The 142,712-nt window shown below is 36.1% G+C and overlaps 1 protein-coding gene across 3 annotated transcripts; it reads left to right on the top strand.

The window, feature by feature from the left end:
* The first annotated feature begins 22,644 nt into the window (after positions 1 to 22,644).
* On the top strand, positions 22,645 to 125,709 carry LOC103232265 (TLR adapter interacting with SLC15A4 on the lysosome-like). 3 transcript variants are annotated; one of them, XR_497116.3, is made up of 5 exons: positions 22,645 to 22,774; positions 41,744 to 41,867; positions 117,220 to 117,272; positions 121,687 to 121,757; positions 124,216 to 125,709. XR_497116.3 is itself a non-coding variant. In XM_007992166.3 (2 exons), exon 2 carries the CDS (start codon positions 23,896 to 23,898, stop codon positions 24,799 to 24,801), a length of 906 nt encoding a protein of 301 aa, XP_007990357.1. In that variant the 5' UTR covers positions 22,645 to 22,774; positions 23,855 to 23,895; the 3' UTR covers positions 24,802 to 26,779. The 3 variants fall into 3 exon arrangements, 1 of the variants encoding a protein (XP_007990357.1); XR_497115.3 differs by having other exon boundaries at positions 124,084 to 125,709; XM_007992166.3 differs by lacking the exons at positions 41,744 to 41,867; positions 117,220 to 117,272; positions 121,687 to 121,757; positions 124,216 to 125,709 and adding an exon at positions 23,855 to 26,779.
* Positions 125,710 to 142,712: the final 17,003 nt, after the last annotated feature.

The raw sequence follows: 142,712 nt of genomic DNA, 5'->3' as shown, positions 1-142,712 counted from the left end.
TGTCATTGTTGTTGTTTCTCTGCCAGGTTTTCATATCAGGATAATTCTGGGCTCATAGGATGACTCAGGGAAGAATCTCTCCTCCACAGTTTTATGGAATAATATCAGTAGGAATGGTACCAGCTCTTCTTTATTCATCTGGTAGAATTTGGCTGTGAATTTCCCTGGTTCTGGGCTTCTGGTTAGTAGGTTTTTTATTACTGATTCAATTTCAGAACTTGTTGGCCTGTTCAGGGTTTCAATTTCTTCCTGATTCAGTAGTCAGAGCCTGTATGTTTCCAGGAATGTATTCATTTCTTCTAGGTTTTCCATCTTGTGTGCACACTCGTGTTCTTAGTAGTCTCTGAGGGTTTTAGTATTTCTGTGTGGTCAATGACAAATGTCCCCTTGGTCATTTCCAATTGTGTTTATTTGGCTCTTTCTTCTTTTTTATTGGTCTAACTAGTGATCTATCTATCTTATGAGTTCTTTCAAAGAACCGGTCCCTGGATCCATTTATCTTTTGTATGTTTTTGTGTCCCAATTCCTTTCAAGTCAGTTCTGATTTTGGTTATTGTCTTCTTCCTGCTTTGGTGTTGTTTGTTCTTGTTTCTCTAGTTCTTCTATGTGTGATGTTAGATTATTAATTTGAGATCTTTCTGACTTTTTGATGTGGCTGTATACTGCTATAACCTTCTCTCTAAACACTGTTTTAGCTCTGTCCCAGAGATTCTGGTATGTTGTATCTTTATTTTCATACGTTTTAAATAATTTCTTGATTTCTGCCTTAATTGTGTTATTTACCCAAAAGTCATTCAAGAGCAGGTTATTCAATTTCCACGTAATCGTATGGTTTTAAGTGAATTTCTCAGTCTGATTTCTAATTTGATTGTACTGTGGTCTGAGAGATTCTCTGTTATGATTTCAGTTATTTTGCACTTGCTGAGAAGAATTGATTATGTGATCATTTTTAGAGTATGTGCCATGTGGTATTGAGAAGAATGTATATGCTGTGGTTTTTGGGTGGAGAGTTCCATAGATGTCTCAGTTTCATTTGATCCAGTGCTGAGTTCAGGTCCTGAATATCGTTGTTAATTTTCTGCCTCAGTGATCTGTCTAATACTGTCAGTGGGGTGTTACCACCCCCCACTGTTATTGTGTGGGAGTCTACATCTCCTTAAAGGTCTCTAAAAACTTTTTTTATGAATCTTGCTTCTCCTGCATTGAGTGCATATATATTTAAGATACTTAGGTCTTCTTGTTGGATTGAACCCTTTACCATTAGGTAATTCCCTTCTTTGTCTTTTTTGATCTTTGTTGGTTTAAAGTCTGTTTTGTCTGAAATTACAATTGCAGCCCCTTCTTTTTTCTGTTTTCCATTTGCTTGATATAATTTTCTCCATCCCTTTACTTTGAGCCTATGGGTATTACTGCATGTAAAATGTGTCTTTTGAACACAGCGTACCATTGGGTCATACTTCTTTTTATAGCTTGATATTTTGTGCCTTTTAATTGGTACATTTAGCCCAATTATATTCAAGTTTAATGTTGACATGTGTGGATTTTATCCTGTCATCAGTTTGTCAGCTGGTTGTTATGCAGTGATTTTTGTGTGGTTGCTTTATAGTTTCAATGGTCTATGTATGTAACTGTGCTTTGGTAGTGTTTGGTAATAGTCTTTCCTTTCCATATTTAGCACTCATTTAGGGGCCTCTTTTAAGGTAAGTCTTTTGGTTACAAATTCCCTTAGCATTTGCTTGTCTGAAAAGAATCTTATTTCTCCTTCACTTAGTAAGTTTAGTTTGGCTAGATATGCAATTCTTGGTTGGAAATTATTTTCTTTAGGAATGTTGAATATAGGTCCCGAAACTTTTCTGGATTTTAGGGTTTCTGCTGAAAGGTCTGCTGTTATCCTGATGGGGTTCCCTTTGTAGGTAACCTGTCCCTTCTTTCTAGGTGCCTTTAACATTTATTCTTTCATTTCAACCTTGGAGAATCTGATGACTAGGTATCTTGTGGATGGTCTTTTTTGGTAATATCTTGCAAGGGTTCTCTGCATTTCCTGAATTTCAATATTGGTCTCTCTAGTGAGGCAGGGGAAATTTTCATTGACAATATTTTGAAATATGTTTCCCAAGTTGCTTGCTTTTTCTCTTTCTCTTTCAGTGATGCCAATGAGTCATAGATTTGGTCTCTTTGCATAAGCCCATATTTCTTGGAGGTTTTGTTAATCATTTTTTATTCTTTTTTCTTTACCATTGTCTGACTGAGTTAGTTCAGAAAACCCATCTTCAAGTCTGCAATTCTTTTCTCATCTTGTAATCTGCTGTTAATATTTGTGATTTCATTATGAAATTCTTTTAGTGTGTTTTTCAGCTCTATCTGATCAGTTTCGTTCTTTCTTATAATGCCATTTGGTCTGTCAGCTCCTGTATCTTTTTATTCTAATCCTTAGATTCTTTGGATGGGGTTTCAACTTTCTCCTGAATGTCAGTGATCTTCATTCCTCTCCATATTCTGAGTTCTATTTCTGACATTTCAGCCATTTTAGCCTGGGTAAGAACCCTTGCTGAGGAAGTAGTGCAATCATTTGGAAGGAAGAAGACACTCTGGCTTTTTGGGTTGCCAGAGTTACTGCACTGTTTTTTTTTTTTTTTTTTCTCATCGGTGTGGACTGATGTTCCTTTCAGTGTGATGTAATTTGAGTACAGTCTATTAACTTCTTTTCTCGATATTTTCAGAGGGCTACAGCTTTGTGTGGCGTCCTTATTTGTTGCTGAGTTATCTTCCTTGGCTTCACAGGGGGTCATAATAGCAAAGTGTTTCTTGTGTTTAAAGGTAGGCTTGATCCAGTGATAACACTTAAGTGTAATGGCCAGCAGGTAGGCTCTTGCTCAGCTACGTGGTTCCTATGCATTTCCTCATAATTGCAGCCATTCTCCCTTTCAGATTCTTTGAAAGTGTGGACTCCTCTCTCACTTGAGTGCTGACTCCAGATCTTGGCTTGGCAGTCCAGAGCCGCACACTGCAGCCCTGGGGCGAATAGGGTTTATGTTTCTCTACCAGCTTTGATCCAGCAGGGAGAGGGAACTTGGCAATGGCTGTGGCAGAGGGCTTTTTGCTTGTTTCTTGGGGATTCACCCCAGAGAAATGCAGAGCTACTGTCAATAAGTGTGACTGACCTGGGGTGGGGAGGCTGCATTGTAGGCCCAAGCTGGAGAGCCCTGTCTGATGATAAGCAGTGGCTGGGGGGTTCATGGGGAGACAGACTGGCCTCTGTTCCTTAGGGCAGCTGCTGCTTGTTGGAGGTGTGGTTAAAGCATGCAGATTCTTTTCTCCTTCCCCAGTCCAAGGGTAGTAAGGGCAGTACCATTGGCAGCAGTGCAGAGGTGCTTTTGGGTGCCTCTGGAAACTCCACCTCAGAAAAATGAAGAGCCACTGCTACTGGGCATGTTCAGCCAGGAGTGGGGCAGCTGTGCTGCTGGCCTGAGCTGAGGGCTCACAGGGAGAAGAGACTGGGCTCCTCTCCCTGTGAGGTGACTGTGTCTTGCTGGAAGCACCATCAAAGCCCTCAGGCTCTGTTTCTTCTTTAGTCTGAGGGTATCGGGGGCAGACCTACTGCTGGATGTTGGTTGCCTCTGAGCCTGTCCCCAGGGAAACACAAAGCCACTAGAGGCGGGTCAGGATCACAGTGGCTGAATGCTCAGCTGGGAGTGGGGTGACAATTCTGTGGTTCTGTGTTGAGGGCCCTGCCTGGTGAGGACTGGGGGTTGGAGGGTCACAGGGAAGAGAGACTGGACCTCTCTCCATATAGTGGCATGGCATGCTGGGGGTTCCAGCATAGCAATCAGGCCCTTTGTTTTTTCCCCAGCCCAAGGACAGTAAGGAAGCTTACAGTAAGGAAAGACAGTAAGCAGCTGCAATGGCAGAGTGGCTGTGAGTTGTTTCTGGAATTTTCTCCTCAAATAAATGCAGAGACACCACCGACTGAAGTGTTGATGCCGGGACAGGGTGGTTGTGCTTGGTGCCTAGGTAGAGAGGCACTGCTTGGTGAAGAGTAGCAGAAGTGGGGGACTCACGTGGAAAACAGTCTGGCTGCTTTTCCTTGACACAGCTGTGCTATGCTGTGGGTATCCATTAGGCTGTAATCACTGTGTACCCTCTCAAGCCTGAGGGCAACAGAAGCACGGGCTGCAGAAGCAAAATTGCAGACTGGCTTCTCCCTGACTTCTCTCTCTGGAAGCTCTGTTCCAGGGAAGTGCAGAACTGCTAACAGCCGGAGAGCCCAGGCAGGGTGCGGCTGGGGTCCCAGGTCCTTAGGCCGTTCCCAGTGAGTAGTAGCAGGGTGGGGGACCCACATGGAAGGCAGTGTGACTACTTTTCCATAAGGCAGCTGCACTGTGCTGGGGGATCCATATTAGTCCCTAATCACTGCACACCTTCCTGAGCCTGAGGGCAACAGGAGAGAGAGTTGCAGAGCAACAAAAATGACTGCCTGCTTCTCCCTCTGAGAGATTTGTCCCAGGGAAGTGCACGGAGCTCTTGGCCCAAAGACTTATATAGGGCTGGGGTGGCCTCACTAGCATCCAGGCCAGTGGTTCTTATTCTGCAAGATGCCGGGCAGAGGCCTGCAGTCTGTCCCTGCTCAACCCCATGGATTTGGCCCCTTTCCTGGGTGTGTCTGAGAGAGCCTGGCCTCCTCCATTGCATGAGCTGCAGCTACTGGTTCCAGGCTTCCTAGGGATCCAAGGCTTCTGGAACTCCATGTGCGCCTGAGCAGCAGCTCTGCCAAGAGTCCTGGTAGCTCTCTGTGTTGATCTGGAGGCCTGGGGGTGGGGGGGGGGGTGGGTTGTGGGGGTGGGGCTGGGGGGTGGGTCGTGGGGGTGGGGGCTCACACGGGATCTCCTGAGCCCAAGGATGCCATTCCCTGGTGAGTTGTCCTGTCTTACTCTTCTCCGTTCTCTGTGGATTGTTTTGTTTCCTTGATGAATCCAATTTTGTCCACCTGTATGTTCCAGTTGAAGAGCTAGTGTTTATTTGCCATTCTTTCATCTCTCCGTGAAAGTGGCGCAGACTAGCCACTTCTAGTCAGCCATTTTTCCACGCCCGGATGGAACATGTTTTTAATCCATTCTGCCAATTTTTCCTATTGATTTGAGAGTTTAATTCACTTACATTTGGAAGTAATTACTGATAAATAAAACCTCTGACATTTTTGTTTTTGTTTTGATAAATTTTATACCATTTCTGTCCCTCATCTCTTCATTAGTGCCTTCATTTTTTTAAAAAATTGTATTATAGGGAATTTTGATTCCTTTCTCATTGCCTTTCATGTATATTTTAAAAATATTTTCTTAGTGATTACCATGGGAATTATAATTCACATTCTCAATTTATAACAATGTAGTCTTAATTGATATAACCTTGTCCTCAGTAGCATTTAAAAACTTTGCACCTATATGGCTCTGTCATCTCCCCTCTTTATCTTGTTGTTCTCATCACAAATTACATCTTTCTACATTGTGTAATCAATAACTGATTTATTTTTTATGCATTTGTATTTTAAATCAAGTCTAGTCTTTTTAATGAAGTCTGGTGTCATTTTATTTGAACCTAAATGACCCCCTTTGACATTTGTTATATGGCAGACTTATTGGCAAAAAAACTTTGTCTCAACATTTGTTTACCTGGGTATGTCTTAATTCATCCTTCATTTATGAAATATTGTTTTTAGAATTCTTGCTTGACATGTTTTATTTTTCTTTTAACACCTTAAATATGTTATCTCACTGCTTTCTTGACTCCGTGGTTTGTGATGAGAAATTGGCTGTTGTTCTTATTGAGGATTCCTTTATATTCGATGATTCAATTCTCTTGCTGCTTTCAAGATTCCCCTTTTGTTTTTAGCTTTTGACAGTTTGATTATAATGTATTTCCTTGTGAATCTCTTTGAATGTATCTTACTTAAAGTCTGTTGAGTTTTTGGATGTGTAGATTCATGTATTTTATCAAATTTGTGTTGTTTTATTTCTTCAAATAATCATTCTATTTCTTTTTCTTTTGCGTTGCTGTTCTCATTATGCACATGTGTGTTGATTTTCTTGATAGACTCCCACTAGTCCCTTAGGATCTGTTCACCTTTGTTCATTTTTTTCTGCCTCTCAGACTGGATTATTTCAATTGTCTTGTCTTCAAATCTGCTGATTCTTTATTCTCCCTCTTAAAATATGATTTGAATCTCTAGTATTTTAAAAATTTTGGTTCTTGTAAGCTTAATAATTTCACTTTGGTTCCTTTTTTATACTTTCTCTTTATTAAAATTCTCATTTTGTTCATATATCGCTTTGTTGGTTTCCTTTAGTTCTTCATTCATAGTTTCCATTAGCTCTTTGAGTGTATTTAATACAATTGACTTAAAGTCTTTGTGTAGTAAGTCCAATATCTGGTCTTCCTCAGGAATGATTTATTTTTTCCTTTGAATGGCTATACTTTTTTGTTTCTTTGCATACTCATTGTATTTCAAAAATTGCACATTTGACTATTATAATGCAGTTATTAAGGTTGGTTGTTCTTTATTCCTGAAGGTTACAGTTTTTCTGTTTTTCTATGCGAAGATTGTATTCACTGAACTTGTGTTCACTGAAGTCTCTAGTTCGATTAGCTTCTGTTTAGCTTGTATTTTCTGAGATTTTCTTAAGATCCAGGAGTTCGAAAGAACAAACACATACAAAACACCACTCCCAGTCTTCGAGTACTGGCTTTGTGCTGTGGCAAGGCTTTTAGTCTTAGCCAAGCCATTTGCAACTCTGACATAACCTTCACTTTCTGCTTGCCTTGAGCCTAGATATTAGCCAGAGGTGAAATCTTAGGGTCTTCTCAAGTCTTTCCTGAGCATGCATTCTGTCCTTAGCATTAAGTCCATTTTTAAATTCCCCAGTATATAGGAGGAATTTTGCATGCCCAAGCTTCCCAAATAAACTTTCTCCTCAGGTTTTCCTACCAAGATTTAGACAGTGTGCTGTATGTATAGGTCATAATCATTTGCTTCAGGTGGCTGTGGGTTTCTTATTCACCTTACAATGTTTTCCAGCAGTGCCCGCTGTTTTTCCACCCCAAGTGAGTTCTGAGTTAAGTACTTTTATATATGTGCTATATACTGTAGTATTTTCTGCTGTTTTATTTCTTTTTCTCAACAAGGCCAGTAGCATACTACTAGATTAATTTCACACAACCTCCTTTCTTTTCAAAGTCTCTGCATTACAGAATTCACCCATAGTGCAACCTTAGGAGTATCCCTATGTCCATCCTTTATCAGTGTAAAGGGAAACCTTTTCTTCTTTCAACTTCAACCATGATCCTAGATATTTTAATTATATTCTGCTTTCATTTTGGGAAATGGCGGTTGCGGTATATATTAACTTCCTGTGAATTCCGTAACAAATTATCACAAACCAAGTGGCTGAAGACAATGGAGATTTATTCTCTCACAGTTCTGGAGGCCAGAAGTTTGAAACCAAGCTGTCAACATTTCTACATTCCCTCTGGAGACTCTAGAGGAGAAAATGTTCTTAGTCTGTTTTGGCATCTGTTGGTTTCTGGAAGTCCTTGGCATGTGGCTGCATCACTCCCATCTCTGTTTCCATGATCACAATGCCTCCTCTTTCTTCTCCTCTCTGTCTAATCTCCCTCTTCCTTACCCTTATAAGAAAACTTGTCATTGGATTTAGGGTTCACTTGGATAATTAAGGTGATAACCTCATCTCAAAATCCTTAATTACATTTACAAAGAACACTTTTTCCAAATAAGGTAACATTCATAGGTTCCAGGGATTCAGATGTAGACATCTATTTTGGCAGGGAGGAGTCACCTTTTTACCCATGACAGGGGATTTAGGACAAGAGAAAAGACCTTCCCAGTGGATGGTTGTTAGGGTGTTGTATATGCAAAATTAGTAGACATTTTTATGCCACCCAGGTTAACAGTCTTATGGGAAGTTCCAAGGAATGTTATGCTAAGTGACAATCCTTAGTTTTTTTAGTCAGTGTCTGAAAGCTGGAGGAATAAGGTGGTAATGGGGGGAAATCTCATTTGTATATAGTATGTATTGTCTTTATTTTAAAGGAGAAACGAACTTTAAACTGAGTGATTTGTCTATTTCCCTCTACTTATTTATCATTAGGTTCACAAAGGTCTCTAATCATTCATTTTCTGAGTTTGAAGATTCTATATCTTCTGGCTCACTCTTCACATATTTTGGCATCTCTTGGAGTGGAGAAACTGAATATAGAGACACACAATGGACAGTGTTTATATAAAAATAGATATCTGACCCATAACTTCCAACATCCAACCTAGAAAGCCAAAGCTGGAACTCTGAAGCAAACCGTTCACGAAATCAAACCACGGCCTCTTTGAGGTCAGCCTCAAACAGCTAGTACTTGGTTAACAACTGCCAGCTTCCTTACTTTTTGTCCCTACTTCCACCTTAAGACCAATTGGAGACAGCCATATATGCTTCTTTAATCAATCATGTAAGATGCCTTGCTTCTAGTTAGCCTGCATTCAACTTCCCCGTGCCAACAGCCTCCAATCAGGGTGTATATAAAGCTTTTCCTTTTTTTATGCCATAAAGATTTCCCACTTCTTTGCCTTATTTTCAATCTCTGCAAAATGCAAGTGATTGTGGCTCACTCCTTTGCTACAACAAACTGAATAAATAGTCTTTAATTGTTCTCATTTTGGTGGTTTTCATTTATTTCCACAGGAGGCATATGAAACTTTGGAAGGCTCCCTCACTCACTGAAATGGAGTTGTAGGGCTCTGTGAGGCTTCCCTGAATGCTGTCATCCTAGACTCTCACTTAGGCACTGCAACTCTGCAATTGTGTTGCAATGAGAGGCTCCCAGTCTTCTCCAGCTAGACTTTGGGAATGAGATACCATAGTCATTTCTGCTTTCTGGTCCTCCTAAAATTAGCTGAGAGATTTTTGAAGAGTCTATTCCTCCATCTCCCTGGGAGTTTTGGGTTTTCGGTTTTAACCATAATAAGGGCCAAGTTTGGGGACCTTTTTTTTTTTTTTTTTTTTGAGACGGGACTCTGTTGCCCAGTCTGGAGTACAGTGGCAAGATCTTGGCTCACTACAACCTCTGCCTGCTGGGCTCAAGCGATCCTCCCGCCTCATTCTCCTGAGTAGCTGAGACTACAGCTGAGTGCCACCATGCCTGGCTATTTTTTTTGTGTGTGTATTTTTTTGTGTGGATGGGGTTTCGCCATGTTGTCCAAGCTGGTCTCTAACTCCTGGACTAAAGTGATCCACCTGCCTCGACTTCCCAAAGTGGTGAGATTACAGGCATGAGCCACCGTGCCCGGCTGGGACTTCTTTTTTAGGGGCCCCTACTACTGACTCATTTTGTTGCTGCCTTCTCTCTTTTCAGATCCTCCCTTCTCTTCCTGTAACCCCATTGTCTAGGAAAGGCCTTTTATTTTGCGTCTGTAATGGATTGAAGACCTGACGTTATCACTAATTAGCTGTGTCATCTTGTGCAAATTACTAACTGGCAACTCATTTTCCTCCTCCATGTAGTGGGGTTAACAAATAGTACCTGCTTCATAGGGTTGTGAGGATTACATGAGGTAAATTCATATAAAAAACTTTAGTAAAGTGCCGGGCATATAGTAAGTATTCAAAAGTGTTGGCTTTACTTTTAAAGTAGACAATAGTTCTAAACTTTTATAAGAGCTGTGATAGAAGTAGATAATTAATGTCATCTGGGTCATAAAGAAGAATGGAGTTATATTCTATTAGAGAAGGCAGATGCCAGAAAGTCATCCTAGGAAAGTTGTACTTCAAAGATTAATAATTACTGTCAAGCAGATGGTAGGAAGAAGCAGGACTGCAAGTGTCTGCAAAAAGGCAAGGAAATGCAAAGGTGATGCATGCAGAAAGCTACAAATAGTTAAGTCAGGTTTTAATGGTGGAGAAGGATGGATGTAACTGAGAGGTGGAAAAGGATGATCTACAGATGCCTGTTTCAAAGAATGAGTATAGAGGCATATTGATCAATAGGTTTCAAAAATTACTGTTTAAGAAGTACCTGGAGCTACTCATTTAAAATTCAACTATCTTGGCCCCAGCTTTAGGGTTCTACACTCCAGATGATTCTAAGGAATGTGAATTTCCTACACCAAATGCTGAGAAACTTTCTGTTGCAGGCTATGTAGACTTGATTAAACTTATTTTTAAAAAGACCCCTTTAATGCCATTGTTCTGAATCCTAGCTGCCCATTAGAATCATTAAGAATGTGATCTAGACATTATAGTTTAAAAAATTCCTTAGAAGATTCCAGTGTTCAGCCAAGGTTGAAAAGAACTAATCTAGCAGCAGTGTGGAGGGCAGACATCAGAATAGTAAAATTAGAAATAGGAGGTTAGTTAAGATATCATTGCAGTAGTGCAGGCAAGAGTGATGAGGACATGAACAAAGACAACAGCTGGAGAAGTGGAGTGTAACTGAGATGTTGAGACTAACTCATCTAGGGCTTGGTGATTCGTTCCATATGGGGGTGAGGGAGTGGGTAATTACCAAGTTTCTGAGTTGGGATTTGAGTGGATGGACTTGCCATTCAACATAATAGAACAACTGGAGAAGAAACAGATTTGGAAGAAGACTATCATTTTACAGTGGAGGTGGGGGCAAGGGAGAGGTGACCTAAAATTATTGTTATTCTTTAGTATTGGTTCCCAGATTTCAGTGTACAAGAAAAATCACTTGAGATCTTGTTAAGAATATAGATTTTTACTCTGTTCTCTATTTTCTTTTTAGGAGGAGTTGGAATAAGGCCCAGTGATCTGTTTTTTCTTTCTTTTTTTTTTTGAACAAATAGCCCCAGTATGGTATTTAAAACTTAGTTAAGTATACTAAGAAATAATTACCCTCCCTGTGTCCGTGTGTTCTCATTGTTGAACTCCCATTTATAAGTGAGAACATGCAGAATTTGGGGCCTGTCAGGAGAGGATGGCGGGGGTAGAGCATTAGGGAAAAGAGCTAATGCATGCTGGGCTTAATAGTTAGGTGATGAGTTGATAGGTGCAGCAAACCACCATGGCACACGTTTCCCTGTTTAACAAACCTACATGTCCTGCACATGTACCCTGGAACTAAAATATATATATATATATATTTTTTTTAAAAGAAGCGCTTACAAAATAAAACTGAAAGCAAATTTAAAATTGTACTGAAAGTATATTTCATGCTTAAAAATGGAGAGTGATTCTTAAAAGTTTGATTATGATGGACAATTTACAATGTTTCTTACACAGCTATATAAAATATTCACAGTGTAATGAAATAATTTTAATGCACGATTGAAACAGGAAAGGCCCATGTATCAAAATGGTTATGTTAGTGAAAGAGTTCTGTTTTTATAGTTTTAAAAGTAACTGATATATATGGATGTATATGTGGATCCATATCAGTAAATGTCTCTTGTATCATAACTACCCATTCATTCCATCTTCAGGATTAATTCGTAATTAATTAATTTGTAATACTACTGCTAAAAATAATTAATTTGTAATATTACTGCTGATAATTTTTAATTATGAAGTTATTAAGTTCAAATATCTAGGTTAAGTTTGCTAATTATCTTGCTGGACCTTTGCAAATCTCTGGCAGCTGTTAGATGAAAAATTTCCCCAGAACACCAGTCATTTCATACTATAATGTATGGTGAAAACTACTGCATAAGTATCCCAAAATAAGTAGCATGATATATTTTTCTTTTATGATAGTCTTTTTTTATCAAAAGTTCAAATTGTTTTATCTTCAGAGACATGATTAAGTTATTCTATAGATAGATAAATCTGAATCTCATACCCCATAAATGTAATATTTCCCCATGTACATGACTTTAAGGTGTAAAAATAAAATAACAATGGACATTTACTCTTACTCCACAATATTCTTGACCATTTAATATCTGAGGTGGTAGAGTCTTAAGGGTAGAAACCTTCATCCTCATTTATTGAAGTACTTTAAAACTGATAGAAACATCTATTAATTCATACTTTATTTTGTAAGTCTCTAAAATTCTAGTAACTTCTTCCTGTCTCTACTTCACCCAGATAGACAGAGGGATAGAGAAATAGAAAGATGTTAATCTGCTGGCTGGTCCCAATGTTTTTATATTTTTTTCATTTTCCCTGTCCATTATGTTATGGAACAGGAACAGCTTTTAATGGTGTCATTTTCTTTGATGAGTAAAAGTTAGATAACTTTCTTGTGAAATCATATATATATACACACATATATGCCATATATAAATATATTAAATAGGTGTATCTGATATGTAATATATATTTTATTTTTCATCCTCCCATGGGTTTTATTTCTATATTTAGGCATAGTTTCTGATTGTGATTTGGAACATGTAGTATGTTTTCCTCAAATTAAAAAACCTGGTATCATCTTCATTTCCATATATATATATGAAGAATTTCAGTGGGGTCAGAAAATCCCTAATGGGTTATAAATATTTACCAGATTGATTTCATACCACACTTGAAGTGGTAAGAACATTCTACTAACAGTTGAGGCAGTGTTTGCACTCCTCACTGCATTAATTTATGCTAATATCTATGGCAGCTTTGTGTAGGAAATGGACATGATACCAGGTTTTTAAGTTTGTGGAAACCATACTCCAAGTTCCAAATTATAATCGTAGACTGTGCCTAAATATTGAGATAAAATCCACAGGATGGAAAAATAAAAGAAAATAAATACACAGGGGATTAATATTTACAAATATGTGAGTGGATAAAAGTGGTCAGTTCTTCCTATGTTCTCTTGTGTGAACTGTAAGGTTTGTATCACCTGTTAATAGACTGTTTTTTCCATTGTCTTTTCCCCTGAAACACATACAACTGCTAAAGTAAAATTTTAATAGTTGGCTGTCTTTTAAACATATTGGTAACTACAATTTTAAAAATAAGTACAGCATGAATCTTAGGTAAAGGTTGAGGTTTCTGTGTTTTTACACAACAATCTTAAGCCATTTTGTCACATAAAGCCTCTAATGCTAGCAGGAGAAAACATATGTGAAAGCGATTTGAGAGGTACAAACCCCAGTTTATTCAAGTGGGATTCCTGTGAAAGTCAATGGGCTTTTTGTTTAATGATTTGCAAATATTCCAGCCGTGCTTAGAAAACTGCCTGTTTCCAACAGACAGCAGAAAAAATTCTGAAGTTCCAAAATCCAGCATTTCTACCTTCTAAGCCTTCTTAGTTTCTGAGGTTGCAAAAGCATGTTGAATGTGACATGTCACATTTTTGTAGTAGTTTTTCAAAACCTTTTCAAAGGAAATCATTGAGAGAAGAACAGCCTAGACTAATTCTGTGTGTGATTCACAGACTGGCAGCATCAGCATTACTCCACTTTAAGTCTACAAATTCAGACTCACTGGGAGTAGGTCTTAGGTATCTGTTTTAACACGTCCTCTAGATGATTTTTTTTTTTTTTTTTTTTTTTTTTTGCTACAGTTTGGGAGTCATGGACCAATAGTTGGGTGAATGTTTTGCTGCACCCATCATGGTCTTTATTTATTACAAGTTATTCTCTCTTATGGACGCTTAGTACCGTACCCAATAACATAAATCACAGTGTTAAAAACAACAGCAACTAGTCAAATGGTCCATAATTTTCTTTTTCTTTCTTTCTTTTTAAAATGTGTGTAAATTTATGGGGTCCAAGTGCAGTTTTGTTGCATGAGTATATTGCAGAGTGGTGAAGTTGGGTCTTTTAGTGTGTCCATCAACTGAATCATGTACACTGTACTCATTAAGTAATTTCTCATTGCCCACACCCCTCCCACCCTCCCATTCTTCATAACTTTCTTTTTAAAAACAGCCTTTTGTTATCGTTGTTTCTTAATACCCAAGTGAAATCACTAATCTACCAGACCAGGTTTTATGCAAAAGCAATGCACTGTTTCCAGGCTGAGATTAAACCTCATTCCTGTTTGCAGTTATCATGGCATCTGGTACATAGCAATCATGTAGCGTGTTTGTCAACCATTTATAATCATGTCCACATCTTTCAGTTTTCATTCTTCTCTAAAAACTTTGCAGAATCAGGTTCTAAGTCATATAATCGTCCTTCTTAAACTGTACTATCCAATGTGATAACCACTAATCATATGTGATTATTGTGCTTTTGAAAAGTCGCTAGTCCAAAATGAGATGTGCCATATGCATGCAAATCATATTGGATTTTGAAGACTTAATGTGACAAAAGAATAAGTAACATTTAAAAAAAATATTCACTACATATTGCAATGACATTTTGTAAATTTTGCGTCAAAACTTTAGTATCTTTTTTTAAGTGGCAACTAAAAATTTTTTAATTTGATATGTGACTCACATTATATTTCTGTTGGGAGGCATTGTTCTATAATATTTCTTTTATCCCCATCAAAGTAATTCATCTAAACGTTAATTCATCTAAGAAATGTCTCATCTAGTTCATGTTCTTTGTAGGGACATGGATGCAGCTGGAAATCATCATTCTCAAGCAAACTATCGCAAGAACAGAAAACCAAACACCGCATGTTCTCACTCACAGGTGGGAATTGAACAATGAGAACACCTGGACATAGGAAGGGGAACGTCACACACCAGGGCCTGTTGTGGGGTGGGGGAAGGGGGGGAGGGATAGCATTAGGAGATATACCTAATGTAAATGATGAGTTAATGGGTGCAGCACACCAACATGGCACATGTATACCTATGTAACAAACCTGCACGTTGTGCACATGTACCCTAGAACTTAAAGTATAATAAATAATAATAATAATAATAATAATTTGGGGAATTAAGACCTGGTGATAAATGAACTACGAGCCCCAAAGCACTCTGTAACCTTATTCTTAATCAAGAAGATAATTTACCAAATGTTAATCTAAAGACGACATCTGAAATTTTGATTATGAGATAATGTTTATTTAAATTTACACATCAGAAATGCTGTGCCACTTCAATCTTAAATTCAGAAAATGTGGTTTCTTGGGAAAAACTGGTAATTAAAAACTGTTGTTTTTATATAAAAAAAGAAATGTCTCATCTATGCAAATAAATTGCTTCTTAGAAATCAACAACGAGTTTGCCCTTCTTTTAGGTTGCCTTGTCTTCTTGGATGATTTTGGCCATTCACTCACTGACATTTTTGCTCTCCTGTACTAAACAGGATTTTTTACTTCTTACATTTGAAACATCTGCAAAATTATTGGAAGCCATTCAGATGTTTGAGCTCAGAATACTGAAACCTCCCGGATCATTCCGTTCTAAGAGCACAACCTAAGTGAGGGCAATAATCACTTTCTCTGTTCTTCCTTGCACCTCCCACCTTTGGAAACTTAGAGTTGAATAATAGAAGGCAGAATGGGCTGATAATGTCTTAGCATAATCTTAAGTCTCCACTCCTACCCCCTACCCACGCCCCACTGGCTGAGGTTCTTGGCTTCCCACTCACCTCCCTAGAGCCTGACATGCTGGTGTAATAGACTTTAATGGAGCTCATTGTTTCCGCTGAGTCTACTTCGCAGATGCAACACAGGGTCAGCCTCTTCACTGCTGCTTCAGGCTCAACTCCCACACCCAGCCGTGACCTTATCCTTGGCCATTGGTAAGGGCCAGCAGCCCATGCACTCACCATTGGCTGGGAAACAAGTGCCTCTGTAGCCTAGGGGAGGGTCCGTTCCAGGGAATGCTGGTGAAGAGGAAGTAGAATCCCTACTGGCTTTGGGGAATGATTTGGAAACCTAGGGATTATAAACTCCAGGTAAGTCCTCTTCTATTGTCTCATCTGTGAGGCTCAGGGGAGGTGGAGCAGGAAGAGCAAACTGACTCTGCAATCCTGCTGCCCTTTCTCCCCTTCCCTGCTTGGGAATGGAGGAGAACACGAACTTTCCTTTTGGCAACTGAGGCCATACTTGAAAGAACTAGATACCTGAGGGAGAAAATGGCCGAAATAAAATGTAATCAGTGAAGAACAGATAAATAAAAATCATGTTACTTGTGCTTGTAGGGACAGAGCAAATGGTGCCTGTCAGGATATGACCACTTTATCAACTTTTGTTATCTCTTAGGACAGGGAAATGCCTCCATTCTCCAGTCCTCCTCCCTTCTTGAGGGCATACTTTGTAAGTTGCCGTTTCCTTCTGGGAGTTGTCCTTTTGGTTTCTGAAATAGCAGGTTCAGTTGTCCCTGTCTGTCCTACACTTCCTCTTCCTTTTTCCTGTCTAAAAGGGACCTCTGTCTTAAATGCTTGCTTCCTCTTCAATACATTCATATCTCATTTTTTCAGCCTTTATTTTTGATTGTAACCTTGTAAAGTAGTGAAAAATAGGAACAATATTTACAGAGTTTGTGCAGTTTGCCAAATGTGGGGAATGGAAATAGAGAGTGAAGGGCCAAAGAACCTCAACTCCAAACTTTTGGGTTAGGCATATTTATAATCGATGGTTCTACCACTTAATAACTATGAATCTTGGGTAAATTACTTCCTCCAGTGTCAGCTTCTTTATTGTTAAAAAGAGGGTGGTGATGCCAACCTAAAAGCATCATTGTGAAGATTAAAATAATTGAGTACACAAAAGTGTTTGGTAAACTGACTGACACGTTGTAGGTAGTGCAGAAAATGATAGTAAGTTTTGTTGATGATAATAACTGCCACACTCTCCATATTGCTTGGAAACATATGCATGAATAAGACAAAGCATTTACCTTCAAGGAACTCACAGAGTGATGGTAAGATTAAGTAAATACGATTAAGAGAAACAAAACTAGGCTAGGTAGGTTAAGGCATGTATTTTTAAAGAACTGAAACCTGATGGATGTATATAGTCGGCCAGGAAATTATGAGAAGGAAAACATTTCAGGTTAAAGGACCGATAATGAAGCAATATGGCAACTGGAACTTTGGGAGCAAGTGGAGGAAAAGATGAAGGCTGAGGAATTAAACAAGGCAAATCACAGAGGCTTTCAGGTTTCATATTGTATTTTGATTTTTAATCATTGGAGTTTATTTCCTGTTTTTTAGAATTGTGGATAATCACAACTGGCAGATTTGCTGCGAAGATTAAGAGTAGAAGTTTCCTAAGAACATCGTTCACTTATGAGACACTCAATAAATTGAGTCTATGCTTATTATTAATTTATGGGTGATCAGAAGCCATTGAAGCGTTCAGAAGGTTTGTGTGAAAGGTAGACCAATCTAGGATGGCAATTGGATTGGAAAGAGGCAAGGTTGGAAGCAACTACAACAATCCAAGAATGAAAAGTCATGAGATAAGTGAAAAGGCAGAGATTCTGAGAACAGGGTATTGCTACAACTTGATTGAGCTGGAGGTAGGGGTGAGGATGGCAAAAGAGGTAGATATAACATATAAAGGAGTCTACGTTAGAAGCAAAAAGTGTTCCATTTTCCCAACACCTCACCAGCATCTGTCATTTTTTGACTTTTTAATAATAGCCATTCTGCACTTTTACACTGTTGGTGAGAAGGTAAATTAGTTCAACCATTGTGGAAGACAGTGTGGTGATTCCTCAAGGATCTAGAATCAGAAATACCATTTGACCCAGCCATCCCATTACTGGGTATATACCCAAAGGAATATAAATCATTCTATTATAAAGATATATGCACACGTGTGTTTATTGCAACACTATTCACAATAGTAAAGATATGGAATCATTCAAATGCCCATTAATGACAGACTGGACAAAGAAAATGTGGTGCATATACACCACAGAATACTATGCAGCCATAAAAAGGAATGAGATTATGTCTTTTGGAGCTGGAAGCCATCATGATCAGCAAAGTAACACAGGAAAATAAAACCAAACATCACATGCTCTCACTCATAATTGGGAGCTGAATAATGAGAACACATGGACACAGGGAGGGGAACAACACAAACTGGGGCCTGTCAGTGGGCAGGGGGAGGTGAGCATCAGGACAAACAGCTATGCATGTTGAGCTTAATACCTAGGTGATGGATTGATAGGTGCAGCAATACACCGTGACACACATTTACCTATGTAACAAACCTGCGCGTTCCACATATGTATCCAAGAACTTAAAATAAAAATTAAAAAAAAATAATAATAACAATAGCAATTCTGACTGGTGTGAGATAGAATCTCATTTTGAATTTGATTTGCACTTCTCTAATAATTAGTGCTATTGAACATTTTGTCATATGCTTGTTGGCTGGGTGTATGTATGCCTTCTTTTGAAAAGTGTCTGCGTCATTTGCCTGCTTTTTAATAGGGTTGTTTGTTTTATGCATGTTACTTTAAGTTCCTTACAGATTCTGGATATTAGACCTTTGTTGGATGCATAATTTGCTAATATTTTCTCCAATTTAATAAGTTGTCTGTTTACTCTGTTTATAGTTTCTTTTGCTGTGCAGAAGCTCTTTAGTTTATTTAAGTTCCCTTTGTCAATTTGTGTTTCTGTTGAAATTGCTTTTGGCATCTTGGTCATAAAATCTTTGCCAGGTCCTTTGTCCAGAATGGAAGTTCCTAGGTTATCCCCCAGAATTTGTATAGTTTTAGGTTTTACATTTAAGTGTTTAATCCATCTTGAATTAATTTTTGTATATGGTGCAAGGAAGGGCTCCAGTTTCAGTCTTCTGCAGATGGGTAACCAGTTATTCCAGCACCATTTATTCAATAGGGAGTCCTTTCCCAATTGCTTGTTTTTGTCAATTTTGTTGAAGATCAGATGGTTGTAGGTGGGTGACATTATTTCTGGAGTCTCTATTCTGTTCCATTAGCCTATGTGTCCTTTTTATTGTACCAATATCATGCTATTTTGGTTACTGTAGACTTTTAGTATTGTTTGAAGTTAGATAATGTGATGCCTCCAGCTTTGTTCTTTTAGCTTAGGGTTGCCTTGGCTATTTGGGCTCTTGTTTAGTTCCAAATGGAATTTTAAAGTAGAGTTTTCTAATTCTGTAATGAATTTGGCAGTTTGATAGGAATAGCATTGACTTGGTAGTTTCATAGGAATAGCATCGAATGTGTAAATTGCCTTGAGAACTATGGCCATTTTAACAATATTGATTCTCCCTACCTAAGAGCATGGAATGTTTTTCCATTTGTTTGTGCCATCTCTGATTTCATTAAGCAGTATTTTGTAATTCTTGTTGTAGAGGTTTTTCACCTCCTTGGTTAGCTATATTCTTAGGTATTTTATTCTTTTTGTGGCTATTTTGAATGGGATTGCATTCTTAATTTAGCTTTCAGCTTGGATGTTGTTGGTTTATAGGGATGCTACTGATTTTTGTACATTTATTTTGTGTCCTGAAACCTCGCTGAAGTTGTTTATCAGATAGATCAAGGAACTTTTGGGCAGAGACTACAGGGTTTTCTAGCTATAGAATCATATTGTCTACAAACAGGGAAAATTTGCCTTCCACTCTTCCCAATTGGATGCCTTTTATTTCTGGTTCTTGCCTAATTACTCAGGCCAGGACTTCCAGAACAATGTTGACTAGGACCAGTGAGAGTGCGTATCCTTGTCTTGCTCCAATTTTCAATGGGAATGCTTCCCGGTTTTACCCATTCAGTACAATGCTGGCTATGGGTGTTTCATAGATGGTGCTTATTATTTTGAGGTATGTTCCTTCAATGCCTAGTTTGTTGAGGGTTTTTAACATGAATAAATATTGAATTTTATGGAAGACCTTTTCTGCATCGATTGAGATGATCATGTGGTTTTTACTTTTGGTTCTGTTTATATGGTGAATCACATTTATTAATTTGTGTATGTTGAATCAACCCTGCATTTTAGGTATCGCGGTGGATTCGCTTTTTGATATGCTGCTGAATTTCGTTTGCTATAATATTAACAGTATTTTGTTGATGATTTTTGCATCTATGTTCATCAAGGATATTGCCTTGAAATTTTCTTTTTTTGTTGTGTCTCTGCAAGGTTTTATATCAACATCACGCTGGCATCATGAGTTAGGGAGGAGTCCATCCTCCTCATTTTTTTTGAAATATTTTCAGTAGGAATGGTATCAGCTCTTTTTTATGCATCTGGTAGAATTCAGCTGTTTTCATCTGGTCCTGGGCTTTTTTTGGTTGGTAGGGTTTTTATTACTGAATCAATTTCAGAACTTGTTATTGGTCTATTCAGGGATTCAATCTCTTCCTGGTTAAATCTCGGGAGGTTGTATGTTGCCAGGAATTTATTTCTTCTAAGTTTTCTGGCTTGTGTGCATAGAGGGATTCATAGTGGTCTCCGAGGGTGTTTTTTTTTTTTTTTTTTTTTTTCTATTTCTGGAGTATCATTGGTAATGTCCCCTTTGTCATTCTGATTGTGTTTCTCTCTCTCTCTTTTTTAAATTAGTCTAGCTAGCAGTCTAATTTCTTTCAAAGAACAAGCTCCTTGATTCATTGACCTTTTGTATGGTTTTTCTTCTCATTTTTCTTCAATTTAGCTCTGATTTTGGTTATTTATTTTATCTTCTGCTAGCCTTGGGTCGGTTTGCTCTTTCTCTCCTCCTCCTCCTCTTCTTCTTCTTCTTCTTCTTCTTCTGCTTTTTTTTTTTTTAAATAGGTTTCATTATGTTTCTGGTGTAGGATTGTGACATACTTCCTCATTTCACTGTGAGCCATTCCCTTGACTCTAAGCTAAATTAGTGCACTATTTCTTATAAGAGGATATCTTTGACAACCTAAAATAATTAGGTTGTTATTGCATACAAAATTATGACCTACTCTATAGTGTGTTTGTGATAATAATTTGTAATGGTAAAACTATAAAAAAAGCCATATTGATAATTGTAGACAAAAATGTGAACTATATAGATATTTTGCTTATGCTTCCTACTCTACTTTGGCAGTTTGTATCTGGGTGTAAAATCATTCTAAAAATCGGAGAAGACATTTGTGAGACTGGGAAAATATATTATAAAGAAGGTAGTAAAGATTTTTCTTCTTTTGTGTGTGTAAACGTTTTTCTCGTTTTTTTTAATTATTCAAGTAATACGTGAATACATGCTCATTAGTACAAGAATTCAAACTGTATGTAAATATATACAGTAAAAAGTTACTCCAGTTACCTCCTAACACTCTCCCTCCAGAGGAAGCTACTATTAAGAATTTGATTTGTATCCTTTTCCGTCAACATGGTTACACCTATTAAGGTAACTAAAAGGCAGAAAAAGTCAGTTTAACAAAGAAGTTAAGCATGCTTTCTTTGAAGGTGGGCTGCCTGGGTCAAAACCCAGACTCTGCTACTTAACATTGTGTGATATTGGTCATGTTATCTAACGTCTCCGTGCCTGGGTTTTCTCATAGGTAAAATGGGGATACTAAGAGCTTCACAGACATGTTATGAGGATGTCTTTAGCATGTGCGAAGTATTTAGAATAGTGTCTGGCATATAGTGCACACAATTCATCATGGAATCATGATACATATATTGTTTCACAGCTTGTATTCTATACACATAGGGGAAACGTAGTGTAGCCATTAAGAGCATGAATTCTGATTCTGAATCCAATTATCAGGTGCAAATCCTAGTTCTATCATTTACTAGCTTCGTGACTGTCAGGAAGTATATAACCTTCCTTTGTCTTTGTTTCCTCTGTAAAATGGGGGTAAGAGCTTTAGCTCTAAATTAAGTAGTATATATAGGACATTTAGAATGACTGTCATGTAGTAATTACTCAGTAGATGCTTATTATTATGTCATTGAAAGCACTCAGTTTATTATTTAATGTTATAGATATATTACAATTAATTTAACAATTTGTAGTTGATGGTCATTTAGATTACTTCTAATTATTAATTGTTACAAAATATTCTGGTGTCCATATTTTAACTAAAAATGGAATTACCATTTGACCCAGTCGACCCACTGCTGTGTATCTATCAGAAGGAAAATAAATTGTTATATCAAAAAGACACCTGTACATTTGTGTTTATCACAGCACTATTCACAATAGAAAAGTCATGGAATCAATCCAAGTGTCCATCAATAGATGACTGGATAAAGAAAATGTAGTATATACACACAATAGAATACTACCCAGCCATAAAAAAAGAGTGAAATCATGTCTTTTGCATCAGCATGAATGGAGTTTGAGGCCATTATCCTAAGTGAAATAACTCAGAAAGAGAAAACAAAATACCACACGTTCCCACTTACAAGTGGGAGCTAAATGGGTATAAATGAGCAAATAGAGGAAAATAATAGACACTGGAGACTACAGAAGGGGGCCAGGTTGGGAGGGGTGTGAGGGCTGAAAAATTACCTGTTGGGTACAATGTTCACTTTTCAGGTGATGCGTATGCTAGAAGCCTAAACTCCACCACTGCACAATATATCCATGTAACAAACCTGCACATGTACCCCATGAATCTATAAATATTTTTTAAAAATTAAAATAACTTTGTATCTACCTTAACGTGTATGAAAAAAAGCTAGTGCTATTAACATTTTCCCGTTCTCATTGTCACTGAAAACTTGAATAAACACTTTCAAGATCCTCTTTTGGATCATTACCACACTGTACACGTGATCAATCTACGTCATTTTCTTATTAGTTTGGTTCAGTCCCAGGGTGTGAGTGGAAAGCAGAACAATTTGTGTGGTTAAAGCTTTATTTCTGAAGAGTAAATGAAATATGAAAACTACATGAGCCAAACAGGATTTCTTCTGTGTTTGCACTGTTGGAGTCTCAGAAAAACAACTCTTTAGGTATCCTGATATTTGAAAAAGGTAAGTCTAAAATCTTACATATTTTAGTTCTTTTTTTATTTTCTTCACAGTAGGCTTTAAATATGAATATAAGTGCATTTCTTGGAAACAGTTACAACAAAGAGTGTTGTTTTAAAAGAGGAAAATTGTATCTTGAATCAAGTCTGCTTTTTTCTTTCATGCTTTTATAGTGTTTATAGAGAAAATTGGAAGTCTAAAGATTGCCAGTTGCACTAAAGAGCCACACAAAAGTCTGCAATAAGTGCTAAGTAAGATTTTAATACAAAAGAAGAGAGGAGAAGAAAGTGAGGAGGAGTTGAGGGAGGGAAAGGGAAAGAAAAAGAAAAAAGATTGGTAATGAAATTGACAAACGTATTTACATTTACATTATTTTTTAAATTGACAGAGAACATTGTATGCTTTTATTATGTACAACATTTTGGAGTGGTTAAATCTAGCCAATTAACAAATGCATTATCTCACATAGCTCTCACCACAGAAATGATAACTATTCATCTACATTATTCAAAAAGTAAAGTGGCTATATTTATGTTTTCAATCAACAAATTTGCATGAGTCCAAACTATATATAAATTTCCACATCTTATATATGTTCTAAGGTATAGTAATTCATTTCAATCTGTGACTCAAATGACATTAATTAAAAGGATAGTTAAAACCAATTCCTTGACAGCAACCTTCATTTTAACTAGACTCTTTGAAGATAGAAAATTTATCATTTCTAAATAAACCCTTAGACATAGTTGAATATAATAATTATACATTTGTATGTTTGTACTTCTAACACTTTCATGTGCACCGTATAATATTATACTGACAATAATCCTGTGAAGAGTCATTAAATGATGTGCAGTATCATCATTTAATTGCTGAAAAATTTGAGACCGCAAAATGTTAAATAAATTAGCTTATGTTAAAAGTTCATGGCAGAACGGAAACCCAGGTTTCCTTATTCCTGGTCCTATTTCCTATCCTTTGAGCAACACTGCCTCCCTAAATTACTTTTGTTTCACGTAGGAGATAAATCGTTATTTGACATTTTAAATGTACATTGCCTTAATGAGTTATTTTATATTACAGGAATATACTAGGCACTTACTTTGTAAAACTTGTCTAACAAAATGCTTGGAGAAGCTTTCTTAATTGATCTTCTATACAAAGAACAGAAATATGCAAAATTTTGCAAACCATTTATGTGTAAGAAGACTGAAAAGGAAACTTGGAAAAAGAAGATTTTAGATAGAGAAGAAAATTCACTTTCCTCTGCTGAGATGGAAAATCAAGAAACAGCTAGGAAAGAAAGTGTAACAGAGCAAAATGATGATACAGATCAAATAAAATCTGTGGATGAAACAACCGTAGCAAAATGCAAAGGTATATGTCTTCCAGGAAATGTGTCAGTTGCATTGCCCATTTCAAAGAGAGAACAACTTGATCAAAGACAACCAGATTTATGTAGATCATGGTTGTGTATGAGTATTTGCCACAATTATCCTGACCTACAGATTGGAGGTGACGACATGAAGAACATATGTGATTCAGACTGCTTTATGGAACACACACATAATGATGTTTTTAATGGTCCCCTTTTATTTTCAGTTGGTATGCCACTGGGTCATTCTCCTGTCATTGGGCCTCTAGAGACATTACCTACCTCAAAATTATTGAACGGGGATGAAAGCCAAGAAAAAAGTATGTTGTTTCAAAAACAGCCCCTCTCTAATTCTATGCTTAATACTTATATGGAAAGAAAGGTGGACGAGCTCTATAAACAATTATTGGAAGAAAATCTCACCAGATGCCACTCTATAACCAATCTTATGGCTTCCAATTTGCTAATGAATAATGTAAATTACACCAGCCTTCAAACCTCTCAAGAGCAGAACGTTGAATTATGGAAAGATCAGGAAGCTATCCTACACTCTCTACCACTATGTAATCTCTGTAACCGTTCTCATGGAAAGAGTTCTGAATTCAGTACTCCTAACTTACAAATATCAAACCAGACAGTTAGGGAACTTCTATGACATCTACAGTAGAAACCAAATGTAGGTTGTTTGGACATACTTAAGGGACTGCAATAACAAGAGTTTTCTCTGGCTTATCATGTCACATCTAGCCTTCTTTGAGGTGTGATTATTATAGTTTTTGAGAAATGATTTATCCCATGGTACATCTGAATTCTTGTAGGAGACAACTATAGTAACTACATTTTTGAGTGCATGTTCTTAATGTGTTGATATTTTAATTGTTGCCAGATTAAACTCTATATGTGTTTACCTATTTAATTTTCACTGGCACCCCAAATCAATTACCTCAGTGTCACACAGCTTTATTTACAACAAAAATGGGATGAGGAGTGGATTATTGCTCTAAGATACTGAGGACAACTAGAAGATATATCAGAGAGGGACATTTATTTCCCCACAAAATTGCATTGATACTGACAATCAAAATAGTCTAGGGGAAATAATGATATGTAGTTATGGATATGGATATGTATATCTGGATATCTATATGTGGCTATCTATCAAGATTGAGTATGGGGACATATAAAAGGAAATACTTTAAACAAAAGTCAAATTTAAATGATATTTGAAAGAAACACGGAAGGGGGGCTTAAGGAAAAATGGAAAATTCCTAAGTACCATTTGTATTGAAACTTGGTGCTTTGGAACTTACCTGGAACGAGCATTAACTGTTTTATACGACTGTTATTCCTGGTTGTTTTTAGGGATGGGAGGAAACAAAACATACAGGTAGAGTGAAGAAAGCAGAGTACCACCATTTAGAAATAAAAAGGCTCTCAGCAACTTATTACACAACAGATTATCCTCAATCATGATCCTGGCTTAGAGTGAAAGGCAGCAGTGTATTACGGAAATTTTCGGATTTAAATTAAATACATTGACAAAATATATCTAAAGTAACAGTATAATTTATTGCAGACTTGGAAAAAAGCTTCCACCCTTTTAATAGAAATAGGAAGATGATCGGCATGCACTTGTGTGTTGTAAAATAAAATGGTATTAATTTCTGTTATAGAATTCTTATGATTATGTTATGCATTAATAAGATTTGTGCATTGACAATCACATATTCCCTTCCAATTTTTTCTTGGGTCTTTGATTAACTCTTGTAGAATGAGTCACCATAATGCCCTAATAGCTTGTTCTTTATGATCACACAATACTTAGTTTATTTTCACCCTCTTCAAATGTATGCGAACTAATAATAAGTACCCCTGATTTGTCTTCTGTTTTTCTCTTTATTGCTCCCTTCCACACAATCCTCTACCATAACTGTCCCAATCAATTTTTATCATTCAGACATTTGATTCTGAAGAGACAATGAGTAAGAGTTTTGGAAAAACCAACTCAGTATCTTTAGATACTGAAAAACAGTTGTATGTATATTGTCTTTTATGCTGTTAAATTTCAGCATTTTAATAGAAGAGTTACTAAAATTATGAAATACTAATGTCAAAATTTACAAAAGTGAATTAAATGTCATGGGACAGTATTACTAGTGTGAATGGTTTTCTTAGGTACAGTAATATGTATTAATACTTTATGAAGCAGTTATATTCATAAAGTGTTGAAATTACATAGTATCATATAAAAAGCCACAGTATTTAGTATTTATCAAATTTATACATATATTTAATTACACTCTCATATTTAAAATTTTCGCCTCTTTATCTGTGTCATCAAAATATTTATCATCTAAAGATACTCACTTATGGTTAAAATGGTTTAAAAATACAATGCAATTCTTAAGTAAGGAAGGATGATGAATTTGGTGTTATGTTTTATCCTGACCTCATACCTACCGACTTTAGTGCTGGAGTGAAATATGCATATGACGTTGTGATTTATCACAGTTTGGCTTTAAGTAGTCATTCTTCATTCTGTTTTTCACCATGAGTATTATTCATATGACCACAATGTTCCCTTTCAAAACATTTTTTGAAACATATGGAATAATAAATTTCTTCTTGTCTCATATTTGCAGAAGTTGAAAGTATTAGTTTTGTGCTTCTATGAATATATGAAATGTAAATGATTCATTCGTTGGGGAGGATCATCATGTTTTCTGGTAGGAAAAAAAGTCGAGGAGGTTATGAAAGATGTTGAATACAATGTTGTCCCCTGCTTATATAGAGTTTAATTTACACCCCGTCTTTGGATTTCAGGTCACTATTGTGAGTCCCAAAGTAGATTTGACAAAGTCTAAGGTAGTTTTCTGTCAGGAGTGTCCTTTAAACATCACACCTATTTAAAAGATACAGTCTATACTGTACTCCTGGAATTTTCAGGCTCATTTTGTCTCATAGGTTAGTCCTCAAAAGAAGCCAGTCTCCCCGAGGTTATTAAGACTTGATCTGACACTGTGATGGTCCATTCAAGGTTTTAAGCAGAGTTTCTGGGTCTTACTAAAACTTGTTTTTGGAAATGGAGAAACAAAGTAAATAGTTCCTGCTTGAGGGATGGAAGTATCAAATACCATGAATTTATTTTCCTGTTAAAAAATTAAAGAAATATTTTCATAAAAAATTTTACTTTTAAGAGGTAAATGGCTAACTTAGCATTATTACATGATGTATGCGTGGATGAAGGGTGGAGAGGTGACTTGATGTGAATTAGTGTGTAGGATAAACTGGAATAATGTGTAGTTAAAGGAATGATTTTTTTCTAGCCAACGAAGAAAGAAATCAACAAATTAATATCAACAGATATCCATTAAATCAAATTAAGTGTGGTTTAATGTTTTCATAACTAGTCATTTGCATGGAAATTTAGCCAATCAACTATGTACGTGTGAAAATCCATGAAAAATGAAATAGTAATTCGAAAGCAAAATAGTTATCACAGTGTTAAAATTAAGCTAGGTGTCCTTTTATTCCCCAGGGGCAATTTGGAGCTTTTGCTCCCCAATTACATTGTTATGTTCTTTTCCTCAAGGTCTAGTAAATTTGTGAAAACGGCCTTATTATTACACATTGGTTCAGTATTTGTTAGTGTATAAAATATACACCATAACTTGGAGTTTTATGAAATAGTCTCTAAATAATTACATTTAAGATCATATCTGTAAAGCAATGTGAAACAAATTAAGGTATATTGACTGTAACTTAAAAAACACTGAATCATTGTCATGGGAAGTTGTCTTTGAATTGTTCTGCTATTTCTATTTAAAGCTGAGAAACTTGTAGCTTACGGAATTTCTCAATAGTTCTGGTTCTATTTCCCCAAATGAGTGGTGGCAGTTTACTATGAGAAAAATAAATTGTGAAAGACCTTGGTTTTGTCTGAAAGTGACCAAAGTCTTTTCCTGAATATACTATTTATCTTTTTTTTTCTTTTTTTTTTTTTTGTGGGATGAACTCTCACTGTCTCCCAGACTGAAGTTAAGTGGTGCGATCTTGGCTCACTGCAACCTCCACTTCCCGGGTTCAAGCAATTCTTGTCACTGCAACCTCCACTTCCCGGGTTCAAGCAATTCTTGTCTCTCAGTCTCCTGAGTAGCTGGGATTACAGGCACCTGCCACCATGCCTGGCTTTTCTTTTTTGTTTTCTTTTCTTTTCCTTTCTTTTATTTCTTTCCTTTTTTTTTTTATTTTTTATTTTTTGGAGAGAAAGGGTTTCATCATGTTGGCCAGGCTGGTCTCGAACTCCTGGCCTCAAGTGATCCACCCGCCTGAGCCTCCCAAAGTGCTGGGATTACAGGCGTTAACCACCACTCCCAGCTATGTATCCTAATAATTGTAAACTGAACCCACTTCTGCTAAATAGATTTTGAATAGAATTGAAAAAGTTTAACAACTCAGGATCCCAGGGACTTGTGTGGGTCTACCTCTTTCATTTAAGTGTTCAGCTTTACTTTAGGGAAGTCATGTAATTGTATAACATCCTTGTAGTCTTCTGCTTAAGAGAAGCTTAGAAATTCATATTATAAGGATTTTAGTGGTATGGGACCGGCTTGTGTCTGTAGCAGATCTCCAAGGCCAGTTGAAAACCAAAAAAGAATTTTCAGATCTTTCTGTCTTTCATGTAGAAATATCTCCAGAGGCTGACTCTCTTTTCGGACTCAGCCCGCCTGCACCCAGGTGAAATAAACAGCCATGTTGCTCACACGAAGCCTGTTTGGTGGTCTCTTCACACGGATGCGCGTGACATGTTGGTGCCGTAACTCGGATCAGGGGACCTCCCTTGGGAGATCAATCCCCTGTCCTCCTGCTCTTTGCTCTGTGAGAAAGATCCACCTATGACCTCTGGTCCTCAGACCCAACAGGCCAAGGAATATCTCACCAATTTTAAATCGGGTAAGCGGCCCCTTTTTTACTCTCTTCTTCAACCTCTCTCACTATCTCTTAACCTCTTTCTCCTTTCAATCTTGGCACCACCCTTGAATCTCTCCCTTCTCTTAATTTCAATTCCTTTCATTTTCTCGTAGAGACAAAGGAGACACGTTTTATCCGTGGACCCAAAATGCCGGCGCCGGTCACAGACTGGGGAAGGCAGCCTTCCCTTGGTGTTTAATCATTGCAGGGATGCCTCTCTGATTACTCACCCACGTTTCAGGGTTGTCTGACCACGCTGCAGGGATGCCTGCCTTGGTCCTTCACCCTAAGCGGCAAGTCCCAATTTTCTGGGGGACGGGCAAGCACCCCAACCCCTACCCTCCCTGTCTCTACCCCTTCTCTGCTTTTCTGGGGGAGGGGCAAGCACCCCGACCCCTTCTCTCCCTGTTTCTACCCCTTCTTGCTTTTCTGGGGGAGGGACAAGCACCCCAACCCCTTCTCTCCCTGTTTCTACCCCTTCTCGGCTTTTCTGGGGGAGGGGCAAGAACCCCGACCTCTTATTTTTGTGCTCCCTCTTATTTTTGCACCCTGACCTCTTATTTTTGTGCCCCAATACCTTAGTTCCACACCCCGACCCCTTTCCCACTTTTCTGGAGGACAAGAACCCCTGAACTCCTTCTCTCTGTGTTTCTACTCTCTCTTTTATCTGGGCTTGCCTCCTTCACCATGGGCAACCTTCCACCCTCCATTCTTCCTTGTTCTCCGTAACCTGTGTTCTCAAGAACTTAAAACCTCTTCAACTCACACCTGATTTAAAACCTAAATGCCTTATTTTCTTCTACAATGCTGCTTAACCCCAATACAAACTTGACAGCAGTTCCAAATAGCCAGAAAATGGCACTTTTGATTTTTCCATCCTACAAGATCTAAATAATTCTTGTCATAAAATGGGCAAACGGTCTGAGATGCCTGATGTCCAGGCATTCTTTTACACATCGGTCCCTCCCTAGTCTCTGTTCCCAATGCAACTCATCCCAAATCTTCCTTTTTTCCCTCCTGCCTGTCCCCTCAGTCTCAACCCCAAGCGTCGCTGAGTCTTTCTAATCTTCCTTTTCTACAGACCCATCCGACCTCTCCCCTCCTCGCCAGGCTGAGCTAGGTCCCAATTTTTCCTCAGCCTCCGCTGCCCCACCCTGTAATCCTTTTATCACCTCCCCTCCTCACACCTGGTCTGGCTTACAGTTTTTGGCTTACAGTTTCCTTCCATGACTAACCGTCCCCCACCTGCCCAGAAATTTCCTCTTAAAAAAGTGGCTAGAGCGAAATGCATAGTCAAGGTTAATGTTCCTTTTTCTTTATCCGACCTCTTCCAAATCAGTTAGCATTTAGGCTCTTTTTCATCATATATAAAAAACCCAGCCCAGTTCATGGCCCGTTTAGCAGTAACCCTGAGACACTTTTCAGCCCTAGACCCTGAAAGGTCAGAAGGCTGCCTTATTCTTAATATGCATTTTATTTTTTTACCCAATCTGCTCCTGACATTAAATAAAACTCCCAAAGTTAAATTCCGGCCCTCAAACCCCACAACAGGACTTAATGAACCTTGTCTTTAAGGTGTACAATAATAGAGGCAGCCAAGTAGCAACTTATTTCTGAGTTGCAATTCCTTGCCTCCACTGTGAGACAAACCTCAGCCACATCTCCAGCACACAACTCCAAACGCCTGAACCGCAGCTGCCAGAGGTTCCTCCAGAACCTCCTCCCCCAGGAGCTTGCTGCAAGTGCCGGAAAGCTGGCCACTGGGCCAAGGAATGCCCACAGCCCGGGTTCCTCCTAAGTTGTGTCCCATCTGAGCGGGACCCCACTGGAAATCGGACTGTCCAACTTGCCAGGCAGCCACTCCCAGAGCCCCTGGAGCTCTGGCCCAAGGCTGTCTGACTGATTGCTTCCCAGATCTTCTCAGCTTAGCGGCTGAAGACTGACGCTGCCCCATCGCCTCAGAAGCTTCCTGGACCATCACAGATGCTTTGGGTAACTCTTACAGTGGAGGGTAAGTCTGTCCCCTTCTTAATCAATACGGAGGCTACTCACTCCACATTACCTTCTTTTCAAGGTCCTGGTTCCCTTGCCTCCAAAACTGTTGTGGGTGTTGACGGCCAGACTTCTAAACCTCTTAAAACTCCCCAACTGTGGTGCCAACTTGGACAACATTCTTTTATGCACTCCTTTTTAGTTATCCCCACCTGCCCAGTTCCCTTATTAGGCTGAGACATTTTAACTAAATTGTCTGCTTTCCTGACTATTCCTAGGCTACAGCTACACCTCATTGCTGCCTTTTCCCCCAGTTCAAAGCCACCTTCACATCCTCCCCTCGTATCCCCCCACCTTAACCCACAAATATAAGATATTTCTACTCCCTCCTTGGCAACTGATCATGCACCCCTTACCATCTCATTAAACCCAATCACCCTTACCCCCCTCAACGCCAATATCCCATCCTGCAGCATGCTTTAAAAGGATTAAAGCCTGTTATCGCTTGCCTGCTACAACATGGCCTTTTAAAGCCTGTAAACTCCTCTTATAATTCCCCCATTTTACCTGTCCTAAAACCAGACAAGCCTTACAGGTTAATTCAAGATCTCTACGTCTTATCAACCAAATTGTCTTGCCTCTGCATCTCAAACATACTTTCTTTACTATTCCTTTACACCCTTCATCCCAGCCTCTCTTCGCTTTTACTTGGACTGACCCTGACAGCCATCAGGCTCAGCAAATTATCTAGGCTGTACTGCTGCAAGGCTTCACAGACAGCCCCCATTACTTCAGTCAAGCCCAAATTTCCTCCTCATCTGTTATCTATCTCGGCATAATTCTCATAAATACACACTTACTCTCCCTGCTGATCGTGTCTGGCTAATCTCCCAAACCCCAATCCCTTCTACAAAACTTCTTTCCTTCCTAGGCATGGTTAGTGCGGACAGAATTCTTACACAAGAGCCGGGACCGTGTACTGTAGCCTTTCTGTCCAAACAACTTGACCTTACCATTTTAGCCTAGCCCTCATGTCTGCATGCAGTGGCTGCCACTACTTTAATACTATTAGAGGCCCTAAAAATCACAAACTATGCTCAACTCTCTACAGTTCTCATAACTTCCAAAATCTATTTTCTCCCCCCAACCATCGCTCAGGGCAATGCTTATGCTGATAAGTTACCTAAAAAAGCAGCTAGCTTCCAACTTCTATTCCTCAGGGCAGTTTTCCTCCTTCATATTGGCCACTCCCACCTACTCCCCTCGCTGAAACTTCCACCTATCAATCTCTTCCCACACAAGGCAAATGGTTCTTAGACCAAGGAAAATATCTCCCTCCAGTCTCACAGGCCCATTCTATTCTGTCGTCATTTCATAACCTCTTCCATGTAGGTTACAAGCCGCAAGTCTGTCTCTCAGAATCTCTCATTTTCTTTTCATCATGGAAATCTATCCTCAAGGAGATCACTTCTCAGTGTTCCATCTGCTATTCTACTACCCCTCAGGGATTGTTCAGGCCCCCTCCCTTTCCTACACATCAAGCTTGAGGATTTGCCCCTCCCCAGGACTGGCAAATTGACTTTACTCACATGCCCGGAGTCAGAAAACTAAAATACCTCTTAGTCTAGATAGACACTCACTGGATAAGTAGAGGCCTTTCCCACAGGGTCTGAGAAGGCCACTATGGTCATTTCTTCCCTTCTGTCAGACATAATTCCTCGATTTGGCCAGTTTTGCCTCACACAGGGTCTCTTCTTCCTCTGTGGGTCTTCTACCCACATGTGTCTACCTGCTAATTGGACAGGCACATGCACACTAGTTTTCCTTACTCCCAAAATTCAATTTGCAAATGGGACCAAAGAGCTCCCTGTTCCCCTCATGACACCGACACGACAAAAAAGAGTTATTCCACTAATTCCCTTGCTGGTCAGTTTAGGACTTTCTGCCTCCACTATTGCTCTCGGTATTAGAATAGCAGGCATTTTAACCTCTGTCATGACCTTCCGTAGCCTGTCTAATGACTTCTCTGCTACCATCACAGACATATCGCAAACTTTATCAGTCTTTTATCTGCCCAAGTTGACTCTTTAGCTGCAGTTGTCCTCCAGAACCGCCGAGGCCTTGACTGACTCACTGCTGAAAAAGGAGGACTCTGTATATTCTTAAATGAAGAGTATTGTTTTTACCTATATCAATCTGGCCTGGTATATGACAACATAAAAAACTCAAGGATAGAGCCCAAAAACTTGCCAACCAAGCAAGTAATTACGCTGAACCCCCTGGGGCACGCTCTAATTGGACGTCCTGGGCCCTCCCAATTCTTAGTCCTTTAATACCCATTTTTCTCCTTGTTTTATTCGGACCTTGTATCTTCCGTTTAGTTTCTCAATTCATCCAAAACCGTATCCAGGCCATCACCAATCATTCAATATGGCAAATGTTTCTTCTAACGACCCCACAATATCATCCCTGACCACAAAATCTTCCTTCAGCTTCATCTCTCCCACTCTAGGTTCCCATGCCGCCCCTAATCCCGCTTGAAGCAGCCCTGAGAAACACCGCCCATTCTCTCTCCGTACCACCCCCCCAACATTTTTGCCGCCCCAACACTTCACACTATTTTGTTTTATTTTTCTTATTAATATAAGAAGGCAGGAATATCAGGCCTCTGAGCTCAAGCCAAGCCAGCGCATCCCCTGTGACTTGGATGTATACGCCCAGATGGCCTGAAGTAACTGAAGAATCACAAAAGAAGTGCAAATGCCCTGCCTCACCTTAACCGATGACATTCCACCACAAAAGAAGTGAAAATGGCCGGTCTTTGCCTTAAGCAATGATATTATCTTGTGAAATTCCTTTTCCTGGCTCATCCTGGCTCAAAAAGCTCCCCCACTGAGCACCTTGTAACCCCCACTCCTGCCCACCAGAGAACAACCCCCCTTTGACTGTAATTTTCCTTTACCTACCCAAATCCTATAAAACGGTCCCACCCTTATCTCCCTTCACTGACTCTCTTTTCGGACTCAGCCCGCCTGCACTCAGGTGAAATAAACAGCCATGTTGCTCACACACACACACAAAAAATCTTCAGAACACTCCATGTATTAAGAAAAATTGATTGGCTCTTCATGTATTAAACAAATATTTACTGAGCACTGTGATAGTTAATAGGAATAAATGGTGAACAAAAATGATGCAATTCCTGTTTTTCACTGAGCTTATAGTATAGATGATGTAAAAGCAGAGAGCAATAGTAAATCATCACAATCCAACATTAGGGATATGAGAAGTACAAGCATGCAGCTCTAGATCATTCCACACTGGTAGTTCTGTCTGCTTGTTCTGTTCATAATCTAGTCTGAATCTTGTATCCAGGACTATTTTGTTGGTGTACACCAGTGTGGCTCTAATGGCCATTAAACAAGTTGAACTCTTTCCATAGCAGCTGATATGAAGCTGCTGCCCCAACCCTCCAAATCCTCCCATCATGAAAATCTTGGCAACTCTGGCTTCTCCCTCTGAACCTTTGTATCTTCTCATGATCCAGCATCTACACAGGCAAACATGGAGCCTCTAGTACTCAGCTCCAATACTACCTGTGGTACTTCCTGTCCCTATGAGTTGTTAAATATTTTGAGTCTCATTTCTGCTTGTATGTACTTCATTATCGAGATACCCGTTTCAAAATCCTGCTCAATATCACTAGTATCCCTAGGCTTGGGCCCCACTTTTTTCGTACAGTTTCTAAGTAAATGGAGACCTATTCCGGAACCTCAAACTTTGACTGGCTTTCCTCACTTTTACTCACTTTTCTTGATTCTCTTTTGCTTTGTTTTCAATCTTTATTGCTGTGTGCTTCTTTAAGGCCACTTGCTTCTTGATATACTGTACAAATGCAGGTTGACATGGAATTATTTATTGCCTGACACCTGTTGACCAAATTGAGATACTAAGTGATCTGAGAGGATCACATTTTGGATACTGGATATTGTTTATCCTGAGCATTTATTCCTGATTTATATATCATCTAAAACTTAAAAGCTACTGATAGTGCATTGTGCTTCATAAAAGAAGGTATTTCTGTTTCAAACACTTATACTTTAAGGCTCAACTGTAAAAAAGTGTCCATGCCCTGAAAAAACCTGTCTATGTGAAGTTTTCTAAATGAGCTTTGCCCATGAACTGACAATATTATTACCTATTAAATGCCTGTCTGTTTAGCAGGGAGTGTGCTGCTATTATTCATTGTCATTCAGTGATAATAATAGTTACCATTTGGAATATCTATTATGTGGTACGCACTCTACTAGGAGCTTTATTCACATTATCTCAATTATTTCAACAACCTTATTATATTATTACCCCTATTTTAGACAGGAGGAAATTAAAATTGAGAAAAGTTAAAAATTTGTCCAAGATTATGCAGTTCATCAGAATCAGTATTCAAATGAAGATATTTTGACATCAGAACCTCTGCTGTTAACTAGGGTTGCCAGATCTATCAAATAAAAATACAGGATACTCGGTTAAATTTGAATTTCAGATAATCAACAAATTACATTTTAGTATAAAGTATGTCCTCATGCAATATTTGGGACACACTAATACTAAAACATTATTTCATTATTAATCTGAAGTCCAAACTTAACTGGGCATCCTCGTAACCCTACCTTAAAAACTACCCTATACTTTTCCCGGGGTTATTTTAAAAAAAAAAAAAAAAAAAACAAACAAACAAAAAAAAAAACAACAAAAAAAAACCAGAGAGAATGTGGAAGATAGAAAGGGAGTAGTTGAGCAGAACCTGAAGTCAGTTGGTAGAGAATTGACGGATCCAATGAAGAAGGAAAAGACCAATAATTCTGGAGACTATAAATACAAGGTACCATTTTATAGAGTCATTACCTTGAAGGAGAGCTGGGGAGAAAGATTTGTCTCCTAGGGACTCTGTTGCCTACTAGAGATTTTTTTTTTTTCCTGTGTTAGGTGTGTAGAGACATCCCTGTTTCAATCCTGTTAAACAAGTGAATCATGTAATGAAAAAGGTGGAAAGAGAGCTGGAAAGAGCAAAGAATGCATAATGGGAATATTTATGTTTTAATAATGCTCCAGTTCAGCCACTCATTAACTGCCTGACAAGACACACTATTTCTCCCAGTCTCAATCTCCTCATCTGGAAAATGGGGATAGCAACACTTGCCCCAACTATATCACAGGAATTTTATGAAAATTAAAGGGAGGTGAGAAGACTTGGTAAGTGGTAAAACATTCTACTAATATAAATCCTTTTGATAAACATCAGCACAATTCTAACAAATTAATTAATCATCATGTTCAAGATTGGGATGAGGGAAATATTTATTTTTGCCAACCTAAAAAACACTTTGAATAAATCCCTTCTGATTACTTAATAGGAACATCTGAAAGTAAAATAAGAGATGAGAGTCCACACAAGTTGCTACTGTTTACTGCTGGGAGTGACAGATTTGTGTGTTCTACAGGAATATATGAAGAGAAAGATTTCTCTGGTTGTTTCCAAATGTTTGAGAAACTTCATAGCATTTTGATTTAAAGTAACATTTCTGAAAATAAATATTTCTGATAAAGCAGGAAATTTAAGCTGGATGATTTCTAATGAGAAATCATATTGTAAACACCGGATGAGAGAAACATAAACTTTTAAGTTTAATTCACAGTACTTTCTATTACATTAAAGTGTAGAGAGACTGGTGCAAACCTTTGTGGAAGAGTTATGGTAGGTTTCAGCAGCAAAGTCTATAGCTATAGAAGTTTATTTTTCTTTTTCTTTCTTTTTTTTTTTTTTTTTTTTTGAGACGGAGTCTTGCTCTGTCGCCCAGGCTGGAGTGCAGTGGCCGGTTCTCAGCTCACTGCAAGCTCCGCCTCCCGGGTTTACGCCATTCTCTTGCCTCAACCTCCCGAGTAGCTGGGACTACAGGCGCCCGCCACCTCACCCGACTAGTTTTTTGTATTTTTTAGTAGAGACGGGGTTTCACCGTGTTAGCCAGGATAGTCTCGATCTCCTGACCTCGTGATCCGCTCATCTCGGCCTCCCAAAGTGCTGAGATTACAGGCTTGAGCCACCGCGCCCGGCCAAACAGCAGCTATTTTTCTAAGTGAATGTAATATTGGCAAAGATTAGGATATCACCTAAAAGAGAGAACTGACTCCATACTGTCAAGGAAGCGTGACAACAGGATTGTATAATTGGTAAAATTTGACTTCTAGCTTCCCCATCCTAGATCCTTTACCTAATAATAATAATAATAATAATAAAGTTATACATAACAGAGACTTTATCATTGCAATAGATAATTCACTACCTTATAAGGATAATTCGCTCACCTTATAACGTGAGGACAAAATGGATAGTGTAAGTCAAGGGTCTCATATGATGTTTGATTCCCCTTAAAGACTCAATAAGTTGTCAGTGTCATTGTTATTTTTATTATATTTATCATTATTCCCATATTATATATGAAGAAATTGAGATGTGTTCCATCTTGAGACTTGAGCTACTCAATCATTCAGTTTTTCCATAATCAAAAGCTCATGCCCAGACAAAAGTCATTTCTAATTGAGTGTGACTATGTCAATGTTCTTTCTCCCAGAAGGGTCTGCCTTATAAACCTAAATTCTCCATGTGTAACAACAGGTTCTGTTCTCTGAAAAGGGCATTCAGGCTTCAGCTAGCAATGGTACGGGATGAGAATTTGAGTCTCCCATGCTGGTTTCTCAAAATTCCACTACCTGTGTAACTCTGAACCTGCTTAGGTCTTAAATCAGTCCTATGGGGGTAACAGTGTTAGTATCATTCATTAGGCACTTTATGTCTTGAGGCTCAGGAGGATGGGGGTAGAGGGTATGAAAGCAATAGCAAAAGATCTAATAGAGGCCAAATAAAGGAAGTATTTATCGTGAAGATCTTTGGAAGATCTTTGTTTTCTAATCGTAGATACTTCAGAGTTCTAGGACATCATAGATATAAAGTCCCATATTCTAGACTAAATTTATTCTTAAAAATCCAGGAAACTAAATCTCTGTTTTCTTTCTGTCTTTCTGTCGTACACACACACACACACACACACACACACACACACACACACACGAAGTAGCCCACTACATAAAACAGGCATTGGAAGAGGAAGAGTTGCTCTGATTGAAACAGGGAGAATAAAGATTCTGCTCCCTCTTACCACATTCAGGTAGCCATTGAGGGGAATCCTTAAATAACAGTTTGAATATTATTGGTCTAATACAACATTCTTATAGATGAAAAAAAAAAAAAATCCCCAAAGAGAGGGAATGAAATTTCCCAAGTAGTTAGTGAGTGACCAAACTGGCATTGGTGCCTATGTCTTCTGATTCCCAGTCTAGTTTTCTTTTTGCTTTTTAAATTGAAGTACCAGGCATTTATATGCTAGCAATGTGATGATTTCATAGAGCTATACTGCTTCTTTATCATTTTGAGAACAGAATATCACCGTCATCATTAACATCATTATTAGCATCATCACCAGCAGCTGTAAGAAAGTTTATCCTGTGGCATGCATGCCAAAAATGTTTGCAGGCTTCTGTCTAGTGGCAGAACTTGCTTCCAAATGGTGCCATAAACTGCTGCTCCAGGCCTCCAAGCACCACAGGGACCAGTTGTCACATAATCACTGGCAGTCACTCATCATTTCGCATCTCCCATCCCATCCATTATTCTTAATGGATCCGTAGATCCATTAAGAATAAATGTTGAGGTATTTTATATGATGTGATTATTATGTTTTCCATGCCTATATCAAAGCATCTCATGTACACCGTAATTATATACATCTACTAAGTATCCAAAAAATTAAAATTAAAAAAATAAAAGAATAAATGTTGTTACACTCTGTGTTTTGTAAATGTATTCTATTTGGGGAGGGGAGAATTTTTTTTTCAAAGAGAAATAATAACATTGGATGTGATCATTTTCCCATTGTTTTAATTTTACTGACTGAGCAGTGGTGATGAAATAATCAAAATGAGCAATAAAGAGTTCATACAATGAATGGAAAGACTACTGAAACGCAGTGACTACAGAATCTCCCTAAGAGGAAAGAAAAGCTATTGAAAATGAATCTGACGGCCATTATTTGTTTGAATAAACAGTTAAACATTTTCTCTCTTCTCTCTTGCCACTTCAGACCATTAAAACTGCTCTTTAATATATAAATATATATCAGACATCCATTTCAGCAATGCTAACATCCAAACAAAGAATAACAAAATAAATCTCATTACCTATCACATTTAGTAATCTAGATGTTCCAGATTGTGAGAACTGATAACTGACTGATACAGAGCAGTGGCTGAACTAGTCAGTGTGAAGAACCCTAAACAAATACAAATCACAGGAAGGGCTAGAAATTTTTATATGGTCTACAGAAAAATAACATGTTTATAGAGTGGTAGATTTATTACAGCTTATTTCTCAACATGGGATCTACTTCAGAAACACATGAGAAACTTCTCTGAGATAAACTTTATTGGCCTTATCCCTGATCTACTAAACTTGACTTTGAGGTTTGGACTTGGAAAAGTTATCTGGTTTCTAATACAGAAATTTGGTGAAGAACTTCTGACCTAGATCAACTCCTTCACTGTAAAGATAAGGACATTTAGAGGAAGAAAGAGTAAATGACTTGCTGAAGGTAACTTATTTTTTTTTTTTTCCTTTTTACCTGTATCCATGAACAACGAATGTTGGAGCATGAGGGAAGTAAGTGGTACAGGAGGGTTCCCCTATTGGAGGGAGTTGCATATTCTAAATGGGAAGATAAGATTAGGAAACATTAAACAGGTAGAAAATAATTCAAGACAATTAATTCTTTTCCTGAAGAGGCTGGATGCCTAGGTGAGGAACTGGGAGACCCAATATTGAAGGAGGTAGATGGATACAGGGTCATCCACCCTTGCTTTGCAGAATCTCACATACAGAATTTCATGGGAAAGATTAGACACTGTTGAAGTGTAATGTGACTTGAAAATGCAGGTGTGGTTTTTATGCTTTTTTTTAAAAAAATGTATTTTAGGTGCAGGAGTGCATGTGCAGGTTTGTTATGTAGGTAAACTGTGTGTCATGGAAATTTGTTATACAGATAATTTCATCACTAGGGTAATAAATGTAATAACCAATAGGTATTTTTTTGTGATCCTCTCTCTCCTCCCACCCTCCACCCTCAAGTGGGCCCCAGTGTCTGCTGTTTCTCCCCTGGTATCCATGTGTTCTCATTGTTTAGCTCCCACTTATAAGTCAGAACATGCACTATTGGTTTTTTGTTCCTGTATTAGTTTGCTTAGGATCATGACCTCCAGCTCTATCCATATTGCTGCCAAGGAAATGATCTCATTCTTTTTCATGGCTGCATAGTATTCACTAGTGTATATGTATCACATTTTCTTAATCTAGTTCACTGTTGATGGACATTGGGGCTGATTTTATGTCTTTGTTATTGTGGAGAGTCATGCACACATACACGTGCTTGTGTATTTATGATAGAATCATTTATATTCCTTTGGTTATATACCCAGTAATGAGATTGCTGGGTTGGAAGGTAGTTCTGTTTGTAGCTCTTTGAAGAATTGCCACACTGATTTCCACAATGGTAGAATTAATTTACACTTCCACCAACAAAATAAGCGTTCCCTTTTCTCCACAACCTCGCCAACATCTGTTGTTTTTTGACTTTTTAATAATAGTCATTCTGACCTGTGTGAGATGGTATCTCATTGTGGCGTTGATTCGTATTTCTCTAATGATTAGTGATATGGAGTAATTTTTCATATGTTTGTTGGCGGCATGTATATTTTCTTTTGAAAAGTGTCTGGTAATGTCCTTTGCCCACTTGTTAATGGGGTGGTTTGGGGGTTTTTGGTAAATTTGTATAAGTTCCTTATAGTTTCTGGATATTAGACCTTTGTCGATTGCACAGTCTGCAAATATTTTCTGCCACTGTTTGTTGTTGTTTGTTTATGCTCTTGATAGTTTCTTTTGCTGTGCAGAAGCTCTTTAATTAAATTACATTTGTCAATTTTTGTTTTGTTGCAATTGCTTTGGTGTCTTCATCATGAAATCTTTGCCAGGTCCTATATCCAGATTGATATTTCCTAGGTTATCTCCCAGGATTTTTACAATTTTAGGTTTTACATTTAAGTCTTCAATCCATCTTGCATTGATTGTTATATGTGGTGTAAGGTAGGGGTCTAGTTTCAATCTTCTGCATATGGCTAGCCAATTATCCCAGCACCATTTATTGAATGGGGAGTCCTTTGCTCTTACAATTTTTCACACGTAGAATAAATATTAAAAGTACCCTATGAAAAGTCTATAAAAGGCTTAACCTGAGCAAGCAAGCCATTTTCTGGCTTCATCTTTAGCATTCATTACACACAATGCAAAAACTTTTGGATGATCCCCCCAAAATCTCATACTTAATACCCTTAAAACATATGAGACAAGGAACGTACCTAATTGTAATGGATGTGATCCAAAATGGTGCAAGACTTGTTAAAGAAGCATAATGGAAGAGAAATAAAACTATGTGCTGTTTTTCTACAAGTAAAGCAGTGTTGTCTTCCTTTAGGAAGAAGTGTCTAGTGCAGAAGAGAAAGAAAAGGATGTTGGAGTCTCATGTGTGGAAAGAACAACTAATTACAGGAATAACTCCTCAGGTGGAAGGGACAGAAGAACACAGTTCTGAGGAACAGGTACAGAAGCCAGAAAGAAGGCTTTTCTGAGAGAATTTTACAAAGTAATCAAGAAAATAATGATAAAGTTCTGAATAATTATTTTAGATTTCCTGCTCTCCATTTAAACTTAGACTGATTTGGACCGGTTAGCTTTTTAAGGTTTCTTTTTCAGCTCTATTATTATCAAGGGAGGCAGTAGAGAAAAAAGAACACCAGATGTGAGGTCAGATTAATCAGGCTCACACTATAGATTGCCTATTATCAGAGCTTTTGCGAGTCACTGCCTCATCTGTAAAATCAGGTTACTACTTTTGCTACTTATACCTCAAATGAATACTGTGAAAATTATATATGTATATATATATTTATAAATATATACTCTGCATATAAAAATATATAATAAGCATATATGCTCTGCATATATAATATGTATATATAATGTGTTTGGAGATGCTTTGTAAACCAACAGTAAAGTCTGCACAAATGTTAAAATATTATTCATGCAGTTTTTTTTAACTTTCTTTTCCTCCTGCAAATTCCAAAGATTCTTAAGTTTCTTGTGACTCATTCGAGAGATTGAAGTAAATATAATGGTAGTAACAATAGTAATGATAATAATAATAATGTAACATTTATTGAGTGCTTATTATGTGTCAAGCAACATTTGTAGGTGATTTACCAAAAATAACTAATTTAATCTATGTGATGGAAAATTATATTTGAGGTTACAATTTTCTTTGTACACCAGAAAACAGATTCAAGGTTGTTGTCTTAGTCTTCTGGGGCTCCTATAATAAAATAACATAGATGAATGGCTTAAACGACAGACATGTATTTTCTCACAGTTGTGGAGGCGAGAAGCCCAAGATAAAGGTGGGAGATTCCGTTCTTGGTAAGCCCTCTTCCTAGCTTTCAGACAGCCACCTTCTCATTGTATCTTCATGTGGTGGATAGAGCTCTGGTCACCTTCTCTTCTTATAAGGATACTAATCACATCATGAGGACCCTACCCACCTGATCTCATCTAACCCTAATTACCGCCCAAAAGTTCTGCTTCTGAATATATCATATTATTGGATATAATTATAACATAAAAATTTAGGGGAGATACACTCAGTCCTTAGCAGCTGGAAATGAAGATGTTAGATTATGCTATAGTACTGACTAACTTCCAGAGATGTTGTTACTGAAGACACCCCCAAATGTGCTAATCTTCATCAAGCATCCTATTTTCTCATGAGAGTCTCCTATCTTCCAGAGGGTTTATGCAAACACTCTTACCATAATTGTTCTTTCACTTCTAGTCCATTGATGCCTCCGACTTTTTCCTTTATGGTAGCCTCCTTCTATTTTCACTTTCCTCCTCATCTATTTCAGATTTCATGAACCATTTATTTCAATAACTATCTTGACAAACAGGCACTACTTGTGAAAAGGTGGTTTGTTGTATTGGCTTTCTCCTAAATTCCTTTATAACCCGCTGCTTTTGTGTAAGACAGGAAAAGATAAGGGTGCTTGATCTGTGTTTAATGTGTGTCTTAGCCTCTACACTATGACTGTCGTGTTTCCTGTTACAACTTCCAGGCCCAGCACGGTGTCTGTTACATATTTATCAAAGGAATAAATAAATTATTCAGACCAGAATGAAGACCAGCTTATAGGCATTCGAGATAGATTTTGGATCATTAAAAAAATATTTTAACATTTACAACAGTCCAAAATAGAATGGGCTGCATTGTGAATTCTGAATTTCTATGTCACTGAAGATATTCAGGGAGGGCGCAGGTACAGTTAAGGAGAGTGCATGAAACAAGGTGTTTTATGAAGTCTTATCCAATCCTGGATTCTGTTATCTGGAAATAAAACTTGCGTAAGGGATTGGAAGTTCATTCATGAAAGAAAATATGAGTAGTTTTTGATTATACATTTAAATTTAATAGTAAATTTTTAAAATTTGTTCTATTGTATTAATATAATTTATACAGGAATTGTGACTTTCATAAGCCATTTATTCAAGTGTTCCAAAAGTCATTATTTTTCTATAACCAAACTTAATTTCACCCTTGAGTTTTGAGTCCACCTAGTGGCTGAAGTTTGGTATTAATCAATTCTGGGTAAGCTCAAGTAACTTTAAGGTTTCTCAGTTATTTTTGGGTTCAAATTCAGTCTAACAAGAGCTTGTCCTCACCTCATCCTCTTTCCCCAGTGTGGCATATACATTTCCAGCTGCTCAAATAGTATCATGGCATCTGCAAGGAGGCACTTAGTCATTAATGTCTGTCCGTACTGGCATCCGCTAAAGCATGGAAATCCATCTCTCTTTAGCTAATGTTTCCCCTATGTTAGAATCTGCATAGATGGCTTCAATTACATATTTTATTTGCCCAAACTACACTTCACCTAATCCCCCACCCTCTGCAGTATTTACTTCTCAAAATCAAAATCACAACCCGTGAGGATTTCTCTCTTTTTCCCTCCCTCCTTCTCCCATCCCCTCTCTTGTTGTACTTCATCATTTTTTGGTAGTATGAGAAAATATAACTACCCCTGTATCTTGCTGTGCCATGTGAAGTTCCCTCCATCCCTGATAACATGTTGATGCCAGGAACCTCTGGGAAGCTACTGTCTTCCAGGATTCTAAGTCTAAAGAAGGACGCATGCTTCCTCATTTTTCAGATGTTCTGTTCTCAGAGCCCTTTCTAAGAAAGCATAACTGGAATAGGACTGTATTATTATCTGTGATGCTTTACCTCCTTAGTCTAGTCTATGAACCTCATAGGTGGACATATGCCTCTTATGCCAGCTTCTATTATTCTCAACATTTTTTTTTTTTTTTCTTTTTTTGAGACAGGGACTCAATCTGTTGCCCAGGCTGGAGTGCAGTGGCATGGGGTGATCATGGCTCACTGCAGCCTCAACCTCCCTGGCCCAGGCGATTCTCTCACCTCAGTCTCCCACATAGCTGGGACTACAGGCATGTGCCACCACATTAGGCTAAATTTATTATTATTATTATTATTATTATTATTTTAATAAACAGGGGTTTTCACCATGTTGCCCAGGCTGATCTGTAACTCTTGGGCTCAAGGGATCCTCCCTCCTCTGCCCCTCAAAGTGCTGGAATTACAGGCATGAGCCACCGGGCACAGCCAAGACTATTATTTATAGTATAATTTTGGCTACGGATGCCCGGAATATTTTTTAATAACAGATTTATAATTCACACACCATAAATTACATCTGTTTCGCTTTAAAATGTACAATTTTTGTTTGTACATTTTTGTTTCATTTGTTTTTAGTATAGTCACAAAGTTGTGCAATCGCCACCACTATCTAATTTCAGAACATTTTTGTTACCCCAAAAATAAACTCCATGCTCATTAACAGTCAGTTCCTATTACTCTCTCCTCCAAGTTCTTGTCAATTACTAATCTACTTTCTGTTTCTGTGAATTTGTGTTTCCTGGACACTTCATATAAATTGAATCATGAAATAAATGGCCATTTGTGACTGGCTTCTTTCATGTAGTATAATGCTTTCAAGTTTTATCCATGTTGTAGCATGTTATAAATACTTCATTCTTTTTATGGATGAAAAATACTTCGTTGTATGAATATACAAAATTTTGTTTACCCATTTATCGGTTGTTGAGCATTTTGATTTTTAACTTTTTTGGTTATTATAAATAACGTAGTTATGAACATCTGTGTAAAAGTTTTTGTGTGGGGATATGTTTTCATTTATCTTGGTTATATATATAAAAGTGAAAATGCTGGGTTCTATGGTAACTGCTATGTTTAACTTTTTGAAGAAATGCCAAATTGGTTTTCCTGGAATGCCACCATATTCCATTCCAATCAGCGATGTTGGAGCATTCTAATTTTTCCACTTTATCATCATTTGTTATTGTCCATTTTTAAATCATAGCCATTCTAGTCAGTCTGAAGTGATATCTCATGGTGTTTTGATTTGCACTTCCCTGATGACTAATGATGTGGAGCATTTTTTTTTTTTTCATGTGCTTGTTAGCCTTCTGCATATCTTTTCTGGAAAAATATCTGAAAATTCTTTGCTTACTTTTAAATTGAATTTTTTGCCTTTTTGTGGTTGAGTAGTAATAGTTCTTCACATATTCTGGATACTATACCTTTATCAGTTATATAATTTCTAAATATTTTCTCCCATTCTATGGATTATATTTTCAGTGTCTTGATCATGTACTTTTACATACAAAATTATTTAATTTTGAAGTTCAATGTATATATTTTTTCTTTGATTACTTGTGCTTTGTAATATCTAACAAGGCTTTGCCAAATCCAATGTAACAAAGCTTGCACTTATGTTTTCTTCTGAGTGTTTTATCATTTTAGTGCCTATATTTAAGTCTATGACTCATTTTGAGTAAATTTTTGTTTATGGTATGAAGTAGGAGTCCACCTTCCTCGTTTTGCATGAGAATATCTAATTGTTAGGGTACTATTTGCTGAAAAGACTATTCTTTCCTGAGTAACTTGTCCTGGCACCCTTGTTGAAAATCAATGTACCTTAAATATGAAGGCTTTATTCTTATGTTCTTAATTCCATTTCATTGAGCTGTATGTTTCTCTTTATGCCAGTACTCTATAGTCTTGATTGCTTTAGTTTAGTAGCAACCTTTTAAAATCATAAAGTATAAGTCCTTTAACTTTTTCTTCTTTTCCAAGATTGTTTTGACTATTCTTTCTTCAGTGTTAATTAATAAAGTTTTATTAGGACACAGCCATGTCTATTTCCTTACATATTGTCTATGGCTGCCTTCATGCTACAAAGACAGAGTTGGGTAGTTGAAATGGAGACTATGTAACTTACAAAACTAAAGATACTTACTCTCTAGTCCATTACAAACAAAATTTGCTGGCTTCTGTTCTACAAATATATTTCTTCCAAGGCTATAGACTATATAGTTTTTAAGTATTACAAATTTATTATCTTACAGTTCTGTAAGTTAGAGATCTGACACAAGTCTCACTGGGCCAAAATCAAGGTGTTAGCTGGACTGTGTTCCTTCTGAAGACTCTAAGAGATAATTTATTGTGTTGTCTTTTCAAGCTTCTAGAGCTGCCACATTCCTTGTCTCATGGCTCCATCCTTCATTTTCTTCTTTTATTTTTAATTTTTAAAAATTTACCATCATTGCCATTTTAAGTATACAGTTCAGTGGCAATAAATACACTTATGTCCTTTTTTTGTCCCCTCTTATTCCACTCCCTTCTCCTCTTCTGGCCTCTGGTAATCGATAGTCCACTTGCTACCTCCATGAGATAAACTTTTTTAGTTCCTCTATATGAGTAGGAATGTGCAATATTTGTCTTTCTGTGCTTGCCTTACTTCACGTAACATAATGGCCTCCAGTTCCATCAATGTTACTGCAAATGACAGGATTTCATTCTTTTTTTATGACTGAATAACATTCCATTGTTTTTGTATCACATTTTCTTTATCCATTCATCCACTAATGGGCACTTAGGTTAATTCTATATTTTGACTATTGTGAATATTGCTGTTTTGACTATTCTGAGTCCCGTGCACTTCCATATAAATTTAAGGATCATCTGGTCAATTTCTAAAAACAAACAAACAAACAAAAAAAGCTATCCAGGATTTTGATATGGATTGCCATTCAATTTGTGGAATATTGGCATGTTAACATCATTAAACTTTCTAATCCATGAATGAGCTATTGACTTTTTCTTTATTTGGGTCTTTAAAAATTTCTTCGAACAATGTTTTGTTATTTTGAGAAAATAAGTTTTGAAATTCTTCCGTTAAATTAATTCTTATTCTTTTATTTTTTATAATATTATACATAGAATCTCTTTGTTAATTTTACTTCCAGATTATTCACTGCTAATATAGAGAAACACAATTTTTTTTTCAATATTGGTCTTGTATTCTGCAATCTTGTTGAAGTTCAATTTTGTTCAAATTGTTTGATAGTTTTAATTATTATTTGCTGGATTCCTTAGGATTTTCTACTTACAACATACTGTCATCCATAAATAGAGGTAGTTTTACTTCTTATTTACAAGGTGTATTACTTTATTTTTTTTTTCTTAGTCAAATTGTCTTGGCTCAAATATACCTGTTTGTTGGCATATGGTATATTGCATTTCCTTACCATCTTTTCTATTTTTATAAGTTCAGTAGCAATGTACCCCCTTTTATTCCTAATGTTAGCAGTTTGCATCTTTCCTTTTTTTCTCTGTCCATGTTGATAAAATTTGGCCCTGTTTCTTGATGTTTTCAATGAGCAAACATTTGAGTTTGTCGATTTTTCTCTATTGTTTTTATTCTCTATTTCATTTATTTATACACTAATATTTATTATTTCCTCCTTCTCTTCTTCTCTTGGTTTGGATTTAGATTGTTTTCCTATTTTTAATTCTTAAGGTGGAAGGTTAAGGTATTTGTTTGAGATCTTTATTGTTTTGGGAATATTAAAATGAAGCCTTTCCTTTAAGCTTCAGATTTCACTGTGTCTTAATTTTTTGGTGTGTTGTGTTTTCATTTATATCAATCTACAGATATTTTCATACTCATTTTGGGATTCCTTCTTTAATTCATTGGCTATTTAGGAGTGGGCCATTTAATTTCTACGTATTTGTGAATTTCCCAAATATTCTCCTGATATTTATTTCTAGTTTTTTGACCCTAACCCTCCTCTCATCCTCCACCCTCCAGTTGGTCCTGATGTATATTGTTCACTTCTTTGTGTCCACGTGTACTCAAGGTTTAGCTCTCACTTACAAGTGAGAATATGCAGTATTTGATTTTCTGTTCTTTCATTAATTATCTTAGGATAATAGCCTCCAGCTCTATCCATGTTGCTGCAGTAAGCACAATCTTATTGTTTTTTTATGGCTGTGTAATATTCCATGGTGTATATGTACCACATTTTCTTTATCCGGTTTACCATTCATAGGCATCTAGGTGGATTTAACATCTCTGTTATTATGAACAGTGTTGCAATAACCATATGTGTGCATATGTGTCTTTATGGTAGAATAATTTATATTCCTTTGGGTATATACCCAATAATGGAATTTCTGGGTCAAATGGTAGTTCTGTTTTAAATTCTTGGAGATATTTCCAAACTGCTTTCCACAGTGGCTGGACTAATTTACATTTCCTCCAGAAGTGTGCAAGCATTCTCTTTTCTATGCAACCTCACCAGCATATGTTATTTTTTGACTTTTTGATAATAATCACTGTGACTGGTGTAAGATGGTATCTAGTTGCAGTTTTGATACGCATTTCTCTAAAGATTAGTGGTGTTGAACATTTTTTCATATGCTTCTTGGCCACATGTATGTCTTCTTTTGAAGTGTCTGTTATGTTCTTAGTCTACTTTTTAGTGGAGTGGCATTTTTTGTTGTTGTTAATTTGTTTAAGTTCCTTATGGATTCTGGATATTAGAACTTTTCCAGATGCATAGTTTGCAATTTTTTTTCCCCATTTCGTAGGTTGTCTGTTTATTCTGCTGATAGTTTCTTTTGCTGTTTAGTTTAATTAGGTCTCTGTTTTTGTTGCAATTGCTTTTACCATCTTCATCATGATATCTTTGCCAGGCCCTATGTCTGGTGTTTCGTAGGTTTTTGTCAAGGGTTTTTATACTTTTAGGTTTTACATTTAAATATTTAATCCATATTGAGTTGATTTTTGTATATGGAATAAGGAACCCAGTTTCAATCTTCTGCTGCCAGTTATTTCAGCACCATTTATTCGAACTAAAAAGTCCTTTCCCCATTGCTTGTTTTTGTTGGCTTTGTCAAAGACCAGATGGTTGTAGGTGTGCTGTTTTATTTCTGGGTTTTCTCTTCTGTTCCATTGGTATATGTGTTTGGTTTTTTCTTTTTTCACCACTACTATGTTGTTTTGGTTACTACAGAGTTTTAGTATAGTTTGAAGTCTTATAATGTGGTGCCTCAACCTTTTTTCTTTTTGTATGGTATTGTTCTAACTATTCAGGCTCTTTTTTAGTTTCATATTAATTTTAAAGTAGTTTTTTTCTAATTCTGTGAAGAGTTTCATTGGTAGTTTGAGAGGAGTAGCATTGAATGTGTAAATTGCTTTGGACAGTATGACAATTTTAATAATATTGATGCTTCTTATCCATGATCATGGAATGTTTTTATTTGTGTCATCTCTGATTTTTTTTCAACAGTGATTTGTGATTCTCATTTTAGAGATCTTTCTCCTCCCTGATTAGCTGTATTTTTAGGTATTTTATTCTTTTTTTTCTGATGCATATTGTGAATGAAATTGTGTTTTTGATTTGACATTCAGCTTGCATGTTCTTATATAAAAATTGCAGGCAATTTTGTACATTGATTTTTATCCTGAAACTTTGCTGCAGTTGTTTATGACATCAAGGAGCATTTGGACAGAGACTAAGAGGTTTTCTAGGTAAAGAATCATATCATTTGAAATCCATAGATATTTTGACTACCTTTCTTCCTATTTGGATGCCTTTTATTTCTGTCTATTGCCTTATTGCTCAGAGTAGGACTTCCAGTATCTTGTTGAATAGGAGTGTTGAGAGAAGGCATCTTTTCTGTTCCAGTTCTCCAGGGGAACATTTTCAGCTTTTGCCTGTTTAGTATGATACCGCTCAGAGATTGTCATAGATGGCTCCTATTATTTTAGGCTCCTCAAATATGTCATAGATGGCTCCTATTTAAATATATGTCCCTTCAGTGTCTGGTTTGTTGAGAGGTTTTTTTTCCTTTAACCTGAAGGGATATTACATTTTATTGAAGGCTTTTCTTCATCTTTTGAGATAATTATTTGTTTTGTTCTGTTTATGTCATGGATTACATTTATTGATTTGTGTGCATTGAATTGACCAGGCATCTCAGGGATGAAACATACTTGATCAAGGTGGATTAGCTTTGTGATATGCTGTTGGATTTGGTTTGCTAGTACTTTGTTGAAGATTTTTGCAACTCTGTTCATCCAAGATATTGCCATGAAGTTGTGTGTGTGTGTGTGTGTGTGTGTGTCTGCCAGGTTTTAGTATCAGAATGATGTTGGCCTCATAGAGTGAGTTAGGATTCCCTCCTCAATTTTTTGGAAGAGTACCAATCAGAATGGTACTCTTGTTTATAAACTCTTGTTTATACATCTGGTAGAATTTGGATATGAATCTGTCTGATCTTGGGCTTTTTTTCTGATTGTAGGCTTTTTGTTACTGTTTTGATTTTGGAACTCATTTTTGGTCTGTTTGTCTGTTCAATTTCTTTCTAGTTCAATCTTGGGAGGTTATATGTTTACAGAAATTCACCTATTTCTTTCAGGTTTTCTAGTTTGTGTACACAGAGATATTTGTAATAGTCTCCTAGGGTTTATTTATTTATTTATTTATTTATTTATTTATTTATTTGTATTTCTGTGGGATCCGTGGTAATATTCCCTTTGCCATTTCTGACTGTGTTTATTTGGGTTTTCTCTCTCTTTATTAGTCTAGTTAATGGTCTATTAATTCTATTTATTCTTGCAAATAACCAACTTCTAGTTTTCTTGATCTTTTGTATGTTTTTTATATCTCAATTTCATTCAGTTCAGCTCTGATTTTAGTGATTTTTTGTCGTCTGCTCTCTGAGGTTGTTTTGCTCTTGTTTTTCTAGTTCAGCTTGTAGTCCTAGATTGTTAATTTGAGATCTTTCTACTTTCTTGACATGGGCATGTAGCACTGTAAAGTTTCCTCTGCACCCTGCTTTAGCTGTTTCTCAGCTATAGGAATGTTGTATTTGTTATTCTCATTACCTCAGAAGAATTTATTGATTTCTGCTTTAATTTCATTGTTCTCCCAGAAGCAGGTTGTTTAATTTCCATTGGCTTATCAGCTCTAATCGATTTGTGGAGTCTTTAGGATTTTCCAAATATAAGATCTTATCATCAGCAAACAAGGATAATTTGACTTCTGTCTTTCTAATTTGAATGCTCTTTATTTCTTTCTGTTCTCTGATAGCTGTAGCTAGGACTTCCAGTATTATGTAAATAACAGTGGTGACAGTGGGAATCTTTGTCTTGTTCCAGATACTATAGGGAAGGCTTTCAGTTTTTCCCCATTAAGTATGATGCTAGCTGTGGGTTCATCGTATATTGCTTTTATTATGTTGAGATAGGTATTTCTATCCCCAGTTCTTTAAGTGTTTTTATCATAAGGGATGTTGAAATTTAGCAAATGTTTTTTCAGCATCAATTGAAATAATCATATGGTTTTCATTCTTCATTCTGTTGATATGATGTATCACATTGGTTTTCATATATTGAACCATGCCTGCATCCCAGGGAGAAATCCCACTTCGTCATGATCTTTCTAATGTACTGTTGAATTCAGTTTATTAGTATTATATTTAGGATTTTTGCATCAATATTTAACTGAGATATTTTTCTGTAGTTTAATTTTTAATTTCTTTTTGGTTTGGTATCTGGTGAAAACTACTATCATATAATGAATTTGAAATTATCCCCTCCTCTATTTTTCAAAATAGTTTGAGTAGGATTGTTATTAGTCTTTTTTAAGTGTTTGGTAGAATTTAACAGTGATGCTATCAGGTCCTGGACTTTTCTATACTGGAAGACTTTTTCTTATGACTTTTATATGTTACTTGTTATTGGTACGTTTAAGTTTTGGATTTCTTCCTGGTTCAATCTTGATAAGCTGTATGTATCTATAAATCTGTCCATTTCATCTAGATTTTCCAATTTATTGGCACATTGTTGCTCCTAGTAGTCACTAATGATCCTTTGAATTTCTGCAGTTATCAGTTGTAATGCCTTCTTTTTTATTTCTGATTTATTTTGATCTTCTCTTTCTTTTTTTCAGTTGGTCTGGCTAAAGGATTGTAAATTTTGTTTAACTTTTCAAAAAGACAGCTTCTTTATTGATGCTTTTTTTATTGTAATTATATGTATTTCTTCTCTGATTTTTATTATTTCTCTTCTTCTACTACATTTGGTCTTGGTTTGCCCTTGCTATTCTAGTTATTTAAAGATGCATTATTTACTTGGAGTTTTTTCTTTGTTATTTTTTTTTAATATAGACACTTATAGCCTTAAACTTTCCTCTTAGTATTGCTATTGCTGTATCCTATAGGTTCTGGTATGTTGTGCTTCCATTATCACTTGTTTCAAGAAATTTTCCAGTTTTCTTCTTAATGGCTTCATAAACCCACTGGTCTTTCAGGAGCATATTGTTTAATTTCCATGTATTTGTATAGTTTTAAAAATTCCTTTTGTTATTCATTTCTAGCTTTATTTCATTGTGGTCAGAGAAGATGCTTGATATTATTTCAGTTGTTTTGAATGCTTTAAGAGTTGTTTCATGACCTAATATATGGTCTATCCAATGATCCATGTACTGAGAAAAATAATGTGCATTCTGCAGCTCTTGGCTGAAGATCTCCTGTAAATATTTATTAGATTTCTTTGTTCTATAGTGCAGATTGAGTGTGATGTTTCTTTGTTGATTTTATGTATGAAAAATCTGCCCAATGCTGAAAGTGGGGTGTTGAAGTCTCCAGCTATTATTGTACTAGGGTCTATGTCTCTTTTTTTTTTCTTTTTTTCTTTTTTTTTCTTTTTTTCAGACAGTCTTGTTCTGTTACTCAGGCTGAAGTGCAGTGGCACAATCTTGGCTCACTGCAAGCTCCATCTCCCAGGTTCACGCCATTCTCCTGCCTCAGCCTCCTAACTAGCTGGGACTAAAGACACCCGCCACCATGCCTGGCTAATTTTTCTTATTTTTAGTGGAGACGGGGTTTCACCGTTTTAGCCAGGAAGGTCTTGATCTCCTGACTTTGTGATCCGCCCGCCTCAGTCTCCCAAATTGCTGGGATTACAGGAGTGAGTCACTGTTCCCGGACCTCTCTTTTTAGCTCTAAAAATATTTCCTTTATATATCCGGGTGCTTCTGTGTTGGGTGCAATTATTTGAAATTGTTATATCCTGTTGCTGAATTGATGACTTTTTCATTAAGTGGTGACCTTCTTTGTCTCTTGTATAGTTTTTGTCCTGAATTTTTATTTTCTGATATTGGTGCAACAACTCCTGTTCTTCTTTGGTTTCCATTGTCATGGAATATCTTTTTCAATCTCCTTATTTTCAGTCTATATGTGTCTTTATAGGTAAAGCGTGCTTCTTGCAGACAAAAGATCAATGGATCTTGTTTATTCATTCATTTTGCTGGTCTTTGTCTTTTCATTAGAGAATTTAGTCCATTTACATTCAGTGTTATTATTGATAAGGAAGACTTATCCCTGCCATTTTGTTATTTTTTTCTAGTTGCTTTGTGATTTTCTCTTCCTTCTTTCTTTTTTCCTGTTTTCCTTTAGTGAAGATGACTTTCTCTTGCAATATGATTTAGTTTCTTGCTTTTTATTTTTTGTGTATTTCTGGTATGTTTTTTGGCTTGAGGTTACCATGAAGCTCACAAATAGTTTCTTAAAATTCACTGTTTTAACTTGATAACAACTTAACATTATTTACATAAGCAAACAAAGCAAAAAAAAAAAACTAATAAAAACTTGCCTTAATTGCCCCACTTTTTAACTTTTTGTTGTTTTCGTTTATATCTTATTGTACTGAATATGTCTTAAGTTGTTGTAGTTACTATTTTTAATTGGTTCATTGTTTAGTTTTTGTATTAAGGATAAGAGTAGTTTACACATCACAGTTACAGTTTTATCATTTTCTGTGGTTTTCTATGTACTTACTATTACCAGTAAATTTTTCTACCTTCAGGTGATAATTTAGTACTTATCAGTGTTCTTCTCTTTCTGATAAAAGTACTCCCTTTAGCATTTCAGGTAGTATACATCTGGTGTTGATGAAATCTCTCAGCTTTTGTTTGTCTGGGAAAGTCTTTGTTTCTCCTTCACATTTGAAGGATATTTTTCACCAGATATACTATTCTAGGGTAAAGGGATTTTTCTTTGAGCACTTTAAATATGTCATGCCACTTTCTCCTGGACTGTAAAGTTTCCACTGAAAAACCTGCTGCCAGACCTGTTGGAGGTCCATACTATGTCATTTGATCCTTTTGCTGCTTTTAGGATCCTTTCTTTATCCTCGGCCTTTGAGAGTTTGATTGTTAAATGCCTTATGGTAATCTTCTTTGGGTTGAATCTGGTTGGTGTTTCATAACCTTCTTGTACTTGGATATTGACACCTTTCTATAGGTTTGGAAAGCTCTCTGTTATTATCCCTTTGAATAAACTTTCTACTCTTATCTCTTTCTCTCTCTTTACTTTAAGAACAATAACTCTTAGATTTGCCTTTTTGAGGCTATTTTCTAGGTTGTGTAGGCATAATTTGTTGTTTTTTTATCCTTTTGTCTTTTTACCCTCTGACTGTATTTTCAAATAGCCTGTCTTCAAGCATACTAATTCTTTCTTCTGCTTGATCAATTCTGCTTTTAAAGAACTCCTAAGCTTTCTTCACTAATGCCAATTTCATTTTCAGCTCAAGAATTTATGCTTAATTCTTTTAAATTATTTCAATCAATTTGTTAAATGCATCTTTAGAATTCTGATTATTTTATCTGTGTTATCTTGATTTTTTTGAGTTTCCTCAACACAGCTATTTTGAATTTTCTGTCTGAAAGATCACATATCTCTATCTCTGTTGCCATATTTAGTTTGTTTGTTGAGGTCATGTTTTCCTGTATAGTGTTGACGCTAGTATATGTTCTTCAGTCTCTGGGCATTGAAGAGTAAGGTACTTATTGTAGTCTTTACTGTCTGGGCTTATTTGCAGCCTTCCTTCTTCAGAAGGCTTTCTAGGTATTTGAAATTATTTTGGTGTTGTGATCTAAGCTGTTTCTGATTTAGAGGGAACCTCACACACAGTAACACTGTGATTCTTGCAGAATCGTAGAGGTATATCCTTAATGGTTTTGGAGAACATCTGGTAGAATTATCTGGATTACTGAGCAGAGAATTGTTCTCTTTTCTTATTTTGTCCCAAACATAAGGAGTCTCTGTCTCTGTTCTGAGCAACCTAAGACTTGGGGTAGAGTAACACAAATGCCTCTGTGGCCACCACCACTATAACTTGGGTCAAACCTGAAGCCAGCACAGCACTTGGTCTCACCTAAAGCCTGCTGTAACTACTTATTGGCTACTGCCTATGTTTGCTCAAGGCCCTGGGGCTCTTTAATCATTAGGTGAGAAAGCAAGCCAGGCCTGTATCCTTCCATTCAGGGCGGCAAGGTCCTCCAGGCCCCAGGTAGGTCCCACAGTACCACCCAACAATCAGGGACTAGAGTAAAAAATCTTAGAAGTCTACCTGGTATTCTATTTCTATTGTATTGAAGCTGAGATGGCACTCACACCAAAAGACACAGTCCTTTCTGCTATTCTGTCTCCTTTCCAAAAGCAGAAGAGCCTCATCCCATAGCCACCACCACCCCTGGCCATGTGGAGACTGCCAGACTGCAACTGATGTTCTCTTAAGGCTCAATATATCTTAAGTCAGATTATGGTGAATACTGCTTGGCCTGGGAATCACCCTTCAGGGCAGAAGGCCCCCGTGTCACCCAGGGGAAGTCCAGAAATGCTGTCCAAGAGTCAAGTATTGGAACTGGGGACCCCAAGTGTTAACTTGTTGCTCTACTCCTGTGGCGGTGTTGATACCTAAGATGCAAGTCAAAGTTCCCTTTGCTTTTTCCTAGCTTTTCTCAAGCAGAAGGAGTTTCATCCCACAGCCACCACCACTGGCAATGTGCTGAGTCTCACCTGCAACCAGCAAGTCTCAGAGGCTCACCAAGGCTCTTGGTGTAGTACCTGGATATTGCTTCTGTTTATTTAGGGCCCAAGGGCTCTTCAGTTAGCAGGTGAAGAATGCTAGCTGGACTGGGCCCTTTCCTTTAAGGAAGCTAGTTTTCTTCTGGCCCAGGTTGTGTCTAGAAATGTCATCTGCAAGCTAGGGCCTAAAATGGGGGCCTCTTGGCTCTGACCAGTGCAAATCTTGCTGTGGCTGAGCTGATATCAAAGATGCAAAACAAAGTCCCCCCCACTCTTGCCTCTTCTCTTTTCAAATGGAAGGAAAATGTCTCTTTTGGAGCCATGTGCAAGCTGTGTAGCCTGGGATTAGGGTAGGGGTGATGCCAGCACTCCCTTGGCTGCCCAAGCTGTGTGTCAGTATGTTGCGTGCCCCACTTCCCAGTCCACCGTCTCTGGGTCTAGTTGAGCACTAGGACTTGCCTATGAGTTGCCATTTTTATGGCCTAGACTGCCTTTCTAGTTTACTTAGAGACTGAGGGCACTTTGACCCTAGGTGGCAGGTTTGCAGGCACTCAAGTTTGGACTGCTGGGATCTGTGGTTCCCCTATTTCTGGGACTAGTTTAAATGGTTTCCCTATGGGTGGGCATCAGCTGATTTTGGTTCAGGTTTCTTTTCTGCTCTAACCAGGCAGTGCTGAGTTCAATGTCTCACAATTGCTGTGTTATTTCTCCTACTGACCCCAGAATCTCTGCACTATGTTGCTGATACCAGGGGTGGGGGTGGGGCGGCATCTGTGATTTGTGACTGTTTGTTCTATCCCTTCAGTGCCTTTTTCAGAGATATGAAATTACAACCAGGTACTATGAGTGCTCCTTGATTTTTTTTTTTCTTTGTAGATAGTTGTTAATTTGGTGTCCTTGCAGGGAACGCAATCAGTGGAAATTTCTATTCTGCCATCTTGGTCTGCCTCCTTCCTGCTGTGGATATATACATATATATACTTTTTTTTTTTTCAGAAGCCCAGTCATAGACTCTTTCCCACTATAGGAGCTCTGTGTCAGGTCAAATAAATGAAAACTCTGCAAAGGTATTCCCTGGGAGCTGTTACTCATGCTAAATTACGAAATTTGTTTTGGACTAGGCCTTTTTGTGAGGCTCCAAACCCATTCTCACTTCTCCAGTGATTGCAAGGCTGCATACTTTTATAACTATCATGATTAAATAGTGATGGGAAATAAAGAAATAGGGTAGAGATATATCATGGCTTTGGAAGTGTACTTAATGGCCCTGAGTGAAATCCTTCCAGTTAGTAAATAGCATAGCAGATAAGGAATGGGATTCATTCCCTCACTCAAGGAAAGCATCAACACAGGCCTTCCTCAATTAATATTCTTTTAAGTACAATAAAGTCAGAAAGTCTCTAAATAGCCACAGCACTAATATTTTGTAGGGCTGAAAGTGTCATGCAGCTGTGCAGACTCTGCAACTGTTAGTAGGGCTGAATCTCAGGCACTCTGTTTTCAACCAAGTTACAGCATAACCCAACTTCAATGTTTATTCAATCCATAGGATTAGGATTTATCTTGAACTCAACTACGCAGTCTGCCTTCTTTAACATTCTAGTTTTTTATTGGACATGAACATTTCCTGGAATCTTATCTATTTGGTACTTTCTAACACAATGCCTAGTCTGTGTCAATGCTTTCCTTGAGTGAGGGGATGAACCCCATTCTTTACCTGCTATACTATTTACTAGCTGGAAAGATTTCTCTTAAAGACATTTAAATACCTCTTTAGGCAGGATATATCTACACTCCACTGCTTGATTTCCCATCACTCACATCCTCTCCTGGCTGGACCTAGTCCAGCAACTTAGACCCTCTCTGATACACTATTCACTAATTCACGATGACTCAAGTCTTTTCAACTAAATTAGTTTCTGAAGTTATTTATACATTCAATTTCCATTTTCTCCTCTACCTTATTGGCTTTTATATTGTATACCTGGTTCCAAACTTTCCCAAGTCAATAGCTACTCCATTTAGATCAGTAATGACTACCTTACAGTTCCCATTACATATTATTATATTGGCTTGAATAAAAAATTGTACATATTCATAGTGCCACCAGTAATGTACCATTGTTCCTACAAACTCATAAAAGGTGTTGACTGGTATTAATTTAAAAAATTAAAATCAATTTAAAAAGTATAAAATAACAGGGCATATTTTTAAAATGTAAAGCAAAACAATATCTAAGGGAAAGCATATGTCTTCTTGGCATTTGGAATTTGATTTATTTAATATGATAATATTTCCTTATTTTTATAAATAAATTTAATACATTCTTAAATCTATAATTTCTACTGCAATAACTATGAGTAATAATTGAAGATGGCTTAAAATTGAAGTACACAGATATGGAATATTACAACAAAATGTAGGAGATATCACAAATAATATAGAAAATGAGAACATGAATAGTTTCTATTATTAAATTTTTTTCTGGGTATTCTGGCAGCCAAATTACAAAGAGAAACATGTTGGATGATTAAGATTTTATTATCTGGTAATCTATTTTCAAACATATGCTTTAAACACATATTCGAGAAAATTTGAGGTTATGATTTTTATTGCTGTATGCTCCACTGAAAATCCACAAATACACAACCCAAAACAGTTTTATTTATATTTCTCTCGTGATCTATATTTGGTAGGTATTTTCTTCTTTGCTGCTTCAAATTTTGTATATTCACTCATTTTATTTACCTTATAAATATGCATGTATTATTTTTCTTTTTCTTTCTTTACCTGTTTCTGAAATTTGGCACAATCTCACAAAATAATCTGGATACATGTTACGGTTCTTTGGGAAATACTGGCAAAATTGTCATTCTATTTTACCCACTAGTGTTAGATAGTGGAAGAAAGTGGGAATTGTGGGTTTATACTCAAGGAAATAAGTTTAGAAGCTAGTGAGAAAACATTTTATCTTCTTTCAAAGTTGTCCATGATGAATACATATTACTTTTAAATGGAGAGAAATAGGCCAGCTGTAGTGGCTCATGCCTGTAGTGGCAGCACTTTGGGAGCCCAAGGCAGAATGATTTATTGAGCCCTGAAGTTTGAGATCACTCTGGGCAACATAGGGATACCCTGTCTCTACAATTTTTTTTTTTTTTTAATTGTCAGGCATGATGGAATGTACCTGTCATCCCAGCCACTCAAGAGGGGATATGAGCATTCTTTGGGCCCTGGAGGTGAAGGCTTCAGTGAACCATGATCACCCCACTCCAGCCTGAGTGGCAGAGTGAGATTCTGTCTCAAAAAGAAAATGGAGAGAAATGAATCAAACCAGATAATTTGTAGGAAGAATAATATGTTATCCATTTCATCAGTTTTATTTCTGTAAGGGTTTCCATCTGCATGTTGAAACTGGAGATGTGTAACTGGGTACCCCTATTTTTCTAAGAGATAGTTTAATAATTTTTTACCTCCTCTTTTATCTTTTCTCCTATTCCCCATTCCCCACTTTCTCTTTGGCTCTTTAGAAATGCAATATACACCCTTTTTCCTTTCCTTCACCAGACACTCCCTAGAAGACAAGCTTATCTAACTGTGTGATTACTTAAAAGCTCCAGAGTGGAACTCTCTCCCACCAGGAAATTGTCTAAAGAGACAACAGCCTATTTACAACTGAAAGTACAACCTACTTCTGCTACAATGACACCATCTTCACCGCCTTGTAGATAAGGCACTGAAGTGAGTCACATGGACCCCCACCTGCTTGCACTCTTTCCTGCATGCCATTCATACCAAAACCTGTTTTTAAAGCACCTGCTTTCTGCTCCAAAAGTGAAGCAGTACTCTTAAGGCAGGAAGTCAGTACTGCATGCCATTCATGCCAAAACCCCTTTTTAAAGCACTTGCTTTCTGCTCCAAAAGTGAAGCAGTACCCTTAAGGCAGGAAGTTAGTACTCCTTCCCTTAAGCTAGCTTTGGAGTGAAGTCACTTTTTAATACCAGACCTCATTTCATCAATTGGACTCTGCAAGTGGTTAGTGACTGAACCTGTGATTCAGTTACAGAAATGTTTTCTGTTTTTCACAAATAAAATTTCCTCTTTAGATATACAAGTAGAGATGACTTATATACTTTAAAGTTCACAATAATAGCTACAATGTATTATTTAAAATGTATAATCTCATGTAATCATTTAAGGTAATGCTATCATAATATCCATTGTATATGAAACTGAAGATCATAGATCCTAAATGACTTTTCCAAGGTCTTTAAGGTAGGAAGTCACAGATTATACATTTGAATCCCAAGCTTTATGTCACCAAATTAGATGTTTTTAACCTCTGGGCTATGGTAATTCCTCTGGATGTGGAGTAAGACAGAATAGGAAACAATATCAATCTTTTGAGGGTGAATATGTAGGTTGAAAAATGACATTCGGGAGGGCCAGAGTGGTCGCTTAGAAGCAGCTGCGGTTGCTGTCCATGGCTCTCACAGAGAAGAATGAAAACAGTGAGTAAATTCTGCACCTTCAACTGAGGTATCCAGGTTCTCGCAATGGGCCTGACTAGGTAAATGGCTCAACCCACAAAGAGCAAGGAAAAGCAAGGTGGTGCTATGGTCCATCTGGGAGTGGTATGGAGCCAGGGGAGCCTCGACCCCCAGCCAAGGAAGTAGGTGATTGATTGTGTGACCTTGCCCGGGAAACCATGCTTTACCCACAGATATTTGCAACCCGTGGATCAGGAGATCCCTTCATGAGCCCATGCTACCAGGGTCTTGGGTCAAAGCACAGAGCTGTGTGGAGTCTCAGCAAAGTGCCTACTCAGTCATGTATGGAAACCCGAAAGTTTTTTGCAGACTCCGGCCCTGGGAATTCTGGATTCACCACAGATCTATCCATGCATTCCCCTAGGAAGGGGGTTGAATCCAGGGAGCCAAGGGGCATCATTATACAGGCATCACTCCCATGGTATCTCATAAGTTTAGAGGCATTGGAATTCCAGACAGCCAGCGGGTGCAGGCTGGAGAATGCCTGAGATGGACTGAGTTCCTGGAGGGAGGGGCAACTGCCTTCTCTGCAGTGCCAATCGTCAATTTTAACCTGCCAGCTCCAGGGAGTCCAGGCGATCCGGATGAGAGGAATTCCAGACAACACAGCACAGCTACTGAGCCAGATTGTGGCCAGACTGCTCCTTTAAGTGGAACCCTGACCCATCCTTCCTCACTGGGCGGGGCCTCCCTGTGGGAATTTCAGCAATTATAGCCAGGGTTATATGAACAAAACTCTGATGTCGCTGAGATGGAGCCCCTCAGGGGAGTGGAGGCCGTGGTCTCTGCAGTTCAGCCAACTTAGACTTTCCAGCCTGGTGGCACTGGAGAGTTTCACTCGGTGGTTCCCAAAGCACAGGGCACCCATTTTCCAAGGGGTAGCCAGACTGCTTCTTTAAGCAGGTCCCAGGTCCCTCCTGACTGGGTGAGACCTCCCAACAGGGGTCTCCAGACACCTACAGGAGTATTTGTGAGAGATGAAGCCAGCTGGAATTCCTGGGTTGAGTGGGGACTTAGAGAACTTTTCTGTCTTACAAGAGGATTGTAAAACGCACCAGTCAGCACTCTGTAGCTAGGATTGTAAAACACACCAGTCAGCACTCTGTAGCTAGGATTGTAAAACGCACCAGTCAATACTCTGTAGCTAGCAAGGGAATTGTAAAATGCACCAATCAGTGCTCTGTAAAAACACATTAATCAGCACTCTGTAGCTAGCAAGAGGATTGTAAAATGTGCCAATCGGTGCTCTGTAGCTAGCAAGAGGATTGTAAAATGCACCAATCAGTGCTCTGTAAAATGCACCAATCAGCAGGATCCTAAAAGTAGCCAATTGCAGGGAGGATTGAAAAAAGGGCACTCTGATAGGACAAAAATGGAACATGATGGGGACAAATAAGGGAATAAAAGCTGGCCACCCCAGCCAGCAGCAGCAACACGCTTGAGTCCCTTTCCACACTGTGGAAGCTTTGTTCTTTTGTTCTTCACAATAAACCTTGCTACCACTCACTCTTTGGGACTGTGCCATCTTTAAGAGCTGTAACACTCACTGCAAAGGTCTGCAGCTTCATTCTTGAAGTCAGTGAGACCATGAACCCACCAGAAGGAACCAACTCCGGACACATTTGGACCAGCATCAGGTTGGTGTCTGTCTGGGACAGAGCTCCAAGAGGAAGAAGCAGCCTGCTATCTTTGCTGTTTCACAGCCTTCACTGGTGATACCTCCAGATGCGGCAGGGAGCAAGGAGACTAGGGTCTAAAGTGGGCCCCCAGAAAACCACAGCAGCCCTATGGAAGAGTGCCCTGACTGTTAAAAACAAACAAGCAGAAAGCAACAACAACAACATCAGCGTAAAAGATCTCACAGAAATCCCATTCAAAAGTCAACAACTTCAAAGATAAAAGGTGGATAAGCCCACAGAGGTGAGAAAAAATCAACACAAAAAATGCTAAAAACTCAAAAAACTAGAGTGCCTCTTCTCCTCCAAATGACCACAACACATCTCTAGCAAGGGTGCATAATTGGGCTGAGGCTGAGATGGCTGAATAGACAGAAGTAGGCTTCAGAAGGTGGGTAAATAATGAACTTTGCTTAGCTCAAGGAGCATGTTCTAACCCAATGCAAAGAGATTAAGAATCATGATAAAATAAAATGGGAGCTGATAACCAGAATAGCCAGTTTAGAGAGAAACATAACTGATCTGATAGAGCTGAAAAACACAACATGAAAATGTCACAATGCAATCATCAGTATCAATAGCAGAATAGACCAAGAGGAGGAAAAAATATCAAAGCTTAAAGAATATCTTTCTGAAATAAGCAACATAAGAATAGAAAAAAGAAGAATGCAAAGGTATGAACAAAACCTCTGAGAAATATGAGATTATGTAGACAGACTGAACCTAAAACTGATTGGGGTATCTGAAAAAGATGGGAAGAAGGGAACCGAGTTGGAAAACATACTTCAGAAGAACTTCCCCAGCAAGACAGGGCAACATTTGAATTCGGGAAATCCATTAAGATACTCCATGAGAAGATCAACCTAAGACACATAATCAACAGATTCTCTAAGGTCAAAATGAAAGAAAAAGTGTTAAGGGCAGCCAGAGCCAAAGGCAAGGCCACCTACAAAGAGAATCTCATCAGACTAACAGCAGACCTCTCAGTGGAAACTCTACAAGCCAAAAGAGATTGTGGGGGTGGGGGTTGAGTGGAAATATTCAACATTCTTGAAGGAAAGAATTTCCAACCCAGAATTTCATATCTGGCCTAACTAAGCTTCATAAGCGAAGGAGAGAAAAGGTCCTTTTCAGACAAGCAAATGCTGAGGAAATTTGTCACCACCAGACCTGCCTTGCAATAGTTCCTGAAGGCAGCATTAAATATGGAAAGGAAAAACTGTTACTAGCCACTACCAAAACACACTGAAGTACGCAGACCAGCGACACTATGAAGCAAGAACATAAAGAAGTCTGCAAAATAACCAGCTAGCATCATGATGACAGAATCAAATTTACAGATAAAAATATTAACCTTAAATATAAATGGGCTAAATGTCCCAATTAAAAAACACAGAATGGTAAGCTGAATAGTCAGGACCCATCAGGATGCTGTCTTCAAGAGACCCATCTCATGTGCAAAGTCACACATGGGCTCAAAATAAAGGGATGGAGGAAAACTTACCAAGCAAATGGGAAACAGAAAAAAGCAGAGGTGGCGATCCTAGTTTCTGACAAAACGGAATTTAAACCAACAGAGATTAAAAAAAGGCAACATTATCTAATTGTAAGGAGTTCAATTCAACAAGAAGAGTTAACTATCCTAAATATATATGCACCCAATATAGGAGCACCCTGATTCATAAAGTGAGTTCTTAGAGACCTTCAAAGAGACTTAGACTCCCACACAATAAGAGTGGCAGACTTTAGCATCCCATTGACAATATTACACAGACAATCAAGACAGAAAATTAACAAAGATACTCAGGACCTTAACTCAGCTCTGGATCAAGTGGACCTGGTTTTATATATATATACAAAATATATATATATAAAATATGTAATATATATTATATATTACATATAAATGTATATTTTTATATATTATATGTATATTTTATACATATTATATATTATATGTGTATTTTATATATAATATATTTTTATGTATAAGATATTGTACATATTTATTTATATTTATATTTATTTTTATTTATAAATAAAATATATAATACATAAAAAATATATACTATATGTTATATAAAAATATATAATATATATCATATAATATATGATATATAATATATATAATCAGGTCCACTTGATACAGAGCTGAGTTAAGGTCCTGAATATCTTTGTTAATATATGCTATATTTGTTAATATATGTTATATATATGTTAATATTATATATACACATACAACAGAATATACATTCTTCTCATTGTGATTTTGATTTGCGTTTCTCTAAAGATCAGTGATGTTGAGCTTTTTTCATATGTTTGTTTGCTGCATTAATGTCTTATTTCGAGAAGGGTCTGTTCATGTTCTTTGCCTACTTTTTAATGGGGTTGTTTGTTTTTTTTTGTAAATTTGTATTTCTGTGACATCAGTGGTGATATCCTCCTTATCATTTCTAGTTTATTTGATTCTTCTCACTTTTTAAATGTATTAGTCTAGCTAGCAGTCTATCTATTACATTAATTTTTTTCCACAAAGACGGTTCCTGGATTTGTTGATTTTTTGAAAAGATTCTTGTTATCTTTATCTTCTTTAGTTCAGCTCTGATTTTGATTATTTATTGTCCTTTCCTAGCTTTGGTGTTTGCTTGCTCTTGGTTCTCTAGTTCTTTTAGTTGTGATGTTAGGCTGTTGATTTAAGATCTTTGTAGCTGTTTGATGTGGGCTTTTAGTGGTATAAATTTCCCTCTTAATACACTTGAGCTGTGTCCCAGAGATTCTGGAATGTTGTCTCTTTCTTCTCAGTAGTTTAAAATAACTTATTGATTTCTGCCTTAATTTCATTATTTACACAAGAGTCATTCAGGAGCAGGTTGTTCAATTTCCATGATTAGATGTGTGGTTTGAGTGAGTTTCTTAATCTCGAGTTCTAATTTTATTGCACCGTACTCTGAGGGACTCTTTGTTATAATTTCAGTTCTTTTTCATTTGCCGATGAGTGTTTTACTTCCAATTATGTGATGAATTTTAGAGTAAGTGCCATGTGGTGATGAGAAGACTTATTTATGGCGAGGAGTTTCCTCTGGACAATTAAATTGGTTTGTGAGCTCCACCCTGTCTTATAAGTGGTGGAAAATTAGAGGCTTGTCAATAGTAAAGGGTTTGGATGCCATCTAGCCACTGCTTTTCTCCTTTGAAGTATTCTACCTTTATTTGTAATAACCAACCTTACTGAATAGTAACACCCAATTACAAATCTTCCACTTTAAATTGAGGAACAAAGAGGTGGTCTTTCCCTGTTAAGTTATTCTGTAAGAAGGCAGCAATTTCTATAATGTAAAATGTAAAGATAAAGAGCATCCCATGCTCCATTATATTTCTTGTTACACAAATTGCCACATGAACATAGAGATGTTTAAGGCTTTCTTTGCCTTGCTTTTCTAATGTCAGTTTTCCAAATTTATATATTCACAAATAAAATAAGGAGTGTCATAAGAAAAATGACTGTGAAGTTCTCATTGTGCTTCTGCCAAATTACCAAATTATCTAAGCACCCTATGCGACACTCAATGATTTAATTTGGTTTTAGTAGAGATAACTTATTTTTAAATTTTGGGTAATAATAAAACAGTATGAAATTATCATGTTAAGTGAAACTTAAAACTGGAATTCTTCACAATAATAATCATTAGTTAGCCACTTAATGGTATAAAGTTTGTTTAAGTACTAGAGTTTGTAGTCCCAACTACTTGGAGGCTGAGGTAGGAGGATCACTTGAGCCCGGTAGGTCAATGCTGCAGTAAGCCGTGATCACGTCCCTGAACTCTAATCTGGTCAACAGAGCAAGACTCTGTTTTGAAAAAAATTTTTTTAAAGATTATTTATGCATTATCGTTCAAATGACTGAGAGGCACAGGGTAACTGGAAGAAACCCAAAAAGGCAAACAAAGAGCCCATTTCATTACAATCTCTGAAGTCTCCACAAAATATCAACTATATTGAAAAGTAAAAAAGAATAATTCAAACTATTTTAATTAATCACATTTTACCTACAGCCACAGCAGATGTCACTGTAGTAACTGAGGAGAGTTTCTGTAGACAAAGGTGATCAATTAAAATGTATCCTTTAAATATAGAAAAATTAGCATGTTTTCTCCAGATATATTTAGCTATACACAATAAAAACACAAGTATATTTCATAATATATTTATATAGACTTTATTTTAGAGCAGTTTTGGGTTCTTAGAAAAATCATGTGAAATGTAAAAGGATTTCTGTGTACTTCCGGCCCTATTTATGCACAGCCTCCTCACTATCAATATTCCCTACTACAATCAATGAAACTACATTTGCACATCATTATCATCCAAAGTCCATAGTTTACCTTAAGGTTTCACTATTGACGTTGTATATTTTATGGGTTTGAACAAATGTATATTGAACAAATGTATAAAGATATGTATCCAGAATTATAGTAACATGCTGAATAGTTTCATGGTTTAAACATTCTCTGTGCTCTTCCAGTTCATTCCTCCTTCCTTGCAGTCCCTAGCTAACATGAATTATTTTTCTGTCTTCATAGTTCTGCTGTTTCCAGTATGTCATATAGTTAGAATTATACAGTCTGTATCTTTTTTAGACGCACTTCTTTTACTTAGTAGTATGCATTTACATTTCCACAGTGTATTTTCATGGTGTGATGGCTCATTTCTTTTTGATACTGAACAATATTCTTTTGTATGGATACACGAAAGTTTATTTATCTATTTATTTACTGAAGGACATCTTGACTGTTTTCTAGTTTGGGCAATTATGAATAAAGCTGCTCTAAACATCTGTGTTCAGAATTTTGTGTGGACATACGTTTTCAATTCATTTGGGTAAATATCAAAGAGCATGACTGCTGGATTATATGGTGAGAATATGTTTGGTTTAACAAGAAACTGCCAAACTGTCTTCCTGTTGCTCCACATTCTCATCTGCATATGGTGTTGTCAGCATTTTGGATTTTATAGGTGTGTCCTGGCATCTCATTAATCTTTCAATTTGAAATTCCCCAATGAAATACGATTTTGAGCATTTTTTATATTTGTATTTGCCATTTGTGTGTTTCTTCAGTGAAGTTTGTGTTTAAGTATTTTGTTCATTATATTTTTTTTAATTGTTGAAGTTTTTTAGAATAGACTTTATTTTTAGAGCAGTTTTAGTTTCACAGGAAAATTGAGAGGAAAGTACAGAGAGTTCTCAGGTGCCCACCAGCTTTCCGACATGCACAGCCTCCCCGACTAACAACATCCCCCACCAAAATGGTACATATGTCGCAATCAATGAACCTACACTGACATACCTTTATCACCCAAAGTCTGTAGTTTACATTAGGGTTCACTCTTGCGTTGTATATCCTGTGGGTCTTGACAAATGTTTAAAGCCACATATCTACCATTATATTATCATAAAAAAAGAGTTTCACTGTAATACAATTCCTCTGTTCTCTGCCTTTTCATCCCCTTCTCTGACTTAAGCCCTGACAACCACTGATCTTTTTATTTTCTTCATAATATTGCCTTTTGGACATATAGTTGTAATCATACAGTCTATCATTTTCATATTGGTTCCTTTCACTTAGCAATATGCATTTTGGTGATTCCACATCTTTTCATGGCTTGATAGCTTGCTCCTTTTTAATGCTGAGTGATATCCCATTGTTTGGATATAAACCAATTTATTTACTCATTTATCTACTGAAGGAAATCTTGGTTGCTTTCGAGTTTTTGGTAATTGTGAATAAAGATGCTATAAACATTTGCCTGCAGGGTTTTGCGCGGGCGTAAGTTTTTAATTCAATTGGGTAAATACCCATGAGCACAACTGCTGGATCACATGGTAAGGCATGTTTAACATTGTAAGAGACTGCCAACAGTCTTCTAAAGTTTCTGTTCCATTTTGCATTTCCACTAGCAATGAATGAGAGCTCCTGTCGTTCTACATTCTTGCCAGCAATTGGTGTTGTCAGTGTTCTAGATTTTGGCCATTCTAATAGGTGTGTAGTGGTATCTCATTGTAGTTTTATTTCCAGTGTATACCTTTTGATTTTTTGTGTATACCTTCTTTATGTATCTTCTTTGGTGCTGTGCCTGTTCAGGTCTTTCACTTATTTTTTAAATTGCTTGGTAATTTTCTTATTGTTGAGATTTTAGAGTTCTTTTAAGTTTCTTACCTGGGTATATTGCATGATGCTAAGGTTTGGAGTACAAATGATTCTGTCACCTAAGCACCGAGCATTGTACCCAATAAGTAGCTTTACAATCCGTGACTCCTATGTCCCCAGTAGTCCCTAGTGTCAATTATTGCCTTCTGCATGTCCATGAGTACCCGATGTTTAGCTCCCAATTAAAAGTAAGAACATACAGTATTTGGTTTTCTGTCTCTGCGTTAATTCACTTAGGATAATGGTCTCTAGCTGGATTCACGTTGCTGCAAAGAATATAATCTCATTCTCTTTTATGGTTGCATAGTATTCCATGGTATATGCATGCCACATTTTCTGTTTTTGTTTTTGATTTCCAACATGTATTTTAAATTCAGGGGTACATGTGCAGGTTGTGCAGGTTTGTTACATAGGTAAACATGTGTCATGGTGGTTTGCTGCACAGATCATCCCATCACCTATGTATTATGCCCAGAATCCATCAGCTATTCTTCCTGATGCTTTCTCCTCTGCCACCCACCCTCTGACAGGCCTGGGTGTGTGTTGTTTCACACCCACCCTCATGCCTGCCACGTGTTCATGTGTTCTCATCCTTCAGTTCCCAACAGTTTTCACTTAAAAGTGAGAATATGCAGTGTTTGGTTTCTGTCCCTACATTAGTTTGCTGAGCATAATGGCTTCCAGCTTCATCCATGTCCCAATCTCATTCTTTTTCATGGCTGCACAGTATTCCTTGGTGTATATGTACCACAGTTTTTATCCAGTTTATCAGTGATGGGCATTTAGGTTGATTCCATGTCCTTGCTATTGTGAATAATGCTGCAATAAACATAGGCATGGATGAATCTTTATAATAGAACTATTTATATTACTTTGGGTATATACCCAGTGATGGGATAGCTGGGTCAAATGGTGTTTCTGTCTCTAGCTCTTTGAGAAATTGCTACACTGACTTCCACAATGGTTGAAGTAATTTACACTCTCACAAACAGTGTAAAAGTTTCCTTTTTCTCCACAACTTTGCCAGCATTCTTTTTTTTTTTTTTTTTTAAACTTTTTAGTAATAGCCATTCTGCCTGATGTGAGATGGTATCTTATTGTGGTTTTGATTTGCATTTCTCTAATGATCAGTGATACTGATATATTTTTTTTCATGTTTGTTGGCTGCAAAATATCTTCTTTTGGGAACTATCTGCTAATGTCCTTTGGCTGCTTTTTAATAAGATTGTTTATTTCTTGAAAATTGGTTTAAGTTTCCTGTAGACTGTAGATATTAGACTTTTGTCAGATGGGTAGATTGCAAACATTTTCTCCCATTCTGTAGGTTGTCTGTTTACTCTGATGATAGGTTTTTTTTTTTTTTTTTGCTATGCAAGGGCACTTTAATTTAATTAGATTTCACTTGTCAATTTTTGCTTTTGTTACAATTGTTTTTGGCATTTTCCTCTTGAAATCTGCCCTTGCCTATGTGCTGAATGGTATTGTCTAGATCTTCTTCTAGGGTTTTTATAGTTTTGGGTATTACATTTAAGAGCTTAATCCATCTTGAGTTAATTTTTGCATAAGGTATAAGAAAGGAGTTCAGTTTCAATTTTTTGCACATGGCTAACCAGTTCTTCCAGCACCATTTATTAAATAGGAAATCCACTTCCCATTTCTTGTTTTTGTCAGGTTTTTTGAAGATCAGATGGTCGTAGGTGTGTGGTCTTATTTCTGGGTTCTCTGTTCTGTTCCATTGGTCTGTTCCATGTGTCTGTTTTTGTACCAGTACAATGCTGTTTTAATTACTATAGCCTTGCAGCATAGTTTGAATTCAGGTAGCCTGATGCCTCCAGCTTTGTTCTTTTTGCTTAATATTGTCTTGGTCATTCAGGCTTTTTTGCAGTTCCATATGAATTATTAAATAGTTTCTTCTAATTCTGTAAAGAATATCAATGCTGGTTTAATGGGAATAGCACTGAATCTGTAAATTTGGGCAGGATGGCAATTTTTGTCACATTGGTTCTTTCTATCCATGATCATGTAATGTTATTCCATTTCCTTTTATTATTTCCCATTTCTTTGAGCAGTACTTTGTAGTTCTTGAAGACATCCTTTACTTCCCTTGTTAGCTAACTTTCTAGATATTTTACTCTTTTGTAGCAATTGTGCATGGGAATTCATTCATGATTTGGCTCTCTGCTTCTCTATTTTTGGTGTATAGCAATGCTTGTGATTTTTACACATTGATTCTGTATCCTGAGATTTTGCTGAAGTTGCTTATCAGCTTAAGAAGCTTTGGGACTGAGACCTTGGAGTTTTCTAGATATAGGATCATATCATCTGCAAAGAAAGATAATTTGGCTTCCTCTCTTCCTACTTGAATACACACTTCATTTTTTTCTCTTACTTGATTGACCTGACCAGAACTTCCAATCCTATGTTGGGTAGGAGTGGTGAGGGAGGGCATCCTTGTCTTGTGCCAGATTTCAAGGAGAATGCTTCCCACTTTTGCCCATTCAGTATGATATTGGCTATGGGTTAGTCATATATGATTTTTATTATTCTGAGGTATTTTCTTTCAATACTTATTTGAGAGTTTTTAACATAAAGAGATACAGAATTTTATTGAAAGACTTTTCTGCATCTATTGAGATAAACATGTGGTTTTTGTTTTTAGTTCTGCTTATGTAATGAATTACATTTATTGATTTGCATACGCATCCTGGAGATGAAGCCAACTTGATTGTGGTGGATAAGCTATTTGATGTGCTAATGGATTCAGTTTGACAGTATTTTGTTGAGGATTTTTGTGTGAATGTTCATCAAGGATATTGACCTGAAGTTTTCTTTATTTTTTGTATCTCTGCCAGGTTTTTGTATTAGGACGATGCTGGCCTCATATAATCAGTTAGGGAGGAGTCCCTCCTTTTTAACTGTTTGGAAGAGTTTCAATAGAAATGGTACCAGCTCTTCTTTGCACCTCAGGTAGAACTCAGTTGTCAATCTATCTGGTTCTGGGCTTTCTTTTGCTTGGTAGACCATTTATTAGTTCATTTTCAGTACTTGTTATTTGTCTATTCAGGGATTCAATTTCTTCCTGGTTCAGTCTTGGGAGAATGTATGAGTCCAGGAATTTATCCATTGCTTCTAGATTTTATCTTTTATGTGCATAGAGGTGTTTAAGTTGTTCTCTGATTTTTTAAAAAATTATATATGTGGGGTCAGTGGTAATGTTCTCCTTATCATTTCTGGTTTGTTTGATTTTCCTACATTTTTTCTTTATTAGTCTACTTAGTAAAACCAGCTCCTGGATTTGTTTTCTTCAAGGTTCTTGTGTGTGTGTGTGTGTGTGTGTGTGTTTTGTCTTCTTTAGTTCAGCTCTGATCTTGGTTATTTCTTGTCTTCTGATAGCTTTGCTATTTGTTTGCTCTTAGGTCTCTAGTTTAGTTGTGATGTTAGGTTGCCAATTTGAGATCTTTCTAGCTTTCTGATGTGGACATTTGGTGCTATAAGTTTCCCTCTTAATATTACTTGAGTTGTGTCTCAGAGATTCCAGTATGTTGTATCTTTGTTCTTATTAGTTTAACAGAATTTCTTGATTTCTGCCTTAATTTCATTTTTCACCCAAGGGTCATTCAGGAGCAGGTTGTTCAGTTTCTATGTAGTTGTTTGTATTTCAGTGAATTTTAAAATTTTGAGTTATAATTTGATTTCATTGTGGTCTGAAAGACTCTTTGTTATGATTTCAGCTCTTTTGCATTTGCGGAGAAGTCTTTTACTGCCGATTATGTGGTCAATTTTAGAGTAAGTGCCATGTGGCAATGATAAGAATGTATATTTTGTTGTGTCTGGGTAGAGAATTCTGTATATTTCTAACAAGTCCATTTGATCTGGAGCTGAGTTCAAGTCCTGAACTTTTCCATCTCCATGATCTGACTAATATTGTCAGTGGGGCGTTAAAGTGTCCCATTCTTATTGTGTGGGAGTCTATGTCTCTTTGAAGATCTCTAAGAACTTTCTTTATGAATCTGGGTGCTCCTGTGTTGAGTGCACATATATTTATGATAGTTAGTTCTTCTTGTTAAATTAAACCCTTCACCATTATGTAATGGCCTCTTTGTCTTTTTTTTAAATCTTTGTTGGTATAAAGACTGTTATGTCAGAAACTAGGATTGCAATTCAAGCTTTTTTCTGTTTTCCATTTGCTTGGTAAGCTTTCCATCATCGGTATTTATTTATTTATTTATTTATTTATTTTTGAGACTATGTTTGTCTTGGCATATGAGATGGTTCTTTTGAAGACAGCGTATCAAAGGGTCTTGGTTCTTTATTCAGCTTGTCATCTGTGTCTTTTAATTGGGTCATTTAGCCTGTTTACATTTAAGGTTAATATTGTTATGTGTGGATTTGATCCTGTCATCATGATGCTAGCTGGTTGTTTCGCAGACTTGTTTATGTTGTTGCTTCATGGTGTCACTGATCTGTTAACTTCAGTGTGTTTTTGTAGTGGCTCGTAATGCTTTTTCTTTCCATATTTAGTACTTCTTTTAGGAGCTATTGCAAGGCATCCCTGGTAGTAATGAATTTTCTCAGCATTTGCTTGTCTAAAAAGGATATTATTTCACCTTTGCTTATAAAGCTCAGTTTGGCTGGATATGAAATTCTGCACTGGAAATTCTTTCCTCTAAGAATGTTGAATATTGGCCCCCAATCTCTTCTGGCTTGTAGGGTTGCCACTGAGAGGTCCACTGCTAGTCTGATGGGCTTCCCTTTGTAGGTGGCTTGGCCTTCGTCTCTGGCTGCCCTTAACACTTTTTCTTTCATTTTGACCTTGGAGAATCTGTTGATTATGTGTCTTGGGGTTGATCTTCTCATGGAGTATCTTACTGGGGTTCTCTAGATTTCCTGAATTTCAATGTTGGCCTGTCTTGCCAGGTTGCTGGAGTTCTTCTGATGATATCCTGAAGTATGATTTCCAAATTGGTTCCATTCTCCCCGTCTTTTTCAGGTACCGCAATCAGTCATAGATTTGGTCTCTTTACATAATTTCATATTTCTCGGAGGTTTTGTTCATTCATTTTCATTCTTTTTTCTCTATTCTTGTTTGCCTGTTGTGTTTCAGAAAGATAGTCTTCAACCTCTGAGATTAGTTTCTCTGCTTGGTCTATTCTGCTGTTAATACTTGTGACTGCATTATGAAGTTCTTGGAGTGTGTTTTTCAGTTCTAACATGTGAATTACGTTCCTTTCTAAACTAGCTATTTTGGCTGTCACCTCCTGTATTTTTTTCTAATGATTCTTAGCTTCTTTGCATCGGGTTATGATGTGCTCCTTTAGCTAAGTGAAGTTTGTTATTGCACCCCTTCCGAAGGCTACTTCTGGCAGTTAAACCATCTCAACCTCAGCTCAGTTCTGATCCCTTGCTGTAGAGTTGTTGCAGTCATTTGGAGGGAAAGGGGGCACTCTGGCTTTTTGAGTTTTCAGCATTTTTGTGCTGATTCTTTCTCATCTTTGTGGGCTTATCTACCTTCGATCTTCAAGGTTGCTGACCATTGTATGGGTTTTCTGAGGTTTTATTATTGTTGTTGTTTTCTGTTAGTTTGTTTTTCTTTTAACAGTCTGGCCACTCATTTATAGGGCTATTGTGGTTTGCTGTGGGTCTACTGTAGACCCTTGTCGCCTTGTTTTTCTCCATACCTGGATCTACCACCAGCGAAGGCTGCAAAATAGCAAAGCCCTGCCCCTATTACAGCCTGCCCCTTCCTCTGGAATCTCTGTCAGAGTGGGGTACTGATCTACGGCTGGCCTGAATGCACCTGTAGGAGGTGGTTGGAGACCACAATAAGGAGGTCTCCCCCAATCAGGAGGAAGGGGATCAGGGGCTCATTTAAAGGATCAGTCTTGGTGCTTTTTGATAGAGCAGCTGTGCTGTGTTGGGAATACTTTCATTTCCTAATCTCTTTGGGCTCTCTGAGGCCTGCCAGCTGGACCAGCTGAGAAGGCTGACCTGCCCCTCTGGCACCCTGTCCCAGGGAGTAATCAGAGCTTGGTCAGTCCCATAGAACATGGGTGGAGGTGACCAGAGGCCTCACTTTTAGGATCCACACTGACAGGAGGAGTAGACTTGGGTCCAGCTTAAAGGAGCAGTCTGACCACACCTCTACAAAACATCTGTGTCATAGTAGAGAGCTGTCTCTGCCCCTGTCAACTTGGACTCTCTGAAGCCCACAGGTTGGAACTCCCGAGTATTCAACCAACCCAGGTGGCGGCCCTCCTCTCCCCTAGGCACTCCATCCCAGTGAGAGATCAGAGTTCTGTCCCTAATACATGCAGGCAAGCAGAGTTGGAGGGCGAGACTGGGAGGTTCCCTCCAGTGAGGAGGAATGGATCAAGGCCCCACTTAAAGAAGCAGCCTGGCCAAGATCTGGCAAAGCTGCTGTGCTGCACTTCCAGGGGGACCCTTCCTTGTTTAGACCGTTTGGACTCCCTAAAACTTGCAAGTTGGAACAGCTGAGTTGACCAAACAGCAGAGATGCTGCTGACTCCTCCCACGGGGAACTCCGTCCAGTCTCAGGAAGGCTCTACCCTGTTGCCAGTGGCTGGCTGGAATTACAAGTTAATGGGTCTTATCTTGTGAGGTGCCATGGAAGTGGGACCTGCTTGGCTTCCCCTTCCTAGGGATATGTGAGAACCTCCTGCCTTGTCTGAATTGCAGACACATTTGTTGGGGATCCCAGAGCCAGAGTATGTAAAGCTTCCGGGTCTCTGTTCATGCCTAAGCAGCTGCTCTGTCAAGACTCCACACAGCTCTGTGTGTCAGACCCAAGGCTCTGGTGGCATGGGCTCACAAGGGATTTTTCTGATCCACGGGTTGCAAAGATCCATGGGAGAAGTGTGGTTTCCTGGGGTTGCACAATCACTCCCCACTTTCCTTGGCTGAGGATGGGAGTTCCCTTGGCTCCATGTCACTCCTGGGTGGACCATCACCACACACTGCTTTTCCTCATTCTCTGTGGGTCGAGTTGTTTCCCTAATGAGTACCAATGAGAGAACCTGTATGTTTCAGTTGAAGGTGCTGTATTCATTCTAGGGAAACAACTCACAGTGAATGAATACAGCACTTTCAACTGAAATATACACGTTCTCTCACTGGGACTGATTTTTCTTCTCTGTAAGTTCGGCAGACCACAGCTGCCGATTGTTGAGTTTTAAAAGTATTTTGCACATTTTGGATAAAAACCCTTTATCAAATATATCTTTTGCAAATATTTTCTCCCAGTCTGTACCTTATCATCTTCTCATTCTCTTGAGATTATCTTTTGTAGAATAGATGTTTCTAATTTTAATTAGGTCCAGCTAATTAATTATCTTTTCCATGGATTGTGCATTTGAAACAATCTAAAATGCCATTGCAATGTCCAAGATCTCCTAGATTTTATCCTATGTTATTTTCCTGTAGTTCATAGTTTTGTGTTTTACATTTAGGTATATTATCCATTTTTGAGATGTTTTCTGAGGATATAAGATCTATGTCTAGATTTTTTTTTTTTTCGCACGTGATTGTCCAACTGTCCCAGCATCATTTATTGAAAAGATGATATTTTATCCATTGTGTTGCTTTTACTCTTTTATAAAACATCAATTTACTAGGGTTACATTGGTATACTTCTGGGTTCTCTGTTTGTTCCATTGATCTGCTTGTCTTATCTTTCATCAATACCACATTGTCTTGATTACCATAGCTTTACAGTGATTCTTGAAGTCAGAATGTGTCAGTCCTACAACTTCATTTTTCAATATTGTATTGGCTCTTCTGTGTCTTTTGTTTCTTCATATACATTTACAGTTTGTTCATATTCACAAAATAGATTATTGGGATTTTAATTGGAATTTCATTGACTCTTTAGATCAAGTTTAGGAAAACTGACACCTTGAAAATATTGAGTTTTCCTTTCCATGACCTGGAATATCTCTCCATTTATTTCATTCTTCCTTGGTTTCTTTCAACAGTTTTGTATTTTTCCCCATATAGATCTTGGAGTTAAAAAAATTATATCTAAGTATTTCATTTGTTTTTTCATATATGTGTGTGTGTGTGTGTGTGTGTGTGTGTGTATACACTTTAAGTTCTGGGATCCATGTACAAAACCTGCAGATTTGTTACATAGGTACACATTTGCCATGGTGGTTTGTTGCACCCATCAACCTGTCATTTACATTAGATATTTTTCCTAGTGCTATCTCTCCCCTTGTCCCACAACCCCCTACAGGCCCTGGTGTGTGATGTTTCCCTCCCTGTTCCCATATGTTCTCATTTTTCAACATGCAGTGTTTGGTTTTCTGTCCCTGCATTAGTTTGCTGAGAATGATGATTTCCAGATTAATCCATGTCCCTGCAAAGGACATGAACTTATTCTTTTTTATGGCAGTGTAGTATTCCATAGTGTATATGTGCCACATTTTCTTTATCCAGTCTATCATTGATGGGCATTAGGGTTGACTCCAATTCTTTGCTATTGTAAATAGTGCTGCAATAAATATATGTGTGGATGTGTCTTTATATTGGAATGATTTATAATCCTTTAGGTATGTACCCAGTAATGCAACTACTGGGTCAAATGTTATTTCTTGTTCTAGATCCCTGAGGAATCACCACACTGTCTTCCACAATGGTTGAACTAATTTATGCTCCCACCAACGCTGTTAAAGCATTCCTATTTCTCCACATCCTCTCCAGCATCTGTTGTTTCCTGTATTTTTAATAATCGCCATTCTAGCTGGCATGAGATAGTATCTCACTGTGGTTTTGATTTGCATTTCTCTAATCACCAGTGATGATGAACTTGTTTTCACATTTTGTTTGCTGCATAAATGTCTTCTTTTGAGAAGTGTCTGTTCATATCCTTCACCCACTTTTTGATGGGGTTGTTTGTTTTGTTCTTGTAATTTGTTTAAGTTCCTTGTAGATTTTGTATATTAGCCCTTTGTCAGATGAATAGATTGCAAAAATTTTCTCCCATTCTGTAGGCTGCCTGTTCACTCTGATGATAGTTTCTTTTGCTTTGCAGAAGCTCTTTAGTTTAATTAGATACCATTTGCCAATTTTGGCTTTTGTAGCCATTGCTTTTGATGTTTTAGTCATGAAATCTTTGCCCATGCCTTTGTCTTGATAATATTGCCTAGGTTTTCTTCTAGGGCTTTTATGATTTTGGTCTTATATTTAAATCTTTAATCCATCTTGAGTTAATTTTTGTATAAGGTGTAAGGAAGGGGTCCAGTTTCAGTTTTCTGCGTATGGCTAGCCAGTTTTCCCAACACCATTTATTAAATAAAGAATCCTTTCCTCATTGCTTGTTTTTGTCAGGTTTGTCAAAGGTCAGCTGGTTGTAGATGTGTGGTGTTATTTCTGAGGCCTCTGTTCTGTTCCATTGGTCTATATATCTGTTTTGGTATGAGTAACATGCTGTTTTGGTTACTGTAACCTTGTAGTATAGTTTGAAGTCGGGTAACATGATGCCTCCAGCTTTGTTCTTTTTGCTTAGGATTGTCTTGGCTTTGTGGACTCTTTTTTGGTTCCTTATGAAATTTAAAGTAGTGTTTTCTAATTCTGTGGAGAAAGCCAATGTTAGCTTCATGGGAATAGCATTAAATCCATATATTACTTTGCCAACTATTGCCATTTTCACAATATTTATTCTTCCTATGCACAAGCATGGAATGGTTTTCCATTTGTTTGTGTCTTCTCTTATTTCCTTGAGCAGTGGTTTGTAGTTCTCCTTGAATAGGTCCTTCATATCCCTTGTAAGTTGTATTCCTAGGTATTTTATTCTCTTTGTAATAATTGTGAATGGGAGTTCACTCATGATTTGGCTCTCTGTTTGTCTGTTACTGGTGTGTAGGAATGCTTGTGATTTTTGCACTTTGATTTTGTACCCTGAGACTTTGCTGAAGTTGCTTATCAGCTTAAGGAGATTTTGGGCTGAGATGATGGGGTTTTCTAAATATACAGTCATGTCATCTGCAAGCAGAGACTATTTGACTTCCTCTCTTCCTATTTGAACGCACTTTATTTTCTTCTCTTCCTTGATTGCCCTGGCCAGATCTTCCAATACTATGTTGAATAGGAGTGGTGAGAGAGGGCATCCTTGTCTTGTGCTGGTTTTCAAAGGGAATGCTTCTACCTTTTGCCCATTCAGTGTGATATTGGCTGTGGGTTTGTCATAAATAGCTCTTATTGTTTTGAAATGTGTTCCATCAAGCCCTAGTTTATTGAGTGTTTTTAGCATGAAATGGTGTTGAATTTTATCGAAGGCCTTTTGTGCATCTACTGTGGTAATCCTGTGGTTTTTGTCATTGGTTCTGTTTATGTGATGGATTACGTTTATTGATTTGCATGTGTTGAACCAGCCTTGCATCCCAGGCATGAAGCCGACTTGACTGTGGTGGGTAAGCTTTTTAACGTGCCTCTGGATTCGGTTTGCCAGTATTTTATAGAGGATTTTCTCATCGATGTTCATCAGGGATATTAGCCTGAAATTTTCTGTTTTTGTTGTGTCTCTGCCAGGTTTTGGTATCAGGATAATGCTGGTCTCATAAAATGAGTTAGGGGGGAATCCTTCTTTTTCTATTGTTTGGAATCGTTTCAGAAGGAATGGTACCAGCTCCTCTTTGCACCTCTGGTAGAATTTGGCTGTGAATCCATTTGGTTCTGATCTTTTTTTGGTTGGTAGGCTATTAATTATTACCTCAATTTCAGAACTTGTTATTGGTCTATTTAGGGGTTTGACTCCTTCCTGGTTTAGTCTTGGGAGGGTGTATGTGTCCAGGAATTTATCCATTTCTTCTATATTTTCTAGTTTATTTGTGTAGAGGTGTTTATAGTATTCTCTGATGGTAGTTTGTATTTCTGTGGGATCAGTGGTGATATCCCCTTTATCATTTTTATTGTTTCTAATCGATTCTTCTCTCTTTTGTTCTTTAATAGTCTGGTTAGAGTTCTATATATTTTGTTAATCTAAGTATTTCATTTTTGGGTACTAGTATAAATGTTGTTAATTTTTTTTTTTTTTTTTTTTTTGAGACAGAGTCTGGCTCTGTCACCCAGGCTGGAGTGCAGTGGCGGGATCTCAGCTCACTGCAAGCTCCGCCTCCCGGGTTCACGCCATTCTCCTGCCTCAGCCTCCCGTGTAGCTGGGACTATAGGCGCCGGCCACCTCACCCGGCTAGTTTTTTGTATTTTTTAGTAGAGACGGGGTTTCACCGTGTTAGCCAGGATGGTCTCGATCTCCTGACCTCGTGATCTGCCCGTCTCGGCCTCCCAAAGTGCTGAGATTACAGGCTTGAGCCACCGCGCCCGGCCAATGTTGTTATTTTAAAATTCAGATTCCACTTGTTCTTTCCTAGTATATAAGAAAGCATTTCTTTTTTGTAAATTTACCTTGTACTTTGTATCCTTGCTAAAGTCACTTTTTAGTTTTAAGAGCTTTTTTGTTGTTTTTGTAAGTTCTTTTATATTTTTTACAAAGACAGTTATGTCATCTAAGAACAAAGACTTCCAAAACTGTCCACTGTTTATTTCCTATTTAAAAGTCTTGTTGTATTAGATTGTATTTCCAGTATAACGTTGAAAAGAAGTAGTGAGAGGGTACATCCTTGCTTTGTTCCTGATATTATTAGAAAAGTTTCTAGTTTGTTATCAATTAACTGTGATGTTATTTGTAGGATATTTGTAGATATTCTTTATCGATTTGAAGCTCCCCTCTATTTCTAGTTTGCTACAGATTTTATTAAATAATGACTGGGTTTTGGATTTTGTAAAATCTTTTTTATACATTTATTGGTATAATCATGTGATTTTTTTCTCTAATCTGTTGATGTGACAAATCACATTGTTTTTCAAATATTGAACTAGCCTTGCAAACCAGAAAAAAAAAAATCTTAGTTGGTTGTGGTATATAAGTATTTTTATATGCTCATAGCTTTTATTTGCTAATATTTTATTGGGAATTGGTATTAGGTATTTTGTGAGACATATTGGTCTGCAGTTTTTGTTTTGCTTTTGTTTTTGTAATGTCTTTGTCCAGTTTTAGTATTGGTAATCCTGGCCTCATTGAACAAGTTAAGAAAAATCCTCTCTCTTTCTATCTTCTGGAAGGGAATATAGAAAATTGATATAAGTTCTTCCTTAAATGTTTGGTGGAATTCTCCAGTGAACCCATCTGTGTCTGAAGTGTTATATTTCATAAGGTTATTAACTATTGATTCAATTTCTTTAATAGTTTTAAACCTATTCATACAATCTATTCTTGTGTGAGTTTTGATGGATTGTGTCTCTTGAAAAATTTGTTCATTACATATAGCTTATCAGTTTTGTAGAAATGGAGTTTCTAATATTTCATTATTATCTTTTTAATGTCCATGTGATCCACAGTGATGACCTCTCTTGCATTTATCATATGAGTTTTTTGTGTCTTCTCTCTTCCTTAGGTCAGCTATAGGCTTTTCGATTTTATGGATCTTTTGAGAGACTCAGCTTTTGATTTTTTCGATTTCACTATTGATTTTCTGTTTTTAATTTCATTGATTTCTACTCTTTTATGTTTTTTATATTGCTTACATTGGATTTAATTTGCTTTTTTTTAGTTTCCTACAGTGGAAACTTAGAAGAGTGATTTTAGATATTTCTATTTTTTCTGATACACGCATTTAATGTAATAAATTTCCCTTGTAGTGCTGCTTTCATTATATCTCACAAATTTTGATAAGCTCTATTTTCGTATCCATTTAATAGAAAATATTTTTGCATTTCTCTTGAGATTTCTTCTTTGATCCATGTGTTATTTAAATTCTGTTGTTTAGGTAGGCATTGTGGTGCATGCCTGTAATCGCAGCTGCTACTGGAGAGGTTGAGGCACGATGACCATATGAGCCCAGGAGGTCAAGGCCGAAGTGAGCTATGATTGTGCCAGTGCTCTCCAGCCTGGTGACAGAGCAAGACCTCATCTCTCTAAAAACATTGTGTGTTTTTAATCTTTAAGTATTTTGGGAGTATGGGTTTATAAACATTGTATTATGATTTAAGAGATGAATTTTATCTATTTTAATAATATAGCTCTTGTCACACTTATCTCTGATTCAATCCTGATCTCTTTTTGGGAAACATTTGAGTACATTTTGACTTCTGTTTGGCCCACCTCTATGCATGTGTAGAAGTACGCTCATATGCCTGAAGAAACAGCATATATAAGGAGAGCCTAGGCCTTCTGTTGAGCCAGAAGGGGTGTATGATGGCATGAATTTGCAAATACAGTTATGGGCTTGCAATAAATATCACATCATTTAGTTTAAAAAATCAAATTAAAGTTGATTCTGAGGCTCCTTCCTAACCAAACAATTTTAGTCACTGGGTGTTGTATTTGTGTGTGTGCGTGTGTGTGTGTGTGTGAGAGACAGAGAGAGAGCGCAAGAGAGAGCAAGAGTATACAAGGACCTTTTCCCTCCTTTAGAATCTCACAAATATCATAGGTTGTATATGATTCCTGGAAATCTTGTCCTTTGTTCATCATAAATGCTACTGACGTGTTCATTGTCTGAATCTATATGGTACCTTGAAGACCTGCTGTATTTCCATCCAAATTTAGCATGAGTATTTGCCAAGTTTGGAAGCTGTTGTGGCTAAGATTCAGCTTCCCTAGGTGTTTTCACTAGATTATATCCTTACTCCTACCAGATCATGCCATTTTTCCCAGGCACTTAGAGAAAACAGGGCATAGGGCCTCTGCTACTTGTGAAACTCCAATTGGTGATCTCCTTTCTGGTTTTGGGAAATTCCATTCTCATTCATCACCCTTGCTTCTCTCTCCTCAAAATCATACATCCTATTATTTGTTTCCAAGCCAAATCACCTCAGGTTTCTGGAAAAAATAAACTAAGAAGGTTTAATTGTCTGAAAACAGCTTCTTCTTTTAGTACTGAATTTCATCCCTCCCCTGAGACAAGAAGGAACAAGGAAAGGAAAAAATACAGTCAGAACAAAACACATATGTTTTATTCTGGATTGCCTTGAAAGCTAAGCCTTATTCAAAAGCTTTGCATGCAGATAGTTTGTTTGCAAAGTTATCTCAGATAGTGGTAGTGTAGAACCAGGGAGATTGAAACATGACAGGAAACGAATTCATTATCATTATGCAGAATCATGTTTGCTGCTGCTGCCATGGATAATTGATGTTCAATCTGGATGAAACTTTGAGAGGGGACATATAAAATGCACCTCAGAATGGTTTGCCTAAAGGATATTGTCTGGCCATTGACCTCTGATCTGTATTTAGTTGAGGATGGGGCTATTGGGTGTTAAACTTTAGTAATTTTCCGATTGAGCATGTATGAATACAGAGTGAGATTCCATAGTCATTCCGTGATGTGGTATCAGAGAAGCCCTGAAACAGAAACTGAGCAATATGTAGGACAGCTGGATATGAGGTGCTGTCAGCATGAAGTGAGATTGAAACTCACATAGTGCTATTAGGCACTGTATGGCTCGAATCAGATATGAGGGCAAGACAGTGTGAGGTAGTGCTCAAGATGACTTTTATAGAGTCCGCCCTTTGCACCACTCACAATCTCTTATTTCCTCCATTATATTTTTAATGAAGTAGCTAACTGTCGTCTCTACCAAATACAATACATGAAGGCAATTAATGGAACATGCTATTGTCCCTGCTGTTGCAACTGGTCTGAAGTCTATGTTGATATTCATTGTCTCACTCTTCTATCTTCAGTTTATTTTTCCCTCACTCTCAGTCATCACTTTAGCTATTACAGGTTGCTTGTCTGGTGGGATGACCAAAAATTTCAGCCTCAAGGGCTTTGGGCCCTTGGTTAACTTGCTTTTGCCAGGCTGTGATATCTATATCTGTATTTGTTCATTTATCATTATCATGAGGCATGCATGCACAAAGAAATACCCCAGTATCCTTGGGTTTTAAAAATTTCTCTCTACCTCAATCATGTAACAGTAAACCTAGCTCCACAAGGTAATTGGGGTCAGTTTTCCCCAGTAATATTAACTTTTTTTCTGCTTTCTGGTGCCTTTCATAAAAATTTTTCAGATTTCAGGTTATACGATACATGGTAGAAGTAGTTGATTTCAGATTATACGATACATGGTAGAACTAGTAACCCTGGGTGTAAGAGGGCTAATTTAATTCACCTGCAACAAAGTGGCTGGATGGCACTATACATATCAAGGGCTCAGTGTCATCCTCTGCTGCTAGCAGATTGGACATGCAGCATAGAGGTAGCTATCAACCTTTGTGAGGGGAAACTCATGCCTAGCTTTTATTTCTACCACCATAGCCACTTTGATCAATGTACCATTCAAAAAGTCCTGGGGTAGCTTAGATGAGAGGCTGGCTGATATCCGTAGGATAAATTATCCTGTTCTCTTAGATGTTGAGGAGCTCCTCAACATTAATGTGTGTCACAAAATTCTTCATCCTTAACCCATTCCATAGGTCATCCCTGCACCTCCACTCTAGACCCCCTTGTCTCCAATTTCAGTCTTGCTATTTCTAGATTTCAGATCAGCCAGTGAATACATTTAACACTGCCCAGACATCTGTGGCTATCCATACTTTTGGCCATTTCTTGTTCTCGGCTGTATCAGTTAGCTGTTCCTACAAAATAAATCACCTCAAAACTCAGTTGCTTAAAACAATGAATGTGTATTTTCATTAATAACCCACGAAAGTGTCAGCTAGATAGTTCTGTTTTCCTGGATCAGGGTTGGTTTATTTCAACCAAGTTTGTTCATGCACCTGCAGTCAACTGGTGGATCAGTTGGGAGATGGCTTGTCTAGGAGGGTCTTACTTATGTGTCTGGTAGTTTGTTGCCTATTGCCTAGGGCAGTTGGGGCCACATAGCAATTATCATCCAGAAGACTATCTCAGACTTCTTCATATGGTGATATCAGGGTTCTGAAAGACAGAAGAGAAGCTTATTGAGTACCAGGCCCAGAATTGGTACTCACGCTGTGTTTAGTGAGTCAAACAAATCACCACGCCCACCGATTGTCAAGGAGTGGGGAAATGACACATCTTTTAATGGGAGGAGTTGAAAAGTCAGAAAGAGCGGAGTAAAGAATTTCAGTTATTATTGCAATTAATTAACTATATACTAAGTTTATAACCAGGTATACTAGTTAAAACTTAACCTCCCTACTTTTGTCCTTTAGAGACATCTATGTATAAGTCACATAGAGGCAGTAGCAGGCTACTTTTCATTTACAATACATGTTGAGTATTGAGCTTACCAAACTGTGAACCAGGCCTTGGAATAGTTCCCCCGTTTTCTGACAGCTGCTCATAGAGAACCCCATATGAGGAAGACGCTTCAGAGCAATAGAAGAAGGTGACATACAGTTTGGGCTATCTGCTTGCACAACTTACTTGAGACCTTGAAAACAACAGTCTACTTTATAATGGATTGCTGTTGACTTGGTAGATCTGGTAATAACCAGCTCATGATCTAGTGACATAATCACTGGATGTCCCTTAGTTATGTGCTCAGTTTCTATTAGGGTCTGCTAACACACCTAAGTCTGCTTTTCTAACAAGCAGTGCTCTGCTGCAGAAAGCAAGACCTTGTTTTCTGAGATCTGTGCTGTGACTGTTTAATTGAGGTTACTAGAGAATCCACATAGCATCCTCATCCACTACAGATGCCTCTAAAACCATCAAATCTACTAGGTCATATAGACTGAGGAACAGGACAGCTTTCACCTGATTCTTTTAAAGAGGCTTTTGTGATGTAAGACATACAATTAAGGCCCAATATTATATACTTCTTTGATATCTGAAACCAGAACGACATCAAAAGGCCTAACTGCAAAATTTTCATCCCTATTCTGTCACTGCAGATAATGTCTCCTAGAGAGACCACCCTCCTTAACAAAGGGACTAGGCACAGTTCTTGCTTATCCCAGAGTAACAGGTTTCAGTTCTCTGTCGAATTATTCAGACAAATCAATCCCAACCTCTCATGGAAACAGGAGCCACCTCACCTTCTTTACACTACGAAGCCTGACTTCCACAGCCCCTCTTGTTCACTCTGCTCCCAAGTGCAATCCCAACATTGCCCTGAGTCATGTGTAGTGTTCTTTTCCTTTGGGCTATGAGTACATGTGACTAACAAATTTCCATTGATCTCATCTGTGTAGTGTTGTGTATCTGGTCATTCCCCAAACCCTAGGGTCTTCCTTAAAAAACAGGCTAATAGGAGGTAATTAGAACACCCTCTCTTACTGCTCAGAACCCCAATCAAAACAGTGCCTTTTGAAACTTTTGATAAATGAGAAGAACAGTTTTTCCAACTCTGGCATATTATAAACTACAGGATTCAATGAAGACTACCAGTTTCTGTATTGATTTCTTACTGGATCTTTGACAAAGCAAACAAAAACACGAAATGGGGAAAGGGCACCCTATTCAACAAATGGTGCTGGGATAATTGGCAAGCCACACGTAGAAGAATGAAACTGGATTCTCATCTCTCACATCATAAAAAAATCAACTCAAGATGTATCAAAGACAAATCTAAGACCTGAAACCATAAAGATTCTAGAAGATAACATCAGAAAAACCCTTCTAGACATTGGCTTAGGCAAAGACTACATGACCAAGATCCCAAAAGTGAATGCAGCAAAAAGAAGAAAAATAGATAGGACTTAATTAAACTAAAAAGCTTCTGCACCACAAACGAAATAATCAGGAAAGTTGACAGACTACCCACATAGTGGGAGAAAATCATTATAATCTATACATTCAACAAAGGACTAATATCCAGAATCTACAAAGAACTCAAATCAGCAAGATATTAAAAAACAAACAATCCCATCAGAGCTTTTACAATGGTATATTTTAAGCACCTTCTTTCTTTTGAGCACCCTGGGCTTTCAAACAACTTGACAATATGGCGTTTGTTGCCATGTCTGTGTTGAATCCTGAAAGAATAAAACATAGGGAAAACAATATTGTCAAATCTACTTGCTTCCTCTGAAAATCTCAAGAACCTTAAGTTTCTTATAAGTGTAGCATCTTTTATTTTGGATTATGATTTTGAGTATCCTTTGGAGCTATAATCTGATAACCTTGTTTCTTTTGACTACAGAAGGTAACAAAAAAATATCTCCCTTCATTTTCAGACTAGATCGGGTATGTTCAGAGTGGTATCACTGTAGACCTCCCCTCATTTTCTATGGATATAAGTTAAAAGATTCATTAAATGGCTTAGTTTTTATTCTGACCATCTTTACCTTAAGCTTTAGGTGTATTTCAGTTATTTAAAAGTTGTGTTACTATCCTTTCTAAAAACATACATTTATATACATTTTATATTTATGTGTTAAAATCTGTCTTACATAAAGTATAATTATTTTGAACGTAGTTGAAGAAAAAGAACACAAACATCATTTTAAATATTTTAAAAAAACCTTTCTAAGACATTTTATTAATTGGAGAAATAATTAGATTGAAAACACTAGATAAAAAACTGAGCATTGACATTTGGGTCACCTAAATGACCAAAGCAGATAGACTCTAATAAAGATATTTGAACATATAATTGAAGTGGATAAAATAATTTAGCCAACAGTCAATTCATAGACTCAAGAAATTAAATAAATTTGTAAAATTAAAATTTTATCAATTTGGGATGGAAATAGAAAACCTCCTCCAAAACTTTTTGAACTTTAGTTATTTTATGTTAAATGTCGATAATAATACCTGTTTCAAAGTACGATTGTGAGTAATATGAAATAATGTATTAATTGAATCCAATTTAAATACGAAAAGTAATTTGTAGTCCCTCTGTAGTTATGTATTGATTGAATCACTGTGTGAAGCATGACACAAAAGTATATTGTAGCTGCGTTACTTCCGGAAAAATTTATCTTCCATTTTGTTCTGTTGTCCAATAACTTGAAAGATGAGGGAGGAAACATTTGTATTCATTCAAACATCGATCACTTTTTTGAAATGATCTGTGTATGCATTATTTTCTGCTTGAAGGAATATTGGTTGTCAGAATGGTCAGTGTCATCATTGATTTTGTGGTGTCTGTGGAGGCAGGGAACATAAGGAAGCAACCTTACTGTGTGAAAAATAATTAAAACTTTATTAGGAGAACTGTGAGATTGAGCAGTGTTTTCAGCCTAAAACCACAAAGCATTCAGCCTTAGGGATGGCTGCTTTTAACAGTGGTATATTGCATTCACAATAAAACTCATTTTGTTCCTTTTCAATAATGCATTGTTTCTGAAGTCAGTAACTGCACTTTTACAGATATTTCAAAAATAAACTTTATTATATCAAATTGCCTTCTACTTCAGACATTTTTTGGTTTAAAAAAATCCACTCATCAGCATCATTAAATGCTAAATATAAAATTTATGTATAAAACACTGAACACATCTTTATTATAATAAAAATTACATCATATCTTCTCATTATAAGTTAATAGCTCTATGCGATTTTTGAGATTAATATCCAAAGCTGGACTTTTATTTAAAAACTTGAAAATGTGTTTATTATTATTATTACATTTTGTTATCTGTTTTGAAGCTTGGCAAATATGAATTTGCTTACCCACATTTCAAATTGACCTGTATTTCATTCAGAAAGCGCACACATGAACATAAACATTGAACAACAGACCCTGTGGACTATTAGAGCGGGGAGGGAGGAAGCAGAGTGTGGTTTGAAAAACAACCTATTGGGTACTATGCTCACTACCTGGGTGCATAAACCCATGTAAGAAACCTGCATATGAACCCCTTGTATCTAAAACAAAAGTTGAAAAATTTTAAAAAGAGAACACTGATATTTTGCTATTGTTGCCTACTAGAATAGATGGGAGAATGATATTTGTTAATTAAGTTTGGCTGGTATAACACTATATGTCTGTGGAGCATAGAGCTCTTTCATTTTTGGAAGGGGTTTATCTTCTATCCCATTGACACACAGATGGCTTTATCTGGCAACTGTGGCCTCTGTTATATGTAGCTTCCAGGTAAGTACCTTCTATTTACTTTCTTGCCTAGTTCCACACTTTAAATACTAAACTTAAATTTCAAGTGAATTCCTACTTCAAATAAACAAAATCATAAATTACAGATATAGTCCATATTTTGTTTTCATGGGAGACACTACCAGTTTGAAAATATTTCTTAAAATATCAAACTGAATTATAGAATATCATAAAATATTATTTTCTTTGTACTTATGAAATTTATTGAACGGTAGTTGAAGGGATGCTTGTACTATATAGTCACTAATGTAAGAGCAAACAATTAAATAGGGAATCACAAAGCTGCTCCTGCTCATCCACTCCACTTTTTAAATCAGATTTTCCAAGACCAGAATAAAATATTTTCTGCTGGATGGGTTTTTAGCAAAGCTTCTCTGACCCATTCTGCTTGCTCAATTATGGAACTGTAATGCCAGGATGTCCTCAGGAAAGAACAGCTGCTTTTTGCTGGGAATCATGTGAGAAGCAAGATCTGTAGCAAGACTTGCACACAGTGGGAGCTCTATTGTCACTGTTTTGAATGAAAGTACAAATAACTGCTGGAATGACTAGGAGAATTTTAGATAAGACATCATGAGGCCACTTCTACAAAGGAAAGTACTTGTATTAAGAGTGCTTTTATGACTCACACACAGCCTGCCCTATAGATAAGTGAATCCCTGAAGTGAGTAGATGACTTTGTTAAGTATCTTATACTTAAAATACCAAAGTGAACTTCCCGAAGATGTGTACTGAGTCAATGACAGACATGACCTTTTATCTTAAAATTTAATTGCTAATAAACTATTTTACTCATATGGCAATCAGTACTTGAAACTTTAATTAAAACTCAAAGTTTGGTCTTAAGGATTTTGAGAAATCTTATTGAATTCATCAAGAAACAAACATAAAACATTAACATGGCACAAAAAGGCAAATTCGATGAAGAGAGAAAGGACTTAGAAATAAGCTAAGACTTTTTTTTTTTAAATCTTTTTTGGGTATTAAGTTTTCTTTCATGCATGGACTACGGAGTTCATGCATTGCTATGACTTCTGCGCAAACGGACTATAATAGTCTAATACAAAATGCATGATAGGGTGAGTTGCTTCATAGTGATCCAGGCCAATGATATTCAGATTGTGGTCCATGGACCTGAGCTGTTTCATGATCCTGTGCTGGTCCATGAACTGTTGACTAGTATAGAAATTGAAAACTTTTGTAGTGTTTAATAATGTCAAATGTAATACATAGGAGCTTGTATTTTATAGATTTTATTTTTTCTAGTAATTTATTATTATTATACTTAACAGAAACTGGACTTTCATTACTGAGAGTCTGAGACGCGCTGATCTATGCAAAAGTGAACCTTAGAAAGTGGCTCGCTGGGTGAGAGATGGTAGATTATACTGCAGATTTTAAGACATTGTGTTTTGTGAGTGTGGATCTTGGCTCTGATTGTTGCTAGGTGCATAATCTTAGGCAAGTTACATAATCTCTCTTTCTGATCTATAAAATGGGCATGATAAATAATGCTTAACTGTTGCAATTGTCGTGAGGATTAAACAAATTAATGTATGTAAAGTGATAGGAATAGATCCTGCTATAAATGATGTTCTCAATGAATACTAGCTATTATTTTTAGGGGGGGAAACATCTGTATGAGAAACTATAATACAGGGTAGATGTGACAAGAATCATGCTATAGTTGCAAATAAATTTCTATGAGTGATGCAGGCTTCACAAAAAAGGAAACATTGGAGTTGATCTTTGAAGAATGACTATGATTTGAGTAAATGGAGAATGGTTGGAGGAAGCTACTTTGAGTAGTAATACTTAATATTGTATAAATAATTTATTTGCTTATAATCTGAGCTGAATAGATAATGAGTAATTTTCTGAAAAAATATTTCCTATATAAATGGCACTCAGAAATATTTGCAATTTTATAATTCTCATTGTTCTTGATGTAGGTGGTTGGCTCTTTACTTTTTCTAGAGATTTATTGCTGAAAAGCCACAGAGAAGAAGTTTGATTAATTTTTTTTTTTTTTATTGTTTTGACCTTCTTGGATTGCTAGGTGGGGATTACAAAAGTCTTCAGCAGTGAACCTATTAGACTAACCACATTTATCCTTAAGATTAAGGAACCGATTATTCAAGTGTAATCAAAAGGCAAAACTTTAATTGGCATCTTGCATTTCCAATGTGTAGATTTCTCATATCTAATTCCTTAGAAATGTGAAGTACAACTGAGGACCAGATATGGTTCTGTGTTACAAATAAATAATCATTCCTTAGTAGTTGTGTTTGTATTTTATTGATTTTTATTTTTATGTATGTATGTATGTATCTGTGTATGTATTGTAATCAAGCAACAACTGGATAAAGTGGATAAGGTCTGGAAATGTTGGAGTAAGAAGGTTACAGAATATATTTCAATAAATGAAATAAGCATTGCAGAACAAGTATGTTAATGTTTTTGTGTTAGAGAAAATAGTTCATTATTCATTATTCATTACAATTAAATTATTTGAAGTGTGATTAAGCTTAGGGTTTTTTGCTAAGTTTTTAATTTTAATTATTATGATACATAATGGTTGTACATATGTATAGGGTACATGTGATACTTTGATACAAGCATACAATGTGTAATGGTCAAATCAGGGTAATTGGGGTATCTATCACCGCAGTCATTTATGATTTCTTTGTGTTTGGAAAGTTTCAATTTTACTCTTCTGGATTTATTTATTTATTTATTTATTTATTTATTTATCTATTTATTTATTTATTTATTTTGAGACGGAGTCTCGCTCTGTCTCCCAGACTGGAGTGCAGTGGCACGATCTCGGCTCACTACAACCTCCGCCTCCCGGGTTCACGCCATTCTCCTGCGTCAACCTCCCGAGCAGCTGGGACTACAGGTGCCTGCCACCACGCCCTGCTAATTTTTTGTATTTTTAGTAGAGGCGGGGTTTCACCGTGTTAGCCAGGGTAGTCTCAATCTCCTGACCTCGTTATCCGCCCGCCTCGGCCTCCCAAAGTGCTGGGATTACAGGCATGAGTCACCGCGCCCGGCCTCTTCTGGTTATTTCAAAATATACAATAAATTATTGTTAACTATAGTCACCCTCTAGAGTTTGTTCGTTTGTTTGTTTGTTTCTGACTGAGGTAGAGCTAAGGGAAGGTAGTATTAGGGTAGTGGTTAAAACCATCGGATTTAAAATTAAACGGATCTGGCTTTAAGTCCCAGCTCTACTACTTACTAGCAGTGTGGCCTTGTGAATATCAAATGAGATATAAAGGGCTTAGCGCAGTACCTGGCCCATTATGAGAGCTCAATAGTCTATTGTTATTTTCTTCACCCTTAAGACTATGTAAACTTTGTAATCTACTGAATTCAATGAGCAGAAGTCATTCAATTCTGCCTCCTAGATTTTCTCTTTATTCCAGACTTCCATGAAGCTGTATTGTTGCCAGCTGTGTATGTCTTACTAACTTTGAAAGAATAATTCATTTTTTTTTTCTTATAGGTCATTCATGCTCATTGCAAAATATTCATAAAATTAGGAAAAATAAAACACATAATTTATAAATAAACACACAAAGAAAAAACCATGAGCAATATTTTGGTGAATATCTTTCCTGGATTTTTCTTTCTATATATTGTTATAACATTTAAAAAACAGGGTAAGAAATCCATTATAAAGGGGAAAGAAAAGGCTTAGTTTCAATTCCAGAGCAGCCTAGTTCTGTTCCTTTTATGGCAATAAGGTAAAGCTTGTATTCAGGTAGAGCACCACATAAAATTGGTCTTTGACCAGTGTAAAGTGGCTCGTCTATGTACAGGTCTACAAAGGCCATCCCTCTCTGAGCCTGGAAACTTTCTTTTCTCCAAACATTGAAAAACTTTGGGCTTAATTAAAACTTGTCCTTTCAGGCAAACCTTATGCTTGACTAGTACATTTTTTTTTTAACTTCAGTTGATTGAATTCCTCATGAATAATCTAAGAATTACAACCCAATGCAACCACTGACTTTTTTGCGACATTGGGCTTAAACGTTTTGTGATGAACTCTTTCCCCCACGCCCCCCCCCTCAGGTTACGTTATGATATCCATCTGCCTAAAATTAGGTTTCAATAGTACAAAATAATATACATTTTAATATTGATCCAAAAAGTTTTCATCCACAGTTTAAAATTTCACTAGTGTAAAGGCATGAAAATCTCTGTTCTTCAATCTTCTTGAAAGTGTGAAATGATTTAAATGTAAAGCATTTATTGCTTTAACTTATGACTATACAGTTTGATTACCTACTGATAATAACCTGGTGTTTATTCTGCCTGTTCTTTTATTTTTTAATTTTTAATTTTTGTGGACACATAGTAGGTGTATGTATTTATGGGGTACATGCAATGTTTTGATACAGGCATAAAATGTGAAACGATCACATGGAGAATAGGGTATCCATCCCCACAAGTATTTATCCTTTGTGCTATAAACAATCCAATTACACTCTTTTGGTTATTTTAAAATGTACAATTAAGTTATTACAGTTGTGTTATCAAATAGTAGATCTTACACATTATTTCTAACGATTTTATATATCCATTAACTCTTCCCACATTCCCCTAATCCCTCCATTACCCTTCCCAGCCTCTGGTAACCACCTTTCTACTCTCTTTGGCCAAGAGTTCAATTGTTTTGATTTTAAGATCCCACAAAAAGTGAGAACATGTGATATTTGTCTTTCTTTGCCTGGCTTATTTCACTTAACATATTAATCTCCAGTTTCACCCATGTTGTTGAAAATGACTGGATTTCACTCTTCTTTATGATTGAATAGTACTCCACTGTGTATATGCACTACATTTTCTTTACCCATTAATCAATTGATGGACATTTAGGTTGCTTCTGAATCTTAGCTATTGTGAGTAGTGCTGTCATAAGCATGGTGGTACAGATATCTCTTTGATGCACCAATTTACTTTCTTTTGTGCATATACCGAGTAGTGGGCTTGCTGGATCTTATAGCAGTCCTATTTTTACTTATTTGAGAAGCCTACTAGTGTTTCCATTTCTCCACATCCTCACTAGCGTGCATTATTTTGTTGTTTTGTTAAAAATGATATTAACTGGGATGAGATGGTATCTCCGTGTGGTTTTAATTTTCATTTATCTGATGATTGCTGATACTAAGCATTTTGCCATATGCCTGTTGGACATTTTTATGTCTTCTTTTGAGAAATGTCTATTCAGATCTTTTGATCAATTTTAACAGGATTATTTGTTAATTTTTGCTATTGAGTTGTTTGAGTTCCTTATATACCCTGGTTATCAATCCCTTGTCAGTTGAAGAGTTTTCAAATATTTTCTCTTATTCTTTAGATTGTCTCTTCACCCTGGTAATTGTTTTCTTTGCTGTGCAGAAGCTTTTTAGCTTGACATGATCCAATTTGTACATTTTTGCTTTGGTCGCCTGTGCTTTTGAGGTCACATTGAAGAAATCTTTGGCAAGACCAATGTTGGGAAGCATTTCTCCAATTTTTAAAAGTAGTTTCATAGTCTCAGGTCTTAGATTTAAATATTTAATCCATTTAAATTTGATTTTTGTATATGACAATAGGGATATAGTTTCCTTGTTCTGCATAAAGATGCCTAGATTTCCCAGCATCTTTATTAAACAGAGTGTCTTTTTCCCAGTGTATATTCTTGGCATCTTTGTTGAAAATAAGTTGACTGTAAATGCATGGACTTTTTTTCTGTTTTATTGGTCTATGTGTCTGGTTTTATGCCAGTACCATGCTGTTTTGGTTACTACAGCTCTGTAGTATAATTTGAAGTCAGGTAATGTGATGCCCCCAGTTTTGTTTTTTTGCTCAGGATTTCTCTGGCTATTGTGGGTCTTTGTGTGGTTTTATGTAAATTTTAAAATTGCATTTTATTTTCCTGTGAAGAATGTTATAAATATTTTTGTAGGTATTACTTTGAATCTGTAGATTGCTTTGGCTAGTATGTACAGTTTAACAATATTGATTCTTCCAATTCATGTTTGCTTTTTACACATAGAAATGCTACTCATTTTCCTTTATTTTAGATATATTAGAATGAGGCTAAAGAGAAACATTATTTGCACAGAAAGATGTTTTAAATTCAATATAAATTAATATTTTGTTTTGTAATGTAGTTTTTGCATTTCTTCATTGTAAAAGAATAATTCATTTATATGTTTTTATAAATTTTAACACTATTCATAACTCACAATTATGCATAATGCCATGAATACATTTTCTTCAGTTTAGTATAGTTAAAAAAACAAAGAATACTTGGTTTTGGTTTTGATTGGTTGTTATTATGCAGAGGATGGGCCTTTATACGTGTAGCTGATTCAATTTGTATCTCAAAGACTCTTTGCTAAGACATACCCTGATTCTCTCACCTTATGTTTATGTCTGGCTTCTGTCATTGGAATCTATTTCTTGCTGGATTCTAGATAGTCCCACTGGTTGGAAGTGTCTAGGGCTAGAGCGAGTTCTAGTCAATTGTTTTTTCATCTTTCCAGAAATAAAACTTTAATTCAAATAACAAACAAGTATTTATGAGTTCCTACTAAACACTTAGCATTGTTCTCATTGTTATAGGACACATAAAGACATTTTCAAACAAGGTCCTTGCTTTCAGAGGTCTTATAATCTACCTAATGAGGAAAAAATATACATACATGAAATAATAAGTTGACAACAAAGGAGAATAGGAAGCGCTTAAGTGTATGTAACAGCTAAAAAGCATGGTACTGGTACCAAAACAGAGATATAGACCAATGGAACAGAACAGAGTCCTCAGAAATAATACCACACATCTACAGCCATCTGATCTTTGACAAACCTGAGAGAAACAAGAAATGGGGAAAGGATTCCCTATTTAATAAATGGTGCTGGGAAAATTGGCTAGCCATAAGTAGAAAGCTGAAACTGGATCCTTTCCTTACTCCTTATACGAAAATTAATTCAAGATGGATTAAAGACTTAAATGTTAGACCTAATACCATAAAAATCCTAGAGGAAAACCTAGGTAGTACCATTCAGGACATAGGCATGGGCAAAGACTTCATGTCTAAAACACCAAAAGCAACGGCAGCAAAAGCCAAAATTGACAAATGGGATCTAATTAAACTAAAAAGCTTCTCCACAGCAAAAGAAACTACCATCATAGGGAACAGACAACCTACAGAATGGGAGAAAATTTTTGCAATCTACTCATCTGACAAAGGGCTAATATCCAGAACCTACAAAGAACTCAAACAAATTTACAAGAAAAAACCAAACAACCCCATCAAAAAGTGGGCAAAGGATATGAACAGACATTTCTCAAAAGAAGACATTCATACAGCCAACAGACACATGAACAAATGCTCATCATCACTGGCCATCAGAGAAATGCAAATCAAAACCACAATGAGATATCATCTCACACCAGTTAGAATGGCGATCATTAAAAAGTCAGGAAACAACAGGTGCTGGAGAGGATGTGGAGAAATAGGAACACTTTTACACTGTTGGTGGGATTGTAAACTAGTTCAACCATTATGGAAAACAGTATGGCGATTCCTCAAGGATCTAGAACTAGAAGTACCATATGACCCAGCCATCCCATTACTGGGTATATACCCAAAGGATTATAAATCATGCTGCTCTAAAGACACATGCACACGTATGTTTATTGCGGCACTATTCACAATAGCAAAGACTTGGAATCAACCCAAATGTCCATCAGTGACAGACTGGATTAAGAAAATGTGGCACATATACACCATGGAATACTATGCAGCCATAAAAAAGGATGAGTTCGTGTCCTTTGTAGAGACATGGATGCGGCTGGAAACCATCATTCTTAGCAAACTATCACAAGAACAGAAAACCAAACACCGCATGTTCTCACTCATAGGTGGGAACTGAACAATGAGATCACTTGGACTCGGGAAGGGGGACATCACACACCGGGGCCTATCATGGGGAGCAGGGAGGAGGGAGGGATTGCATTGGGAGTTATATCTTATGTAAATGATGAGTTGATGGGTGCTGACGAGTTGATGGGTGCAGCACAGCAACATGGCACAAGTATACATATGTAACAAACCTGCACGTTATGCACATGTACCCTAGAACTTAAAAGTATAATAATAAAAAATAAATAAATTAAAAAAAAAAAAAACAACTAAGAGCATTTACACACAGTAATTACTTGATCTAGGCCAGAGCTCCTGTGGAGAAAGGAAGGTTTAATAACTGAAAGAATAGTAGAAAGGGTGTAGGTGGACAAAGAAAAGGAGACTGACTTCATAGCTCCCTCAACATTGAAGACCTAGAGGCTGCAGCATTTTCTGCCTGCTTCTTCCTTTTGCCTTCCACAATAATTTGTTTTAAGCTTCAATGTCATTAGATACTGCAGAGCTTCTGATTCAAATTAACTACTTTAAGTGATTAGGACAACTTGTAAGTAGGTACTCATTAAATCTTCCAGAAAGTTGCCATAAAGCACTTACTTTTTAAAAATCTTCTGTATATGTGCAAATTTTTAAAATCTGCATCCACTTTCTAGGACTGTGAACTCCTGCAAGACAGTGACAATGACTTCTGTATGTCTCTATTTTACTCAGTAAGTAGCATAAAACAGACAATAAATATTTATTGGAGATATATTTTTTTTATTTATTAATTCATTTATCATTAATATTACTTTTCTTATGTGTGCCTTTTAGAGAAAAGTTAGACTGGTAAAATATTTTGGGGGCTGGTGGAAGTATTGTTATCTGATAGCTTGATTAAATGCCTAGTAGCCCAAATTAAAGTACGAGGTGCTATATTAAAAAACACAGAGATACCACTCTTTTTTCATTATGAGAGCTTGTTTATACTTCAACACATTATATACTAATGGGTGAAAGCAAAAAAAGGATCTTCTGATGGTCGAATAATGGTCTAAATAGAAAGCTGTTCTCACTTTCTTTAACATCTTTGTTATAATATCTTTTTTAAAACTTCCACTTTTATTATGTGGTTCCTAAGTGGCTTTCCTTAAAAAAAAAATCACATTTATCTACTATAAAAATAAAAGCTTTGGAATTTCACAGTGAAAAGACAAAGGAATAAAAATGAAAAATGGCAACCAAAGGTCAGGGTCTGATGAATAAAAATACTCTGTTGTATATGACAAGTGTGGGGCACTATCTGATAGTGGAGGGAAAAGTAATGAAAAAGTTAGGAACAGAAGACCTCATAAAGCATGTGAGAATTATTACCAAATTAAAACACAGAAATTGCCAAATTATAAGAAGCAAAATTTAACGTGGACAGGCTTCATTTGTTTCGCATGGAGAGCTACAGGAACCATGTCTGATTATCAGTGGGGATTGACACAGACCTTTCTGACAAGTATTCTAAATAATAGATTCTAGTTCTAGTCATTACCAAGAAAGGTGAATAGTTATAACTTAACTTCAAAGCAATTTGCTGTTGCACCATATAGAGTTTGTTGTATAAAGGGAAATCGTAAGATATACAGACTGCAGGAAATAAAACATGTGTCTAATATTTCATCATATTTAGCTGTGTTTTAGATATTTGTTTTTTCTTATAAAGTACAAACTTAGGGGGCTTAAGCAACTCTTGTTGTTAGAAGGATATTAACAATTTATTTTTAATATGGGAAATAAACATATCTATATAGAATAATTTTTGGCTATTTTAATGAAGTGGCATTGTGTAATGGAAAGGCCATGAGCTCTGGAATCAGTCAGAGCTCAGTTCAAATCTCTGTTCTGCAACAGAGTAGTTGATTAATTTTGGCCCAGTTGGTATTTGCACTTCATTTATTATTGTGAGGTTATAGTGAGGATTAAATGGAAAAATATAAAAGTAATTTTAATATAGTAAATATTCAAATATCTGCAATTTCAAATGTTTTATTAGGAACATGCTACATTTAATAGTTAATAAATCAAAATAAATTTTTACCTTGCTTTATCCCTAAATTTCACTTGAATATCTTTTCTTTACCTGACCTTGCCACTTTGACTAGCTGTTCTTTCCCTAGCTAAAGCAAATGAATAAACCATATATCTGGCTTTGCACAATTGATCTTTCATCTCCACCTCTTTTAAACCTTTTTAAGGTGACATTTCTGCAAAAGAATTAGAAAATACTTGAGCTGTGGGAGACTTAAAACCACATATAGTTCATTTAACTTTTGTCTGGCAATTGTTATGAGACAGAAAATGTGTATGTCTATACTTAAAAAATAGAAAAATTACAATTGAATTTTAAAGATACATGCAAATTGTATTTCTAACTTGATATATATACTGTCAGGATGATGTCATGTCACCTTAGATCATAAAGCGATTGAGAACAGGAATCATGTCATGAGGGGAAATCACATAATGGACCATAGTGATCAACCCGATTTAAAAACTGCAAACATTAAAAAACTGCAAACAAAGAACTATCCTGTGCTGAAAAACACCAGGCAACGTGTAGCATTTCAGGAATTTCAGCAGTTGCTCAATGTAAAACTTGCTCCCTGAGGATTTTTTTATTCCGTTTCTCTCAAACAATCACGAATTTACCCAAGAGAATGGACATTAGTAGTTACTGAACTGCTTTATTTTTTATTTGTTTTACAGAATAGAAAATAAAAAAATAAAGCCTGTATGATAACAGGTGGAAAACAAGAAATTGATGGTAATTATTAAGTCACCAAATGCCATTTATTAGAAGAGATTGCTGAATATCATTAAATAATAAGGAAATGAATTCTCCCGAGATTAATTAGCACTTGACAATAAACTTAAGGCTTTTGATGCCCACATTATTTTTGAATATTTTAATATTTTCCAGAAACTAAAAAAAATACATAAAATTTCACTGGCCGAATAAAAACATTATTTATGAGACACATTTATAACAGGAACTCAGATTCCTTCTTCAACATTTGCACACAGAACTACAACTGAACGCAAAAAATATGTAACAGATTGAGAGCAGATTGTTGACTATCACATTTTTGGAAGACTGGTTGCTTACTAGTTGACCAATCCTATCTACTTAAAGTAGCTGAGGCTAAAATGAAAATACTTCAGATAAAAACATTTTAAAAATGTTATCTTGGAACACTATTATCATGAAACTCTTCTAGCTTCTGGAAGAGATTCTAAACTATTTAGAGAACAAAGAAGCAACATCATAGTTGCTTGACAGGAGAGGTATTCTTCAGGACTAAACTGATAAGAGAGAAAATACAATTTAACAGATAAAATGACATACATTGGTAACAATGCCTGACTCTGAGTGTAACAAGTACTTTGAAATAATATCTTCAAAAATTGAAACAATAACCAGAAAACATCATTTTATAAACTGTTGTGAAACAAAAGCGTCTTATATTCTCCTCCTGCTTCCAAAGGGAAATAGCCATAAATGTTTCTTAAAATAGAGGGAGGTAAGTTATACTAGACTGATGCCGAATGTCAGAAAATTTATGCACCCAGCTAATGAGAGAAAACCTAAAAGAGCAAGTCCGTAAGAAAATGTGACTCTAACTTTCAAGAAATGAAAAAAGCAAAACATCATGTTGACTGAACATGTTATAATTGAAAAACATTAAACCATCATTTACACAAATGAAATACTTTGTGTCTATTTGAATTATGTAAGTGTAACCACCTGATGGGTTCACCTTGCCTGCTGGCTAGACAGAGCGGATTTATCAAGACAGGGGAATTGCAATAGAGAAAGAGTAATTCACGCAGAGCCAGCTGTACGGGAGATGAGAGTTTTATTATTACTCAAATCGGTCTCCCTGAGCATTGGATCAGAGTTTTTAAGGACAACTTGGTGGTTTGGGAAGCCAGCAAACCAGGAGTGCTGATTGGTGAGGTAGGAGATGAAATCATGGGGAATTGATGCTGTCCTCTTGGGCTGAATCAGTTCCTGGGTGGGGGCCACAAGATCAGATGAACCAGTTAATCCATTTGGGTGATGCCAGTTGATCCATCAAGTGTAGTGTCTGCAAAATATCTCAAGCACTGATTTAGGAGCAGTTTAGGGAGGGTCAGAATCTGGTACCCTCTAGCTGTATGACACCTAAACCATAATTTCTAATCTTATGGCTAATTTGTTAGTTCTACAAAGGCATTCTAGTTCCCAGGCAAGAAGTAGGTTTGTTTTGGAAAAGGACTGTTACCATCTTTGTTTTATACTATAAACTATAAACTAAGTTTCTCCCAAAGTTAGTTAAGCTTACAGGCGGGAATGAACAAGGACAACTTAAAGTTTAGAAAGCAAGATGGAGCCAGTTAGGTTAGATCTTTTTCACCGGCTCAGTCATAATTTTGCAAAGGCAGTTTCATAAGCATGCGGGCCCTGGAGACAGCTCTTCTACTTCCTCGCCTTGTGACTTGAGCAAATTATTTAACTTCCATGCCTTACTCATATGTAGCATGGAGGTAGTCAGAGTGTCTATTACATAAAGGTGGATCTGAGAATTAATTGAAATAAAATAGATGAAACACTTAGAAGATACACTCATCAAAAAATAAAGACAACAAATTTAGCCATAATTTTATATAAATATGAATATGTATATTTTTTCCTCATCAGGCGGTTAAAAAAATAAAACAAGGATTAAGCTTATCAAATAGCATTTTCAAATCATTGGCTGTCTCAAGTAAGTTTGCTTCTAACTGAATTCCATTGGTTTAATTGGAGTGGAGCAATCCCAGACAGCCTACAGTAACTTTAAGGAAAAATGTCAACAAATTATTACTTATATTAAAAAAGTTGAAAAGGAATCATTTATTACAAGAGACCCTTTGTGAGTCTGGGTTTAGCTAGAGCTAAAACTGGAAACAGTGTTTTTACTGATCACTGCTTTACCTTCTATTTTGGGGTTTATATATGGTAATTTTCTGGCCATTTTCAGGATAGGTTTCCAGGGTAGATTAGTTTAAGCTAAAGGATAGCAACCTTGGTTTTTATGCTCTGAGTGCCACATTATAAGATTTAAAGTTGTTTGCTTATCCTGGGTTGGCTCTGGGCAAAATTGAGGATTAGACAACGCTGACTTATATCTTTAGTTTACACAGCATATTCCTAGTTTAACATTCTTATCCTTCTGACTTTTAATATGAGTCTTTTTCTGGGAATTTCTCATTTTTAAAGGGTTATACTAGAGGTGGAAGAATATCTGTCTTTACTGTAGCTTCTGAAATGTGTGCTGTGAGGTGAATTGCCATCACCCTTCCTCACATCTTCAGTAGAGAATAATTTAAAAATAATTCAGTGTAAGAGGTGACAAATTGTTGCTTATTCCATGTACAGTATTCTCCTCGTCTCTGCCTCTTTCTTCCCACCCACAGGAAATTAGAAAAATATCTAAATATATGAACCCTAAATGAATAAGAGCAGGAAGAAAACCGTGTAGACCAGAAGCCATTTTGGTGGATTGAAAGGTGCATCGAAATGTTCTTAAGGGACTTGGGAAGGATTATTAGGAGGATAACAACACAATTTTGAAAGTGTAGCAAATAGAATAAAACAGTAAAATTTCCCCAAATATGAAATATTACTTTTATTAATAATACTACAGTGCTTTAGAGGCTACAAAAATGCATTTCTCCTTCTTAGCATCTACCTCTTACTGATTTGCTACCAATAAATGATTATAATCTGTCAGTGCAACCGTATTTAAGGAGGACAGATAAAACAAAGCAGAAAAGTAGTTCTTAGCCCACAAAAGGATATAGAAACTGTCATTCATTTAGAAAACCAAACATTTAATAGTCTTGAAAGTGTTATTGTATAAATTCTTGGAAAATGGCATGTTTTACATACGGAACAGAGTAAGGCGCCATGAGTACCAGAAATGCTAATTTAATCTTCAAGAATGTTAGTGTGATCACTTTTCCTTAAAGTTAAATGCAAATATTACTCTCACACATTCTTTTTTCTTCAGTATTATTACTTGTGCTATGAGCATGAAATGCTATGTGGAAGCTAACATTTCTCAGAAGTGCCATACTAATATCAAGTACTTTGTCAAGATGTGGAGCAGTATTTGTTAGTGACATTCCTATCTTCATCTTCCTTAGTGTTTCTAGCACTGAAAGTAACCATGAATGAAATTGACCTTACATTTGTTTCAGTGTCATTTTTTGTCTTTTTGGAGAGCATTAGGTATGACAAATACTGTTGTTTATGTAAAAATATGCCAGCTAAACTTGGGATTGCATCAGAAGCAAAAAAATTAAAATTGCAATATACTAAGTTTGCTTTACTTTTCATAGGCAGACTATGTTATACTTCCATTTACATACGGAATGTGTAATAGTAAGGTTCAGAAGCAGTCTCTGGAAACTGACTACCTAAATTCAAATCCTAGCTTCCCTTTTTAGCCTTATGGCTCTAAGAAAGTTATAGAATCACTCTAGGCCTTGGATTCCTCAACTGTAAAATGAGAGTGGTAATACTATCAGATTCTTCTGCCAGCTATTGTGAGAATTACATGCAGATAATGCAAACAGCCTAACACAGAGCCTGGTACATAGTAAGCTCAAAGTAAATGTTAGGTGGTTTTTTTGTTTTTGTTTGTTTGTTTGTTTTTGTTTTTTTCTACTACTGCTACTATTGCCATGCCTTAAGCTGCTGCTGCTGCTACTGTGACTACTACTACAAATACCAATACTATTATAGTATAATAGAACAAATATACAGATGCTCCTAGTACTACTACCAAGAGTATCCAATACCAACATTATTGCTAAAATGAGAACTGAGCGGTTCCTGTCATTCTTCTCTTTCTGAGGCTTACATCTTCCCACTTCACTCTAACTTAGAAGGAGTCAAAATTACCGCTGCCTTCAACACTGTTGTTTCAACTTCCCATCCGAACACATACATGCATGCACCTTGATAATGTCTGCATGAGTGCTGTTGAAGTACTGACTGTATCTCGGGGAATGCTGACCCCAGCAGGAAAATACATACTCTCTGTGTCTTTTCTTCAAATCCTGCCCCAGACTGAGTGACATCTGGTGTCCCCAAACCAACCCTGCGATAAGACTTTACTGTTGGCTGCAGCTAAACCCTCTTCTCAGTCCAACTCTTACATTGAAAAAATCCCATTCATAATGAGGTGATATACACATATGTAGCACTTTTTTCATCCTGAAAGCATAACGGCTTCATTGCTAGTTAAAATGAGCTGTCTTTTTAATCTCACATTTTATAAGCTGCATAGGAATTCAGTTTATAGTTTATAATCTTTTCTTGACATTTATATTCTATTTCCCTCCTCCTTCACAAATGAACAGTAATTGCAGATTTTTCCTGGGAGACTGTGAAACTTACTCTAGCAATACTGAGAGGCACTTTAGAAAAAATGCTTAGGGTTTTAAGAATGAATAATAAGGCAATCCAGGGTATGCTTTATTATCCATTAACATGTGTTTAGGTTGGCCATTTACAGTAAAACCACCAGCTAAATGTCATAGAAGTTCACAGAAGGCTGTATCTAGTTTATTCTGCGCCATTGGAAACTCTAAGCAAGGTTTTAAAATGTTCTTTTTTTCTAAATACCGTTTAAAATAAAAGCCGACAAAAAAAAAATCTACTTTGTGTCTATATGCTATTATAGCTGACAGATAAGAAAAATGCCAGGGATAATTGAGGAGGTTTCTGTATAAAATGTTAACACCTAACAAGAGCAAGCTTTCAAGATAAAGGCAAAGATTTCTATAGATTTATATATAGGTTTGTGTGAAAATTTAGGAGATAAAACAGATCCTGTTTCTAATGCCATTTTATTTCTAAATGGTAATGTGTAGATATTCACTGCCTCTGGTGTAAGGAGAGAAGAGGAAGAAATACCTATCATAATATAGTCCAGCGGTGCCTGCAACTTCATAAACCCGGCATCACAATTTAGCTTAATGCTGTGCCTAGATATGATAAGGGGGTGGGGAGGGAGAGGTGAGCTGAGTACAGGCCATGATATTTTTTCCCTTTGGACTTGAGCCATATTAAATGATATTTTTGTAATTCTATTAAATTAGAAGGGTGCATCATTGGTGCATCAGAATATTCTCAATCCTTTTGGTTTGGAGACCTACATAGAAGCAACAGTAAGCAAAAATGAAAGGTCAGAATCCTTTCAATATTTGACTGGCTGAAACAAGACATACACCTAAGCTGACTAAATGTAATTTGATCAAAAGTGTGATGGCTGACTTGTCTGTTTAGCTCAAATTGTAATTTGTTCCCGAATTACAATTGTCACTAGCTTTGAGTTCTGGTCATTTCAATATAGAATAAGGGTGATTGGAAATGTTATGTGTAGGCATTTGTTGGAACAACTTAAATGTTCAGAAATAGAGGAGTACTTAAAACAAACTACTAAAAATAATAATATAAACACAATCATATTTGGCTTTGGAAGGTTTCGTTGTAAAGTGTTAGCAATAGTTTTCTCCAGATGGGTGGGACTGTGGGTATTATGTTCTTCCATTTCATATTTGTATTTTTCTCTGAGAAACCTCTGCTTTCCTCTACTTTTGTAGCAACAAAAAAGAGAATTAAAAGAGCTAAGGAGACCAAATGAATTTTTTTTAAAGGAAATGTAAAAATCTGGAATTTTGGGTGAATTTAGCTTATATTTATTGTAAGACACTTATGCCTGTTAGAATAGTTTGACTAGGTTTTCATTTTTTGGCACCATGCCAAATATTTAAATTGAATTAAAATGTTTTTAAAAATAGATACAAATTCTTAATCATCCACAAAGGACTGCAGAGCTATTCCTATGGCACTCCAAATGGACACATACTTACAGAAAGAAAATATGTAGTTTTACTCCACCCAAATAAAATTTTGGCTAACTTGTCTTTTGGACAGCTTACTTCAGTTCAAATTTTGTGTAAAGATTTCTACTTTCAGTCCACCTATCAAGGGACCTTGCATTATTTTTCTGGTCTTTAAGTAAATCATCTGATAAACATTCACAATAAAATGTTCAAAACGTGATGCATATTGAAAGGAGAGAGAAAAGGAGTAGTGTATACTTCAAGTAGTATATAACTCATGACTAGGAGTGAGATCTGTGGGACAATGATTTAACTGGTGCCTTTCAAATTATCTTCTATCTGGTTAAGGCCAGATTTTGAGATCATAGAAAATTGTGAGCAATAAAAAGCTTTAACAGAGACTTGGTCTCAGAACTCTGGACCCTGGATGGCAAGAGAAAAATCACTTTTCTTCCAAGCTTTGAAATATCTGGAAGTCTGAAAACCAACACAGGTCACATTACTCAGCTTTTAGTTCACTAGCTTGGGTCAACTTAGTGGTATTTATAAGACTGAAGAGAAGTGTTACCATTTGTTTGTGGAGATTGCTTTTGCAGAATATTTCAGAGAATCCACATGAGACTAAAGAAGGGAATTGCGCCGTTTTCATTCTCTTTTTTTTGAGATAGAGTCTAGCTGTGTAGCCCAGGATGGAGTGCAGTGACGCCATCTCGGCTCACTGCAACCTCCGCCTCCCAGGCTCAAGCGATTCTCCTGCCTCAGCGTTTTCATTCTTAAAAAAAGTCTGATAACAGAGGCAAACTCTCCCCCTCTCACACTCTGAGGACTCATAGCCCTTGCCTGACTCACAGTGCAGGCTGAAGCCTCCTGCTTCCTTCAAAGGGTCTGTAGATTCCTTCAGATTTCCTGTTCTGATACTGCATCGCTTTTTTTTTTTTTTTTTTTTTTTTTTTTTTTTTTGACACAGAGTCTAGCTCTGTTGCCTAGGCTGGAGTGCAGTGGCACAATCTCGACTCACTGCGACCTCTGCCTCCCAGGTTCACGCAATTCTCCTGCCTCAGCCTCCTGAGTAGCTGGGATTATAGGCACGCCACCATGCCCAGATTATTTATTTATTTATTTATTATTATTATTATTAGTTTTTAGTAGAAACGGGTTCACCATGTTGGTCAGGCTGGTCTTGAACTCTTGACCTCGTGATGCGCTCGCCTCTGCCTCCCAAAATGCTGGGATTATAGGCGTGAGCCACCGCGCCCGGCCTGCATCGGTTCTTGAAAAAAAGTTCACAGTGTGAATCTTTACACATTATTTTGTCTTTCCAAGTGGGAAAGGTATGCTAGCAATGCTTCTAATCCCCATCTTGGGAAAACAAAAACAAAAACAAAAACAAAAAAAAACTTGGGGAAAAAAAATGATAATAAGAAGCAAAACTCGAAACACCACTAAAACAAAATGCAGCTATTTAAAGAAAACGCCTTGAAAGTAATTTTATGAATAAACTTTTAAATGTTTAATTGGTTTAGGTTTTTAAATTATCACAAATCCTTAGAATTGTGATCTAGTTTAATACTAATTCATTACAACACATTTATAATGCTTTTCCTTCTGTTGATTAATTACTCAGATCCTCTTCTTACTGGAAAATTTAGGCATTCTTGTGCTGACTTTCTTAATTAACAAATGTGATGTGAATTCAATCACCAGAAAGGAACCATTTATTATAGCCTATAGGGTACCGGGGGGAGCAATTTGCTTCTGCCTTGTTTTCCTGCTACCAGAGTTTTCCAGAAAGAAGCTCTTCATTGCAGCAAACATATTCGTAATCCTCTTTACTTTTTTTTTTTTTTTTCAGATAAAGAAACTATTAAATAGTGAAATTTGAAATCTTCCACTTAGATGGAAACAAATGGGCCAACATTGTTTTTCAAGACCTTGAGATAGGGGTAACTTAGTTTTAAGAGAGACATTTATAGTATCTGAAACAGCTTCTGCCATAACTCAAACTGAACATTTACAAAAGCTGAGATAGGATTTTCTTTTAAATCAATAGGAGAATAGGAGGATGTGCCATTTACTCAAGTGGTTGACGCCAATAGCTTTAAAACAAATACTACATTTTAGCTACTTGAAAAGTAAGGCTGAGATTGGGGGCAGAAGGGGATATAAATAAAATGCTTTTGGATTTTAATTGTAAGCCATTTATTCTCTTGGATTATTTCCTTGGCCTGTGCACATTAACACTTGTCTTGAATTGTCAGATCCCTGCACCTCAGTTTTGTAAACCTAGTTGACAGAATCTTGGAAAAAATATCTAAAGATGTTGGGTAACTGAATGAGATGATATTTGATATTTTGGCTGTAAATTTTAACTAGAATAATGGTGGATGTGTGTGTGTGTGTGTGTGTGTGTGTGTGTGTGTGTGTGTTTGTGTGTGGTAGAGTAAGGCAAGTCAGGAGACTTGAGTCTGGCATACTTCCCTTAAAGCAAAATAATTATGTCTCTAAACTCGATAATTTTTAGCTACTTAATTTTTTTATTGCTTTTTTTTCTGTTAATGATTCTGATTAAAATTAGACATATATTTTTATTTCTTTTTAAAATGAGTGAATTATAGTAAGCCAGACCAACATCAAGTTTTTAAAGTAAACATTAACTGACTTCACTTTAATGTACGTCATTAAATTCAAAGTCATTTTGAAGTAATACTTTAACTTACAATTCTCACGTCTTTTACATTTTTATTGTCTCTGATGATAATTTTTCAATAGCACTCGTATTCTTCTTTAATTTTATATATTCTCCCAGTATTTAAGTGCATTGTACTCGTAGAAACTTCATTATTTCACATGTACAATTCTCCAATTGTTTCACATGATGCTGTTATCCATTACAAGAGTTTGATCAGGCAGTTTAGGTGGGGCTTAGGTGTTTTGGGTAGGTGGAGTGGGAGTTTTTGGATGATTTCAATCTAAGACAAATTGTACAAAAGAACCTCTTGTGTCATTCCAACACCATCTAGTGGTTAAAATATTTGCAGAAATTTTTGTTTTGTTTAAGACTGAAGACACACTGGCAAAAGAGTACAATGTTATATTCTATTTATTGGAGATTGATTATCACAATGTGCTTCAGGCAGATGAGTGCCTGGCCCAGCATCAGTAGAACATGTCTTTCGAATTGTGTGTGTGTGTGTGTGTGTGTGTGTGTGTGTGTGTGTGTGATTCTGATGCTTAATCTTCTGCATTATTTTCTGTGATATAGCAGAGATTACTTTGTAATAATTTAACCATTCCTGGTTCCCACGGTTTCTTCTAAGGAAGAAAGAGGACTGGAGTTGAAATCAGAAGACCTGGATTTTAATCACAACTTTATTCCTAACTATCTTTCTAACCTACATATGTCAACAATTATTCAGGGCCCTTATTTGTAGAAAAAGCATACAGACCTGTATTTCAGAGTTGCTTTGTTATAAAGATTAAGCAATAATATAAATTTTAAAGCACTTTATGTCTATATGGTATTATTGTTACTGTTATTTTCAGTGAGTGCACTCAAGGAATTTATCTTCACGTTATCTTGACTTCTTTTAGACTTAACTACAGTCTAAATTCTGCCCTCACTGTTCCACCAAAATTATCTTTGCTGAAGTATCTACTGTCTTGCATATTGACAAATTAGGACACTGTCTTTTGGGGTCTTTTGGGGTTCCACAGGAATTTTAAGATTGATTTCTTTTTGTATTTCTGTAAGAAATACCATATGTATTTTGACAGGTTTTGCATTCAATCCATAGATTGCTTTGGGGGTAGTATGGACGTTATAACATTTTTAAGACTTCCAATCTATGAACACAGAATATTTTTTTCACTGATTTATGTATTCTTTTATTTCTTTAATCAATGTTATGTAATTTTAAGATTCAGATAATATGTAACCTCCTCAGAGAAGCTTTCCCAGACCATTATATGTAAGTAAATTTCCACCTGCTTGTTTTTCTGTATCGCTCTACCCTAGGTTGTTTATTTCCTTCATAGCATGTATCACTCCATCTCTCTCCTTCTCTCTCAATTATTCTTTACCTATTTTCTTCTCCACTTGTTTGATGTCTGTCTCTTGAATATTGGCCATATACATGGCTTATTCACCACTATATACTCAGTGTCTAATACAGTGTCTATCTTCTATAAAACGTGTAATGAACATCTGTGAAATAAGCAAATAAATAATTAAATATTTAATATGATTAATATGCAACAAGGATATAAATTATGGACATAAATAATAGTAGAGCCACAAAATACATATATATGTGTGTGTATATATCATACATATTATACATAATATGTTATGTATATTATATATTATATTATACTATTATGCTATATATAATAGTATATTATAATATATATTATACTATTGTTATATATAACAGTATATATAATATAATATGTTATGTATATTTGAATATTATACATAACATGTTATGTATCATATTAGAATATTACACATAATATGTATCATATGTAGATATACATTAAACTGTGGTTTTGATATCATGAATACTTCATTTAACTAGATATGCTAGTTACCACATAGATTTGTTCACATGGAATAAAATTTTGTGTCTTGACATCATTTTACATCATTAAATGGACAGTGTATAATAGTACCAAAGGCATAAAGGGAATTGTATGAGATGTCACTGAATCTTGCTGGTTTGACAGCTTTGTATTTAGAAGCATTAATTTTGACCTATCCCTGGTAGACTGAGTGAAATGAATTAAGGGAAGTAAAGATGGAAAGTAATGTGAATTGGTTTAAAAATGGAAATAAGGAGTCAGCCTTTTAAAAGACCAGGTCATTAGCAGACCTCCTCGCACTGGGAAGCTTTTTGTCCGTGATAAGCGTGGTTAAAAGGATGTGCTTCTATCACATGAAAGAATTGTATGATAATTTTTCAAATGTCAGAATGAATTTAGTAAAATCTCACAACTCAAATGTCACCTAAAAAGCAAGAATTATGCAAAATTACTTATGGAAACTAAGTGAATAGGATGATCCCCTGACTGGGCAATTCAAATGCATTTACAAAAAATTGCGTAGTTCCAAATTGGAAAGAAAGCTCTTGGGGCAAGATGCTCTTTTGGTGCATTTAAGGAAAAAAAAAAAAAAAAATGGAGCCACAGTAAGACATTTCTGTCATTTCAGAGAATTGAAGAGCTGATGAAGGGCTAGGACGCCCTTAGTTTCTTTTTAAATTTCAAACTTAACATTGAAAGTTATTAACTGCTTCCTTCCACATTTCTGAAACAAACTGAAAATAGCAACTTTATAAGGACGCATTTTCAAAATGCTTTGAAAACAGTTGGTTTTGTTGTTTATTTGCAGACATTTTTTTCTTTTTTTCATATAACGCCTCAGGTTTTTTACCTAGGCTGATAGATTTCCTCCTTAAAGTCCTTGTTCCCCCACATAAAGTCTAGGGCAAATTTCAATTCCTTCAATTAATTTTAATTCAATCATACTTGGATTTAGAAACCCAAAACAAAACAATACTTTGGACAAATTATAACTTTCCATTTTCTCTCTCCCTTCCTTTTCTTTCTTAAGCCCTTTCTTACTTTCTCTTCTCTCTGTCTACAGAAGGTGAAGCAGCAAACATCACTCATCAGTCACCCTTGCTGATAGTTTATTTAATGGTATTGTTAAGTATGCATTTAAAGTCTGCATAACTTGTATTCCATTTACTATAGAGCTACCTGAGTACGCTCAAGTATCCCTAAAATTAGGTATTAAATGAATTCAGACTATGTGGTCAGTTAATCTCTTTAATTAAGGATTTAAGAATAAATATAAATTATGTTGGGACCCTCAAAATGACATACAATGGTAATCAAATGTCTTTAATAGTGAATTATGTTATATATAGAATGTATCACCCCTATCCTTCTCCTTACTTTGAATTGAGAGCCTCTTCCCAAGGGAAAACTCAGAGCCTGTGGATCAAGTCTGGTAGAAATAGCAGTTGCTTGGTAAACAGGAACTGTTTGTACAACTTTTTCTCTCTCTCTTCTGATCTTATAAGGATAAGGGTAATTCAAATGAGCCTTTGCCACTGTGAATTAAGAGCCAGATTAGAAGATAAGTTTTACCTAGACTACACAATTGCATGACACTGTGCTAAGATGCTTTCACATCTATTATTTCACTTTATTATTATGTTACTTAACATTGATACATTCTATAAATATTTATTGAGCAACAACTATTTTCTGAGTAGCGTGCAAAGTGCTTGAAATATAGAAGTAGACAGAATAAACACTGACTTTGGCTTCTGTAAGTTTATGACCTAATCAGTATAATTGTTATAAAAAGGTAAAATATAAGACTTCTGATACTTTTGAATTTGTCTCCTATCATTATTAATAGCAGACTAGGCAATATGCTCATTTATATAGATAATCAGGGAACTGGATAATCACATTTAAAAATATAGTAAAGTTGCCTCTCAGCACAAAAATTTGAGAAGACAATTTAAGATGCTAACCTCTCCCATTCCCAGAGAACACTAAAAATATAAAATATAGGATTTCTCCATATGTTAAGATGTTTTATTTTAATCAGTTTGACTTTGACTACTTTAGGAACATTTTTTTGAATTTCACATATCGTCTCATTCTTGAGTAGCTGTTATGATATAGTAGAAGCGCATGGATTTAGAATTAGGCAATCTGAACTTGAGTCATAGTTCTGTAAAACTTCATTGGCATGAGAAAATTTCTTGTTTTTGGTTTTCTGATCCTCAGAATGAGGGGTGTTTAACTTTGTTTTGTGTTAGCACTGAGACTAAGACATTTACAAACAATAGAAGTTTTAATTTGGCTTATAATTCTGACGGCAGGGAAGTCCAACAGCATGACACTGGCATCCGGTGAGGGCCTTTAGGCTCATAATCTCATGGCAGAAGGCAGAAAAGAAAGAGTGAGAGAGACAGAGATGTTCAAACTCAATTTTACAAAACTTCACTCTCGTGATAGCAAACTCCCTCCCACAATAATGACATTAGTCCATTCATAAGGGCAGAGCCCTCATGACCTATTTATCTCCTGATGGTTCTACCTCTTAATATCATCACAGTGAAAACTAAGTTTCAACATAACTTTTGGAGGAGACATTGAGACCATAGCAAGGGGCTTCTTAATGGGGTCAATATTGGCTTTTTGGGCAGGACAATTCTTTGTTGTTTAGCGTTCCTGACCCCTGCCCTCTAAATGCCAGTAGTAGGCACCATTGTGACAACACAAAAATGCCTCCCACTTAGTATTGCTCTCAGCAGCATTTCACATGACTCAGTCTCCTACCTTCTAGAAATATTATCTTTATTTGACAACCCACTTTCTTATTTTCCTCTTGTCTCTCTGCTTCCTCTTTTGCTGTCTCTTTTGAAAGCTTGTTCTCATTACTGTATCACTAACTGTTCGAGTTCCTTAAGAATTAGCTCTAGATCCTTTCCTCTTTTCAATTTTTCCTCCCCCTGAAGACCTCACCCATATCCATACACAACTTTATTTACTGACTATACACATACGACTTACAAATATATATCTCCAGGCCAAATATCTCCTCTGAATGCTAACATATATAGATAACCATCTCTTTGACATACTCACTTGTATATACCTTAGGCATCTTACAGTTTTTATTTCCAAAATTGAACTTTTGATTTTCTCTGCCAACTTGATTCCTACACTGAATCTACGTCAGCTAGGTTAGTTTTACCACCTCCTACTCATTTGCTCAAATATGAAATCTTAGCGTCATCTTTATACCGCTATCTCTGTGACACTGCCTTCCTCTATGTTAATTTGGTCACTAAGTCAATTTCTTCTATATCTCCTCTGCCATTATTCGTGCCCAATGTATCACCATCTCTTACCTGGGATACTAAAATGGCCTCCTAAATATTTTTCTCATATTCATTATGGCTTATTTTCAACACATTTTTAAAACACTGCAGCTAGGGTGATCTTTTTGAAACAAATCTGATCAAACCATTTCAGTTTTATTTTTCTGTATATTTCTGTTATCCATCCACATGTCATTAAAAAGACGTCAACTAAAAACAAAGGCTGAAATACTTTATCTACTTTCTTTACTTTTTGCTAAGCATTAGTCTTAGTAAAAAGTAAATACCATAAAGTTAGTCTACATGTTCAGATTAGTTCCCTGGGAAGTCTATAGATAAGGGCAAATAACTTTATTAATTATTTCGGACACCTCAATTCTTCTAGCTGATAAAAAAATTTTATCTTTACCAAAGTCACCTACCTATAGGCACACTCTTAGAAGCTAGTATGTTGCCTACTTTAAAGTCTTACCTTTGCTCCAGTGTCTCCCACTCCACGTAAACCCATCGGCCCAGGGGGTCCTGGTAATCCACGAGGTCCCTGAGATGACATAGTAAGGGAGGAGTGAGCATCCTTGTCGTATGCAACTCTCAAAAAGGAGGGAGGGAGGGAAGAAAAAAATGTCCCACTTACAGGCACACCAGGATAGCCATCACCTTTGAGTCCTGGAGCACCCACTGGTCCCCGAGGGCCTTGGACACCCTGGGTAAATTCCAACATCAGTGATGTCATGAGACTCAACTATAAAACATCTGGTTAAACTTAAGCATAAAACCAACTCAATATGCCAACCGTGGATTTCTAACCCAGGAGTTAGAAAATGACTTATTGCTAATATTTTAATTTTTTAAATTATAAAGTTTTAGTGCATCATAAATCAAGAAGACGTATAAAAAATAAAATTTATTAAGTACAATGTGAGAAGAGTAGAAAAGAATACATAGCAAAATTTTGAGTGTGGAATAACTACAGTTTCCTATTGTTGTGTTAAATCTATTGTCTTCATTAATGGACACTGAATTATACAGGGAATAAACCCAGATGAAAATAAACACATATTAATTTTTCTAAAACAAGTTATGAAGGGACAGGGTTTGTGATTCATATCTTGAGACCTAGGAAAAAGTTGTAAATATTGTTTTACAATGATGACCTTAGGCATCAAAACTTTTAGTAGCAGCTCCTAGTCTCCTACAGAAAGAGCAGGGAGGGGTGATTATTGTCCTTTATACAATAGAGTTTTCTAAGACTTATAACTCTCTCACAAACAGAAATCAGAAAAATTTCTGACTAAAGTAAAACGGGGGGAGAGAAAAAAATTAAGAAGGATCTTTTAGAAGATTACCTACAAGTGACCAGGTGCAGTGGCTCACACCTGTAATCCCCAGCACTTTGGGAAGCTGAGGCGGGCAGATCACTAGGTCAGGAGTTCAAGATCAGTCTGGCCAACATGGTGAAACCCTGTCTCTACTAAAAATACAAAAATTAGCTGGGCTTGGTGGCAGGCGCCTGTAATCCTAGCTACTTGGGAAACTGAGGCAGGAGAATCGCTTGAACCCGGGAGGCTGAGGCTGCAGTGAGCAGAGATTGTGCCACTGTGCTCTAGCCTGCGCGACAGAGCGAGACTCTGTCTCAAAAAAAAAAAAAAAAAAAAAAAAGATTACCTGCAAGTCCATTACGCTTATATTTAAAACCTGTAATACTTCTTTTTACAACACATTCCACCTATCTGTTACTGGCTGAAAATGCTTACAACAGCCCTTGTCAATATGCAGTCCTTGTTTTGATAAAGAGCTACTCATGTTTAAAAAAAAAAAAAAAAAGTAAATAAAAAAATAACATGACCTGATAAGCTTTATGCAGTCTAACCAGCCTATCTCTTCAGTTCTGTTAATAATATAATCCTCATGTACTCTACAACCTAGCCACAAAAGGATTTTAGTTGCTCTAATGTGTCATTCCTTCTCCTACCATAAAGCCTTACCAATCCTACTCCATCAGCCTAAAATGGTTTATTCCCCTTCATGCAGTTAATGTCACTCATCCTTCAGATCTTAGCTCAAGTGTCACTTCCTTAGAGAAAACTTTACTTAACCTTCAATTTAAAATGTATTGCTTTCTCATAAAATTGCTTTATTTCCTTCAGAACACTTACTCAGTTTGTATTTATTTGCTCATTAATGTAATTATTTCACTAATAGCTACCTCCCTGAGACATTACACTACGTTATAAGACTTATAAGCTTGTGGACCCATTCGACTTTAGTTCCCCATTGTAACCCCAGTGCCTAATATAGAATCTGGCACATAATACATGCTCAATAAATCTTGTGGTAAAGCTTAATGAATGGCTATTAATATTGAATGTTTGCTTCTTTTGTCGTCATCCTTAAGAAAAATTTAAAGTAACATACCATTAGGAGTGTAATCCCATTTTGATATATAATGAATAATAAGGACAAAATGATATGCCTGAGGAAATTGGCAGACATTAAAATGAAAATCTCTTACAGCATTTTGGCTCTGTGATTTAATAACTTCTATTTTTGAAACATAGTGGTAAACTTTTATTTTATATTTTATCCTACCTAGTGTTTTTGTTATATATATATATATATATTCCCATTGACCTCTGTGAGAAAAAAAATCACAGCACTTTCCTTTGGCATTAGTTTATGCTGAGCAATCCCTTTGAATTTTAAGATAATTCTCATGGGTAGCGACTATCTGAGACGGGTGATGGGGGTGGTAAAGGAATTTACCAATACAGTTGTAGGTAAAGAAAGGGAGATTTATTAGAGAAAGTAGGAAAATATATTGCAAGAAAGCAGTGGGAAGACCAGAAAGAGAGGAGCTGACAGCAAAGAGACAAAAGCTTGCTGGAGATTTTATAGAATGGTACTTGTGCCAGAGAGGACTACATACTGTAATGATAACGCCAAGGTCACAGTGAGCTAACTTGCATTTTTCTATTAGCCAAGGTGTCTGGTGATAGCTCGGTGCAGAAAAATTGTGAATTATTTGTGTAGGAGGGCTATATGTTCTGGACCATGAAGAAAATCAGACTTCTAGCTGATCTACTTTTTCTTTTTTCTGTCCTCTGATCCCACCAGCCTGACTCCTTTTCCCTTATTAGGAATTCATAGTAATGTTCTAAGTTCCATTCTGATCATTTCCAGATTAAAACACACAATACACACACACACACACACACACACACACACACACACACGCCCCCCACACCAGGGACATATTTAAGTACTAATTTGGTAAGAAAGAGATGTGGATTTTGCTTTGTCATTTTGTATGGACTGACGGTCCATTCTCTCGTTCACTTACTAGATGTGAAAAGAAGAGAGACCTCTCCAACGGCTAGTGAACAAATTCTCCTTAAGGTAAGCTGTCTGTATATTATGTAGGTGATCTCATTGACCAGAACTAATCCTTACATGTTTAGTCTTACTATAATTGGGTTTTTCTCCTAATAAAAGGAGGCGTAACTATCCAGCTTCCAAATAGGTATTTGTTATTTTGCATCCATCTGCAATTTGAAAAATTGAGAAACAAATTTAGATGATGAGGCAGTAAGAACACCAAGAATCCGTATTCTAGCCTTTGCTCTATTACTATACAGCTTCCCATATTATCTTGGGGACACCTTTTAACATTTTTGTGGCTTTGATTTCCTAATCAGTAAATTAAAATGCTTGTTGACATGATCTCCAAGGGCCTATCTAGGTTGAACAGTCATGAATTACGAATGTTTTCACTTCAAATTTTTTTTTATTTATTTTATTTATTTATTTATTTATTTATTTATTTATTTTTTATTATTATACTTTGAGTTCTAGGGTACATGTGCATAATGTGCAGGTTTGTTACATATGTATACTTGTGCCATGTTGGTGTGCTGCAGCCATCAACTCGTCAGCACCCATCAACTCGTCCTTTACATCAGGTATAACTCCCAATGCAATCCCCCACCCCCCATGATAGGCCCCGGTGTGTGATTTTCCCCTTCTCAAGTCCAAGTGATCTCATTGTTCAGTTTCCACCTATGAGTGAGAACATGCAGTGTTTGGTTTTCTGTTCTTGTGATAGTTTGCTAAGAATGATGGTTTCCAGCTGCATCCATGTCCCTACAAAGGACACGAACTCATCCTTTTTTATGGCTGCATAGTATTCCATGGTGTATATGTGCCACATTTTCTTAATCCAATCTGTCACTGATGGACATTTGGGTTGATTCCAAGTCTTTGCTATTGTGAATAGGAGGCATCACGCTACCTGACTTCAAACTATACTACAAGGCTACAGTTACCAAAACAGCATGGTACTGGTACCAAAACAGAGATATAGACCAATGGAACAGAACAGAGTCCTCAGAAATAATACCACACATCTACAGCCATCTGATCTTTGACAAACCTGAGAGAAACAAGAAATGGGGAAAGGATTCCCTATTTAATAAATGGTGCTGGGAAAATTGGCTAGCCATAAGTAGAAAGCTGAAACTGGATCCTTTCCTTACTCCTTATACGAAAATTAATTCAAGATGGATTAGAGACTTAAATGTTAGACCTAATACCATAAAAATCCTAGAGGACCACCTAGGTAGTACCATTCAGGACATAGGCATGGGCAAGGACTTCATGTCTAAAACACCAAAAGCAACAGCAGCAAAAGCCAAAATTGACAAATGGGATCTCATTAAACTAAAGAGCTTCTGCACAGCAAAAGAAACTACCATCAGAGTGAACAGGCAACCTACAGAATGGGAGAAAAATTTTGCAATCTACTCATCTGACAAAGGGCTAATATCCAGAACCTACAAAGAACTCAAACAAATTTACAAGAAAAAACAACCCCATCCAAAAGTGGGCAAAGGATATGAACAGACATTTCTCAAAAGAAGACATTCATACAGCCAACAGATACATGAAAAAATGCTCATCATCACTGACCATCAGAGAAATGCAAATCAAAACCACAATGAGATACCATCTCACACCAGTTAGAATGGCGATCATTAAAAAGTCAAGAAACAACAGGTGCTGGAGAGGATGTGCAGAAATAGGAACACTTTTACACTGTTGGTGAGATTGTAAACTAGTTCAACCATTATGGAAAACAGTATGGCGATTCCTCAAGGATCTAGAACTAGATGTACCTTATGACCCAGCCATCCCATTACTGGGTATATACCCAAAGGATTATAAATCATGCTGCTATAAAGACACTTCAAATTTTTATTACGAGCACTTTGGTTTCTTTACTAATTCTTAATTCTAGGCTACATTATTTCAATAACTAAGTTTATTTTCTATCTGTTATTATAAAGCGATTGCTTATAAACTGACCTATGTGGCCAAAATGTAATTGGGAATTTTTTCTTGGGATATTTTAGTGCTTGATTGAGCTTTTAATACCATCTCCATCATTGAGGATTGATAAAGATTTCAACAGTTAAATTACAAAATATGCTCTTTGAAGTAGAGTTTCAGAAGTACCCAGAATTGAAAGGAAAATGCCTTCTTTCTACATTAGAAGCAAGGAGGGGTCATAGAAATTTGAAAGTAAAATTTATATCAGTTATTTAATCTTTTTATATAAATAGAATTTAAAATGTTGATAATAATATGTGGGCTATTACCGAATATAACAACAAAGTGTTAAATGTAAACGATTAAGAGTGATTTCAAGATATGCTTTGACTTACTGATATTGAAAAACAGCTGGGTATTTTAATCAAAGAAGAGATGAACACTCAAAGACTATTCGGCTTCTAACATCATTTTGGCACAGTTCATAATTTTCTGGGACACATTTTCAGTACACATACTGGTTTTCTACTTGTAAAACCTGTAAGTTTTATTAATAATAATATGTCTAAGACTGTGTACTTATAAGCATGGCTAATGCAACTCTTTATATCCTTTTTCTCAAATATTAATATTTGATTGCTCAAGTTGTAAAAAGGAATCTGTTGTTTTTATTATAATTGAATGACTTCTTTAGGTTAATTAGAGGGAAATTCAGTTTTACTGTCCTATTCCTGCTATATGAAAACTGACTTTAATGGCTGCAAAACATTTATAATATAAAACATATATAAATTATAGGAAATAATTTATTTAACAAATTTTTAGAACTATATCAAACTTTATTTTTTCCAACATATTATTTTTTTTAATATCAAGGCTATAGAATTTCAAAAACAAGCTGGGCACTGTGGCTCACGCCTGTAATTCCAGCACTTTGGGAGGCTGAGGTGAATGGATTACTTGAGACCAGGAATTTGAGAACAGCCTGATCAACATGGCGAAAACCCTTCTCTATTAAAATACAAAAATTAGCCTGGCGTGGTGGTGCATGCCTGTAATACCAGCTACTGGGGAGGCTGAAGCAGGAGAGTCTCTTGAACCTGAGAGGAGGATGTTGCAGTGAGCTGAGATCACATCACTGCACTCCAGCCTGGGTAACAGAGCGAGAGTCTTGTACATATGTACATATTATTGTCATTTGCTGAATTATTTGAGACTGAATTGCAGATATCCTGACTATTCATGCTTTAATATTTCTTAATCCATTAATATTTTCAAAAAAGGCCATTCTAGTACATAATCACAATCTATCAAATGCACAAAGGTTAAATTGATAAAATGGTGTTAGCTAACATATTTTCACATTTTAAATTTTGGCAAATGTTCCCCAAGTTTTAATGGTATTTTTCTCCTGATCCATGATCATCCAGTTGTCATATTTTTAAATTACCTTTAATATAAAACTATTTTTCAGTTTTCATTGCCTTTTGTGACACTGGCATTTTTGAAGAGTGCATGCAAGTTGTTTTGGAGAAAATAACTCAAGTTGGATTTATTGATTGTTTCTTCATGAGTAGATATAAGTTATGCATCTTCTGTGATGTTATAGCACATTAAAGTTTTATGTTAATGTTAATATTTGAAGCCCTTTGTCAATTTTTCCCTTTTCCCTACCCTTGGCCCATATCTATCCAACCTTCTTTTGCATGAATCTCTTATAAATTCCTTATTTGCCTTTTCTTGTTGCACTTGTACATATACACATGCCAAGTTTGAACTTGATCTCTATCTACTTTTTGTCTTGCCTCTCCAATTTGGTTCAAAGACAGAGACCATGCCGTTGAATTGTTTTGTTTCTTCCATGGTACCAAGCCCAGATCTTCAGTAGATGAATAAATCCATCACATGATTATGATTAATATGTACATTTGTAATTTTATATTTATTTATTTACTCTTGAGACAGGATCTGTTGCCCAGGCTGGAGTGCAGTGGTGCTATCACTACTCACTGCAGCCTCAACCTCCTGGGCTCATGCAATCCTCCCATCCCAGCTCAGACTCCCCTGTAGCTGAGACTATAGGCATGCACCACCATTCTTAGCTAATTTTGTGAAAATTTTTTGTAGACATGGGGTCTCCTCATGTTGCCCAGGCCGGTCTCGAACTCCTGGGTTCAAGCCATCCTCCCGTCTCAGCCTTCCAAAGTGCTGGGATTACAGAAGTGCGCCACCATGCCAAGCCATTCTCAATTTTAAATAGAGCATTTTAAATGCTTATACTAGAGATATTGCCAATATCCTTACATACAGATGTAGATGCCTCTTTTTACAACTACCCTGAAAAAAGCTTAAGTTTAAAAAATAAGCAAATCAGATGAAATCAACAATATTGAAGATGCCTTCGATGTATCTTTTTATTTGATAGTAATTGACCAAGCTCCTCATACATGCTATATATTTAGACACATGTTTTGTTCTGTTGCAGTTCTTTGATCATTTGCTGGCTGGGATAGAAGATATATCAGGACACTGGGGACAATATTACTGGAAAGACAAGTGAGGACTTGCCAAAAGTATACCTGTGTATATGTATAGAAAAAAAGAAACAAATGTGTCTGTTTATTTTTCATGTTTCTGTTGGCAATAGTTGAGCTTTATTCGTCCATATGACATGAAAAAGATGACAGCTAAAAACAAAGGCAGGAATCTTTCTTTTTGTTTCCTTCACCAGGAGAGACATGATTGATATAAAATCCAGACTCTAAAACTAAAATAGTGTGCCATAAAATTTCCAACCATCCCTTTCTATTGAGAATATTATGCACAAATACAGAGAAAGGGAGTTTACATCAAATCATATTACTATCCTATGTAAACTTTCTAATATTTTGCCTCTTAAAAATATCCAAACTTTTACCTTGTTTACAAAGCACTGCACCAACTGGCTACTACGCTTTCTTGCCTTATCTCATATGATTCTCCCTGTCATTTACTACACTTCAGCCATATTGTCATTTTGTCTGTTTCTTCAACACAATGATTACAACCCATTTCCACCTTAAAGCCTTTGCATAATATTCTTGTTGCCTGGGATGTTCTACATGATCCTTTAATGCCCAGAATATTCTTGTCATTCAAGTTTTAGTTTAATTTTGTCTCAGAGAGTTTTCCCCTCACTACTCAATCATTCTCTATATTAGTGGACTGTAATTCTCTGAAGAACACATAACTCTGATATTTTAATGCTTATCTTGTTTATTAATTTTTTTATTTTTAATGAAAAAATAATCATTATAAAAATATATTATTTTTACTGTGTATTTCTCTCCTACTAAAATACAAACTGCATGATGTTAGAGATCTTGTTTATCCTGTTAAATTACAGAGCAGGTACCTAATAAATATATTTGAATGAATAAATGAGTGACAGTGAATTATAAAAAAGACATTTTTGTGTGCTGATACTAAAGTCAGTCCTGTATTTAAATTCAAATGTTTAATTTTTATTAAATTATAATTTATTTCTAAGTGCCCTGATACCAATATATATGAAAATTTGTTGCTTCTGCCTACATTCCTGACAGGAACTGCGTAAAATGCAAGATCTGGTTTTAGCAGCAAACATTTGGAACAAGTGCTAGACTTGATAATTTGTAGGCATCCTTTTATGTCATCTTCTAGGAGAGGTGTCTTATAAGGTGAATTATAAGGTCAGAAAACCGAGAGAAATTAAGATAATTGTCTTTCCCAAAGCAATTTTATTGTAAACTCTGATAAATAAAGAATAGATTCCTCTACCCTAATTATAAATGCAAACAATCTAACAAAATAGACCTTTTCCAAGTGTTTGATTTTGATGCATATTTTTCATTACAAGGAAAGTATACACATCAAGAATGGGAGTATTTACAGGCATTATTTTGTCTTTCTTAAGTCAAACAGCAAAACAATTTTTAAAAATTTTATCATAGAGATTTTGGGCTAACGACTTAACTTTCTGTTTGAGCACGTTCCATGGGGTTTTACATGGTAAGACTTTTATCTGTGGTATAGCCACACAATCCTTGAAAACTTCATTGTTGTACAAATTTAGGTTATCTCCTTTCCTTCCGCTTCCCCTTGCTCTCATTTTTCTACATAAATATGCTCCTCCCTTAAAGTATAACCTCTATTAAGCCCCATAAATTTCTAGATTCAGTGCTTTTTTCCCCACAGGTACAAATTGCTATTGTAATGTTCTACACTGGTTTTTCATTTTTGTTAGTGTGTGTGTGTGTGTGTGTGTGTGTGTCTTTTTTTTTCTGAGCCTAATGCTGTCACCTATCTTCCTAGCATATTTCAGGTTGACAGCTTGAGTTCAGAGTCTAAAAGTCATCAGATCTTTAGAGCATCAGAATATCCCTTTTAATATGTAAAAATTTACAAAAGAAGTAAACCTCAATAAAGTCTTTATATTACAGAGCATTCTTTTTTTTAAAAAAAGTAAATATAAGTTATGGGTCATAAATCTATATCTAGTTGAACATTTTCACTCAAGTGTTATGAAGCTGTGCATTAACATGATTTCTCTTTAATTTTTTGAGTTTATTGTGTAGTTTTAATTTGGGTTCCTTAAGGAAACTTTTAACAAAGGTATGCCATTTCTCCCCTATTCTTTGAAAGTAATTGTATGAAGTGCCCTCTTCTTTCATAGCTTTTTCTGAAATGTAGACCCTGCTTGGTCAATATTTCTGTCTTTGGTGCAAAGGTTTCTTCTCCGTGGTGTGTTTTCTCTTCATCTGATTGGCTCTAGTGGGATAAACATAAATATTTAATTACTTTTTAAGCACATATTTGAAATTAAATTGGAATTTGCTATGTGTATTTTCTCTCCCTACCACAGATTAAATTTCAACAAAGTAAATTAGGAATATGCAGTCTATGAACCAGGTCTGGGACCATCTGACTAAAATGTAAAAGTTCTAAAGATGGCAGTCAATTGGTGGAATTTGTATTTTATTTGCTTCTTGAACAGATTGGAGTATTTCAACAGCAGATACCTGCAGAGTTTGCTCGGAGAATACGACCATCCCACATCAAACATCAAAGAAGCACTGTACTTGTTTGTGAAAAGCTTGAGAGAAAACGTGCCATTGAGTTGGCAGAAGCAGGCCAAGGCCAGTTAATATACACACCATCTAGTACATCTTTCCTGTAAGAGTGTGTGTGTGTGTGTGTGTGTGTGTGCATGTATGTGCTGTTTCAATCTGTATAAAGAAGTATCACAGAAAAATTGCAGAATAAAGTCCATTCCCTTTAAAAGGTAGTTTTCTTTCCCTTGCATTAACTCTTAGAAAAACATAAAAGAACTAAAATAAAATTGAAGTTATTTGTGTGAGTCCCTCAGGCTGCATTGTTTAATATGGAATAGTGAACAGAGCTTAATGAAATAAATTTTGTCTATGAACCTATTCACTTCTAAAAGTTTTAAAAATATTATCTCCCAGGAAGTACATGTTTGTATTTTTATTTTATCTAAAGACGCATGTTAAGTGCAATAATTTATCATTGGCTATTTATTGTTTATCAAGAACTGAATTTAGTGTTAAAAGGTATTTAGTTGGTTTTTGCTGGAGAGAATCAATAGAGAAAAAATATAAGTTGGGGGTTTGCTGGCTGTAAGTCTGTAAACAATTGTTAAAAGAGAGTAGTAGAGAGATCTTGAAAAGGGAAAACATAAAAAGGGAAAACTAATAGAGGAAGAAAAGAATATTGTTATAAATAATTTTTTACTATATATTGTGTTTGAGTAGGAATTTTGTGTTTATCTGCATCATGAGGTTTTTTTTGGGTGAGGATCCTTTTGATTAAATTTTACAGAATTTTAAATAAATTCTTCAAGCTTTGCTTATTTTAACTAGTATGAAGTAACTGTAGTTGCATATTTCTCCCAGGACAAAAGAATTAACTATAGTAACTGGTCATTGAATACATCTTTCTCAATCATTCAGTCCTTGATTTGAAAGGCATTTCATTGCTCATTTCTCTGTACAACATCCAGGAATCAAGGCCTAAAAGTTTAACTCCACTTTAATAGTTCGTAATTGGCTAGAACATTATAGTCGTTAAAGTGATGCAGACGTGCAGTATATATAGATATGAAACTGTATCTGTGGTACACTGTTGGGTGGGATAAGGAGCCTGAATAATAGAACGTATAGCTTGATCATTTTTGTAGAAAATATAATTTCTATACCTGTATCGACATCTGTGCATAGAAAATTCTGGCAATGCATACACCAAGAGTTAATTGCAGTTTTATCTAGGTGATAAGATTATTTGACTTTTGTATTATTCTCCATAGTTTTCTATATTTTTAGTAGCATGTATATGTTAATTTCATAGCCAGAAAAAAATATGAAGGCATTCAGAACATGAAACGAAAGAATTAAAATTAAAACAGATTGTAAGTTTAAAATGAGCAAATGAACAAAATATATCCCAAATACAAGATTGGGAATCTTTTGAAAGTTACAATTGATTGAATGTAAGAGATGCCTTTTCAAGAATCAGTTGTCAAATAAACTCTGAAATAGGATATCAAAATATATTGAAAAAATTTAAAGTGATTTTTAATTATAATATAACTTTTTTTAATTTTTGGGTTTTGACTTGCCTTTTAAAAGTGAACTGCACCTGAATTACTGAAGTGTTCTGCTATTAATTGTCTCAGCTGGATCTCCTGCATTGGGGTAGGGGTGGGGCTAGCTATAGAGAAGAAAAGATAGGTAGATAATGTTTATAGGCTGTCTACTGTAAATTCTTTTTTATTTTATTTTATTTTATTTTTTATTTTTAAATTTTATTTATTTTTTATTTTTTTATTTTTTTATTTATTATTATACTTTAAGTTCTAGGGTACATGTGCATAACGTGCAGGTTTGTTACATATGTATACTTGTGCCATGTTGCTGTGCTGCACCCATCAACTCGTCAGCACCCATCAACTCCTCATTTACATCAGGTATAACTCCCAATGCAATCCCTCCCCCTCCCCCCTCCCCATGATAGGCCCGGTATGTGATGTCCCCCTTCCCGAGTCCAAGTGATCTCATTGTTCAGTTCCCACCTATGAGTGAGAACATGCGGTGTTTGGTTTTCTGTTCTTATGATAGTTTGCTAAGAATGATGGTTTCCAGCTGCATCCATGTCCCTACAAAGGACACAAACTCATCCTTTTTTATGGCTGCATAGTATTCCATGGTGTATATGTGCCACATTTTCTTAATCCGATCTGTCACTGATGGACATTTGGGTTGCTTCCAAGTCTTTGCTATTGTGAATAGTGCCGCACTACTGTAAATTCTTGAATTGATTAGTCTGTGGATGTATTTAGGAAGGGTATCATCATTGATATATTTTATTTTTCCATCCAAACATATCCAATTAAAATGCAATGTAAGCTCAATATAAATTTGATGTATTTGAAAAGTATATAGAGTAAACTTTATTAATTCAAGACCGTGAATGTGAATTTCCTGTTTTCTTAATTACACACATTGGCTCTCATTGTTGTCTGAAATAACAATATAATAATTATTTTCTTTTTATAATAATATAAATCTGGCATTAATATTAGAAGAAGAAATATATTAAATATTTAAGATTTGATATACCTTTATTAATAATAATATCTTTCAAAATTTGCATGAGGAATTAAGCATTAGTTGCATGGTTATCATAAAAATATTGTTGTAAGTATATAGAAGAAAGGTCAATTCAATTAGAATTGCATGGTAGCACACTTAAGAAAAATCTCAAAAATCATTTGAAATACTGCTATGAAACAACATAAATCTGATGCCTGTTCTCAGTTTTCATAGTTAACTTGTTTGTCATTTTCCTTACACAATGAGTAAGTGATTTAAGTTGCACTTCAACAGTCATCCCTTTTATATCTTTATTAAAGCTATTTTTTGGAATATATTATCAACACTATGTATACTTTTTTGATTGTATCCAGAGTTTGCAGTGGTATGGATTATGTATTTTTAGCATTCACAAATAGAATTGTCCTCTGCAGTAGTTTTGCTTAGATATCCACTGGCCTGTATATACAAGTAAAATACTGAGATAACTGAGTTTTTAAGTAGAAATTTCAAGAATGTGTATATTACCTTAAAGCTCTGCTTTTCAATGAGCCTTTCCACACGCCTTACCCGATGCACTCACTGAGCTTTTCAAAGCATCTTGGGAATGGATTTCCTTATGGATACTTTAGCTTTCATGTATATGTTTATTGAATTTGTATATTTATGTATCGAACACCTGTAGAGAGTTCGATATTTTATCTGCAGCCACAGCCATGTAACAAACATCCCCAGTATGTCCAAATCAAGACCTTATGGATAATGTTCAAGTAATGTTGACCACAAACCTTTATAAAATCAGAAGAGTGGTTTGATTTTTTTTCAGTATATGTCACTTTATTAGTTACATAAATGGAATAATTCTAGTTACTTTTCTTTTTATACTTCCAAACAGACCGTGGCTCCTACATATATCAAAGGAATATTAGTAGGGTATAGGAAATGATGAATCAATGTTTAATTCACATTCAGACTTGCTACACATAGAAAGTGCTTTAACAATTTCCATTTAACTGCCAGTGCAGTGTCTTACATGATGCCCAAAGGTCTTGAAAAATGGTGGCATTTTCTTAAGTTTTCTATGGCAAGCTCTATTCTATTTAGCATATTACAAAATTGACTGTTTTAGATGTTAAAATATGTTTATGTTACTAGAGAGCTGCCAAATTCCAAAGTTTTAAATATTTAGACTATGATAAAATGTACTTAATAAATATAGATTGAACAATAGGTAATGCTTCTTTGATAATTCAGAAATCTGTAAATTCTTAAGCACATCAGGACCCTATGATGTTTTTTCTTCACAGAAAAAAAAAAAAATCTTGTCTGCGAGTAGGTGCACTCACATTTTCTAAATTAAAAAGTTTTATGTTAGAAATAGATAGATTTAAACTTGTAGTTTTTAGGTGATTGCTGTTAAGACAATTTTGTGCATTTTGTAACCCTAGGTGCATTTTTGTGCATTTTGTAACTCTAGGTATTAATGAATATAATGGAAGTGACATTTAACATAAATGTCAAAGAACACTGTTTGGTAGTGTGCTGGATAACAGAGGTACTGTGCGATGAAGAGGCTTAGAAAGGCTTAGAGAGTAGAGTTCAATAGATTTGAAAAGCATTTCGAGCTCATGAGAGAAAACCTGGAACATAATTACAGTAATAGATACTTAACAATAATAAATGACTATTATTTTAATGATTTGTACATAATTGAAATTACTTTCTCAAATTGGTATAATATCTTTGTTCCCGAAGTTTCTTATTTATAAATACTACTTCTTGCAGTATGGTGTGAAGTAATTATAATGTACAAAGTATAAAGAAATATGTCTATATTCTGCACTGTCGGATCATTTTAAAATAACTGTGTATAGTTTTGCTTTATAAACTTAAATAATATGTGAGTTAGGGGAAGGCAGGGTCCAGAGGGAGAAACAGAGAAATAAATTATCCAAGAGATGGAAAATAGGTCCTATGGCATCTTTATAATCTCTATTCCATGCGAAGAATATAGTCTCTATTCCATTCCTCTTTCTGGAGACTTCAGCTGTAAATTGTCAGAGGATACAAGATGATTTCTGAAGATTATATCCAGCTTGGAATTCTATGTGTTACAAGTGGTAATTTCATTAGTTTTCTCCTCTTTTAAAGTGGAGCCTGAGACTACAGATTAATAAAAGCAATTAACCTTTATTAAACATTTATTGTGGCCTTGCACTATGCTAACACTTCACATGGGTTATTTGTTATACCTCATAGTGCCTCTATGAAGTCAATACTTTCATTGAAAGTCATTATTTTCATTAAAATGCTAAGAAAATTGAGGTTTAGAAAGGTTATGCAACTTTTTCAAGGTTGTACAGGTAGCAAGCAGGAAAGCTAGAATTTATACCTAGGTAACCTGAATCCACAGACATTATATTATGACTTACAAATTAGTTAAAATATTTCCATAGGCATATTATAGGTACTAGGCAATATGGTTTTCTATATTCTACATAGGCTTATTAACCCAATTATTTATTAAAATTTATCATTTTAATTTTCAGACATAAAAAAACAGAATATATTATAATGAATCTTTACATATCTATCACCCGGGTTAAAAATTATCGACACTTTGCAATTTTAGCTTCGTCTGTTCGCCATCCACACTTACTTTTTCTTCTGGAGTAATTATAAAGCAAACTCCAAACATATTATTTCACCCAAAAATACTTCGGTGTGTTAACAGAAAAAACACAACCATAATTTTATTATTACATCCCCAGATTAACTATAATTCGTTAATATCATCCAGTAAGCAGTACATGTTCAGTTTCTTCATTGCGTCTCAAAAAATAAAGTTTTACATTTGCTTTGTTTGAAGCAGAACTCAATAAAATCACATATTTGTGTTAGGTTGAGAGATCTCTTCTAATCTCTAACAGGTTCACTTTACCCCTTTAACAAGCCACGTATTTGTTAAAGAATGTGGATAATTTGTCCTGTAGAATTTCCCAGTCTCTAAATTTAGCTGATTGCATCCGTCTGGTGTAATTTGCCATGCTCCTTTAATTTCCCAGTTTATGTTGTCAATATATTTTTAGGTTTAATTAGATTCAATTTTACTTATTTTAGCAAGAGTCCTTCATAGGTAGTGCTGTTTACTTCGTATAGTGTCAAATCAGAGGAAATGTAATTTCCTAAAATTGATCAGAGGGTTCAAGAGTTGTCAGCCTCGTACACTCATAATAAAGTTCCTCCAGCAACTGTGATGATTGTTGCCCAGGTCTTTTATCTTGCTAGAGGCTGCAAAATGGTCATTTTGTAATTGTTATCAACAGTCTGAATTTATTAGCTTTAATTCTATGAAGAACTACCCATCAACTGTTTGATAACCTTGAAGCAGTTTCCTTACCAAAAAAAAAAAAAAAAAAAAAAAAAAAAAGGCAGGATACATGCTTTATTATTCACCTTATTTATACATTTTGGAGTAATGAATTGAAGTACTGGCAACCTCCGAAGGTGACTAGTGAGTTCTAAGTACCTTTATGAATGATTAGATTTTTTTGTATTTGAAGTATTTTTATATTTGATGTCTATTTAATGTGTTGCAGTTTTCAATATATTGATGCTCAAATAGCCCTATCTTTGCTCAGTGAGTACTAGTCAAAATCGGCCTCTGTGTGTTTTTAACATTACCCTAGAAGTACTAGATAACTTGCCAACTGTCTGATATAATAAGGTGTACACAAATTATCCTATAAGTTCCTTATTCAGAATTTAAAACAGCCATTTCTCCAAGGTTTTGGTTTCATTTACTGGATAATGTCATTTACAGATCATAATCTAAACATTGTCACCACTCGTATGACATTACTTCTAAAGGTTTTTAGTAGACAGATCTAGGAAATTATACATAGGTGACACACACAGAGAGGAAAAAATTCCTGAGATCATATAGCTATTTCCAATTAATGTAAAATATTTCAGGAATTATATCTAGTTGTTTGATTTTATATTTATATCTCTACGATATGATATTTTGAAGTTAAAGGCGAATAGTATTACTTTCAACAAGACAACTAAATGCAATTTAATATTTCTTTATAATGTTTTAGTCTTTATGATGTATCCATTAGATACACACAATGAAACACCGTTTTCAAGTCACTTGAGATAATGTTTTTCTGCTGGTTATGTCATTGACTTGATAAATACTTAGGATTTTTTCAGTTTGTTTTTTAAAACAAATTTATTGAAGTATAAATGACATACAATAAACTGCACATAAAGTGTGCAATTTAATAAGATTTGACATATAGATACATTCAAGTAACTACAGCACAGTTAAGATAATGAACACATCCTCCACTCCCTGAAATTTCATTGATCCCCTTTCTAATCCTTTCCTTTTGCTCCTCTCCACTCACCCTATCTATCCATGGCAACACATGCTTTGACTTCTGTCACTGTACATTAATTTACTTATCATCGAATTCTATGTAAATGAAATCACATTGTATATATCCTTTTATTGCCTGGCTTCTTTCACTCAGAATAATTGTTTTGAGATTCATTCACATTGTAGAATATATGGATAGTTCATTTTTATGGTTATAATATTTTATTATATGTATATACTACAATTCACTTATTCATTCACTTATTTGTGGACAGTTGAGTTGTTTCCAGTTGTTAGCTATTACAGATAAAACTGGTATAACATTAGAGTACAAGTATTTGTATGGATACAAGCTTTTATTTCTCTTTGAAAAATATCTCAGAGTGGAATTATATGGTAGGTATATGTTTAAGTTATTAAGAAACTGCTGAACTGTTTCTCAAAGTGGGTGTACCATATAACATTCCCACCAACTGTGTATTAAGCTTCCAGATATTCTGTATCCTTGTCAGTACTTGGTATGGTCAGTTCTTCAAAATTCTAACTCTTTTAATAGATGTTGAGTGATATCTCACTGTTGATTGAATTTGCATTTTCCTAATGACTAAAGAAGTTGAGTACCTTTTGTTTTTTCAACTTTTTTCTTTTTCTGCTTATACTTTAGGTTCTGGAGGTACATGTGTAAGTTTGTTAGGCAAGTAAACTGCATGTTGCTAAGGCTTGATGTAGTGAGCAAAGTACCCTATAGGTAGCCTTCCAACCGAAGTCCCTTTTCCTACCTCTGCTTTCAAGCAGTCCCCAGTGTCTAGTTTTCCCATTTTCGTGTCCACATGTATTCAGTGTTTAGCTCCCACTTATAATTGACAACATGTAGTGTTTTTCTTTTACTACATTACTTTGCTTAAGATAATGGCTTCCAGCTCAATCTGTCTTCCCTCAAAAGACAAAATTTTGTTTCTGTTATGGCTGCATAATATGCCATGATGTATGTATATTTACCACATCTTCTTTATCCAATCCACTGTTGATAGACACTTTGGCCAATTCCATGTCTTTCATATTGTGAATAGTGCTGCTATAAACATATGAATGCTTGCATCTTTTTGGTAGAATGATGTATTTTCCTATGGGTATGTACCCAGTAATGGAATTCCTAGATTGAGTAATAGCTCTGTTTTAAGATCTTTGAGAAATCTCCACACTGCTTTCCACAGTGACTGAATTAATTTACATTCACACAAGGAGTGCATAAGCACTTCCTTTTCTCCACAGCCTTGAAAGCGTCAGTTATTTTTTAACTTTTTAGTAATAGCCATTCTGACTGGTGGATGGTAGTATTTCATTGTGGTTTTAATTTGCATTTATCTAGAGATTAGCAATGATAAGCATTTTTTATGTATTGGTTGGCTCCTTGTGCATCACCTTTTGAGAAGTGCTGTTCGTGTCTTCTGCTCGTTTTTTTAATGGTGTGATTTGATTTTTGTTTTTTGAATTCTTTAAGTTTCATGTAGATTCTATCAGATCTTTGTCAGGTGTGTAGTTTGTGAACATTCTCTCCCATTCTGTGCATTGTCTGCTTACTCAGTTAATAGTTTCTTTTGCTGTGCGAAGCTCTTTAGTTCAATTAGGTCCTATTTTAATTTTTGTTTTTGTAGCAATAGTTTTCGGGGTTTTCATCCTAATTTCTGTGCTAATGGCCAATGTCCAGAGAATGGTATTTTTTACTTTTCTTCTGGGGTTTTTAATATTTAGGACTTAAATTTAAATCCTTAGTTCATCTTGAGTTGATTTTTGTATATAGTGAAAGGAAGAGATCCAGCTTCAATCTTCTACATATGGCTAGCTAGATATACCTGCACCATTTATTGAATAGAAAATCCATTCCCCATTGTTTTTTATTGTCACCTTTGTTGAAGATCATGTGGTTGTAGGTATGTGGCTTCATTTCTGGGTTCTCTGTTGTGTTCCACTGGTCTATGTGTCTGTTTTTGTACTAGTATTATGCTGTTTGGATTGCTATAGACTTGTAGTATGGCTTGAAGTCTGGTAGTGTGATGCCTCCGGCTTTGTTCTTAATATTTAGGTTTGCTTTGGTGATTCATGCTCTTTTTAGGTTCCTATGAATTTTAGAATTTTTTTTCTAATTCTGTTAAAAATGACCTTGGTAGTTTGATGGGAAAAGCATTAAATCTGTAAATTGTTTTGCACAGTGTGGCCATTTTACCAATATTGATTTTTCCTCTTCATGAGCATGGAATGTCTTTCCATTTGTTTGTTTTGTGTTTGATTTCTTTCACCACTGTTTTGTAATTATTGTTATAGAGATATTTCACCCTCTTGGTAAGCTACATTCCTAGGTATTTTATTCCTTTTGTGACTTTCATAAATATGATTTCATTGTTGATTTGCCTGTTAGCATGCGAGCTATTGGTAGAAACTGCTGATTTTTGTACATTAATTATCAGAGCTAGAAGCCTTCTGGGTACAGTCTGTGAAGTTTTTAGGTATACAATTATATTCTTTGTGAAGACAGATAGTTTGACTTCCTTTTTTCCTATTAGGATGCTTTTTATTTATTTGTGTTGTTTGATCGCTCTGACTGAGATTTCTAGTACTATGTCGAATATTGGTGGTGAAAGTGGGTGTCCTTGTATTGTTCCACTTCTCAAGGGGAATGCTTTCAGCTTTTGACTATTTAGTATGATGTTGGTCATAGGTTTGTTATAGATATCTCTTATTATTTTAAAGTATGTTTCTTCATAGCCTGATTTGTTGAGGGTTTTGAAACATTAAAGGATGTTGAATTTCATCAAAAGCCTTTTTTGTTTCTATTGAGATGATCATGAGCTCTTGCTCTTAATTCTGTTTTGTGATGAATCAAATTTATTGATTTGCATATATTCAAACAAACTTGAATCCCAATAATTAAACCTACTTGATTGTGGTGAATTAATTTTTTGATGTGCTGCTGGATTCAGTTTTCTAGTATTTTGTTGAGGGTATTTGCATGTATGTTAACCAGGGATATTAGCCTTAGGTTTTCTGTTTTGGTTGTGCCTTTGCTAGTTTTCTTTTTAAAATCAAAATGATACTGACTTTACAAAATGTGTTAAGGAGGAGTCCCTCCTTCTTGATTTTTTAAAAAATAATTTTACTAGGATTTGTACTAGCTCTTCTTTGTATATCTGGAAAAATTTGGATTTTCTGTTTATGTTTCTTTATTAATCTAACTAGCAGCTTATGAATCTTGGTTAACCATTTGAAGCACCAGCTTTTGGTTTTGTTAATCTTTTGTATTGATTTATGAATCTCAATTTCATTTAGTTCAGATCTGATTTTGATGATCTCTTTTCTTCTTTAGTTTTAGAGTTGTTTTGTTTTTGTTTTTGTAGTTCCTGTAGGTGTGAAATTACATTGTTAATTTGAGATTACGATTCTCTGATTTGTAATTCAAATTAGTCTTTGATCCATTTGACCTAGAAGTTTTCTCTTTATATAGATTAAGTAGGAATGAAGTAGGCTTCCTAACAATTTCATTTCTAGGAACACCGTGATTAATTAGTCAATTCCAGAGCGCTACACAAGTCAGACTATTCTGTTTGCTGCTTTGTCTTTGCTGTCCATTATGGTAGCTATGCCCACCGTGCCTTTGATGGTTGAGTGTCGTCACTTGGCCCCTGCAACCTTGAGATCCAATTACTCCCATTGTATTTAAATTTTTTGTTGAATGACTGCAGTTCCCACTGTTAGATATGATATAAGAGAAGACCAATTACAGGGCTCTTCAAAGATGCAGGTGCTGCCCTCACAAATCTATTTTGCAAGGCATTGGTCAAGGGTATATTTTTTGGACCCTCCTAGCTGGGATGAGTAGGTCTAAAGTGTCTAATCTATTCCAGTATCCCAATCTTCCTAAGCTTTTAGATCGCTTCCTCTACATTAAACTTAAGGAGATCAGGCATTTCCAGCTTGCTCACAGTGGGACATCATTTCATGCATATTTCAGATAACCAAGAAAATAAACTATTAGAACCTTTTTTAAGTTCTCAAGCTGCAACATTAAAAGCAGAGTCCCTACTTTCTGGTCCCAAATCAATCAATTCAGGCTGATCCACCTCAATGTTCCTTCCACCAGTATCCCATGCCCTTAATATCCATTCCTATTCCTGTTCTCCAAATTTCTGTTTATATAAATTAGAGAACTCAAAACGGTCTTTTAGAGTGTAGTGTGCATCCTCATGGGTCACACTCTCAACCTCACCTCTAGAGGCCTACTGGGACTTTAGTCTAGTTATAAGTGTAGAAGCAAAAAGGAGTGTTGAGGGTGATTCCCCAGGAGAATCAACATTATTTTTCTTGGCAGCTGCCACAGGGGAGGCCATCACTGTTACCTCAAGCAGCAGCACAGGGTTTTATCTCCTCAGACAAAGGAAGGGAAGCTGATGGCAGCATGGGTCAGGAAGGGGATGTTGCCACTACTGGGGATGGGTAAGCTGTTCCTTCTGGCAAAAAAGATGTATCAGAGTTTAAAAAGTCAGTGTCCCCACCTTCACCCGGGTCCTCCCACACATCCCCATTCCAAGTTTCAGGATCCCATTCTTTTCCAATCAATGTCCTCACTTTAATAGTAGACACCTGGCAAGGCTGTACATGGATCTTTCATTGCAGTTCAGCCACTCACACAATAAGAGGTTGTGTCTGTTTTTTCCACAGTTTCAGCTCTTTCTCTACAGGAAATAAGACTCTCAGGGCAATTGTAGCATATTGGAGGCTCAGTATCTGCTTTTGAAGCCGAGAGACCCCTGAGTTCATTATTTTCTTTCATCACTTTGTCCGCTGAACTTAGAAGCAACCAACCAGCTTCATTATGCTCCTTGGTTCTCTACATATGGTCAAATGTATTATGTACAGAGTCACTAAACTCCTTGCCTCTCATGAGCAGTGAATCAAGAGTGTCAAATACATTTATTTTCCATAACTCTCTAAACAGTTCACAACAAAGACTATCAGTGTTCTTCATATTAATAGAAGTAGAGTCCTTACCATTTTGGGATATAATCATATCATGCAACCAACTCCAGAAACTCCAAATCCAACAAAAGAACTCCATCCTTAATATTCTGTTCCTTCAGAGCCATGCCTGATACCAAAATCTGTATTAGTTAGGATTTTCTAGAGAGACAACAGTTTCACAGACACAGACACACACACACACACACACACAGGAGTTTATTAAGTATTAACTTTTGTGATCACAATGTCCCACAGTAGGCTGTCTACAAGCTTGAGGAGTAAGGAGAGCCAGTCTGAGTCTCAAAAGTGAAGAACTTGGAGTCGATGTTCGAGGGCAGGAAGCATCCAGCATGGGAGAAAGATGTAGGCTGGAAGGCTAGACCAGTCTCCTCTTTCACGTTTTTCTGCCTGCTTTATATTTGCTGGCTGCTGATCAGATTGTGCCCACCAGATGCAGGGTGGATCTGCCTTCCCCAGCCCACTGAGTCAAATATTAATCTCCTTTGGTAACACCCTCACAGACACACCCAGAACTAATACTTTGTATCCTTCAATCCTGTCAAGTTGACACTCAGTATTAACCATCGCACAAGGATTGCACTGAATCTGTAGATTTCTTTGGATAATATTGCCATCTTAACAACATTAAGTCTTCCTACCAATTAACATGGGATGGTTTTCCATTTATTTAGGTCTTTAAAAATATATTTCAGCAATATTTTATAGATCAGTGTACAAATACTTCAACTCCTTGATTACATTTAGTCCTAGGCATTTTATTATTTTAAATGCTATTGAAAATATAATCACTCTTCAAATTTTCTGTCCGGATAATTTATTGCTTGTGTGTAGAAACATAGCTGTAACATAGTACCTTGTAACTTTATTAAATGTGCTTAAGTTCTAGTAGCGTCTTTTGTGGATCCATCAGGATTTTCTATACGTTGTATGTCATTTGTGATCAGAGATTGTTTTCATTCCACGTTTCTAATTTGAATGCCTTTATTTATATTTCTTGCCTGATTGCTCTGATTAGAATGTTCAGTACAATTTTGAACAGTAGTGATGAAAATAGGCAGCCTTGTCTTGTTCTTTACCTTAGGAGAAAAGCTTTCAGTTTTCCCATCGACTATTATGTTATCTGTAGATATTTCTTAAATGCTCTTTATCAAGTTGAGAAAGTTTTCTGAGTGTTTTTATCATGAGAAAAGCTCATTTTGGCAAAATCATTTTATGTATCAATTGACATTATTATCTACAGCTTTTCTTCTATTATTGTGGTGTGTTATATGTATTGATTGTCTTACGTTGACCTAAGCTTGCACTTCTGAAATAAGTCCCACTTAGTTATAATATATAATACTTTTAATGTATTTTTGGATTTGGTTTTCTAGTTTTTGTTGAGGATTTTGACATTTGTGTTTATAGGAGTTATTGTTCTATAGTTTGTTTTTTTTTTTTTTTTTTCCTCCTGATTTCTTTGTCTAGGTTTGGTATTAGGGTGATACTGGCTTCACAGAATGAGTCAGCAAGTGTTTCCTCATCTTCCATTTTTTGGAAGAGTTTGAAATGATTGACTTTAAATGTTCTTTAAGTGTTTGTAAAATTCACCAGTGAAGCCATGTGGCCTTGGACTCTTCTTTGATGAGAGATGTTTGATTATTGATTCATTATTTACTTGTAAATTTGTATAAATTTTCTATTTCTTCTTGAGTCAGTTTTGGTAATTTTGTGTTTCTAGGAATTTTCCATTTCATTTAGGTTATCCAAATTTTGAAGTATGCTTACTCATATTATTTTCTTATAATCATTTTTTATTCTGTAAAGTTGTTAGTAATATCCACTTTTTAAATAGTTTCCATATTTATTTCAGATTCAAGGGGTACTTGTGAAGATTGTTTTATTTGGTATACTGCATTATGCCATGGTTCAGTTTATGAATGATCTCATCAGCCAGGTAGTGAACACAGTACCCAGCAGGGAGTTTTTCAACCCCTCCATCTTTCCCTCTCTTCCCTCTTAGTAGTCTTCAATGTCTCTTGTTCCCATCTTTGTGTTCATGTGTACCCCTTGCTTAGCTTTCACTCATAACTAAGAACATGTGGCATTTGGTTTTCTCTTCCTGCATTAATTCACTTGGGATAATATCCTCCACCTGCGTCCATGTTATCGCAAATAACATGATTTCATTATTTTTTATTACTGTGTATTCCATGGTGTATACATACCATATTTTCTTTATCCAATCCACTGTTGATGGGCACCTTGTTTGATTCCATGTCTTTAATACTATAAACAGTGTTGTGAAACCTACAAGTGCATGTGTCTTTTTGGCGAAATGATTTGTTTTTCTTTGTGTATGTAACCAGTAATGGGATTCCTAGGTCAAATAGTAGCTCTATTTTAAGTTCTTTGAAAAATCTCCATATTGCTTCTCACAGTGGCTGAATTACTTTGCATTCACACCAAAAATGTTGAGCATTTCTTTTTCTCCACAGTCTTGCCGGCACCTTTTTTTTTTTTACTTTTTAATAATAGCCATTCTGACTAGTATGAAGTGATATCTCATTATGGTTTTTATTTGAATTTCTCTGATCATTAGTTATGAGGAGCATTTGCTCATATGTGTTTTAGCTGCTTGTATGTCTTTTGAGAAGTGGCTGTTCATGTCCTTTGCCCATGTTTTAATGGGATTATTTGTGCTTTTGCTTGCTGAACTGTTTAAGTTCCTTATTGATTCTGGATATTAGATCTTTGTTGGACTCATAGTTTGTGAGTATTTTCCCTGTTCTGTAGGTTGTATGTCTACTCTGTTGATAGTTTCTTTTGCTGTGTGGAAGATCTTTAGTTTAATTAGCTGTTACTTGTAAATTTTTGTTTTTGTCACACTTGATTTTGAGAACTTAGTCATAAATTATTTGCTGTGGCCAATGGTCAGAATGGTGTTTTCAAATTTCATTCTGGGATATTTGTAGTTCAAGGTCTTACATTTAAATCTATAATCTATCTTGAGGTAATTTTTGTATATGGTGCAATGTAGGAGTCTAGTTTCAATCTACTGTATATGGATAGCCAGCAATCCCAGCACCATTTGTTGAATAGGGGGTCTTTTCCCCATTGCAAATTTTTCTTTGCTTTGACAAATATCTGATGGTAGTAGGTGTATGGCTTTATTTCTGGTTCTCTAATCTGTTCCATTGCTGTATGTGCTTGTTTTTGTAACTGTACCATGTTATTTTGGTTACCGTAGCCTTATAGTATGGTTTGAAGTCAAGTAAAGTCATGCTTCTGGCTTTGCTCTTGTTGCTTAGGATTTTTTGGCTATTCACGGCCTTTTGGGATTCTATATACATTTTAGAGTAGTTTTTTCCTACTCCCGTAAAAAAATTATTGGTAGTTTGATAAGTATAGTACTGAATCTATAGATTGCTTTGGGTAGTATGACCATTTTAATGATGTTTATTCTTTCCAACCAAGAATGTGGAATTTTTTTTTCATTTGTTTGTGTCATCTGTGGTTTGTTTTTCTTTTTCTTTCTTTTTTTTTTCTCTCTTTCTCTCTTCATCTTTCTTTCTCTTTTTCTTTCTTTCCTTTCTTTCTTTCTTTCTTTCTTTCTTTCTTTCTTTCTTTCTTTCTTTCTTTCTTTCTTTCTTCTTTCCTTCCTTCCTTCTTCCTTCCTTCCTTCCTTTCCTTCCCTTCCCTTCCTTCCTTCCTTCCTTCCTTCCTTCCTTCCTTCCTTCCTTCCTTCCTTCCTTCCTTCCTTCCTTCCTGTCTTTCTCTTTCTTTCTTCTTTCTTTCTTCTCTTTCTTCTTTCTTTCTTCTTTCTTCTTTCTTTCTTTCCTTTTCTTTCTTTCTTTTTTTTTTTTTTTTTTATGGGTCTCACTTTGTCTCTTAGGCTGGAGTGCAGTGGTGTGGTCATGGCTCAACATAGCTTTGACCATCTGGACTCAAGCAATTCTTCCACCACAGCCACCCAGGTCGCTGGAACCACAAGTATGTGCCACCATACCTAGTTAATTTTTTAATTATTTGTAGAGACGGAATTGCTCTATGTTGCCCAGGCTGATCTTGAACTCTTGGGTTCAAGCGATCCACCTGTCTTGACCTCCCAAGCACTCAGATTACAGGCATGAGCCACCATTCGTGGCCTTCTGATTTTTTTCATTAGTGTTTTGTTGTTTTCCTTATAGACATCTTTCACTTCCTTGGTTAGATATATTTCCAGGTATTTTATTTTATTTCATTTTTATGGCAACTGTAAATGGGATTGCATTATTGATTTTGCTCTGAGCTTGAATGTTATTGGTGTGTATAAATACTACTGACTTTTTACATTGATTTTGTATCCTGAAACTTTACTGAAGTCGTTTATCAGTTCTAGAGCCTTTTGATGGAGTCTTTATGATTTTCTAAATTTAGAATTATATTGTCAGTTAAGAGAGATAATTTGACATCTTGTTTTTCTATTTGGATGCCTTTTGTTTCTTTCTCATGCCTGATTGCTGTGGCTAGGACTGCCAGTACTATGTTGGATAGGAGAGGTGAGACATTTCTGATATTAGTTCTTTATATCTTTTTATTTTTTCTAAGTCACTCTAGCTAAATATTTGTCAAGTTTGTTCATTTAATAAAAGAACTTTTGAGTTATATTTTTTCTATTTTCTTTTGCATTTTTTTCTCCATTCTAATCTTCATTGTTTCCTTTCTTCTTAGTTTTTTGTTTAGTTTGTTCTTCTTTTACTTTCTCGGATAAAAAGTTATATTTTTAATTTGAGATTTTTAATTTTTAATATAGATGTTTACGACTCAAAATGTCTCTTAGCACTTTTTTCTCTACATGCTGTAAATTTGTGTATTTTTCTTCTTTTGTTATTTTTTCAAATTATTTTCTAACTTTTATTGTGATTTCTTTTTTTGATCCATTTGCTGTCGAGTAATATGTTGCTTAATTCCATTTTTAGATTTTCCAGGTTATTTTTCAGTTATTGTCAACTTCATTCCATTATTGTCAGAAAACATTTTTATATGATTTCAATATTTTAAAATTTATTGAGTCGTTTTTAGTGCCTAATACATCGTCTTTTATGGAAAATATTTCATTTGTGCTCAGAAACATTGTCTGGAGCATTTTATATATGTCTCTTAGTTCTAATTTTTTAATAGTCATGTTCATGTCTTTAATTTTTTTACTGGTATTCTGTGTGGATTTTCTATGCATTGTTGAAAGTGGAATATTGAAGTATCCATCTATTATTATAGGAATCATGCTTTTTCATTTTAATTCTGTCAATGTTTGCTGCTTATACTTTGAAATTCTTGTTTGGTGCATATGTGTTTATAATTTTATATCTTCTAGATGAATTAATTATTGATGGTAACAATTTTTGACATGAAGATCACTTTGATATTTTATTTTATTTTAGTTACTATTTGTACGGTATTATTATTAATTATTATTAATATTATTATTATTTGACGGAATTTCACTCTGTCACCCAGACTGGAGTGCAGTGGGCGATCTCGGATCACTGCAAGCTCCGCCTCCCGGGTTCACGCCATTCTCCTGCCTCAGCCTCCGGAGTAGCTGGGACCACAGACTCTCTCCAACATGCCCGGCCAACTTTTTATGTATTTTTAGTAGAGACGGGGTTTCACCGTGTTAGCTAGGATGGTCTCGATCTCCTGACTTCGTGATCCGCCCGTCTCGGCCTCCAAAAGTGCTGGGATAATGGACGAGAGCCACTGTGCCCGGCCGGGACTTCTCTATTTTTTGTGAGTTTCTCTTTACTCATTCTATTAGATATTAAGAGAGATTATTGCAATCTCTAACAGTATTTTGGATTTGTCTATTATTCCCTATAAATCTTTCAGTTTTTTACTTCATACACTTTGAAGCTTTGTTTTTAGATCCAAAAACCTGTTAAAATATTCTCATGTTACTTTAATTAATGTGCCTTTTTATAATTATAATTCTAAAATGACTCATTCTTCCTCTGCCTTCTACTCTTCGCACCTCCATATGGGTACTCTCTCAAGTCAGTAAGCTGAGACAATTGAAGCTCTTACCTCCTTTGTTTCTCATTTTTCTGAGTTCACTCTCCTATTTTGCTTTTCAGATTTCTACAAACCATTGTTTTGTACATTTGGTTCATATTTTGGTTGTTTCAGGAGGGATATTAAATCTCTTCTATTACTCTGTCTTTGCTGGAACTCAGTTTGCTTTCAATTTTTTTCTTATTTTTAAGTCGTTTTTTTATTATGTAAAACATTTATTTGGTTCCCTTGTTAAAAGCATAGTACAAAATAATTAAAATAATTCTAACTGCGTTCCTATGTTCTCCCACCCTGTTTCTTTCTTCCATCTAAAGGTAATAAACTTTTAGTGCGTGGTTCGTATTTTCATTTTTTTCTTTCTAAAAAGATAATCAAAACAATGATTTTTTTTAGCAATGATATAATTGGCCAACAAAATGTGTTTGTATA

This window comes from Chlorocebus sabaeus, chromosome X, assembly GCF_047675955.1.
Source record: "Chlorocebus sabaeus isolate Y175 chromosome X, mChlSab1.0.hap1, whole genome shotgun sequence".
NCBI lineage: Eukaryota > Metazoa > Chordata > Mammalia > Primates > Cercopithecidae > Chlorocebus > Chlorocebus sabaeus.
Note: the sequence above shows the minus strand (reverse complement) of the source record. Positions and strands in the feature narration are given on the sequence as shown.

Excerpts from the sequence above, each read along its gene's own strand:
- LOC103232265 (XM_007992166.3), top strand. The coding sequence starts at position 23,896 with ATGCTTGGAGAAGCTTTCTTAATTGATCTTCTATACAAAGAACAGAAA.